The 144,179-nt window shown below is 36.8% G+C and overlaps 7 protein-coding genes across 7 annotated transcripts in view; 2 read left to right on the top strand and 5 right to left on the bottom strand.

Annotated features, from left to right (window-relative positions):
• Nucleotides 1–2,117, bottom strand: part of LOC144450006 (CUB and sushi domain-containing protein 3-like) — a 26,018-nt gene extending 23,901 nt beyond the window's left edge. The window contains exons 1-4 of the mRNA XM_078140571.1: nucleotides 1,991–2,117; nucleotides 1,177–1,243; nucleotides 846–895; nucleotides 1–64 (exon numbers count right to left, since the gene is read on the bottom strand). The exon at nucleotides 1–64 is cut by the window's left edge and continues 107 nt beyond it. Coding sequence (XP_077996697.1) covers nucleotides 1–64; nucleotides 846–895; nucleotides 1,177–1,243; nucleotides 1,991–2,117 — 308 coding nt within the window. The remainder of the gene's footprint in view (nucleotides 65–845; nucleotides 896–1,176; nucleotides 1,244–1,990) is intronic.
• A 1,169-nt stretch (nucleotides 2,118–3,286) lies between these two features.
• Nucleotides 3,287–19,576, bottom strand: LOC144450007 (CUB and sushi domain-containing protein 3-like). Its single transcript, XM_078140574.1, has 7 exons — nucleotides 19,428–19,576; nucleotides 8,343–8,513; nucleotides 7,487–7,657; nucleotides 5,454–5,520; nucleotides 5,124–5,173; nucleotides 4,172–4,342; nucleotides 3,287–3,489 (listed from the first exon to the last, which is right to left on the bottom strand). Exons 1-7 carry the CDS (start codon nucleotides 19,501–19,503, stop codon nucleotides 3,287–3,289), a joined length of 909 nt encoding a protein of 302 aa, XP_077996700.1. The 5' UTR covers nucleotides 19,504–19,576.
• Nucleotides 19,577–24,479: 4,903 nt separating this feature from the next.
• Nucleotides 24,480–80,490, bottom strand: LOC144449895 (DNA topoisomerase 2-binding protein 1-A-like). Its single transcript, XM_078140441.1, has 32 exons — nucleotides 80,419–80,490; nucleotides 79,804–79,943; nucleotides 78,274–78,406; nucleotides 76,594–76,701; nucleotides 76,051–76,124; nucleotides 75,627–75,757; nucleotides 49,396–49,461; nucleotides 48,975–49,027; nucleotides 47,882–48,023; nucleotides 47,065–47,180; nucleotides 46,563–46,726; nucleotides 45,580–45,672; nucleotides 44,895–45,070; nucleotides 43,562–43,894; nucleotides 42,086–42,308; nucleotides 40,464–40,652; nucleotides 38,508–39,018; nucleotides 38,229–38,354; nucleotides 37,813–37,959; nucleotides 37,471–37,554; nucleotides 36,700–36,772; nucleotides 36,146–36,368; nucleotides 35,194–35,234; nucleotides 33,120–33,227; nucleotides 32,729–32,798; nucleotides 31,898–32,280; nucleotides 30,907–31,013; nucleotides 30,266–30,379; nucleotides 29,295–29,422; nucleotides 28,638–28,716; nucleotides 26,542–26,691; nucleotides 24,480–24,846 (listed from the first exon to the last, which is right to left on the bottom strand). Exons 1-31 carry the CDS (start codon nucleotides 80,488–80,490, stop codon nucleotides 26,554–26,556), a joined length of 4,545 nt encoding a protein of 1,514 aa, XP_077996567.1. The 3' UTR covers nucleotides 24,480–24,846; nucleotides 26,542–26,553.
• A 1,072-nt stretch (nucleotides 80,491–81,562) lies between these two features.
• On the top strand, nucleotides 81,563–89,733 carry LOC144449961 (uncharacterized). The gene is made up of 8 exons (XM_078140527.1): nucleotides 81,563–81,820; nucleotides 82,531–82,598; nucleotides 83,435–83,641; nucleotides 84,411–84,486; nucleotides 85,142–85,225; nucleotides 85,956–86,128; nucleotides 86,538–86,639; nucleotides 87,301–89,733. The coding sequence occupies exons 1-8, from the start codon at nucleotides 81,748–81,750 to the stop codon at nucleotides 88,702–88,704; spliced, it is 2,187 nt and encodes a 728-aa protein (XP_077996653.1). The 5' UTR covers nucleotides 81,563–81,747; the 3' UTR covers nucleotides 88,705–89,733.
• A 916-nt stretch (nucleotides 89,734–90,649) lies between these two features.
• LOC144450304 (large ribosomal subunit protein bL9m-like) lies at nucleotides 90,650–99,450 on the bottom strand. Its single transcript, XM_078140901.1, has 7 exons — nucleotides 99,196–99,450; nucleotides 97,844–98,000; nucleotides 96,817–96,941; nucleotides 92,941–92,991; nucleotides 92,096–92,197; nucleotides 91,605–91,688; nucleotides 90,650–91,156 (listed from the first exon to the last, which is right to left on the bottom strand). Exons 1-7 carry the CDS (start codon nucleotides 99,283–99,285, stop codon nucleotides 91,037–91,039), a joined length of 729 nt encoding a protein of 242 aa, XP_077997027.1. The 5' UTR covers nucleotides 99,286–99,450; the 3' UTR covers nucleotides 90,650–91,036.
• Nucleotides 99,451–99,684: 234 nt separating this feature from the next.
• Nucleotides 99,685–107,226, top strand: LOC144450184 (COMM domain-containing protein 4-like). The gene is made up of 8 exons (XM_078140763.1): nucleotides 99,685–99,700; nucleotides 100,538–100,609; nucleotides 101,307–101,372; nucleotides 101,750–101,789; nucleotides 102,533–102,652; nucleotides 103,619–103,699; nucleotides 104,693–104,869; nucleotides 106,054–107,226. The coding sequence occupies exons 1-8, from the start codon at nucleotides 99,698–99,700 to the stop codon at nucleotides 106,095–106,097; spliced, it is 603 nt and encodes a 200-aa protein (XP_077996889.1). The 5' UTR covers nucleotides 99,685–99,697; the 3' UTR covers nucleotides 106,098–107,226.
• Nucleotides 107,227–140,221: 32,995 nt separating this feature from the next.
• The window catches only part of LOC144449950 (alpha-mannosidase 2-like), a 29,305-nt gene continuing 25,347 nt past the window's right edge, over nucleotides 140,222–144,179 (bottom strand). Inside the window, exons 20-22 of the mRNA XM_078140508.1 lie at nucleotides 143,085–143,221; nucleotides 140,990–141,283; nucleotides 140,222–140,392 (exon numbers count right to left, since the gene is read on the bottom strand). Of these exons, the coding sequence (XP_077996634.1) occupies nucleotides 140,234–140,392; nucleotides 140,990–141,283; nucleotides 143,085–143,221 (590 nt within the window). The 3' untranslated portion in view covers nucleotides 140,222–140,233. The remainder of the gene's footprint in view (nucleotides 140,393–140,989; nucleotides 141,284–143,084; nucleotides 143,222–144,179) is intronic.

Consider the following 144,179-nt stretch of genomic DNA (forward strand, 5'->3'; position numbering starts at 1 on the left):
TTTTTGAAAGTTGGTGAACCATCTTGCTGACCATTCAGTGGTGTACCAGGATCCGTACAGTCGACTGTAAAATGATCAATGTCGATTCAATTGCTAACATAAAATACTGGTAACAGTAATGTATTATTAACAAGTAAGACTATGCTACCGACCTACAAACTAGTGTACAATATCTGAAGCACACACGTTGAATTAAAACATGGATGGAATCAAAATATACCTAATATTTTTTTACAAGATCGTATGTTATTTATATTTATATCAATGTAATAATGTATTTGCATAGCGTGGTTGTCTACAGGGCCTGCCTGCAAAGATGTGATGAAATAAAATGACTGAAAGTATACTATGGCACTAACAAACACACACCAAAACGTTACTAGTTGTAATTTAGAATAAGAAATAAAACAAAGCGAAAACAGAAATGTTATAATAAAATGATAAAGGAGATAAAAGGATCAATTCGGGATGTGACAAAGATATGAATAACACTCAATTGCAAATCTTAATGGATATTTTCGAACAAGTGCCACGTGGCGTAAGTGGTACATTTCTGAATGGCAGATCTAGTCGAAAATGAATAGCAATCACAACATTACCAACGCGAATATCTTAATTACTTCCCTGGCAAGACAAACCAGAAATTGTAGGAAATATGACAGGTTCGGTTTTTATCATGATTTAAGGATAGTCAGACATTAAAAACCTAACTTCTAAGAAAAATGATGTTAAATGCGATATCTTTCAGTATCATATACACTACATATACTTGTGCTGGATCATTTTTTTACGTCATGATCACATTGTTACTGACAGGATACAATACAATTTACAAATATTATTACCTGGCAGGCATATCCTCTGCGTACACGCCCATAAACCATTTGAGCAAGTGCTAGTGAGAGAAAGACAAACTAAATGAATATTCAGAACATAAATAGTTAAATACAAAATTGCCACAAACAATACGATATGATTTTGGAATTTATTTATGCTCATTTAGCATAGTGGAATCTGTAGAGTCGCTATACATTGTAAATTAAATTGTGATCACAGACAATTCAAATATTTGGCAAGGACCGCTCACAATTGAGTCGAGTCGAGTTTTACTATGACGTGCACGTGAGAGGTCAACGGTTAAAATCAGAAAAAAAAACTTCTGCCTTCGAGACTTACCATGTGTTACAGGCTTCCTGTCTTGTGCTGCCTTGGGTGTATAGTTGTCCTTCGTGTTCGCAATTCACTGTAACATGATATCAAATACAATGTAACTAATGTTATAGAACACGTTATATACTGTTTATCCTCTCAGAATTGTACGAGTGGTCGTGCTTCGATACAAATAAAACTAGTCTTCTGCGCTCGAAGACATAAGGGGGCAGGGCATTTCTAACTGTGGGTGGGGGACGTGTTTTGGAGTTGAACATGGGTTTTCTCAAACTGACCCCCCCCCAGCTCCAATGACCAAAGCCAAAGTGACCCCCTCAGTAAAGACCACGGTTTCCAAAAAGCCCCCACCCACACACACACACACACACACACACACACACACACACACAGATACACTCCTCTGTATCTTCTTAACATACCATGTTACTATAACACCATATGAATATAATTGAATGTTGCTATTTATTAAGAGTATACATTACTTTTGGTATTTTTGTTTCCTTGTATGTTTAGATCTAGAGTCTATGGAAAACGTAATTTCGTCAGGTTATCTACCCCGGCTGTAAAAACTGATCGCTCTCTAACATCAAGTGAAGTGAATTTATCCCAAACCACTACTGGAGAAAATTAAAACAAACTCTGGTTTGTCCAAGACGTTAGATATATGAGCCTAGAATTGTACAGTCAGTCTGGCTAAACACCCTGTCTCTGATAACATGAATATTTACAGTCAGTCTGGCTAAACACCCTGTCTCTGATAACATGAATATTTACAGTCAGTCTGGCTAAACACCCTATCTCTGATAACATGAATATTTACAGTCAGTCTGACTAAACACCCTGTCTCTGATAACATGAATATTTACAGTCAGTCTGGCTAAACACCCGTCTCTGATAACATGAATATTTACAGTCAGTCTGACTAAACACCCTGTCTCTGATAACATGAATATTTACAGTCAGTCTGACTAAACACCCTGTCTCTGATAACATGAATATTTACAGTCAGTCTGACTAAACACCCTGTCTCTGATAACATGAATATTTACAGTCAGTCTGACTAAACACCCTGTCTCTGATAACATGAATATTTACAGTCAGTCTGGCTAAACACCCTGTCTCTGGTAACATGAATATTTAATAACCTAATACACAATTAGCCATTACCATATACCAAAATACTAACTGTTTGAAATTCTTATTCAATAAATATTGCATGTCACGTGGCACATATGCATATGTGGAAAATACAGATGGGGGAGGGTATACAACCGACATTTGTAATAAACCGACATTTGTAATAAATTGCCGAAATTTGTAATAAACTGACGACATTTGTAATAAATTCTGTAAACGTCAATTGTAAAAAAAATTGGTCAAATGTTAAAATTCGTCAAATGATGAGTAACTCTATTTCTCTGAATGCCAGGGAGGAACCTCCTTAACTTTTCTTTTATTACTGTAACACATTTCGGCAGGTTTATTACACATTTTTTCTGAAATTTATTACAAATATCGTCAATTTTTATAAATATATTGCATATTTTTCAATCATACTAGCATATTAATTTCCTCAACTAATTCTATAAGGCGTATGATATATGTCCAACATTCCTCATAAGTCTGATGACGTATTGCTACAATGAACGAGCCAAGTGTAACAAAAAAAATTGTCGCTCTACGTCACGACAACGGGCGTCTATGTCACAGCAATGTGTGTCTACGTCACTGGTTCTGCTGTGTTCAAAATCACCATTATTTCCCCGGATATTTCTTTGATATACCTGGTACTGGTATAATTATGTTATTCTTCACTATATAAATATGTTTATACCTATATACTACATATCTGTTTGTTACTTTTCATATCTTTGCATGAAGAGAATTTAACTGACTGAGACATGTTGGGTTTTCATCACTCCAGTGTCCATCCATACATGTTATAATTGTTACTGAGATTTGACAAATGTATTTAAATAATGTTTAATGAGTTCATAGGAAGAAAGGCAAGATTTAACAATAGCTTATAATCCTCATACTCTCATGGGTATAGCTGTATTAGTTATGAGCATATATTTACATATACACTACAAATCTGATTGTTTGCCAATATTTTTCAAATATTTCCAAGATGACAATTGAACTGACCGTAACATGTTGGGTTTTCATCACTCCATGTTCCATCCATACATGTCCTAGTTGTTACACCAACAAGAGTATAATTAGTATTGCATGAAAATGTAACATTTGTTCCGTGTTCGAAAGTTGGTGAATCATCTTGCTCACCATTCGTTGGTGTACCAGGATCCATACAGTCAGCTGTAATATAAACAATAGTTTTTGGTAGACGTATTATTATTATAACAATTAAGTAATATCATAAAAAAAAATCAACTTCGAATTTAAATATAATTTATACGAATAATAAACCAGACATTCCATCTATGTATAGATATTGGACAAATATATTAAACATTTCATGGGTTCATAGTAAGATTTAGTAATAAACATCCATAATCCTGAAAAAAAAACTTTTATTTTTATTACACTCATGAGCATAGCTGTAGTATATATGCATTTATACCATGCACGAGCCAAGTTTAACAAAAATAAATACACTCTGGTCGTTCTGTAACAGGACAACGAGTCTCTATGTCACAACACTGTGTGTCTACATTCCTAGTTCTGCTGTTTTTTGAAATGTGAATCAAAACGTTCAAAATTACCATTAGTTTCCTTGATTTTTCTTTCATGTTACTGGCACTGGTATAATTATGTTATTTTCCAATATTTTGTCTTCATTCAGCCAGACAATACTCGTGACCTGAGGGTTTTCGCGACGAGTCTAGCATCTCATAGGGACAAAGGCATTTTAGTTGACTGAACGGAGAGAAATATTGGGAAATAACATCTAAAAATAAATATATTCATATGTATATCCTAAACATGTTTTTGTTAGCCAATATTTTTCAAATGTTTGCATGGAGAGAATTAAACTTACCGTGACATGTTGGGTTTTCATCACTCCAAGTTCCATCCATACATGTCCTAGTTGTTACACCAACAAGAGTAAAATTGGTGTTACATGAAAAGGTGGCATTTGTTCCGTTTTTGAAAGTTGGTGAACCATCTTGCTGACCATTCAGTGGTGTACCAGGATCCGTACAGTCGACTGTAAAATGATCAATGTCGATTCAATTGCTAACATAAAATACTGGTAACAGTAATGTATTATTAACAAGTAAGACTATGCTACCGACCTACAAACTAGTGTACAATATCTGAAGCACACACGTTGAATTAAAACATGGATGGAATCAAAATATACCTAATATTTTTTTACAAGATCGTATGTTATTTATATTTATATCAATGTAATAATGTATTTGCATAGCGTGGTTGTCTACAGGGCCTGCCTGCAAAGATGTGATGAAATAAAATGACTGAAAGTATACTATGGCACTAACAAACACACACCAAAACGTTACTAGTTGTAATTTAGAATAAGAAATAAAACAAAGCGAAAACAGAAATGTTATAATAAAATGATAAAGGAGATAAAAGGATCAATTCGGGATGTGACAAAGATATGAATAACACTCAATTGCAAATCTTAATGGATATTTTCGAACAAGTGCCACGTGGCGTAAGTGGTACATTTCTGAATGGCAGATCTAGTCGAAAATGAATAGCAATCACAACATTACCAACGCGAATATCTTAATTACTTCCCTGGCAAGACAAACCAGAAATTGTAGGAAATATGACAGGTTCGGTTTTTATCATGATTTAAGGATAGTCAGACATTAAAAACCTAACTTCTAAGAAAAATGATGTTAAATGCGATATCTTTCAGTATCATATACACTACATATACTTGTGCTGGATCATTTTTTTACGTCATGATCACATTGTTACTGACAGGATACAATACAATTTACAAATATTATTACCTGGCAGGCATATCCTCTGCGTACACGCCCATAAACCATTTGAGCAAGTGCTAGTGAGAGAAAGACAAACTAAATGAATATTCAGAACATAAATAGTTAAATACAAAATTACCACAAACAATACGATATGATTTTGGAATTTATTTATGCTCATTTAGCATAGTGGAATCTGTAGAGTCACTATACATTGTAAATTAAATTGTGATCACAGACAATTCAAATATTTGGCAAGGACCGCTCACAATTGAGTCGAGTCGAGTTTTACTATGACGTGCACGTGAGAGGTCAACGGTTAAAATCAGAAAAAAAACTTCTGCCTTCGAGACTTACCATGTGTTACAGGCTTCCTGTCTTGTGCTGCCTTGGGTGTATAGTTGTCCTTCGTGTTCGCAATTCACTGTAACATGATATCAAATACAATGTAACTAATGTTATAGAATACATTATATACTGTTTATCCTCTCAGAATTGTACGAGTGGTCGTGCTTCGATACAAATAAAACTAGTCTTCTGCGCTCGAAGACATAAGGGGCAGGGCATTTCTAACTGAGTGCGTGTGTGTGTGAGCTGGTGTTTTGGAGTTCAACATGGGTTTTCTCAAACTGACCCCCCCCCCCCTCAGCTCCGATGACCAAAGCCAAAGTGACCCCCTCAGTTGAGACCACAGTTTCCAAAAAGCCCCCACCCACACACACACACACACACACACACACACAGATACACTCCCCTAAATATTTTTAACATACCATGTTTATACTATAACACCTTATGAATATAATTGAATGTTGCTATTTATTAAGAGTATACATTACTTTTGGTATTTTTGTTTTCTTGTATGTTTAAAGCTAGTCCCCCGGCCGTAAAAACTGATCGCTCTCTAACATTAAGTGAAGTGAATTTATCCCAAACCACTACTGGAGAAAATTAAAACAAACTCTGGTTTGTCCAAGACGTTGGATATATGAGCCTAGTATTGTACAGTCAGTCTGACTAAACACACTGTCTCTGATAACATGAATATTTACAGTCAGTCTGACTAAACACCCTGTCTCTGATAACATGAATATTTACAGTCAGTCTGACTAAACACCCTGTCTCTGATAACATGAATATTTACAGTCAGTCTGACTAAACACCCTGTCTCTGATAACATGAATATTTATAGTCAGTCTGACTAAACACCCTGTCTCTGATAACATGAATATTTACAGTCAGTCTGACTAAACACCCTGTCTCTGATAACATGAATATTTACAGTCAGTCAGACTAAACACCGTCTCTGATAACATGAATATTTACAGTCAGTCAGACTAAACACCGTCTCTGATAACATTAATATTTAATAACCTAATAAACAACTAGCCATTACCATATACCGAAATACTAACTGTTTGAAATTCTTATTCAATAAATATTGCATGTCACGTGGTACATATGCATATGTGGAAAATACAGATCGAGGAAGGTATACAACCGACATTTGTAATAAACCGATATTTGTAATAAATTGCCGAAATTTGTAAAAAACTGACGACATTTGTAATAAATTCTGTGAACGTCAATTGTAATAAAAATTGGTCAAATGTTAAATTCGTCAAATAATGAGTAACTCTATTTCTCTGAATGCCAGGGAGAAACCTCCTTAACTTTTCTTTTATTACTGTAACACATTTCGGCAGGTTTATTACACATTTTTTTCAGAAATTTATTACAAATATCGTCAATTTTTACAAATATATTGCACATTTTTCAATCATACTAGCATATTAATTTCCTCAACTAATTCTCTAGGGCGTATGATATATGTCCAGAATGCCTCATAAGTCTGATGATGTATTGCTACAATGCACGAGCCAAGTGTAGCAAAAAATACGGAATATATACTCTGGTCGCTCTACGTCACGACAACGGGCGTCTATGTCACAGCAATGTGTGTCTACGTCACTGGTTCTGCTGTATTCAAAATCACCATTATTTCCCCGGATATTTCTTTGATATACCTGGTACTGGTATAATTATGTTATTCTTCACTATATAAATATATTTATACGTATATACTACATATCTGTCATACTTTTCAAATGTTTGCATGAAGAGGATTTAACTGATTGAGACATGTTGGGTTCTCATCACTCCAGTGTACATCCATACATGTTATAATTGTTACAGAGATTTGACAAATGTATTTAAATAATGTTTAATGAGTTCATAGGAAGAAAGGCAAGATTTAACAATAGCTTATAATCATCATACTCTCATGGGTATAGCTGTATTAGTTATGCCCATATATTTTACATATACACTACAAATCTGATTGTTTGCCAATATTTTTCAAATATTTCCAAGATGACAATTGAACTGACCGTAACATGTTGGGTTTTCATCACTCCAATTTCCATCCATACATGTCCTAGTTGTTACACCAACAAGAGTATAATTAGTATTGCATGAAAAGGTAACATTTGTTCCGTGTTCGAAAGTTGGTGAATCATCTTGCTCACCATTCGTTGGTGTGCCAGGATCCATACAGTCAGCTGTAAAATAAACGATAGTTTTTGGTAGACGTATTATTATTATAACAATTAAGTAATATCATAGAAAAAAGAAAAAACAACTCCATATTTAAATATAATTTATACCAATAATAAACCAGACATTCCATCTATGTATACATATTGGACAAATATATTAAACATTTTATGGGTTCATAGCAAGATTTAGTAATAAACATCCATAATCCTGAAAAAAAAACTTTATTGTTATTACACTCATGAGCATAGCTGTAGTATATATGCATTTATACCATGCACAAGCCAAGTTTATCAAAAGTAGTATACCCTGGTCGTTCTGCATCAGGACAACGAGCGTCTATGTCACAACAATGCGTGTCTACGTTCCTGGTTCTGTTGTGTTTTGAAATGTGAATCAAAACGTTCAAAACTACCATTAGTTTCCTTGATTTTTCTTTCATGTTACTGGCACTGGTATAATTATGTTATTTTCCGATATTTTGTCTTCATTCAGCCGGACAATACTCGTGACCTGAGGGCTGTCACGACGAGTCTAGCATCTCATAGGGACAAAGGCATCTTAGTTGACTGAACGAAGAGAAATATTGGGAAATAACATCTAAAAATAACTATATTCATAGGTATATTCTAAACATGTTTTTGTTAGCCAATATTTTTCAAATCTTTGCATGGAGAGAATTAAACTTACCGTGACATGTTGGGTTTTCATCACTCCAAATTCCATCCATACATGTCCTAGTTGTTACACCAACAAGAGTAAAATTAGTATTGCATGAAAAGGTAACATTTGTTCCGTGTTTGAAAGTTGGTGAACCATCTTGCTGACCATTCAGTGGTGTACCAGGATCCGTACAGTCAACTGTAAAATGATCAATGTCGATTCAATTGTTAACATAAAATGCTGGTAACAGTAATGTATTATTAACAAGTAAGACTATACTACCGACCTATATATGAAGCACACACGTTGAATTAAAACATGGATGGAAACAAAATATACCTAATATTTTTTACAAATTCGTATGTTATTTATATTAATATCAATGTAATAATTTATTTGCATAGCGTGGTTGTCTAGCATCCCATAGGGACAAAGGCATTTTAGTTGACTGACATTTTAGTTGTACACAGTGATCAGGTGTATTTAATATATTGCTTTATTTTCTATGATATCTCTATCTTGCAAACTGAGATCAAATTACTCAGATAAGGATAATGTACTCTTACATTCAACTACGAAATAGAACGAAAAGCAATCATCTACCCCTCTCCCTCACCGCCACGCCTACCTCCCCCCCCACACACACATACATACATACATACATACATACATACATACATACATACATACACACACACATACATACATACATACATACATACATACATACATACATACATACATACATACATACATGCACACACACACACATACATACATACATACATACATACATACATACATGCATACATACATGCATACATACATAAATACATACATACATACATACATACATACATACATACATACATACATACATACATTATACATTCATACATTCATACATACATACATACATACATACATACATACATACATACACACACACACACACACACACACATACACACACATGCGCATGATATAATTGGATAGAATACCATGGATATGCCAGTTTCATGTACCCACAACAACGTCTTATTTCTCTAGCCGTGTATTTTCGTTTCCCTGGGCAGTGTATTTGGAGTTAAGTCTGTACATATAATACATTAACTGTATGGTTACTTGATACAGTAGAGAACATTTGTTAGGGATATGCTATTTGTTTAAAGAAAGTTTGACTACGTTAGTTTTCCCATTACAAAACGTTTTAATCAAATCAGAAATCGAACAGTGTAACATGGACAACAGAGATGACTATTATAACATATAAATATTCATAGTACAGTGTACAGACGTTCTATGCAATGCTACACATTGAATACACTAATTCTTTGACCTACAATTGAACCCGGAAGGAGTAACCACTACCCTAGTAGTTCTAATTTTTAGCACTGTATAATTCCCGATTTTTGGGCAATCAAAGTGTTCATTAATTGTAGATTTGCAGATATTAACACATTTTCTTCACAATTATTGTTTAGTAGATTCCAATAAAATAATCCCTTCTGAGTATTGTATTTATATATAACCAGTGTACTGAATGACAAAACTAAATACTAGTCTTAGAATGGTTTTAAATTGTTTGATTTCCTCGCAAGGAATGCACACTTATTTCTTCCAAAAACATGGAATAAAAATTCCTCATAATTTCTCTTTATGTGTCCCCATTGGAGTTGGAGTGAGCAGTTTTATCCACACGCAAAGGTGTATTGACAGAGACAAAAGCCAGCTACGCATGTTTCCTTAAATGGTTACACCTATGTATCCCTTTTCAAAACTTGCCATGCAGGTCATGCTTGTCAATCGATGCATTTTGATGCAAATGTACTGAGACATGGGATGTATTGTAAAAACGCTCAGTCAGCAATATTGAATAGCTTTATCGTTTACATGAATCACAGCATGGCAGACTCGTGTACTATTAGAGAGCCTCCAGTAACTACGTGGGAGGGTAGTACTGTGACAAATCGAATTAGGAGTTCAACATTTTACCTTGATTCTTTGTATTATCTAACTCTGCATTATTTTTAGGGGAAACCCACTGCTGCCACCTGATTCAAAATCCCAGCTATGCAGGGAATAATTAATACTTTGTGGTGATGAGAAACTCAAAACTAAACTGGAAATCAGTGTAGTAGGATATTACATTTCCAGTCGGGAATTCAACATCGCCTCACCAGAATTGAAAGGTACATTGTACAGGTCGTTTTTGGACCTGTGTATGCCCGTTATACCAACACAAACACAACACTCGATATTATATATGCTTTCCTAAAGCTATACAACTTGACTTCAATGCACATAAAATGTATAATTAAATTCACAGGTAACTGGAATATGATATAATGTATTTGTTGGCCCATGATAACAGGACACTAACAAATAAAGAAAAATGCAGTGGGTGGGAAAGTATTGTTTTAATGAATAGAAAGGAGAGAGTTTTGGAAGAACATTTCATTGAGTTTGAATCGCTCCACAAACAGGATCTAAATATTAGGTTTTCAGTGAATGCTGCAATGCTCATAAGTTAATCTATATGTGAAATTAAAAATTTAGTGACCCACAAGCAGGGACACACTAAACACAGTACACAATGCTGGGCTCTGTAGATATTGTATGGACAAGTCATTTGACCTAAAATCGAACCCGGAAGACATAACTCGATGCATACAATAAGCACCGTCTCCACTCCTTCCACAGTCGAACTTTAAGACGATTGCAGCTTGTAGAATGTTTAACTGTTGTATTTGTTACTTCATTAAATATATCCCAATGTTACTGTTGTTTTCGTTACTTAATATTTTTATTAACTTCGTTGTGAAAATCTAGCAGTACCATTGTTACACAATTTGGGGTATCGATCAACGTGATTAAACTGTATAGCAGGGTGATTAGTTTGATTGGCATATTAAGTAAAATAGTACTGTCCGTCAAAGGCATGCATATATATAGTATATTCGCGATTTCAGTATCACTGTCCGTGTTTGATCTGGAGCCAGTAAACACACAAGTGAATTTTTGGTACAGACAAAGCCAGCTACGCATGGATTCCTTACACCCAAGCTTTCTTTTCACATCTTGGCATACCTGACACGGTTGACTATACATGTATTGTGCTGTAGTCAAATACTTTATGAGTAAAATGACACCAAGTCAGGTGTATTGAATAGCTATATTGTCAACATGTTGAAGATAGAATGTAGACATGTGTGTTTTTTCGTGTAAGAACTGAGAAGGGAAGAAAGAGTATGGGTATCCCCTTTGGGGGAAATGAAAACCATTCAGAATTTCACATTCTTACTTGTGGCTGTCTAGTACATACTTGTCTGCTCAGTACACCGACAAACAGATAGACGAGCATGCGTGTATACACACTTACATGCAACACACAAATTGTAGTCAGAGTTGTTGGTGGTGGCATGGTGATGATGTTGTGATTGTGATGACGACGACGACGACGACGACGACGATGATGATGATGTTGATGGTGGTGGTGGTGGTTATGGATAAATGGTGGTGGTATGGATCAGTGGTGGTGGTGGTGGTGAAACTGGTGGTATTGATGGTGGTGGTGGTATTGGTACAGATCATTGGCGATGGTGGTGGTGGTGGTGGTGGCACGGATTAGTCGTGGTAGTGGTATGGATGAGTGGCAGGGGTGGTGATGGTGATGGTGGTGGTGATAATGATGGTACAGATCAGTGGTGGTGGTGGTGGTGGTGGTGGTGGTGGTGGTACGGATTAGTCGTGGTAGTGGTATGGGTGAGTGGCAGGGGTGATGGTGGTGGTGATAATGATGGTACAGATCAGTGGTGGTGGTGGTGGTGGTGGTGGTGGTGGTGGTGGTTCTTAGTTCCGTCAACAAATGTACGAAGAAATCGTTTATCAGTTCACATTACCTGTGTTTCAGTCTAAACACAACGTCGTAATTTGTGACGTCATAAAATGGCTACTGGTTAGAAAATATCTTCAACGAGACAACCGTCACTGTGCTAGCCATTTGATACTTGGTAAACAGGCTATAAATCACATCCAACACAAAGCTATATGTTTAAAATGTAAGACAAATACCATTCCCTCTATTTGAAAACCGGCTACATCGTGATTTCAAAAGATTGACATACCGACCTACTTCCACTTACTGGTTCAAAAGAGCCTCCCTAGGTTAGCAAATATGTGCAAAGTATTTACTCATTGTTTTCATAAAAAAACTTCGAACAAATAATCAAAGATATATTGACTAGCTATATGACACGTGTTATTGTAGTACAGTTGTAGATACGTTTTCGTCTGTATTTAGTGTCCGTACTCAAGAATAACGGTCTCACTGCCTTTGGCTGACTATATTTTTTTTCAACTTAGGAGACAAGTGGTCTTATTTTTCAAACACAACCTACATCACTTTGTATATATTTTTGTCTTGAGCGACAACCTCTTCAGTTGTTATGGTCACTCAGATGATGATGGAAACACACCAGAGAAAATTGATTTGACGAACACAGCGCTATTTACAATGTGTAAAGAGTTGAGTCGTGCAATATACAAATACCACTTAGAGTAAACATTATGAATAATAGTATAAAATATACATTACGGTTACCATAGTGATATTTTAATGTTCATTGTCAGTATTTGATGTCCGTAGTATTAGAAAACTAAATTAAGTTAATTGGATGAAGTTCAAGGTCATGTTCTCAACCTTGGACACGGATCAATAAGTAGTTTTGAAATGTAATGTTATCCTAGTAGCAAATTAACACCCCCCCCCCCCATTCTATCCATCTCAGAGAAACACTTCATTAAGAGGTTGCCTTTCAGTGAATGCTGCAATGCCCATAAGTTAATCTATATATGAAATTAAAAATTTAGTGACCCACAAGCAGGGACACACTAAGCACAATACACAATGCTGGACTCTGTAGATATTGTATGGACAAGTCTTTTGACCTAAAATCGAACCCGGAAGACATAGCTCGATGCATACAATAAGCACCGTCTCCACTCCTTCCACAGTCGAACTTTAAGACGATTGCAGTTTGTAGAATGTTTCACAGTTGTATTTGTTACTTCATTGAATATATCCCAATGTTACTGTTGTCTTCAAGACTTAATATTTTTATTAACTTCTTTGTGAAAATCTAGCAGTACCATTGTTACACAATTTGGGGTATCTATCAACGTGGTGATAAGTTTGATTTGCATATTAAGTAAAATAGTACTGTTCATCAAAGCCATGCATATATATATAATATTCGCAATTTCAGTATCACTGCCCGTGTTTGAGCTGGAGCCAGTAAACACATGTAAGTGAATTATTGATAAAGACAAAGCCAGCTACGCATGGATTCCTTAAATGGTTACACCCAAGCTTTCTTTTCACATCTTGGCATACCTGACACGGTTGACTATACAATGTATTGTGTTGTAGTCAAATACTTTATGAGTAAAATGACACCAAGTCAGGTGTATTGAATAGCTATATTGTCAACATGTTGAAGATAGAATGTAGACATGTGTGTTTTTTCGTGTAAGCACTGGGAAGGGAAGAAAGTGTGGGTATCCACTTCGGGGGAAATGAAAATCATTCAGAAATTCACATTCTTGTGGCTGTCTAGTACATACTTGTCTGCTCAGTACGACAAACTGATAGACGAGCATGCGTGCATACACACTTATATGCAACACATAAATTGTAGTCAGAAGTGTTGGTGGTGGTATTGTGATGATGACAACGATGATGACGATGATGATGATGATGTTGATGCTGCTGTTGGTGGTGGGGGTGGCAGTGATGGTAGTGGTGGTTATGGATAAATGGTGGTGGTGGTGGTATTGGTACAGATCATTGGCGATGATGTTGGTAGTGGTATGGATGAGTGGCAGGGGTGGTGGTGGTGGTGGTGGTGGTGGTGGTGGTGGTGATAATGATGGTACAGATCAGTGGTGGTGGTGGTGGTGGTGGTGGTACTGGTGGTGATAGTAGTGTTGTTTTTGTTGTGTTTTTGGTGGTACAGATCAGTGGTGGTGGTGGTGGTGGTGGTGGTGGTGATGGTGGTGGTTCTTAGTTCCGTCAACAAATGTACGAAGAAATCGTTTATCAGTTCACATTACCTGTGTTTCAGTCTAAACACAACGTCGTAATTTGTGACGTCATAAAATGGCTACTGGTTAGAAAATATCTTCAACTAGACAACCGTCACTGTGCTAGCCATTTGATACCTGGTAAACAGGCTATAAATCATCACACCCAACACAATGCTACATGTTTAGAGTGTAAGTCAAATATTATTCCCTCTGTTTGAAAACCGGCTACATCGTGATTTCAAAAGATTGATATACCGACCTACTTCCACTGGCTGGTTCAAAAGAGCGTCCCTAGGTTAGCAAATATGTGCAAAGTATTTACTCATTATTTTCATTAAAAAAACTTCGAACAAATAATCAATGATATATTGGCTAGCTATATGACACGTGTTATTGTGGTACAGTTGTAGATACGTTTTCGTCTGTATTTAGTGTCCGTACTCGAGAATATGAACCGTCTCACGGCATTTGATTGACTATATTTTTTTCAACTTAGGAGACAAGTGGTCTTATTTTTTTCAAACACAACCTACATCACTTTGTATATAGTTTTGTCTTGAGCGACAACCTTTTCAATTGTTATTTTTACTCAGATGATGATTGAAACACACCAGAGAAACTTGATTTGACGAACACAGCGCTATTTACAATGTGTAAAGAGTTGAGTCGTGCAATATACAAATACCACTGGGAGTAACCATCATGAATAATAGTATAAAATATACACTACGGTTACCATAGTGATATTTTAATGTTCATTGTCAGTATTTGACGTCCGTAGTATTAGAAAACTAAATTAAGTTAATAGGATGAAGTTCAAGGTCGTGTTCTCAACCTTGGACACGGATCAATAAGTAGTTTTGAAATGTAATGTTATCCTAGTAGCAAATTAACACCCCCCCCCCCCCCCATTCTATCCATCTCAGAGAAACACTTCATTAAGAGGTTGCCTTTCAGTGAATGCTGCAATGCTCATAAGTTAATCTATATATGAAATTAAAAATTTAGTGACCCACAAGCAGGGACACACTAAACACAATACACAATGCTGGACTCTGTAGATATTGTATGGACAAGTCTTTTGACCTAAAATCGAACCCGGAAGACATAGCTCGATGCATACAATAAGCACCGTCTCCACTCCTTCCACAGTCGAACTTTAAGACGATTGCAGTTTGTAGAATGTTTCACAGTTGTATTTGTTACTTCATTGAATATATCCCAATGTTACTGTTGTCTTCAAGACTTAATATTTTTATTAACTTCTTTGTGAAAATCTAGCAGTACCATTGTTACACAATTTGGGGTATCTATCAACGTGGTGATAAGTTTGATTTGCATATTAAGTAAAATAGTACTGTTCATCAAAGCCATGCATATATATATAATATTCGCAATTTCAGTATCACTGCCCGTGTTTGAGCTGGAGCCAGTAAACACATGTAAGTGAATTATTGGTAAACACAAAGCCAGCTACGCATGGATTCCTTAAATGGTTACACCCAAGCTTTCTTTTCACATCTTGGCATACCTGACACGGTTGACTATACAATGTATTGTGTTGTAGTCAAATGATTTATGAGTAAAATGACACCTAGTCAGGTGTATTGAATAGCTATATTGTCAACATGTTGAAGATAGAATGTAGACATGTGTGTTTTTTCGTGTAAGCACTGAGAACGGAAGAAAGAGTGCGGGTATCCACGTCGGGGGAAAATGAAAATCATTCAGAAATTCACATTCTTAATTGTGGCTGTCTACGTACTTGTCTGCTCAGCATACCGACTAACAGATAGACGAGCATGCGTGTATACACACTTACACTTGATGCTGCTGGTGGTGGGGGTGGCAGTGATGGTAGTGGTGGTTGTGGATAAATGGTGGTGGTATGGATCAGTGGTGGTGGTGGTGGTGGTGGTGGTGGTACTGATGGTGGTGTTGTTGGTGGTGGTGGTATAGATCAGTGGAGGTGGTGGTGCTGGTGGTGGTGGTGCTGGTGGTGGTGGTGGTGTGATGGTGATGACGACGACGACGAAGACGATGATGATGATGTTGATGCTGCTGGTGGTGGGGGTGGCAGTGATGGTAGTGGTGGTTGTGGATAAATGGTGGTGGTATGGATCAGTGGTGGTGGTGGTACTGATGGTGGTGTTGTTGGTGGTGGTGGTATAGATCAGTGGAGGTGGTGGTGGTGGTGGTGGTGGTGGTGGTGGTGGTGATGGTACGGATTAGTCGTGGTAGTGGTATGGATGAGTGGCAGGGGTGGTTGTGGTGGTGGTGGTGGTGATAATGATGGTACAGATCAGTGATGGTGGTGGTGGTGGTGGTGGTGGTGGTGGTGGTGGTGGTGGTCGTCGTCGTCGTCATCATAGTACGGATCAGTGTTGGTAGTGGTGTTGGTGGTGGTACTGGTGGTGGTACTGGTGGTGATGGTAGTGTTGTTTTTGTTGTGTTGTTGGTGGTGGTGGTATAGATCAGTGGTGGTGGTGGTGATGGTGGTGGTGGTGGTGGTGGTGGTGGTGGTGGTTCTTAGTTCTGTCAACTAGTGTACGACGAAATCGTTTATCAGTTCGCATTACCTGTGTTCCAATCTATAAAAGCACGACGTCGTAATTTGTAACGTCATATAATGTCTACTGGTTAGAAAATATCTTCAACTAGACAACCGTCACTGTGCTAGCCATTTGATACCTGGTAAACAGGCTATAAATCATCACACCCAACACAATGCTACATGTTTAGAATGTAAGTCAAATATTATTCCCTCTGTTTGAAAACCGGCCTACATCGTGATTTCAAAAGACTGACATACCGACCTACTTCCACTTACTGGTTCAAAAGAGTGTCCCTAGGTTAGCAAATATGTGCAAAGTATTTACTCATTATTTTCATTAAAAAAACTTCGAACAAATAATCAATGATATATTGGCTGGCTATATGACACGTGTTATTGTGGTACAGTTGAAGATACGTTTTCGTCTGTATTTAGTGTCCGTACTCGAGAATATAAACGGTCTCACGGTCTCACGGCATTTGACTGACTATATTTTTTTTCAACTTAGGAGACAAGTGGTCTTATTTTTCAAACACAATCTACATCACTTTATATATAGTTTTGTCTTGACACTACACGAAAAGTCATATTTGACCATGTATTTCCACCGGGGTAAATCTTTAGCAGAGGATGTGTAAATGTGGTGAGTATGAGACGAAGTGACACATTTGACTTGATTCACCCCCCCCCCCCCCGTGATCTCTCCCCTGGGGGTTGTAGGCAGTCAAAAGTGTCACTTCGTCTCGTACTACCCCTTGACAGAGATGTAGTTAGGTGGGTCACATGTAGGGTTAAGGTTGGGTAAAGGTGGGTAAATTTGACTTTTCGTAGTGTGAGCGACAACCTCTTCAATTGTTATTTTTACTCAGATGATGATTGAAACACCAGAGAAATTTGATTTGACGAACACAACGCTATTTACACTGTGAAAACAGTTGAGTCGTACAATATACACATACCACTTAGAGTAAACATTATAAATAATAGTATAAAATATACATTACGGTTACCATAGTGATATTTTTAATGTTCATTGTCAGTATTTGATGTCCGTAGTATTAGAAAACTAAATTAAGTTAATTGGATGAAGTTCAAGGTCATGTTCTCAACCTTGGTCACGGATCAATATGTAGTTTTGAAATGCAATGTTATTCTAGCGAATTAAACCCCCCAAAGTTTATCCATCTCAGAGAACCACTTCATTAAGAGGTGGCCTTGTTAGTAATCACACCCACATAAATAAAAAACAAACACGTCAGCATTGTGATTCCATCTAAGAAAAGCAAAAGTAAAAAGTGTGGGGAATTCGTACTATGCTGTGCCTGACAAGCTGGTATGTCTGGGAGCTAGATCTCGCGAACTCTAACCTCAGAATGCTCATACACTAAGTTTACCAAGTCTATAATATTATCAGTCTATACACTAACATCATATTAACAACCATTGGTTAATCTAGCATAGTCTAATTTAAAAACAACTTGGTAGGTACATAATCTCGCTGCCAGACTCGTGACTATCGTCCCCAATCTGTTTCTGTATGCCGAGCGGCGCAGCCGCGAGAAGATAGGGACTTGTCGGTACACATAAACAGATTAGGGACGATAGTCACGAGTCTGGCAGGGAGACTAGTAGGTACAGTACATCAATAAGCTAGGACGGTTTATCCATTGCTTGTCTATTGTCTCCTAAATGTTTGTGATTTATTCTGCTCTCGGAATGACCCAGTACAGGAAAGTGTAAAGACATGTACATATGTTCGCACGTATATTGTTCCGTCTACTCAATAATTTTGCAGTAATGTGTGGATAAACAATAAAATATTGGAAAGAACATAACGGAGTAATTGTAGTTTTATTAAAGTTTCGCATTATTTCTGTCCATACAATTATGCAGTGTTTTGAATTTTGATTGGCTTATCACGGGGCATTTCAAAAGTGTTGAACAAAAACCCAGCAACTCATGGGATCTAGAACACGAATCAACAGGTAGTAGCAAAATGCAATTGATGTTAGAAAGTATTTACTCTAGTGAATTAATATTCCCAAGTAGATCCCACTAAGGGTAATATGAAACTATTTAGACATACCGTAAGCTTGTTGGCAATTACACGCCGAACAAACATAATGCATTGCACGGTGAAATCCCACAACGCAGAGGCAGATGTCTCTATTTCCGGGAGCATGACCGCATAGAGACGGGCCCTTGCTAATACCATTATGTGTGTGAAAATGCACTACTTTCATGGCAAGAGTGGGAGTTTAACAACCAGGATTAGCCAAACTCTGTATACATAATGTCAATTTACCACGGGAAATGTATAACCCTTTTTAGTTGATATTTTAAAATTGATATTGTCTGATTTTCCTTCAACGTAACTGCAAGGCACGATGCATATCCTATAGTGTCAGTGACACTCGTGAAACGTTACTACACTAAAATCCATTACATAAAACTAACAAAAACTCGCCTACCTTGTCCATAAACCGAGTTACCGAGACAGAGGAGACAAAGTCCCACTATGTAGACGTCAATCAGTTTTATGTACATTCTGGATCGGTATCATTCAGGTCTCAGTAATGAAAGTTATGGTGATCAGTCGGACTCGTATACAGCAGCTCGTGCTACTGTGTAACTTGCCCAGAACTAACTTTTACCTCGTCATGCTATAACTTCTTATACTACAGTCCCATTCTTAGCTCTTTTCATATGTTAATATCGTGACGTGATGGGAATTCAACCGGAGGCTAAGGGCATCTAGGCACCTCTACACTAACGTTCCCTTGTCAGGCTCCAACTTCTTGTACAAAGCTCGCTTTCGTAGATATTTTCATAAGTTAATATTACTACTTGATGTTAGTTTAAAAGGCAATCACAGTATTCTACAGAATCGATGTATATCTAACCATTCAGGGTTGTCGGTGGCCGGGTGGTTTAACCACTTGCCTCTTACCACTGCGGTCGGGGTTTGAACCCCATTCAGGGTTGTCAGTGGCCGAGTGGTTAGACCACTTGTCTCTTACCACTGCGGTCGGGGTTTGAACCCCATTCAGGGTTGTCAGTGGCCGAGTGGTTAGACCACTTGCCTCTTACCACTGCGGTCGGGGTTTGAACCCCATTCAGGGTTGTCAGTGGCCGAGTGGTTAAACCACTTGCCTCTTACCACTGTGGTTGGGGTTTGAACCCCATTCAGGGTTGTCAGTGGCCGCGTGGTTAAACCACTTGCCTCTTACCACTGCGGTCGGGGTTCAACCCCATTCAGGGTTGTCGGTGGCCGAGTGGTTAAACCACTTGCCTCTTACCACTGCGGTCGGGGTTTGAACCCCATTCAGGGTTGTCTGTGGCCGAGTGGTTAAACCACTTGCCTCTTACCACTGCGGTCGGGGTTTGAACCCCATTCAGGGTTGTCTGTGGCCGAGTGGTTAAACCACTTGCCTCTTACCACTGCGGTCGGGGTTTGAACCCCATTCAGGGTTGTCAGTGGCCGAGTGGTTAGACCACTTGCCTCTTACCACTGCGGTCGGGGTTTGAACCCCATTCAGGGTTGTCAGTGGCCGAGTGGTTACACCACTTGCCTCTTACCACTGCGGTCGGGGTTTGAACCCCATTCAGGGTTGTCAGTGGCCGAGTGTTTGACCACTTGCCTCTTACCACTGCGGTCAGGGTTTGAACCCCATTCAGGGTTGTCAGTGGCCGAGTGGTTAAACCACTTGCCTCTTACCACTGCGGTCGGGGTTTGAACCCCATTCAGGGTTGTCAGTGGCCGAGTGGTTAAACCACTTGCCTCTTACCACTGCGGTCGGGGTTTGAACCCCATTCAGGGTTGTCAGTGGCCGAGTGGTTAGACCACTTCCTTCTTACCACTGCGGTCGGGGTTTGAACCCCATTCAGGGTTGTCAGTGGCCGAGTGGTTAGACCACTTGCCTCTTACCACTGCGGTCGGGGTTTGAACCCCATTCAGGGTTGTCAGTGGCCGAGTGGTTAGACCACTTGCCTCTTACCACTGAGATCGGGGTTTGAACCCCATTCAGGGTTGTCAGTGGCCGAGTGGTTAGACCACTTGCCTCTTACCACTGCGGTCGGGGTTTGAACCCCATTCAGGGTTGTCAGTGGCCGCGTGGTTAAACCACTTGCCTCTTACCACTGTTGTCGGGGTTTGAACCCCATTCAGGGTTGTCAGTGGCTGAGTGGTTAGACCACTTGCCTCTTACCACTGCGGTCGGGGTTTGAACCCCATTCAGGGTTGTCAGTGGCCGAGTGGTTAGACCACTTGCCTCTTACCACTGCGGTCGGGGTTTGAACCCGATTCAGGGTTGTCAGTGGCCGCGTGGTTAAACCACTTGCCTCTTACCACTGTTGTCGGGGTTTGAACCCCATTCAGGGTTGTCAGTGGCCGAGTGGTTGGACCACTTGCCTCTTACCACTGCGGTCGGGGTTTGAACCCCATTCAGGGTTGTCAGTGGCCGAGTGGTTAAACCACTTGCCTCTTATCACTGCGGTCGGGGTTCAAACCCATTCAGGGTTGTCAGTGGCCGAGTGGTTAGACCACTTGCCTCTTACCACTGCGGTCGGGGTTCAAACCCATTCAGGGTTGTCAGTGGCCGAGTGGTTAGACCACTTGCCTCTTACCACTGCGGTCGGGGTTCAAACCCATTCAGGGTTGTCAGTGGCCGAGTGGTTAGACCACTTGCCTCTTACCACTGCGGTCGGGGTTTGAACCCCATTCAGGGTTGTCAGTGGCCGAGTGGTTAGACCACTTGCCTCTTACCACTGCGGTCGGGGTTCAAACCCATTCAGGGTTGTCAGTGGCCGAGTGGTTAGACCACTTGCCTCTTACCACTGCGGTCGGGGTTTGAACCCCATTCAGGGTTGTCAGTGGCCGAGTGGTTAGACCACTTGCCTCTTACCACTGCGGTCGGGGTTTGAACCCCATTCAGGGTTGTCAGTGGCCGAGTGGTTAAACCACTTGCCTCTTACCACTGCGGTTGGGGTTTGAACCCCATTCAGGGTTGTCGGTGGCCGAGTGGTTAAACCACTTGCCTCTTACCACTGCAGTTGGGGTTTGAACCCCATTCAGGGTACCACACTGTAAGTAAGAAGAGTTTGACTCTGCCGAACAACACAGGTTTTCCCCGGGTACTCCGGTTTCCTCGTGCATTAACACTGAACCCATGAGGGATGGCCCTCACTTTACTTGGGAGACAAGTGTTTATATACTTAAAGAACTATCCAGTATAAAAATAAAAGATTATAATTATTATTATCACTTACATTTGACTGAACTAAACCAGGTATTAAGATCATATTATTTATAAATGATCCAATCATGTAAGTTATGATAATTATGTATTTTTAAAAAAATGTACAAAAACTCCCTACTATGTAATCAATAATTCTAAAAATACCACAATTCGGTATTTGAGTTATTTTTTTACTTTTTATTTATTTTGTTGAGTTATCAGGAATTGAATAGAGTAGAAAATGGTTACCTTACGTAAACACAAGTTCCCTAAGCTCCTGTTGATAAAGCACTCGCCTTAGAATTGGAGGTGTGTGTGCGTGCGTGTGGTGGGGGTCTATTGAAAATAAACATCTATATATATATATAATACAATATAATATTTTATATATAATACATCTTGTATTACGTAAGTCCCTCTGGGCAATTACAACAAAGCACTGTTATAGGAAATATATACATACATACATACATACATACATACATACATACACTCACTCACTCACACACACACATATATATATATACACATATACATAGTTTCATTCTTCTTTCGCCAAGTAGAGTGCTCGATCACCTTGTAGAGCATACATATCATACATAAAAATGAAAGAAGCCGAGTATGATATTACATTATGTATTTACGCTACGGACCGTTTCACCAGAAGGATCGTCGCATGTAATAATAGTATGGTGTAACCATGTAATAGTAATCATTGGCTTTATATTTTGCATTACATAAACCAACCCAACACATACAAGACACAGAAACAAGTTACCATCAGTTTTTCTTTTATTATTGTCACAAAGTAATTTCACTTTTATACAAAAACAATAAAGTTTAATTGAAAAGACTTAATACAATTTATCAAAACTCAAAATATACCGTGGGTAAAATATTTTTTAGGTGTTTACAAAAATATTCATTTGGCAGTACATTGTATAAGTAAGTAAATAATCTAGAATCCTTAAATATCTAGAATTCTCATTTAGAATCTTGAATTCTTAATTAGACTAGAATTCTTATTTAGAATCTTGAATTCTTAACTAGAACTTAGAATTTTTAAGTTAGAATCTATAATTTTTAATTAGAATCTAGAATTCTTAACTAGAATCTAGAATTCTTAACTAGAATCTAGAATTCCTAATTAGAATCTAGAATTCTTAATTAGAATCTAGAATTCTTAATTAGAATCTAGAATTCTTAACTAGAATCTAGAATTCCTAATTAGCATCTAGAATTTTTAATTAGAGTCCTTGAAATGTGGAAAACATCTTAGGACGTAACTTTGTAAGAAAATGAGCCAAAAATGATCAATAGTTGCATTTTACAAAAGTTAATTAATTTTTGGAATGTGTTTAATCAACATACAATATGGCAGCCTGGAAGTAGGTGTTACTGTACATCAAGTTACTGTGAGACAGGCTCGCAAACCAGAGCTGTTATTTCTTCAGCGGTGCACCTCGGACGGTACCGTAAAAGATGCTGTGGTTTACGACGATGTTGTGAGATTGACTTCTTCCATAGTAATATGTTACAAAAGATATAGTTCATTAATTTTTGGGGGGAATATGTTCCATAAATTTAATGAAGTGAATAAAATTGAAGGTTTATTTCTTAAAGGTCAAGATGTCACAGATCGCTACGCCATCTTGGAGCGACAATGTGTACGCCATCTTGTGGAAAATTTCTAGTGACAACACGTATGCCATATTGTGGAAAATTTCTAGCAACAACAGATCGCTACGCCATCTTGTGGAAAATTTTGAGCGACAATGTGTACGCCATCTTGTGGAAAATTTCTAGTGACAACACGTACGCTATATTGTGGAAAATTTCTAGCAACAGCATGTAAGCCATCTTGTGGAAAATTTCTAGCAACAACATGTACACCATCTTGTGGAAAAAATTTAGCGACAACACTGAATACAAGTAACAAATCAACTTCTGCTTGTTCTCGTGAATGAAACTTGGACGTCTCTCAACAAACACTTACAGTACAAACAGGGTTACGGTAAAGCCAGCAAATGACAATTCGACAAATCCTATCAACCTGAACAGACGAAATGTAACTCATAAGTAATGAGAACCTTTGGTCGTCATACAATAATGTATAACAAGGATTACTAGCATTTCACTCATGGAACAAGACATTTCGTACACCCAATCAGATAATTTTAACTGCAAAAAATAAATAATTACAGAGATGCCCCAACACAATTGGAATATACAAGTGGATACAAGTAAATTGATTATGAGTTGGAAAGTAAATAATTGCAGCCATTAAAATCATCAAGTCTATGTGTAATGTTTTCATTAGAAGCCTGTTTCTCCTGCTCAGTGTAAGAATAGCAATGCTTATCAGTGTTCAATGTGATTGGGTAAAAGGATCCTGCTGTGTTTATTGTGTCTCTGTTATTGATTTTTCAGAGCTGAGATGTGTCTGAGGAATAAATGTGTCTCATTAGTGAGATACCCATGTAACCCGTTTGTACTGCCTAACTCCAATGAGGAAACTCTATCATGTTATAAAACAGAATTCGACAAGAAAGGGGGCGGAGTCACTATAGATACATGTTAATGTCTTCTTGATCGTTTGGATGGTGTGCCAATTTCTGATGCTTTTCTTTTCATCGATGAAGATGACGCCAAACTAAAGAGTGTAAAAAATAGTTTAAAAATTATATTTAATATTTGTGTTAGGATTTTAGATTTGTTTATCATTTCTGTATGTGGTGATCGGTTGATGGAAGTGTCAATCAAATTAGGCACTGCGTAAGTCGTGTGGTGATTGGTTGATAGAAATGTCACTTAAATTTGACATTCTATAAATCATGTGAACTCTGTTGATTGGTTGATGGAAGTGTCAATCAAATTGGGCACTGCATAAGTCGTGTGGTGATTGGTTGATAGAAATGTCACTCAAATTTGACATTCTATAAATCATGTGAACTCTGTTGATTGGTTGATGGAAGTGTCACTCAAATTGGGCACTGCATAAGTCGTGAGGTGATTGGTTGATAGAAATGTCAATCAAATTGGACATTGTACAAATCCTGTGAACTCTGTTGATTGGTTGATGGAAGTGTCAATCAAATTGGGCACTACATAAGTCATGTGGTGATTGGTTGATGAAAATGCAAATGAAACTTGACATTGCATATTAATGATATGAATTCTGGTGTTTCATTGATAGAAGTGCCAATCAAATTGGGCATTGCGCAAGTCTTGTGGTGTTTGGTTAATGTAAATGCCAATCAAATTGGGCACAAAATAAGTTATATGAGATGTAAGTGGTGATTGGTTGATGGAAGTGCCAATCAAATTGGACATAATGTAAATCATATGAACTCTAAATTGTATAAAATTATGCAGATTATGTAATAAATAAAAATATGTAATATCAGCGTGAACGGTACAATACAAAATTGTAAACTAACATAAAATATTTACTGCAATAAACATGAAAAATCACATTTTTTGGCATCATAAAATGACTTTCAAGTACCGAAGATTGTTTAACAATATAATGAATCGCAAATATTGCTACATAACAATCAATTAATTGGTACAAATGTAGAACAGTCGACCATCTGTACAGTAGAATCGTATTTCTATTCAAGCTAGGGGGCTTAGTACCAGTAGTTATGGTTAGTAGTAGGTTTTGGATCAAATTAGGACTCCCTAGTATAATATGATTTATCTCATCTTCATGCAACTTATGTTTGTGGGAAGACTCCCTAGTATGAACTAAATTTGTAACATTTGCTATCAGTGGATATGGTAAGATCCCCTAGCATGAAGTAGATTTGCATCATCTACAATCAGTTGAAACTGTTCTGTGTTTGCTATAGTATGACTCCCTAGCACACTTAGGGACAATCGTACAATGTCACACAAAGTTGAAAACTCCTCCCCCTCTCCCTAAACAAACGTTCACAAGTGCGACATCAAACATTCTATGATGTAAACTATGATGCAAACTGCAGCGGTCACACCACTACAATCGATGTAATGTAAAAACATGATTGTAAACACATTTAAAAACTACAGAATCCCAGCACAATATCTCACATTAGAAGTAAATTTTTATCAACTTATGAACATCTCAGTAGTAAATACAAAAGCTATTATCACTGAAGGAGTAAAAGTTTTACGTCGCAATTTGGTTATAAGTGTGAAAATGAAGTTCCGTTATTACATTGACGCCAGTCCCCCTCCCCCTAAATGAATGAAGTTTGCTTATTGAGCTTGTGTGACATTGTGTGATCGTTCCTTATACAGCTACCAGTCAAGACTGTTCTACATATGTCCCAATCAATGAATCTTTACTCTTCTTAGTTCTTACCTCCAAACAAACTCACCAGTTCATAATAACTCTAGCTTCATCAACATAGTATCTATCTGGTTCAGGTAACGGATCTAACATTAGATAATCTGCTATGTATTCTGGTTTTAAACAACGAACACCATTATCAACTAAGTCTTCCATCTCAACCTAGTAAGCAAAGATATGAAGAAGGGTTATGGATCTTACATTAGATAATCTGCTATGCATTTTGTTCTTAACACATAGTAATCTGCTATATATTCTCATCTAAACACACAACACTATTATAAACTAAGTCTTCCATCTCAACCTAGTAAGCAAAGATATCAATAAGGGTTAGGGATCTAACATTATATAATCTGCTATGTATTCTGGTCTAAACACAGAACACTATTATCAACTAAGTCTTCCATCTCACCCTAGTAAGCAAAAATATGAAGGGTTAGCAATTAACATATGGTAGTCCCTTTAAAGTTACCAACTCCTTGCTCAAAGGGGCACAAGCTGAGTTTATAAGTTTTCGGGATGTAATTTTCTTCTTCATATAAAAGGTACTCACAGTATTCTACTTACTGATGTATACTTAACCATCACTTGCAATTAAAAGGTACTCACAGTATTCTACTTACTGATGTATACTTAACCATCACTTGTAATTAAAAGGTACTCACAGTATTCTACTTACTGATGTATACTTAACCATCACTTGTAATTAAAAGGTACTCACAGTATTCTACTTACTGATGTATACTTAACCATCACTTGTAATTAAAAGGTACTCACAGTATTCTACTTACTGATGTATACTTAAACTATCACTTGTAATTAAAAGGTACTCACAGTATTCTACTTACTGATGTATACTTAACCATCACTTGTAATTAAAAGGTACTCACAGTATTCTACTTACTGATGTATACTTAACCATCACTTGTAATTAAAAGGTACTCACAGTATTTTACTTACTGATGTATACTTAACCATCACTTGTAATTAAAAGGTACTCACAGTATTCTACTTACTGATGTATACTTAAACTATCACTTGTAATTAAAAGGTACTCACAGTATTCTACTTACTGATGTATACTTAAACTATCACTTGTAATTAAAAGGTACTCACAGTATTCTACTTACTGATGTATACTTAACCATCACTTGTAATTAAAAGGTACTCACAGTATTCTACTTACTGATGTATACTTAACCATCACTTGTAATTAAAAGGTACTCACAGTATTCTACTTACTGATGTATACTTAACCATCACTTGCAATTAAAAGGTACTCACAGTATTCTACTTACTGATGTATACTTAACCATCACTTGCAATTAAAAGGTACTCACAGTATTCTACTTACTGATGTATACTTAACCATCACTTGTAATTAAAAGGTACTCACAGTATTCTACTTACTGATGTATACTTAACCATCACTTGTAATTAAAAGGTACTCACAGTATTCTACTTACTGATGTATACTTAACCATCACTTGTAATTAAAAGGTACTCACAGTATTTTACTTACTGATGTATACTAACCCATCACTTGTAATTAAAAGGTACTCACAGTATTCTACTTACTGATGTATACTTAACCATCACTTGTAATTAAAAGGTACTCACAGTATTCTACTTACTGATGTATACTTAACCATCACTTGTAATTAAAAGGTACTCACAGTATTCTACTTACTGATGTATACTTAACCATCACTTGTAATTAAAAGGTACTCACAGCATTCTACTTACTGATGTATACTTAACCATCACTTGTAATTAAAAGGTACTCACAGTATTCTACTTACTGATGTATACTTAACCATCACTTGCAATTAACTGAACTCAAACCTGGTATTAGAATATAACCCATAAACAATCCGATGACATAATTTTTTATACATATCAAAAAATGTCACGGAAATCATACTGGGTAATCAACTGTTCTAACAATGCCAGAAGTCAATTGTAATGTCATAGAAGGCATCTATCGACATTAACATTATACTGGAAAAGTTTAATCAAAGTTTTTATTAAAGTATTTTAACTTGAGTAAAACAAAGTTTATAAACTCAGCGTGTGCCACTTTAATTAAATGTGTTTTTGATACCTACCAGTTTTTCTGCAGACTTCCTTATTTTGTTCATATCTAGGAATGCATGACTGGCACCCTCTATGGTTGTAAATGGTGGCCTTGGAAATGAAACACAAAACAAACACACAATAACTATTAGTATACACATTCAAGACATAATGATCCACTTTCTGGTTCAAACATACAACTCATTTGAAGTCACTTTCTGAGTTATTTTTAGACTGGCACCAGCCCCCTGAAGTGTTTTTTTTTTTTTTTTTTTTTTTTTAATATAAAAACTTTTTTTAAGTCTTATAAATTTTTTAATGCTCTCTGTAATTCACTTTTAGTTTACATAAGGCCTAATAAAAATAATTGTTTGGTTCCGGTTACTTTTTTTTAAGTATTTAAGAAAAATAATAATAAAATCGCGCTAATCGTGAACTCACGCAAGAAATAGTGTGTGTGGAAACTGACATCAACTTAAAAAGACAATATAAAACTATTCTTCCAATCTGTAATGGCTGTACATCTGATAGGAAGAAATAAATAACACAGAGACCATTTGGAAAACAATGTAAACCCTGACACTCACACATGAAAAAAAATATATAATAAAATAAAATAAAAAATCTACCTACCCAATCGATTTTAAATTAAATGTAATTGGAACCACACAATTTTTTGTACGCCTTACCTTGAGTGAATAACTTGTGCAGCTCCAGCCTGCAGTAGTCTTTTAAAGCCATGTTCTCTTTGGACATCAACACATAGAATTACTTTCCAGCCTGCAAACGCTCCAACCTGCACACTTCTATCTGTACTCTGGAAATACACAGATTATAAACATTACAGCTGAAATAATGTAGGCTTGGTGTTTCACTTGTGGGACATTACAGCTAAAATGATGTAGGCTTGGTGTTTCACTGATGGGACATTACAGCTAAAATGAGGTAGGCTTGGTGTTTCACTCATGGGACATTACAGCTAAAATGAGGTAGGCTTGGTGTTTCACTCATGGGACATTACAGCTAAAATGATGTTGGCTTGGTGTTTCACTCATGGCCAGTATATTTTTGACACAGAGCTAGACATATTTCAACCTTCGACTAACAATAACAGAGACACAATAAACACAGCAGGATCCTTTACCCAATCACATTGAACACTGAACACTGATAAGCATTGCTATTCTTTCATAGTGCAGTAGAAACAGTCTTCTAATGAAAACGTTACACACAGACTTGTTGATTTTAATGGCTGCAATTGTTTATTTTATAACTGATAATCAACATTTGAACTTGACTTCTACATTCCCACTGTGCATGGCACCTATGTAATTATTTCTCTTGTATTAGAAGTTGTCTGAGGGTGTGTAATAAATGTCATGTTACAGAAGTAAAAGACCAAGCCATCATTATGTTAGCTGTAAAGAGGCACAAGCAAAGTCTTTCAATAGCTCACGTTATACAAGTAAAATCAACGCTATTTATTCCACAGTTGTACAATGTTACATGAAGCCTTTCCTTAGCTCACGCCGTACAAAGTCTACGCTATTTATTCCACAGTTGTAGAATGTTACATGAAATTTTTTCCTTAGCTCACTCCATACATGTAAAATTAACGCTATTTATTCCACAGCTGTAAGTTACAACCAATGTTACTTACTTGTCTAGCATCTTGTAGACGTTTTCTCCATCTTGTAGCTGCTAGTGCTAGTTTAGCAGTCTGTAATGGTAGTTTCTGGATGTCAGTTGCACTACCCCACTCATGGTCTTCCTCCTGTAATAAACAATGACATCGATATCATGACTGACAACAGTTACTGAGGGCGCTGTGTCGATTCAGTCACTGAGGGCGCAGTGTCGATTCAGTCACTGAGGGCGCAGTGTCGATTCAGTCACTGAGGGCGCTGTGTCGATTCAATGCAGTGGACAAGTTGTACATATTGTATTTATTTATCATCATCAAATTCTACTTGTACACTTTGATTTTTACCGCTGATCTAATGTTGACGTTAACGCGGTTCAAACAACAAGAAAAGACATTGTTGCTATCTTGGGTGATTGTGTTACTAAATCGAAATCCATTGTTACAGATGTTTACTAGTAACCACATAGTAACTACATAGTAACTACATAGTAACCACATAGTAACTACATAGTAACTACATAGTAACCACATAGTAACCCCATAGTAACCACATAGTAACCACATAGTAACCACATAGTAACCACATAGTAACAACATATTAACCCCATAGTAACCCCATAGCTAGCAATAAGTGTATAATACCATATTACACTCACCTGTACAAATTCTCGTGATTGTCTGCAAGCCTCTAAGTAAGATTTATGTAGAACCCATTTACCAGAAGCTAGGGCTGCTAAATACTTCTCATTACGAGTAGGGTTACCTAGGTGAGGAAAGAAAGTTAATGATGTAAGATATGGGGTTACCTAGGTGAGGAAAGAAAGGTATTGATGTAAGATATGGGGTTACCTAGGTGAGAAAAGAAAGTTAATGATGTAAGATATGGGGTTACCTAGGTGAGGAAAGAAAAGTAATGATGTAAGACATGTAGCGAGTTCAAGGTAAAAACTACATGTATATGAAATCTGTTAGTAATGTATCAATGTCACTGGTGCTGTGACTACTGCACCAGCTCTCATCTACTGTAGGAGTTACTGCAGCACAACACCAGTGACGTGAACATTCTAGCTAACAAATCTTATATCGTTTTTAACAAGAACTCATCCAGGGTCATCCTAAAAATAGGATAATTCATGTATGTGTATGTGTACATACAGGTAATGATTATTACACACAAAGAAATAGTAATTCATGTGTTTTCTTATTATATATTTACACCTAGTTGTATGACTACAAAACACAACACAACACAGCACAACACAACACAACACAACACAACACAACACAACACAGCACAGCACAGCACAACACAACACAACACAACACAACACGACATGATATGACACAATACAACACAACATAGCACAGTAGAGCACAGCACAAGACAATTCTACATAACACATTGCAACACAACACAACACACCACACTTACCATATGTACACAAACTTATATCTACCATCAACATGCATGAGTACACGTACTGTCACAGAACTGAGTCTCACTAGCAGTACTCCCTAACTCAATGACCATCGTACAATGCAATGCAACGCAACACAATACAACACAACACACCAAAACACAACACCACACCACACCATACAACACAACACACTTACCATGTACACAAACTTATCAATTAAACTTACCAACTACAACATGTGTACATGTGCTATCATAATACTGGGTTTCACTAACAGTACCCCCTAACTCCTCAATTAATCCACTATAATCAATCTTTTCCTGTTGAGTCATTGATGACAGTAAAAATCTTGGCTTCTCAGGCGGTTTATACGCTCTCTCTTCTGGCGCCATGGCAACAGCAGGTCGTGCCAACGGCAGTCTAACTGGAGGAGCTTCAGGAGTGGAGGAGATATTGTGCTCCTCTTCATTATCTTGTCCTGTTTCTTCATCTTCATCTTCATTTTGTGTTTCTTCCTCCTTATCATTCTCATCTCGTACATCGTCATCATCTTCTGTTTGAATGCTGTTTCCACCTTGTAGCTTTTCCATTATTTTCAGTCTTTCTTCTCTATAAAGTGAGCAGAGTTAGACAAAAAATATTCATTTCAAACAAAATAATGAGTAATAATAATAATAATAATCTTTTATTTATACTGGATAGTTCTTTAAGTATATAAACACTTGTCTCCCAAGAAGTCCAGTGAGGGCCATCCCTCATGGGTTCAGTGTTAATGCAGAAGGAAACCGGAGTACCCGGGGAAAACATGCGTTGGTCGGTACAGTCAAACTGAACGACACTCTTCTTACTTACAGCGTGGTAAATTTAATCGAGCCCTGAATGGGGTTCGAACCCCGACCGCAGTGGTAAGAGGCAAGTGGTTTAACTACTCAGCCACCGACAACCCTACATGTACATGTTTTTGCTTTTTAAAACATTTTTTTTAAAATGAGGTCACCCTTTTCTTGAAACCTTAGATGGTATTTTCATTAAGTGACTCATTATTTTGTAACCTTACCTTCCAGTTGGATCGTCCCATGTTATCTGTACTGTCTGTGAGGCTTCTGGAGGTGCTTCATTATAGTTGCCTAGCAACAAAGAATGTAAAAAAATCACATAGAAAGATTAGGATCACATTTGATATCTGAGGGATTCATTTCAGAAAATATTCATCATTAAAGTGTTTTCTCTTTCACATTTATTACAATATTTCCTCGATGTTGGAATATATTTGGAATTATATTAAACAAAGAAATTGGAAAAGGTGTCCATAAAATCAGATGATGCATGACTGTACTGTTTTCCTAACATTTGGCAAAGTACAACCTTAGTCGTTACAACTATATATGTACATATTTCAGAGTAGACAGTGTCTTAGCACCACTAGTACTACGGTCGTTAGTACTTACTTTTTCTACTCTGTAGTCTAGTAGACCGTGTCTTAGCACCACTAGAACTTTCAGTAGCACTGCTATCCTGGTCTTGTCCATGTACACCACTATTATTACCAGTACTGTCTGGGACAGGAACATAAACAAGACAAAGTTACGACTTTGGTAACTGAACCTTCAGTTTACTAAGGGATGATTGCACAATGTCACACAAGCTCAATAAGCAAACTTCATTCATTTAGACAAAAATCCTCCCCCTCCTAAACGGACATTCACAAGTGCGACATCAACACGTTTATATATGAGGTAAACCATAATGAAAACTGTAGCACTAACACCACTACAATCGATGCAGTGTAAAACCATGCGACAGGGACACAAACAGTACAAAGTTACTTATTTATTCATTCATGATTGTGTTAGTAAAAACAAAAGATTACATAGTTTGACCACTAGGAGTACTTGTTCAGAGACAGCTTTTGTGATGGTGGTACAGGGGTGAACAAATCATTTTGTGAACTGGTGGTGCCCAGACCAGTGCCTTAAAAAATCCAGTGGTCCTGCTGAAAGAATTAGTGGTACAAGGTAAAATTTGTGTGGTCTGCCCCAAAAAATCGCTAGTCCTGGACCCAGGACCAGTGGATTTGTTCACCCCTGTGGTATGTGAGAGAGGAACTTTTTAAATCAGTACAGAACCAGGGTTCGTACACTTAAAGCAAAACAAAATTCCAGGACTTTCCAGGGGTTTTTCGTCAGTTTTCCAGGGGTATTCATATTGATTTTGGCCATTTTCCAGGGGTGTTGACACTAAAGTATATTTTTTGAATGACATCTAATTGTCTGATGTGGACGAGAAAAATCAACAACAGTTCCCATATGTCACAAAACATTCTAAAGACAATCCACACTATGCAAGATATTGGTTTCAAAACCACATTTACATGCTAAGATTAACGGAGAAACCTCTGTCCTACCCCCAAAGTAGCCGTTTCGTCAAGCTGGTGCATTGATCGTGTAAGATTGAGTCGCAGCATTCGTCAGTCTAATTCAGACATATCCAGAAAAATAAATCAAAAACTAAAGTTTGTCCTCGTTATTGTATGGTTTGATGTTACTAGATTTATAAGTCACCTAAAATAATTTTTTTCTTCAAAATTTTGAATAAAAACGTCATTTACGTAACGAAATTTCGAGCTATGAATAACTGAATACATTCATCGCTTGCGTCTCGATGTTTATGTACAGATGCCACGAGTTGCGGAACATCGCGATTTCTCAACTCAACTTGACCATTGACGAATGTTACTGTACCGACAACATAAAACAGTAGTTTATTCTTTTAGAACATGTAACACAAATACCCATTTATCGACGAAATAAAAGTCACAACCCGGAAATTCAACTGCACTTCCCTAGGCCCTAGTATTGCCATGCCTAGTGCCTGAGCTTGTAGTATGTCGACTCGTGCGCCGAACTTGTAACAATTTCTAATCGAGGTTGATGATGCTTTGATACTCGCTATACTGTTACGATAATCTTGTTAACAGACCTACTGTACATGTTACCCCCGGCCGGGACTGTTACAATATCATGTCCCTGAAATGACGACTGGGAGATGAACGGAGTAGCAATATACGCAAGATCGAAAGAAACACTGCGGCACCCATTCAACTAATCATAGGAACGGTCTGTGGGGCAAAGTGTCTCGTGGAACGATCGCTTGACTGTCTGGGTTCAATCGGTGTGAATTTTAATTCATCACCCAGCGTGGCGAAAGACTTTGAAAATATTTTTGCGATTTCACATTTACAAGATTCAGAATCATATGAATGGGTGGCTCGAGCATGGACATGATGATCGTCAATATTAATCGATTGATTGAACATGATCATTTTCCAGGGTTTTCCAGGGGTAGGGCGTATTTTTCCAGGGTTTTCCAGGGCTTTCCAGGGAGGGTTTGAAATTCCAGGGTTTTCCAGGGTTTTCCAGGACCGTGCGAACCCTGAGAACTCAGCTTACAGAGAGGGATGGAATCAAAAGAATTACAGTAAGTTTTTGCTACTTCACATGAAGAAAAATATGTTTTACTTACTGTTCAGTCTTCTGCTTTTCCTCCGTGTTCCTTTGTTTGTCCTTTACAAAGATACAAAAGTTAAGATTTAGTGTTTGTCAAACAGTTAAAAGATTTTCTACCTGGTTTGTTATTGCCAATATCATGAAATATCTCTCCTAGAAATATGAGTCCATGTAATTACATGTTAATCCCAAACTAATTATGCACACATATAAAATGCAACGTAATAGCCAGAATGTAAAGTACACATTCTATACTGAATGCACACTAGTCACTGAGCAATCGAACACATAAATATACGATCCGATATCTGTACTAACCCCACCTGGAAACGCCCCCTCATGGTTAACTAGGCATCAGTGATACACTGTTGCTAGATGTATCAATGTCATTGTTACAGCTGTATATCAGTATTCCCTCTACAGTTTGACAGTAACAGCAATGTTTGGGTGCATGAAAACATTATGTCAACAAGTCATTTAATAACCAAATTAAAATCCTAGACATTGGAACTAGGCACTTCCACTATGACCCCTTATTAGGTTCAAGTGTCCATAACTTGGTATAAGGTTACATGTACTGAATAGTGGTTCAGTCTGTTGACAGACTGAATGTACAGTAAAAATTTCAGGTAAAGTTTTCAAGTTGTATTTGGAACAAAGTTCAATTCGATAATGAGTCATTTATTGGCAATTTCATGATTACACCACAGGGGTCAGTGAGCATGAAATTGGTCGACGATCGATTGACCGATCAATCAATTTGATTGATTTATTAATTGGTTGAAAGATTGATAATAAATCAATCAATAAATTAATTGATCGATTGATCAATCAATCAATTACATGCTTGCTGACCCCTGTGATTACACCTAACAATGGTGTTTCAATAAACAAAATAATATAACTCTTCTGATAAAAACAAAACTAAAATAAAATATTTGAGACTGGATCAATGTCTCTCTACTCACATGGCAGTTGTCATAATTTCTTCAAACTGCCTCTTAAAATCTTGTTGTATCTCCAGTGTATGTGGCATCTCGTCTTCAAGACGTTTCTCGATATCTTCATCCTCTTCTTTCTCATCCTTCATCTTGGTTTTGTCTGCATCATTCTCCTCATCATCATCACTACTACTGTCATCATTGCTTTGCATTTTACAACTTGACCTGGTAAGTCTTCTCTGCGTAGTTACTACAGACTGTGAAAAGGTCAAAGGTCAAATTGAGTTAGGGTCAAAGTTCAAAAAAGGTTATTCTCCTCACTACTACTGTCATCATTTTCATTTTACAACTTGACCAGGTAAGTCTTCTCTTTGAAGTTACTACAGACTGTGAAAAGGTCAAAGGTCAAAGGTCAAATTGAGTTAGGGTCAAAGTTCAAAAAAGGTTATTCCCCTCACTACTACTGTCGTCATTGGTTTTCATTTTACAACTTGATTTGTAAGTCTTCTCTGCCTACATCTTCTCCACAATTTTTGGCCATTTTTTTTTCGAACATGAAATAAAATAAATTTGAAATAAACTTACCAGACTCATTTTAGGGTTGTAGGTATGTGGGTAGAGAGATTCGTCTACATACTTGTTTTCATTATGGCACTGTCAAAAATAAATCAAAGAATAACAGTTATAACACACTTTCCAGCATATTGTTTTTGATATTCCGGACATCTTGTGTCAAAGAAAGTGTCAGAAATACTTACTACAACTATGTATTATACCTAACATGCATGAACCAGGTTCAACAAAAAAAATATCTCTCTCGCTGTCTGTCTGTCTGTCTGTATGTCTGTCTGTTTCTCTCTCTCTTCTCTCTCTGTCTGTCTGTCTGTCTGTCTGTCTGTCTGTCTGTCTGTCTGTCTGTCTGTCTCTCTCTCTCTCTCTCTCTCTCTCTCTCTCTCTCTCTCTCTCTCTCTCTCTCTCTCTCTCTCTCTCTCTCTCTCTCTCTCTCTCTCTCTCTCTCTCTCTCTCTCTCTCTCTCTCTCTCTCTCTCTCTCTCTCTCTCTCTCTCTCTCTCTCTCTCTCTCTCTCTCTCTCTCTCTCTCTCTCTCTCCTCACAATGCACATCTACCACAAGTTTTGCACCATTTTTTATATGAATAAATCTTTCACAGTAACAATATGTACTTAGTGCAATGTTCTGTCTGGTACATGAATACTTGTTTTTAACAAATTTGTGCTGTGAATTTCTACACACTTCTAATAGTCTTTTTCATGCAGACATACACACAATCAAATGGAAAACTACAGATTTCCATCTCCAGACTTCAATAATTTGCATATTCAAATTAACTTACTGCAGTCAGCCAATTAGGATGTACAATCTGTTTGCCATGTTCTTTAACTTGTCTGTATTCTTTACTGCTGTCATTATTACGTCCCTGAAATCAATTGAAGACATTAAATATAATAATGAAATTAGACAAAGCAACATGGCTATTTACACTGCTGAGATAAGACTGCAATAGAAAATTCTCTCCATGTTTCTTTCTTGATCTCACTATCTTCTTCCCTCCCTTCCTCTCTCTCTCTCTCTCTCTCTCTCTCTCTCTCTCTCTCTCTCTCTCTCTCTCTCTCTCTCTCTCTCTCTCTCTCTCTCTCTCTCTCTCTCTCTCTCTCTCTCCCTCTCTCTCTCTCACCTTATAGATGAAATGTGTACAGCTGTTATCATATGTCCATATATACTCAGCTCCAAGTCCTGTTGCCATGGTATTATAATCACTCTGTTGTTTACTTAATTTCTTACTAACACAGATAACAACACCATCAAGAACTCCTTTCTCTTCCTGGAAAGAGTCAAAAAGCACAAAAAAGTTACAATTCGATTTGTATCTTGTATCCATGGAAATAAAAATTGATATGTCGACAGTACCCCAATTCTGACGTGACACGTATATCTTATTCACAGAAATTTTTGTTCATTCTGCCATGGAAAAGACAAGTGACCTAAGGGGCCTTGTCACTACGAGTCACTAGACAAGTACTGCTATATAGTACATGTATTTACATATCTCACATTACACACAGATACCAAGACAGTGCAGTCTTTAAATACCTTCTTAAAGAAAACTTCTTCATCATCTGTGATATTGGATGCACTTCTACTAGCATCCTCTTGTGGCCCATTGCCAGTTCTCTCTACAGCTTTCTGCATCTGATTTGAAAACATCACATCAAGTGGCTGTATGAATAAATCAGACATAATTTACATATTAATGTCTTGATAACAGGTGTAATCATTCACATTGGCAGAAAATTCCCAATTCCAAGCACAAAAAAATTACAAGAAAAAAAAGTAACATTATAATAGTTATGCTTGGTAAATTTGACTTACCAAACTGGATTTCCTTCGTCTTCCTTTCCCCTTCTGACCAGGTGGTGTCGCTAAATATGCTAATGCATCAGTCAAATCAAACGTAGGTTTAAAATCTTTCTTGTACAGAAACGATGCGTCTACAGGTCCCTGTGGTACTGGCAGTACTTTCTTAGCTGACTTAGAACTAGATGATGTCTGTCTTTGCTGTGTTGATATCTCGACGACTCCTGTCTTCGTACTCACACTGTTCTGTTCACTATCCTTCTGAGGACTTGTTTTTTGTTGAGGACTCGTCCTTCGTTGATGTCTGTCCGTGTTATTATTACCGTTATCATTTTCAGGAGACATTTTCATTTTTTTGTCACTATTTGGTTCGTTATCTTGTCCATTTTGTCGTTTTTGTGCAGTGCTATCAGTTCTTTGTGATTTATTAATACTAGTATTTTTACTAACATTTCCCCTTGCTTCGCCAATAATATATTCATCCTCTGCTACCTTCTCTCCTCTCCTAACACATTCCAGTAACCACCTTGTTTTGAGAAGAAGAAAAAAAGAATGATTAAAAATCTAAAATAATTTTCTAATATTAGTAATCAGTTTTCAAAGTTCACAAAACATTTGTATATTAGTAGTTGTGTGTATTAGGGTGCTGAATTTATTTTTAGCTGAATATGCACAAATATTTTCTGTAAAATAAGTCTTGCTATTAAATCTGGAAATTTTCACTAAAGACTTAATTTCACTTATTTTTCTGAAAAACGAAATTGTAAAAAAAAATAGAGTAGTAGTGAAATAAGATGTGTGAGTGACACAAACAGTATTGGTAATGTCTGATGATTTCAATAAAGTACAGCAAATATATACTTAAGATGTTACTCCTGATATTTTTCTACATTCAGACAAGGTAAATGAGTGAACCCTGAATTGCACACAGATGACAAAAATTGGAAGAATGACTATCGATTGAACCCAGGCCGCATTAGAGATGATCACACAATGTCGTACAAGTTCAATAAACGAACATTGTTCATTTAGACAACCCCCCCCCCCCCCCATTAACGTTCACAAGTGCGACATCACATGTTTATATATGATGTAAACCATGATGAAAATTGTAGCAGTCACACTATGATCAATTCAATGTAAAAACATGGTTGTTAACATGAAGTTCCAACCTTTATGAACCTGTTTACTGAGATGATGGTAAACACATCAAAATACTACCATAAACCTAGCACTGTATCTCACATTAGAAATATATTTTTATCAACTTATCAACATCTCAGTAGTAAATACTAAAGCTGTTATCATTGAGGGCATGAAATTTTTCCAAACTTGGTGAGAAGTGCGAAATTGAAGATTAGCAAATTGGAAGTATGACCTTTGGTTGAACTCTGACCCCTTTACATGTACAGAGGTGAAAGCATCATTTACTTATTTACATACAATTTACATATTATGTACAGAGCTGAAAGCATGCTCATTTACTTATTTACATACAATTTACATATTATGTAAATTGTTGACAAACAACATGATTGGGCAATTATGCATCAAGATTCTTAAATCATATTATCAGCAATTTGGTAGTATAGTTACACACACGACATGAGAAATTAAACTGAATACCTAATGCTGTAAACAGTCTTGTATTTTCTGTTCAAACGTCTTCAAACTGGATTGCTTGTATTTACAAATTAATATTAATGGATGTTTATTAATCATGAACTTTTGTGAACATTGGCCAATCACATGTTAATGATAATCAATAATTAATAATTAATGATCAATCACCAATGATCATTAATCAATAATCACCAATCAATCATCAATAACAATGATCAATAATCACCAATCAATCATCAATGATCGTTAATCAATCATCAATAACCAATGATCAATGATCAATAATCAATAATCAATCATCAATGTCCAATGATCAATAATCAATAATTAGTGATCAATACTATTTACCTTTTATCCACAGCTGGTAGTTTCCACTTCACAGCTGCTAAATATTTATGACCCATTGGTTCTTGTAAGATAAGATGTGTGTTAGGTGTTACGTCATCTTTCTTTTTACGTACAAAATAATCCTGTACAATAGCGCCAAGGCACTCAGCTAAATGCTGAATGCAGTCTCTCTCAACACCTACATATTGACTGTAAAGAAACATACAATTGTCAGTCAATCAATTAATCAATCAACCAATTCACTAGTCAATCGATCAATGAATCAATCAATTAATCAATCAACCAATTCACTAGTCAGTCAATCAATCAATCAATCAATTAATCAATCAACCAATCCATCAATCAATCAATCATCTTTTTTTACACAAAAATTTTGTAAAGTGCATTAATCAAGGAATGTTTAAACACTGCCCTCTAGTGTTGGTATAGTCAAAGTTGAACTTGAGCACTGCCCTCTAGAGTTGACATTGTCAAAGTCAAATCTAATGAAAACTTGAAGGCTTGTAAACATTACATCTGCACTTGTCAGACCACCTAACTCTCTGTGAATTCTTCAAAAGCGTCAAACTGTAATTGTATGGGAGTATGGGAGTGCCAAGATATTAGAGATTTTTATGTTCAATTAATACAGCCATTATGGCCAAAAATATATATATATATTTCTGGTCAAGTGCGCATCACTTAAATACCCTTGCGAAGTCTTTTTATGTGTGTGTGTGTTTCTCCAGTCCTTGCAGTCTGCAGATCAGTGGAGAAATGCAAAAAAACCCTCCCTACTTCAGTGAAGACAACTGCAGAGCCTATTATGAACAAGCAAATGACATCTGCCCTACATACACACTTGCTATAAAGTACTAAATATAAAGAAATGTAACTGCCATAAATAGTGGATTCAGTGACAAGTTTACTGAGAATCGAAAAAATAAAAACCGCGTCATCACACCACTTTAGACAAACTGTCCTGACCAGAATCAATTCCTATTTTTATTTTTTATTTTATTTTTTATTTTTTTTATTTTTTGTATTTTATTTTTTTATTTTTTTTTATTATTATTATTATTATTTTTTTTTTTTGTTTTTTTGTTATTATTATTATTATTTTATTTTTTTTTTTTTTTTTTTTATTTTTTATTTTTTTTTTTTTTGGGGGGGGGGGGGGGGTGTCTAATATACAGATCAGCTGCAACCCAAGAGATAAGTCATGGCCATGGCATGTATGTCCAAACAAGTTCAAGATCATACGTTCCTGAATAATTGCACATATTAGTGGTATGTGGTGTAAAACCATACAACAGTTCTCCAGAACCATACTGTATGGATACGTCTTTCTTTGCCTGGAGCATTGAATCATAAAATGTTTCTCCAGAACCCAGAAATGCCTTTATTTGCTGCAGTGATCTTCCTCATACTACATCCAGTAATGGTCAAACACTGCCCTCTGGTGTTGGTACAATCAAAGTTGAACTTGAGCACTGCCCTCTAGTGTTGACATATTTGAAGTCAAGTGTAACGGAAACTTCATTAACATAATAAAAAACAAGATAGGCTACATGTCAATTTTTTGCCCTGTTAACCAATCAAACTAAACCTCTCAAAAACATTCAGTTCTACCCATTACTTACCTGATAGATATAACACAATCTTTCAGTGGTTGACAATCTTCAGCAAGGTCAAAGGGCAGGAAGAGTTCATTATTGTCGACAGGTAGGAAAGCGTCATGTTCATAACACATCTGTAGCCAGCAATTATTGACTACGTGTTTGGCTGGCAGATCTTTGCAGCAACTAATCAGAGGTACTATTGCTATATCAGCAGGTGTTCTAGATGTACTGGTCTTTATCTTACCTAAAAGGAAACACCAGATGAGAACAATTAGTTATTCAGAAACTAGCCTACAATGATCTTCTACCAACTGTATCTCTTAGCCTGTCTCAAGCAGTGCTAAAACTACAACAATCGTCTACCAACTGAATCTCTTAGCCTGTCTCAAGCTGTGCTAAAACTACAATGATCTTCTATCAACTGTATCTCTTAGCCTGTCTCAAGCAGCGCTAAAACTACAATGATCTTCTACCAACTGTATCTCTTAATCTGTATCAAGCTCTTCTAAAACTACCTACTAGTACTAGCAGCCAGTTTCTCTCTTGATCACAGTGTAATCTTTCACTCCTTAATGTTTAATTGTAAACAAATTGTTAATAAGACCAAGGCTGGCTAGTCACTACACAGATAATATGACAAACATACACTTACTTACTTCACTCAGATGGTAAACAAACAGTTCTAACATTTGATGTCAAATTAGCAACTAGAACACAATACAACTTTACAACTTTGTTTATTATACCAGATTAGATATCCTACACTGTTGATATCCTGAAGACTCTACTTAAAACTCCACTGGTGAAATGTACACTAATTACACATCAGGGAGTGAAAGATTACACTGTGATCAATAGAGAAATTTGCTGCTAGTGTAGGTAGTTTTAGCACAGCGTGAGACAGGCTAAGATGTACAGTTGGTAGAAGATCGTTGTACCAGTGGTCTTGAAGTACTATCGCCTCAACACTATGTGGAGTCATGATGGGTGAATGGTTAGAGTGGCCAGTTTTGATTTGCAGGTTGCATGTCCGAACCCTGTTTCTACTTTTTGTTTCCTGAATGGCTAAAGTCCTTGGGCAAGATTTGAACCACGATTGTACCTCAGTCTAGCATCTCGTAGTGACAAACACTTAGATTACAATTATTTTCTGGCTGAAAGTGAATGTAGAAAAACTTAGAGAATAACATAAATTATACCCCCTCAAGCATAACCTATGAACAATCTGGAAAACTGAAAATGACGACTCATATTTCGAGTTCTGCAAAAACTAGTGACATAGACACATGGGTTGTCGCAATGTAGAACGACCAGGCCCATATTTTCTGTTCAATGACAATATCTTGGCTTGTGTGCATGGTATAATAAATAGCCAAGTAGTTTTAGTCCTTCAAGACTACCGTACAGGTAGGATATGCAAAACCAAGACTTTTCTATGAAAGAAAGTCGAGTAAAAACACCAGCTGGCATCAGACGACATCAATGACTCCTCCTTACCTCCTTTCATAGTAATCATTTCTTCAGCTGATTCTCGTTGTTCTTCCTCGAAACCAACAACGACAAAAGTCCTCAGACTAAATATTCCATCTATATTTCCCTCCAACATATCCCCCTCATCTTCACCACCCTCCTCTTCATCCTTCATATTTTCATCTCCTGGCACCATAGCAACATCATCATTATCATCATCACCACCATCTCTCTTCTCAGCATGATCCATGGTAACATCTGCATCTTCTACTTCCATGGCAACTTGGTCTGATGTTTCATCTGCATCATCCTGTTGCTTGGCAACACTACTTGCATTCTGTTCTGTAGTTGTATTTCCAGCTGTAGTACAAGATGAAGGCAAAGACGTAGAGGAACAAAAATTGATCAAACTAAGAATAAACTTCAAACAATAATAATATTTTTATATAACGCTTTCCCACTCTGTTCTCAAAGCGCTTTACAATTACTACCTCTGGCACAGATCTATAGTGGCACAATGGCCCGTTATACTTCCTCAACTCCCTGGGAGCATACAATCCATTGCAGCCTTTATAAGCACATAGGATTAAAGCCTTCACATTGCAACCTATATCCTACCAGGTCCCCAATTATACAGCTGGGTTGAATTAGGCATAATATTGGTACAAATCTTGCCTAAGGACTTTAGCCACTCAGAAACAAATGGCAGTGATGGGGCTCGGACCTGCAACCTGCAGATTCCAAGCCAACCACTCTAACCATTTACCAATCATGACTTTCCAAATAAAACAAACAATCAATTATCTAGCTAACATTTTTTTGTGTTCACCTGATATACACTGAGTGGTAACAGAAGCAATTAGTATAAAATATTTTCCTGTCATAAGTACTTTTAATTGAATGAAACAAACAAGACCCAATTAAAACAAATATTCATAAAAATTTGCACATACATTAAATGCTCTTTTACCTGCAGTACTGAGGGTGATATTGTTGCCATGGGAACACAATTCTTACCAATAGTATTATATATAAGGTATTGTTATGTTATTGCCATGGCAACACAATTCTTACTGTATCTTTAGTATTCTGAGGGAGCTATTGTTATATCATTACCATGGTAACAAAATACGTACCTGTAGTATTACATTGTATGAGGTAGATATTGTTATATCATTACCATGGTAACACATGTCAATACTTCTATTCTGAGGGAGATATTGTACTATCATTGCCATGGTAACACAATACTTGTATTCTGAGGGAGATATTGTACTATCATTACCATGGTTAACACAATACTTGTATTCTGAGGGAGATATTGTAGTCATTACCATGGTAACATACTAGTAATACTTACCTGTAGTATTCTGAGGTAGATATTGTTCCATTAATGTTATATCATCATCATCTCCGTCATTGTTGTCATGTGATACAGGTTTGACCTTGGCTGTCTTCTTGTCTCTCACACTGTTGTTAGATTGTTTACTTTTCAGTTTTACAATACTTTCATTTCTCACATCGACGTCATCAACACTGAAACAGGAAAAAAAAGTTCACAATTTCAACCAATAGTCCCATATTCCTGAACTGAAAACAGAGTTCCTCTTTTGGAATGTATGTGTTATTGAAATGTTGTCAGTCTGCAAACCTTCCATCCTTTAAATCATCACATAATCTGTGGTAGCCTGAGTGGGCTACCAGCTGCAAATTATGGTAGCTCCATGACAAGAATTGGTAGTCTGTGGACACAGGACTACAAGCTGCAAATTATGGTAGCCCCATGATAAGAATTTGTAGTCTGTGGACATGGGACTACCAGCTGTAAATTATGGTAGTCCTATGACAGAAATTGGTAGTCTGTGGACATGGTACTCCTGTTAATTTCGAGAAGTTTACTAGCTTAGATGTGGAGACTGGATTTGCTGCTCTCTTAAAGTGAAGGTAAAAACAGACAATTTAGGGAAAGTACTAAGTGCTGTGAGAGTCTAACCTCTAATCTAATCTAATCTAATCTAATCTAATCTAATCTAATCTAGCCTTACCTGTTGGTATTCATGTATTCAAACAATTTCTCATCTAACTTCTCTCCTCCTGTGTAACTTTCAACCAACCACTGAGCAGTGACTACATACGGTCTATGGATACAAGACACAAGATGAGAAATATCAATGGGGTGCAAAAGTGGGGGTTGAACAATTTAATATCTGCTAAAGAAAACACAACAAAGTAATGAACATCACTTACACAACACATTAAAACATTCACTGCACTGGTACAAGAATAATTGGATCTACAAAAGATGTAACTGTATTAAAATGTGGTCAAGCATGTCATTCCAATATTGCCCTCAGTACTGTAGGTGAAAGAGCATTTATCTTTGTATTTAAAGTGTTTTTACTCAGAGAGAAGACGTTACTATCTTTTGGTAATTTTTATTTTATTTGTCATTGTGTTCCAAAAGTTACTGTAATATTTATCCTCATTTCGTCGAATGATGGGCAGTGGCCCTATTCTTATGAAATAAACTAAACATTAATATTGCTGATGGCAATTCAATACAGTGAAAGAGCGTTTACTATATTTGCTAATTTGCATAACATCCACAAGTAGTGTGACTAATATAAATGATACCATGCATGAACCAGGTTCAACAAAAAATATGGAATTTATACCCTGGTCATTCTACATCACAACAACATGCGTCGTTGTCATGACAATGTGTGTCTACGATATTACTTCTGCTGCGTTCAAAATATGAGTCAAAACACTCAAAATTGCCATTACTTTCCCCAACTTTTTTCATATTAATGGTGATGGTATAATTACATTATTGCCCAATTTTTTCATTCAGCCAGAAATACTAGTGACCGTAGAGGTCTAACGACTTGTAGTTACAAAGGGCCCCCTTAGGTCACTCATATTTTCCTTGGCTGAACGAAGAAAAATATTTGGGAATAATATCTAATTAGATCTCAACACAAAACACAGATAGTCACCCAAGACATTTAACCACAAGTTGTTTTACCTTGATTCGGAACCTTCAATTTTCTTGATGATTTCTACATCTTTTATCCCCATGACAACATGAGTAACACTGTCACCATAGTGATTAAATCTGGATCCTCCACCAATGTTGATCATTCTTTGAAGTCTCTCAAGCTCAGCTACATTGAAACCACACATGAATATCTAGAGAGAAAGAAAGAAGTCGTTAGATTTCCTTAGAATGTAACAAGAAGGGTAAAGCAAACATGTAATGTATGTATAAATATGATGAATAGCGCCCTCTACGAGTATATATAGAAAGGGGAAAAGAAACATGATAGAGAAAATTATCTTGAACAGTGTTCTCTAGCAGAGTGTGAAGGAGAGAAGTAAAAATATAATCATACTTCTCAAAACCCTCCCCTCCCCCTTTCTAATTCCCAACTCATCTTCACCGAAACTTTGGATAAATATTTTACAAGCTACGAACACACACACACCCTTACCCCACTCTCTCTGTCAGTCGCACATCTCCAACTTACCTTACATCCATCCAGAAATAGGTTCTCAGGTGGAGGTAGTTGTAAATCAACCGACATAACAGTATCATTGATAGTTGATGCCATACTAATATTACTAACATCACCGATACTGCTAACTGTAATCACAAAATAAAATTTACAATAAACAATATAAAAATAGAATATATAATTATTAGCTTATAGATATCCATATAACATTAAAGTGGCAATGTGGTTGAGGATTGAGTATTTATTTTTGATTTTTAATTTATAAAACAATTTTATCATGGCTTTCTACTTGAAAAATCAATGTGAAACAACATATGCCAAGTCTGTGTTTGTAACTCAATACATTGCAAAAGAGTGATAAATGTGTAAAAAGTTTGCTATTGTACGTACAATAACAAACTTTTTGCACATATTTTTGTTTTATGCAATTTATTGAGTTACAAACACAGACTTTGTCAATGTTTTCACATTAATTTTTCAAGTAGGAAGCTATGATAAAATTATTTTATAAATTAAAAATCCAAAATAAATACCCAATCCTCATCCATATGGCAACTTTAGTAAATTTGATTCGGCTATGGTGTTGGCATTTATCTTTCAAATATTTCCCAATATTCTATATTACATGGATGACCGTACGTTTTTTTTTTTGGAGTATCCAAAAATGGTGTTTGATCACTTCATCTAAATTTCATTTCATCACACATCAACTCATCTCATTTGAACTTCGAATGTACGACACTTAAAAAAACCACAAGTAAATGTTAACAAAAATGTTAACAAACAACGACTTCCTACAATAATACCGGTACATATATTAATTACTCACAAGCTCTTTGTCTTGACTTTTTCTTAGGTGTGGATGTCGGTCTAACGAACTCACTGGATGTACCTTGACCTTTGACCTGGCGTACAACTTTGTAAAGACTCTCATCAAGACAGGCACCTTTCTCCAGACTATCATAGAACCACTGGAGGAAAGAATGTATGAAACAAACAAACATAATCTGAAATAATGGCTTTTCATGACGAGTATAAAGTTGGCGTCAGATTCAGATTCAGATTCAGCTAGCGTCATATTGAGCGTCAGATTCAGCGTCAGATAGCCTCAGATCCGAAGACACCCGACGGACTCAATCAAAAGTGAAATAATACCGTTGAGACTACATGGAAAGACTCTGCTTCACAACATTTTGATGGACGATGGAATGTCTCTGCTTGCACAATTTTTAAATTTTAAATTCAAATTTTTAAAAATGACAACATATTACACATGTAAACTTAGCTTTTACTCCCGGCTTTTACTGACACCATGACATTATTGGCAAAACATATCAACCAACGAACATACAGTGGCTGAACTTGGGGCTATCAATGTCTCTGTTGCAAGTATTTCAACTCTATTTCACATATTTTTCCCAAATAAAAATTGTGCAAGCAGAGACATTCCATCTTCAATCAAAAGGCTGTGAAACGGAATCTTTCCCTGTAGTCTCAACAGTATTATTTCAGGTATGATTGAGTCCGTCGGGTGTCTTCGGATCTGAGGCTATCTGACGCTCAATATGACGCTCAATATGACGCTAGCTGAATCTGAATCTGAATCTGACGCCAACTTTATACTCGTCTTTTCATGACGAGTATAAATCCATCTTCAATCAAAAGGTTGTGAAGCAGAATCTTTCCCTATAGTCTCAACGGTATTATTTCAGTTTTGATTGAGTCTGTCGGGTGTCTTCGGATCTGACGCTATCTGACGTTGAATCTGACGCTCAATATGACGCTAGCTGAATCTGAATCTGAATCTGACGCCAATTTTATACTCGTCTTTTCATGTTATTAAAGTGCATGAAAATTTTGACAATTGTTTTTCCAACTAACTTAAAATTTTTCAAATTTATCTTTATATTATTAGTACATACCTTTGAAGTAACGCAGTGTAGCTTCCATTTCATAGCAAATTCATATTTTTGTCCTAAAAAAGAAATGTATTTCATTAAAAAAACAGGATAAAATCAGAATATGTATTCAAGCTGGTAGGTGGGCAGGCAGGTGGGCGAGTGGTGGGTGGATGAATAGACAGAGAGGGACAGATGGATGAATAGATGAATAAATAAATGAATAGAAGAATGAATGAATGGGTGAGTGAGTGAGAGTGAATGAATGAACGAGCAAATGAACAAAATATGAATGAATGAATGAAAAAACAAACGAACGAACGAACAAACAAACAAATGAATGAATGAACAAATGAATGAATGAATGAATGAAAGAATAAACCTAAACTGGCACTCAAAGGTCAAAGGTCATGGAATTATACCATATACATGACACAGTACTTACCATGGGGATTATCTACTACTAGATGTGTACACTCATTCTGTCTAAGTTCACCTGAATATTTTCCACCTAAAATGACACAAAATGAAAGATTTCATTTAGAAAGTGGCATATTATTGATGATGGCTTAGAAGACATAGTTTACAAGGGGATAAGATATCATGTGACTTCATATCAACCAATCAATTTACACAGTTTTGAAAGAGGATATATCATGTGACTTTATACCAACCAATCAACTGACAGTTTTGAAAGAGGATGATAAATATATATCATGTGACTTCATATCAACCAATCCATTGAAAAGTCTGGAAAGAGGACATATCATGTCACTTCATATCAACCAATCAATTGACATACAGTTTTGAAAGAGGATGATACATATATCATGTGACTTCGTATCAACCAATCAGTTGACAGTTTGGAAGAGGATGATATATCATGTGACTTCATACAAACCAATCAGTTGACAGTTTTGAAAGAGTGTATATCATGTGGCTTCATAATTGTATTAATTATTCATTTACTTCTTCATTCATTGATTTATTTAAGATACCACAGTAGTCAGGCAATGTACATCACAGGCCACTAACACCTACATGTACATATTAATATATATTGTGTCATTCTGCCCTTACCAGCTAGAGGGCGCCCTGTCACACCTTACCTGACAGACTAATGTAAATACAGTATGTGGATCAAGTCTAAACAGGTGTATGACCTTTGACCTTTGATATCACTATGCATACGACCTTTGACCTGAGTGGAAATCAATATTTAACTTGCATGTATTTTTATCTGTGTATAACCAGGGTCAACAATACCTTTGCTGTCTAATACTTGTGTACAAAGCATATATCATGTTTTTTCATTTGAAGTGTACGTCACACGTAGTTCTGTGTGCAGTGTACAAAAGTCAACAGATCTCAGTGTACAGCTGGCAGTCCCGTTGAGAGGGAGGTATCGCAGACTGAAGACCCAAATTTTGCTGTGGATTTCTGCATTTACTTGAGTTATGTGGCTGATGTTTGAAGTAAAGTAACACACTGTACCGCCACTCCTGTCTGTAGTGTACAAAGTGTATATATTTAGGCGTACAGCTGGCAGTGGTGTGGAGGGGAGACATCACCAACACAAGGCTGAAATTCTGTGTGAATATATGCCATTACTTGTGTCTGATGTGTGAAGTAATGTAACACAGATATACCACTTCTGTGTGTAGTGTACAAGCCAAAGGAGACTGCTGAGCTGGCACTAGAAGGGAAGGTATCACCAACAGAATGACTGAAATTTTCCTGTGAATATATGCCGTTTAATAATTGTGATGCAGGTCTGATGTTTGAAGAACGTAATACACTACTCTACCACTTGTGTGTGACTGTACAGTTAGCAGTGAAAGGGCGGGAATTGTCGAACAAACTATAAACCAATTTTTATGCCAACTGTTTGGTGCTTACAACATACTTTTGAAGATTTTACTCATTTCTGTACATGTATACTGCTGACACAAGTTACGTATTGTTTAGACACTCTCCTACAGTCCTAGGAGTACAGCTGACAGTGGAGGAAGTAATTACCAAACAGAAAGCTGGTCAATTCACTGTGGGCATACTACATGTAGGTAATAGCAGTTTTTTGTTTGATGTTTTGAAGTGCACAATTACATTCTACACTGTAGAATAGTCTGGATGCCAAGGTGGTTTATAAATAGACTGCGAGTGGAGGTGTAAATTGTAACAATACCATATAGGAACTAGACTAGTGTAGAACAATACAGTGTCAAAATCAAACGTAATTTTATAAATTTTTCAAAAACGAAAGTAAATAAAAATTTTATTTTTTTCAAAAACGAAACTAAATTTTTTTTCAAAATAAGGAGTAAAAAATATATTAATGTACATTTGTGTCAATATCAAGAGCAAACCTATATTTTTGAAATTTTTCTAGGTCTATAAAAAAACTGTTTGGTTCCAGTTAATACCTTGTTTTTCACACAACCCTAAATTTTTTTTTACATATTCAAGAAAAAAATAAAATCGTGAAAATTGTGAAGTCTTGCATGAAATAGTGGATTCAGAAACTGACATCAACTTAAAAAGACAATATAAAACTGTTCTTCCAATCTGTAATGGATGTACATCTGATGAGAAGAAACCAATAATACAGAGACCATATAGAAAACAATGGAAAACATTACTATCTGAACTAGACACTCACAATCGAAAAAAAAATTTCTTTTTTTAAAATATAAAGTCTACCTATCCTACCTATTCTAAAATTGAGCATAATCGGAACCACACAATATTTTTGTTAGGCCTTATCTATGAATTGTACTTCATTGTCACAGACAAATCAATGACATAAATATGAAATATACAGTAACATTTATTTATACATAAAATTCTTTCTTTCTTTTTTCTCACAGATATACAATTGAAGGATTTGGACTCGGAACAGCTGCCAGGATAATTTGCTAATTTGAAGGGCAAATTGGACCAAAATTTTGCTTTTTTTATCGGAATATGACAAATTTGCAGTATCAACACACACTGAGAGACAGACTGTGAGTTCAAAAGTTGAGCTGACAGCAGCAAAGATATACCGTACGTATCACATTCTGACAATTATTTTGAACTGTCAACAGCAAAAACATGGCTGAAAAATACCAGATGGGATTCAGTACGGTTGAAATTGATGAAGATATATTAACATGTGCAGTTTGTCTGGAATGGTTCACCGACCCCAAAGTTCTGCCGTGCTGTCATTCATTTTGCAGTGTCTGTCTAGTCAAACTTGTCAACAAAAATAAACATATACGATGTCCAACGTGTCGGGAAGTCTTCAAACTACCGACAGGAGGAGTGGACAAACTGAAACCTAGTTTCTTCATAAATACGATTTTGCAATCAGCGGAAGAACAACGCGACAGCATGTCATGTGACACAGGTCAAAGTTCATGTGAGCTGTGTCAAGGGTCACGGCAGACAAGTCGGTGTATTGAGTGTGGTCTCGGCATTTGTACCAACTGCGCTCACATCCATACCAAGATTCCGGCAACGAGCGGTCATCGTGTGCTGACCTTCGACGAGTATGATAAAACCGTGAATGAAAGTTCGTCCGATGTTGACACGTTATCGTACTGCGACTCCCACGCTCGCAATCTACTCAAGTTTTTCTGCCAGACTTGCGAGTTCCCGATTTGTCATTCTTGTACCTTGGTTGAACACAGCCGACACCAACACAAACTACTACAAGATGCAGCAGCAACATTTCAAGAAACACTGCAACATCGTATGCAGCAGTTACGCCTCAAAAAACAGGAAATCAACCAGAGCGAAGAGGAACTTAAATCAAAGTCCTCAACCTCCTTACAGCAATGCACGGCGGAATACAACACAATCAAACAACAAACACAGGAGGCCATCGAACGGTTGAAAACGAAAGAAGCTGAACTTTTAGAGACCTTGAAAGTAAAGTTCGACAGGGTGAAAGAAAATGAAGATAAAGAAAGAAACAGTTTGCAGTCTAAAAAAGAACTCATTTTGAGTACAGTCGTAGCCGTGGAGAATCTACTCCAGTGTGACAATAAAGTACAGTTAATGTCATCATACCGAGAAACCATAAACTGTCTGGAACAATTACTAAATATTGACACGAAGCTAGAAATAGATACCAGAGTATCTACACAGGTTGAGAATCCAGCCGCACAGAATCTGGGGTCAGAGGTCGAAGGTCAAGTGTCACAGCCTCACAATGAATCCCAACAACCTGTTAGGGCATCTTCACAGATTCCAACTGTTCATGACCTGGGGTCAGAGGTCGAAGGTGAAGTATCACAGCCTCACACTGAATCCCAACCACCTGAGAGGGCATCTTCACAGATTCCAGTTGTTCATGACCAGGGGTTGGAGGACGGAGGTGAAGTGTTACGACCTCAACATGAACCCCAGGAACCAGAGGTCAGAGTACATCAAAGTCAACAGGTGATGTTCCAATCGACTCCAGAAACTGAAATATTGAGAGAAAGTGACCAAGTACCAGATCATTCAGAAGTATCAGAGATACCAGAACAGGATATACAAATAGTAAGTGAAAGAGAAGGTGAATTCACAGAAAGACAAGTTGCGTCTGAGGGTGAAGAGCACATACGAGGTGACAGACAGTTCCTGGTGGATGATCGTGTATCAGATGATGGACAAGTTCAGCAGCAAAGTTATCCATCAAATGTACATCCAACAAATGAAGAAGCAGCACACACTGAAGATAGAAACAGTATTGGAATGACAGATCACACTACCACTGCTATGGGACCACAAAGTAACAGAGAGGAAGACAGTGCAACCATAGCAGGTAGAGAAAGGTCAGACATTGGGTCATGTGACAAATCAGGTGACCTGAGTTCTGGAGCTGCAGCATCAAGCCTACAAACTGACCAACCAAAGATATCACAGACAGAGTCATGTGACATATCAGGTGACCTGAGTCCTGGAGCTGCAGCATCAAGTCAACAAACTGACCAACCAACAACACCACAGGCTGGATCATGTGACAAATCAGGTGACAGGAGTCCTGGAGCTGTAGCATCAAGTCTACAAACTGACCAACAAGTGATGTCACAAACTAGGTCATGTGACTTATCAGGTGACAGAAGCAGTCCATCTCATAGTCATAGAGTAGCAGATATTGCATCACAGCAGCACGTACTGACAACACAGAACACATCATGGAGGGCAAACTTCTTCCGATTTTCAAGGTCAAAGCCAAAAAACATTGCAAAGCCACCGACAATGGCCATGACCTTTATGAATGACCCTAACAAGTTAACTGTCGGTGATCATGTGACCATGAAGTTGACCAAAGTGGAAACAGATTCAACACGAGATAGCGTCCCAATTTGGAATCGTTTAACAACTGAGGTTGGAGACCCGAACGGGAATATCCGTGTGTTGTACAAATCTATCACTGAAGACTCCTGCATCATTAGTTTCAAATCAGAGATTTCTGGATTACACAAAATCCTGGTTAAACTTGATGGCCAACCTGTATCAGTGTCACCCGATCTTGTAACGGTGATCCCGAAAGTTAAAGTCGTAAAGCAGTTCGGGGGAAAGCGCGGATATCTACCAGGATACTTTAGTTCTGCCTCTGCTATCTCAGTAACCAAGCACGGACATTTGATTGTTGCTGATACTCAGAATAACAGAGTCCAGGTGATATGCACAGAAACGGGAAAAGTGATTCGTATATTTGCATCTGGTTCTTCCTTTCAACCAATAGGAGTGGCTGTCTCACAAACAGGTGTACAGTACATCACTGATAGACACAGCCGACAGGTTTTCGTCTGTGATGAAAACGGCAAACTTTTGAAAGTTTTCGGCAAAGATATCTTAAAATGTCCGACAAGTATTGCCGTGAATGACAAAGCTGGCCTAGTATACGTCATTGACACGAACCTGAAAGTTGTACGAGTATTTGTAACGGGGATCAATGAATGCGTCGAAATGCAGGGATCGGAATTTTGTCGGCTTCGCGATCTAGACCCTAAACATGTCGCTGTAACGAATGACGGAAACGTCATCGTATCGGGTAAACTGACGCAGCTTTTCTCTGGAGACGGCAGCTTACTGCACACAATCGGGCACACCGACCAGCAAGTTAGCTTTGGCGTCGCGACCGACAACAAGGATAATCTCTATCTCTGTAACTATCAGAACAAAGTATTCAAGCTCAGTACCCCGAGTATGAAATCTGAATTCCTGTTTGACTTGAAGGATTGCGTACCTCAGTTGAAATATACATCAAGTATTGTGAGAGATATCACTGTCATAAAACACACAACGTTAGCAGTTTTAGTCAATGACTTAACATCATCAGCAGTTTACTTAATATCATACAATTCAAACACATAAACCAGTAGTCCTGAAGGGACTGAACTGACATATGTCATATTGGAGAAAATAAAGGAGACACTACACTGTAAATACATCAACCATTGTGAAAGTTATCACTATCGTAAAACTCACAACGCTAGCAGTTTTTTAGTCTATGACTTATCATCATCAGCAGTTTATTTCATACATGTCCTGTATTTTGCAAAGTTATGCAGCTATGCTACAGTATCATTGGCAGTTCATGTACTTCACACTGTCTCAGCTTCTTGAAACTTACTGACATTGCAGTGGTAACATTCCAAGAGAATTTGTCCTTGGGATGAAGGAATGAGTTGTACTATTTCAAGTAGGGAATAATTGATGGCCAAAGTCCTTTTATTGGATTTCGGAATGATTTGTCGGCAATAAATGGTCACTAAATTAAGACCTGATACTTATTTGTTACAGATTGCCACAAGATTTATGATATAAAACAGGAATCTCATTAAACTAAAAGTTCTTTGACAGGTTTTAAATTTCATTGTCTCATGTTTCCTCTTGTAAAAACATGGTTCTAATTACACACTGTGTCACTGTATCTATTTCTAAGCAGCCATGAACTGAAACATGGGTTAAAGTAGAAAGTGGATCAGTGTGTCCTCTAACTTCACCAATTTGATGTGACACTGAAGCACACAATTTCTAGTGACGCACAAAAATTTGGTGTTCCCCTATCTCTTACTATGTGGTGAGTGTGCCCTCTAAGCCAATTTGACATGCCACTGATGCACACAATTTCTAGTGACGCACCAAAATTTGGTGTTCCCCTATCTCTTACTATGTGGTGACTCACAAGAAATCCCAGTTTTTATCACGTTGACTCACAAAAACAGTTTAAACACGTTGACTCACAAAAACAGAGTTTGACTATTAGAGGGCACACTGGACTGGATGTTTTTCCAAACTATTTTGTTAGCTGTAACAACTTACTCATAATATCATACACCTTGAACTGTACTCAATCACCTGTGTATAAATGTATTTCTGTAGCTGTATGCACAATAGATCCAATCAAACTAATTTGGTGTGTTTTTAAATATTTAATTCAAATAAAAGAATGAAAAAACCTGGAGACTTAAGCAAGTCTAGACCTGTGTTATGATGAAAAATACAGAGTGTAGACTCTCTTTATCAACCACGGTCTAATTTTACTATCTATTCATGACTTGAAACCATGGGTTTTAATGTAACAAGGAAACTTACCCATATTCAAGTCATTGTTTATAAAATTCAAGAATTTCAGCACTTTTCTATCTGTCATGCCACTACAGGGTGACATTCTGATTACCGTCAACATGGCATACCATTGAGTCACTAAAACTCTATAGTCTGTAGTTTACACAGTAGGGAACATGTCTGACTGTGGTGACCTTACATTTGATAGCCTACAGCTAAAATACGCAGACTTCACCAGAAGATTGTATGTACTGGGAAAACTGAGTGACCTTGGCATTTCTCATGAAGAGTGTATGTACATGTACACTACAGGAGAAACTGAGTGACCTTGGCATTTCTCATAAAGAGTGTATGTACATGTACACTACAGGAGAAACTAAGTGACCTTGGCATTTCACTCATGAAGTGTGTATGTACATGTACACTACAGGAGAAACTGCGTGACCTTGGCATTTCTCATAAAGAGTGTATGTACATGTACACTACAGGAGAAACTGAGTGACCTTGGCATTTCTCATAAAGAGTGTATGTACATGTACACTACAGGAGAAACTGAGTGACCTTGGCATTTCTCATAAAGAGTGTATGTACATGTACACTACAGGAGAAACTGAGTGACCTTGGCATTTCTCATAAAGAGTGTATGTACATGTACACTACAGGAGAAACTGAGTGACCTTGGCATTTCTCATAAAGAGTGTATGTACATGTACACTACAGGAGAAACTGAGTGACCTTGGCATTTCTCATAAAGAGTGTATGTACATGTACACTACAGGAGAAACTGAGTGACCTTGGCATTTCACTCATGAGTAAATTGTAACATACATTTATGATGTACATGTAAGTTGAACATTTCGAAAGTCAAGGCCACCATTTCAATAGCCTACGGTCAAGTCACATACATATACTTTCTAGTGACGCCTCAAAATTTGGTTTTCCCCTATCTCTTACTACGTGGTGACTCACAAGAAATGCCAGTTTTTATCATTTTGACTCACAACAACAAAATTTGGCTACCACTAGAGGGTGATGTGTCACAAAAATAAAATATTAGTTATGCAAGGCATGATGGGAAAAGGTAACAGCCAAAATCTCTCTGCTACATCAGTGTATCGGTATGAGACTATATATATTTTTACTCATTCACAAAGCACAACAAAGATGGTATCAAGAGTCAACAATTTGTCCGATAGAGGTGCTAAAGAAAAGAGCTAAGTACTTCAACTCTTAGTCTAATTCCCAGACAGGGATGGTATTTATGTACTTAAAAACTTCATCTCTTTCCCAGTCTAGTCAAGGTCCCAACGAAAGGTGTCAAGTGTGTTTGAACGCCATGGTGAGTGAAGAACGAACGAACAGTGCATGTCAGTAGTAATCCATCACAAATTGACAGGCTGTCATCATCACTCATTAATACATTTGATACAGCTGTTTTGACCATGTTTTGACTATCGGGCAATAATGATATGCAAATGTCAAACTCCTCCTCCAGTCTGTTTAAACTAAGGTCACATGGGGACGCGATGATGTCATCATGTTTATATGAACCCTGTGGGAGGGAGCACAGAATTATGTGCAATCGTTGGGGACCTTGACTAGACTTGGAAAGAGATGAAGTTTTTAATACATAATACTCTCCCTATCTGGAAACTAGACTATTCAACTCTAACCTGTCTATGTGTTATCATCTGTCAAGTAAAACAATAAACTAAACTTGTAAAATGATCAAATTACATCATAAATATATACATTACATTTTAATCTTCTGGCAACAGCTGTCTGTTTTAACAGTAAGACAGCCACACACCATATTCTAGGTTGATAATTTCCTCTACATATCACTACATTTTGGAACATTCCCATAACACACTACAAGGGGAATGAACTAATTTATCATGTGCAGGAAACAATGGCTGAAATACATATACATTTAGTGTGCTATAGAGAGGATAAACTTAAGGTTGACATATCCCTATCTATCTATATATTATGGAACATTCCATTGGCATGCTGCCCGTGGAATGAACCATTCTATAACGAGTGGGGTACACAGGCTTAGCGTGTACCTTGGCGTGAGTTATGAACCCCCCCCCCCCCCATATCACTACATTTGGAACATTTCCATCATATGCTGTAGGAGGAATGAACCATTCTATAGTATGTGGGTTACATAGTCTTAGATATAGGGTTTCTTGAGTTATCTCCCTCCATCCCTACATATCTCTACATTTTGGAACATTCTCACAATATGTTATAGGAGAATGAACCATAAAAATATCCCTTCCGTCCACTCCTACATATCTCTAAATTTTGGAACATTCCCATGATATGCTACAGGAGGAATGAACCATTCTTAAGTTTCTGGGGTACGAAGGCTGTGATATAGAGGGACAGTACAGATATGTAAAGTATGTAGACTTGAGTGTAATCAGATCCCTGTTATCATTTATAGTACGATCCAGTCACATCGATAAACATTCACTACCAAGATGGCAGCCGTACAACAAACATCACAAAGTGAACTTACAGGCATCGTAGTCTGTCCTACATGTTCAGACAGATACAAAAATCCTAAACTTCTACCATGTCTTGATTCTGTATGCGAGGGATGTCTCATTAAGTTGGTTGATGGGGATGGAAAAATTCAATGTCCAACCTGCCAGGAAATTTTCCAACTGGATTCTGGAGATGTTGGAAACCTTGAGAACAGCATGTTCATCAACAGCATCTTGGAATGTGGCAACACCCAAGGTGATAAAGGAGTTACTAAATCTACAGATTCGACAGACTCCAGTAAGTGAAATTGTCCAATTTTTTTCAAATCAAATGGTAAAATTTGAAATCTGAGGAAGTTGTGCTAAAATTTCTTAACTTTGCCATATTGTGAATGTTTTCATCTGATGTTCATATTCATGTCTGACTTTCATTAAGAGAACATTTATATGAAATTTTCTTTGTTCTACGCCAACATGAACATTTCAAAATTTACTGACAGTTATGGTAAAAATATTCTGCATATTTTCATCTCAATTCTCATGTTCATATTTGTGACTTTCATTATAAAAGTGAAAACTCCTCTGAAGTTCTCATTGTTCAAAACCAACATGAAAATTTGGAAATCTACAAGAAGTCATGGTAACTTTTCCCAACACTGCCATATTCTGCACATTTTCATATGATGTTCATATTTTGTGTGTGACTCTCATAAGTTACGTTTCTCTAATGTTCTCTTTCTTCAAATTCAAAATAAAAATTAGAAAGTTGCAGAAAATTGTGGTGAAATTTCTAAACACTGCCATATTCTGCACATTTTCATCTGCTGTTCATTTTTATTTTGTTACTAACTTTGACTGGGGGAAAATTTCTCTGAAATTCTTTCTTCAAATCCAACATAAACATTTGGAGAGTTATGAAAACTAAAATCTTTTTAAAATTAAATGTTTTATTTCCTTGTTCCTAGTCTAATTTTAGAATCAATTTTTATGTCATTAAAATTTTCACCATTTCCCATTCCGGTGGTAGAAACTTTCGATACTGTTGAAATTTTCATTACTTCCTTACTCTCAGTCCAGTTATAGAAACAACTTTTATGACTTTTGAAGTTTTCCAGACTTATTCCCATTCCGGTGGTAGAAACTCTCTATAGTGTTAAATTTGTTCACTATTTCCTTACTCTTGGTCCACTTATAGAAACAACTTTTATGTTGTTAAAGTTTTCCATACTTATTCCCATTCCGGTGGTAGAAACTTTTCATACTGTTGAAATTTTAACTTTTCCTTTTCCGGTTGTAGAAACTGTTTATAAATTTGAAATATCCTAAAACCCAGACTGACTATTTAGTATCTCAGGAAGTCACAGCTAATGGTTTGTTTCCTGACACAAAATCAGACAACATAACTGTAGACACCTACAGCCAGATTGCAGACACATTTTAGAGTTGTAAAACTTTACACGCACTGTTTAATATGATATTTTGTCAAAACAATGTCCTCATTAAACCAACAGAAGAAGAACTGAACTACGAAGTCACCTTTGACCTTTGACAACACATAAACACTCAGCTTACAAGCCCCGCTGGGCAACTAAACATTGTAATAGAAACACTCTAAATAGTAGAAAAATAAGTTTCATATCATACCACATAAAATAGACTGTCTGTGATATTGCAATTTCAAATCTCTGTCATTGACTGTAGTTACTTTTATTATAGACAGGCTACACCCATCACAAGGAAAAAAATTAAATTTTTGAAATTTTAGTAAAAATCATATTTTACATCTTTCTTTATAAGAAATTTTGGTTACAATTTGTAAGTTATGCTTATTATTATTTTTTTAATCTAAAATAAATTTAAGATGTGGCAAAAATTTACTGAAAAACAAGAATTTTTGAAAGTTAATAAATTTCACTTTCATTGTGATAAATGAAGACATGTTAATACCACTTCAACCAAAATTTTGGTGGCAATTCATAACTTATAGTTACTTCTCTATTTCAAACTCAAAATAAAGTTCTGAAGGATCAAAAAGTTACAAAAAGCAAGAATTTTTAATCACACCACTTTGGAGGAAGAAAGTACTCTAAGCTATCACCTACAGTTATCAATGTCTGTTGTATAATTTACCGCCAGATAGCAGACACATTTTAAGTTTAAATTGTTTACTTTCACTGTTTTATCTCAACATCTTTAGTCTGTCTACAGGCACTGACCTGGATCAAACAAATATATACAGCGGAAATAATAACAGCATTCACTTTCAATGATTAAACATGTTTGATAAGAACCAGATTCAACCAAGAAATATCAACAAAAGCTGAGACTGCAATTTAAACAAAATTAGATTTTTGGTCAGACTGTCTGTTTAGTCGCAGCATGTCCTTAGCACATCATTAGTTTGTTTCCTGACAGCAATTTCTGAAGTCAGACAGTATGACCTCACACAGCTATCAATATCTGCCTGCAGACACATTTCGATTTCACAGGTTTACTTCATTTTCTGCACTCTGTTTTATGTCAACACCCTACATCAAATACTCTACATTTTTGTAGTTGTCAAATATCTTTTCAACGAAAATTTTTGTGACATTTTATAAATTATGCTTATTTCAATATTTCCAGACCAAAATAAAGTTATGAAGCAGCAAAAAGTTACAGAAAGACAACAATTTTTAAAAAGTTTCAAAATTCACTTTCAGTGCCTTACATAAATGAAACAGTTCACTTGGGAATGCAATGTTTTCTGTGTCACCACTACACATGTACATATTCACATCTATTTATGGGTGTTCTCATTATTATTGTTGTAACACAGATATATCCGATTTCAATAGAAATTATTTAGTATGTCCTGGTATCACCATGTGGTCGTCTGGGCTATCATTCACTGCCCTGGGTAAGGATACCAGTCTCAGTATGATCTCTCTATAGAGTACTCATTGAGTCGACATTCTATCACTCAAGTCTTTTGTTTTTAACATACTTACATGTACAGGTCAAACTGAGTTACCTTGGCATTTCTATTAGGCCTAACACAAAAAAATTGTGTGGTTCCGATTTCGCTCAATATTAGAAAAGGTAGATTTTTCATATTCCTTTTTTTTCATATGTGAGAGTGTCTAGTTCAGGTAGTTATGTTTTCCATTGTTTTCTATATGGTCTCTGTGTTATTGGTTTCTTCTCATCAGATGTACAGCCATTACAGATTGGAAGAACAGTTTTATATTGTTTTTTTAAGTTGATATCCGTTTCAGCATCCACTATTTCTTGCGAGACTTCACAATTTTTGTAATTTTATTATTTTTTTCTCGAATACGTAAAAAAGTTCAGGGTTGGCAGTGGAAAACTTGGTGGAGTCCGTAACCGGAACCAAATAATTATTTTTTTTAGGCCTAAATCTAATGTGATATGAGATCATTTACACACACTTGAACAACTTTAAATGCAAAATAAATCACCACAGAGATGCCACACACAGTGGGGATATAGAAATAGACAAGTTACCATGTTGATTATCAGTTGGAAAGTAAACAAATGAAGCCATTAAAGTGGCCATATGGATGAGGATTGGGTATTTATTTTGGATCTTTAATTTATAAAACAATTTTATGGCTTTCTACTTGAAAAATCAATGTGAAATGACATTGACCAAGTCTATGTTTGTAACTCAATACATTGCAAAAAGCTAAAAAATGTGTAAAATTTTTGTTATAATTGTACGTACAATAACAAACATTTTACACATTTATAAATTTATTGAGTTACAAACATAGACTTGGTCAATGTTGTTTCACATTGATTTTTCAAGTAGAAAGCCATGATAAAATTGTTTTATAAATTAAAGATCCAAAATAAATACCCAATCCTCATCCATATGGCCACTTTAAAATCATCAAGTCAATGTGTAATGTTATTATCGATAGGAAAGTAAACAATTGAAGCCATTAAAATCATCAAGTCAATGTGTAATGTTATTATCAGTTGGAAAGTAAACAATTGAAGCCATTAAAATCATCAAGTCTATGTTTAATTTTTTTGATCAGAAGTCTATCACCTTGTTTGGGTAATCTTATAATATAAAGTAAATACATTGAATCATGGAAGTGTAATATTATGATAAACTGACAGATTTGTCACTGTGTAACAAGTGATAATGAGTGTACACAAAATATTTTTTCATCTACATCTTTTACAAGGGTTGTACATTTGATAAATGATCACATACCAAGTATGACTCAGTGTACACACCAAAATATCTTTCAATCTACGGTTCTGACAAGTTTTAAATTTGCTAAATGATCACTAATTATAAGGGTACACAGCAAAATATTTTCATCTACATCTCTGACAGGGGGTTCCACATTTGATAAAAAGATCACATACTAAATTTAACTGTAGACACCAAAATATATTTCAATCTATATCTCTGACAGGAGTTTAAATTTGATAAATGATCACGAACTAAATATAACTGTACCATACACAACAAAGCATTTGTCAATCCATGTCTCTGACAAGTTTTGAATTTGATAAATGATCACTAACTATAGGGGTACGCCACAAAATATTTATCAATATCTCTCTCTGACAGGGGTTGTACCTTTGATAAATGATCACTACCTAAATATAGCTGTAAGTGTAACTGATATGTTATCAATGAAGTCAGACAGAACATATGTACTTGGTATGTCTGGAATGTCTAGAGTATCTCCTCTAACTACACCATGTACATGTATGATAAAGCAGTCACTTAACGCTAACACTATTAGTATTACCAGCGTACAATCCAGTTTTGTGGGTATTTTTGAGTTTCACCTTTCCCCTACCACGCCTGGTATTTCACTAGCAGCCATTTAGTTTTATAGTATTACTAGACTAGACTCCAGTCCTGTTGGTACTTTTTGAGTCTCACCTTTCCCCTACACCATGCCTGGTATTTCACTAGCAGTCAGTTTGCCCTCTAGTGATAGCCAAATTTTGTTGATGTCGGTCAAAATGATAAAAACTGGCATTTCTTGAGAGTCACCACATAGTAAGAGATAGGGGAACACCAAATATTGGTGTGTCACAAGAAATTGTGTGTGTCATTGGCACGTCAAATTGGCTTAGAGGGCAGACTGCTAGCAGCCATTTACTTTTAAAATGAATGTTCAGGCAGAAAGAAGGTGCAAATTATTATTGGGTTTGAAATTTTTCCCACGGTGAGATAACGTCAATAGTGTCACCACATGATTAGAACCAACTTCAAGGGTTGACATATACAATGTAAACATAATTACCATATTCAATTGGGGTTAAAGGTTACTGCAGGAAATCATATGTTAATTTACATGTAAGTTTATGCGAGGCATGGTAGGAGAAAGACAAGAGACAAAAATCTCAACTAGGCTATAGATTCTATGTTAACCTTATACATTGGAATAACTTGAGTTGATTTCGTTGACAGATATGACCTCTTCCCATAAATACGTTCTATAGAAAATGTATGTATCATGTTAATACGATATCATGTATCCTACATCAACTATTTAGAGTACGCATCACTGTTAATAAATATGCTATTTTTTCGATTGCTGTCAAATAAATTATATTATAATTGTAGCCAGTCCAAACTTACAATTCATTCCCCACAATGTGTAGCATTCAAGACATTTCTCTCGGTTATCAGGTTCTGATTGTCAAAACCTAAAATTTGCTCTCAGAATATGTAAATATGAAATTAAAGTGGAATAAAGTATAATATGCTTGTAGCCAGTCCAAACTTACAATTACCTTGCATACTGTGTAGCATTAAAGATATTATCAGGTTCTGATTGTCAACACCTAAAATTTGCTCTCAGAATATGTTAATATGAAATTAAATTGGAATAAAATAAATTTTGATGGTCAATACCCCTGGAAAATGACCCAAATCAAGTGTATGAACCCTGGCCCAGGCAAATGGCCAAATGAATCTACCCTGCGTGAACTTATGGGCTTTGCCTAGTAATGATATTATACTTATAGCTGGTCAAAGCTTACAATTTTAGTTTGCATACTGTATAACATTCACAGGACATTCCCCCCAGTACTCAGGTTCTATTTTTTCACTTGCTGTGGACATTTCATAAATTGCAATAAAGTACAATGTAATTGTAGCCGGTCCGAACTTACAATTCATTCCCACAATGTGTAATATTCAGAACATCTATGAGTCATTTGGTATGTCCAGAAATAACCATGTTGAGTACCAATATCTGATATCACTTGCTGTGTACATTTGAAATACCTAAAGATTGGTAACACATCGAAAGTCACAAATTTTTCTCACAATATATAAATATCGTCAGAAAATCTGAGAGTTGTGTTAATGTCACACATTGTATACACATTGGATGCCTTGCATCAATTTAGTTAGTCTAGTGGTTATCTGTGACTTTGAATCTCTCTCCATGTCTAGAGGAATGAGTGGTCATGAATGCTACACATTTTTTACACATTGGATACCGTGTATCAACTCAGTTAGTCTAGTGGTTATCTGTGACTTTGAATCTCTCTCCATGTCTAGAGGAATAAGTGGTCATGAACTAAAAGTTGTTCATGCAAATGAGTAAAACCCCTTTAAGTGTTAAAATTATGTAAATAGTGTATTTAAGTAAGTCTACATACTGCTTTGATAAATGTACCTTTCAAAATATGGAAATTGTACAAAGGGGTGATACAAACTTCCAGGTATTTATAACCCCTTATTAGGCTCACATGTCCATAGGTCATATGCAGTGTGCCCTCTAAGCCAATTTGACATGCCACTGATGCACACAATTTCTAGTGAGGCACCAAAATTTGATGTTCTCCTATCTCTTACAATGTGTTCTTACAAGAAATCCCAGTTTTTCTAATTTTGACTCATAACAACAAAATATGGATACCACTAGAGAGCATACTAATCCTGTGTGCTGAATAGTCGGTCACTCTATTGACAAATACTAAATTGTGAAAACCTTGTTAATCTAAATATCTGTCTATTTCTGAACATAGATCATCCAGGGTCACCTCCATCTGTTGAAGACTCAACTCAAAACAAAGAAAAACTGGCACTGTACATCGACCAGTTACTGGTACAACGCAACGAACTTGAAAAAAGTAAACTATGCATGGAGAAACAGCAGGAGTGCAGTCAGGAGAAATACCAAACACAGAGATCGAAGATCAGTGCATTCATAGAAGAAATCGTGTCAAAAGTCAGGGAGGAAGAGAAACGGCTCATCAACGGTTTAGAAAGCGTTTACGAAAAGATGACAGAGAGCGAGAAAATTGTGACGCAAGATTTAAAACGTAAGGAAGACGTTATAAAGAGCGTCCTTAGCGAAGTGCAGCGACTTCTCAGAGACGATGTTAGTCAACCGGGCGTTTACCTTGAGGCATTTAAGTGTCTTGAACGTGTGACTAGTATTACGACGAAACACGACAATAGTGAGCCAGCTATCGTAGAGTTTGTAGCCAAGGAAACACAAATTTGTGAATCACTGGGTTCAATTGTCGATAATTTGGATAAAGCATGTAAAGGCAGATCTCATGACGGTGAAACGAGTGATGCCGCGCTTCAAGACGCCAGCTGGGCCGAACAACCAGTACGTTTGAACACCTCTCACAAAATCTCGAAGTTTGAAAAAATGACAACGCAGTCTGCTGCATCTAATGTACCGAAATCAAAAACGGCAAACAGTACCGCATTTCTCACGACATCCAAAGGGAAGAATGTAACAACAGCAACAGCTGCCAATCTTCCAAAATACCCCGTTCAATCTCCGCCACCATCACCGGGGCAATTTGCTACATTCTCAATGAAACCTCCTGAACCAAAGCCGTTGGTTAATCCAATTGAAATGCGCACATCGACGCAACTTTACACGCCTCAAAAGCTGCGAGTTGGCGAAGATGGTACAATAGAATTCTCGACCCTTAAAAACGAGCCAATAGATGGAATGGTTGTGGAGTTGCAGGCACCAAGCGGTCAAAAAAGAACCGTAACCATGACTACAACGGAGGATACTAACGGCGATATCGTACCCACCGTACACTTCACCCCGAACACATTCGGTTTGCACTCGCTGTCGGTAACAATCGGTAATGCTGACGTAGGAGATTCTCCATATAAACTTGAAATTATGCCGCCATGGAGTCTCGTAAAGTCTGTCGGTAAATACGGTAACAATTCCGATCCCGAAGAGTACGTATGCATTTCAAGTATTACGAAAACGCTGGGTGGCGATATCGTTGCCGCTGATGTGCACAGGAAGAGACTTCTCTTTATCGATATCAAGACAGGAGAAGTTAAGAACGAGATCGATTGTGCCAAATTAGGCGATATGTTTGATCCGTGCGATTTTGTTGTTATGGCCGACTGTATTCTAATCGTCAGCTACGGAATTGTTAATGTCATCGTATGCAACAATGAAGGTAAACTCGTTCAAACATTCGGTGGCGGCGCACTTAAGAAACCGTGCGGATTGGCTGTGAGTTCTGAGGCACAGCGAGTGTTTGTAGCAGATGAAGAAACCAAATCTATCCACGTATTTTCGCTGCAAAGTTTCGAGCATGTCGGAACCTTTCCATGCGCAAATGGTATGCCCACAGACGTAGCAGTCAACAGTCAGGGACACGTTGTCGTATCTGTCAAACAAAGTATTTTTTCTGGTAGTACTGCATCTCTCACGATGTTCAACACCAACGGTGAATGTTTGTATCCTGGCAACCCAGATGATGATGACGAGAATGCATACGGCAGAATCGCAGTTGATAACAATGACAATATCTACATGTGCGACCTCTTAGCAAATAAGGTGAAGAAATACAACAACCGGTGTGCATTTGTGTGCAATCTTGATAGTGCAAGAGATGGTCTGGTTGGTGTAAGCAGTTTAGCAGTAACCAATGACAAACCATGTAGAGTAATCGTCTTGGATCCTGGCCATTACCCATCCTGGCTTTTGTTGTTTGCATAATTTACATTAGCTGAGTTTTACCGACTGTGAATTGCATGAATTTACATATATTAGCATATATTTGCATAAACATTGGGGACAGTAATCACATCAAGAAATAGCGCAAGGGATGGTCTGATTGATGTAAGCAGTATCCCCACAACCAATGAAAAAGCATGTAATTAATCATCCAATAGTCAAGTCATTATATAAGCATACATTTACATATATTAGCATAAATTAACATAACAATAGGATTAAAGTCAATAGATACATCCATTCCCATCATACGAGTTGCAATTTTGTTTTCACCAAATTTATGGGGATATTTTGACAAAGGGAATGAATTTTACAAGAGTTTGACACTTTCAGACTTCAATAAAAGCTAAAACACAGAAATATGTTTTGCAGTTACCATAATTATATTTGTAATAGGAAATTTTTGTAGTAACTTTAATGTTTATGGAAAGATCTATACTATAGAGAATGTGTTCCCTGATGTGTAAATCAATAAGGAACGGGTACCATAATTTCAGTACGGAGTACTTTTGGTACTTCCCCTGATGTGTAAACTGATAATGATATGGAGTGGGTACCCATCAGTACCCATAATGTCAGTACCCATAGAACAAAACCCAGAAACTTAAAATTACCCTAGGACTAGTAGGAGCTCTGGTACTTCCCCTTAGGTTGAGATATGGCAGGTCTTGCTACGGTCAAAGTAGGGTCACATCATTTACACACCCAATAGACAGAAGTAACATCAATAGCCCCATCTACACGGCACTAAAAATCCTACCTGAGGTAGGATTCAGGACAGTTTAAAGCCCATGTAGACGCAAACACGTCCTGAACCTGTCCTGAAACCGTCCTGACTTAGGACATCTTTGAGAGGTTTCCTGAAACCCTCCTGACTTCATCCTATGTACTTTCAGGACGGAAGGCACGACATCTATGCTGTAACCTTTCTACGTGTAGACACAAATCTATCCTACCTCAGGTAGGACTTGGGACTGCCTCAGGTAGGACGACCTATGTGTAGATGGGGCTAATGAAAGAAATACAGTGTTTTGTTATGGGTTCTACATAGTGTAGTCCTATATTTTGGTACTGGATTTAATTTAGCTGAATACCTGCAAAGCTATAAATGTATGTATGGTTTGAAGAATGTAGAAAAGAATACCATTTACGTGTGTGTGAGAGTGATCGTAGTTGTTGGTTACGGTATACATGTACTCATTTTGATACCAGTATGAACACTTGGATATTCCAGTAATATGTAACGGATACATTTGTCAGGAGTCCATAAAATTATGTATTATTCAATGGGTTATTAATTTGAATAAAGCCTAGTTATTAATCAGGAAAATCTGGACTCTGTTTTGTATGTCTGTGTCTGCATGTATGTATGTGTATTTATGTGTGTATGTGTGTATGTATATGTATGTATGTATGTGTGTGTGCCTGTATGTATGTATGTATGTATGTATGTATGTATGTATGTATATATATATGTATGTATGTATGTATGTATGTACGTACGTACGTACGTACGTACGTACGTACATACGTACATGTACCTGTGTGTATGTGTTGTAATGTATGTGTGTGTGTGTCTAAGTGTGTCTGTGTTTGTATGCATTTGACTATGTTGTCTCTGTGTTCATGTATGGTTCTGTGTGTACACGTATCATGTGTATGTGTGTAAATATGTGTGAGTGTGAGTGCATGTGGTAAATAATTTTATTTTGGACGGAAATTCATAACTAGCAGTGTAGGAGAAAGATTTCATCTTTGATAATCACTGTATTCATTTTTAACCCCCTTCCACATTCATAGTGCTGTACAATTATTACCTGGGCATAGACCCATAATGGCACAAGTTGGCCCTTTTACTTCCTTTAACTCATAGAGGTGCATACAATCCATATTCAGGATTCAAATCCCTCATACAGCAACATTTCATGATATGATATACTGACAACTGAGATTAGATAAAATTGTGTATTTCATCATTTTTCTAGATTGAATCAGTGGGCATTCTTTTTTGAGAGATCAAATTCTAAACACTTTTTTATCAATTCTTAAATTTATGCAAGTTCGATGGTTTTTTCATTCCATCAATTACATGTATGTTTGGTTTTTTTTGTTTGTTTGTTTTTTGTTTTGTTTTGGTTTTTTGTTTGTTTGGTTGGGGTTTTTTGGTGGTTTTTTGGTTTTTTTTTGGGGGGGGGGATTTGTTGTTTTTTTTGGTTTTTTTGTTATTTTTTTGTTGGGGGGGGGGGGGGGTTTTGGTGTGTTTTAGGGGGTTTTGTTTTTGTTATTTTGGGGGATGGGGGTGGAAGGGTATTTTCTAGATTTCTTTGTTTTGGATGTGCAAGACCCTAATTTTTACAATTTGCATAGATAGAACCATAGTGCCTGGTACATGTGTAAGTGTAACAGTACCATCATAATAAACACAGCTGTATGCTGGTGTCATGAATTATTCATTAGATATGTTAATATGCAGCAACCTGTCAGGTGACAATATGAATGACCTTTGACCTAGATATGGCAATCATTAGCTACATCAATGAGGTTTGGGAAGCTAGGAGTACAGGTAATCTGATTGACCTAATTACACGGTACTAGTTGAGATAATGATGATTTTAACATTAACTACGTCAGAATAACCAGAAGATATCAGTTGGATGAGGCTGTGTGTGTAGATTGGTCTACAAAATTGAGCTGATCATCTGCCTTCATACTGTGACAGGACCTACAACTGCTGACTTACAGAAGTGTGCCATTACTAGAAGATGTCAACTGGGTGAGGATTGTGTGCATACATTAATCTGCAAAATTCAAACATTATATCTCCCTTCATACAGTGACATAGCAGTGGAGCAGACTGACAGGAAGACAGACAGACTGACAGACAGACTGACAGACAGACTGACAGACTGACAGACAGAATAACTGACTGACTGACAGACTAACTGACTGACTGATGAACTGACTGACTGACTGATTGACTGACTGACTGACAGATTGACTGATGGACTGACGGACTGACTGACAGACTAACTGATTGACTGCCTTACTGACAGACTGACTGACTGGCGGAGACGTCACTGCATGGAGAGACAACATGTAAATAGCAGCTAGATGAGACTAAATATAAATTATGCTATAGCAGTTAAATATTGATATCAGATGACATCTCTTCATATAGTGACTCAGCTGTGGATGCAAATATTTGACTGATTGACTGGCTGACTGACTGACTGACTGACTGACTGACTAAAAGGGACGTCATTGGAGAGACTAGATAGCAGCTGGGTAACACTTACTCATGAATGTAAATTAGACTATGTACAGGAGTTAAACATTAATTTGCTAACAGAGCATTCTCCTCCATACAGTGACTCAGCTGTAGATGTGAATATCTGACTGACAGTGAGATGTCTCATCGCTAGAAAAACTAGATAGCTATTGGGTGAGGCTGACTCATGTGAATTAATCTACAAAATACAAACATAACTAGTGGATGACTTTCCTTCGTACAGTGACAGACCAGGCAGGCTCAGTGGGTGCAAATACCAGACTGACTGACAAGAGACATCACCGGAAGGACTAGATAACAGCTGAGCTGGGTGAGGTTTACTCATACTCGTTATAATTACTGGGAGTTCACAGCACTTAAACATTTCTAGCACATCACTACATGTTATATTTTGACGAATTTGTCAACATCTCCCTGGAAGAGAGACTGATGAAGACAATCACCTGAAAGTTAACAATATCTCACAAATTTCAGACCACTTCAAGTCATATTATCAGGACGTGCTTACTGTTACTAGATTCATTACATTTGGGGACAACATTGCTTCAAAGATTAGAAATCAGCTTAGTAACGTGTAGTAGATTCCATGGTTGACTAATAATATTAATACTGACAAAAATTACAATCAATTCGAGATTAGGTCAACCAATTATCAGGACACATCAATTTGTGGATGACATCACTACTAAGATAAATAGCTACTGGGCTAGGTTGACGAGTAGTGTACACAATTTACATCAACTCCAGATTAGGTCAACCATTTATCTGACACATCGATTCATTCAGTTAGATTTGTGAAAGACGTCACTCCAAACATAAGATACACATAGCTACTGGGTTAGGTCGACTAATAATAGTTTACACAATTTACATTAATTCCAGATTAGTTCAACCAATTATCAGGACACAGGACACGTCAATTCCTTAAGGTGAGTTGGTGTAAAACGTCACTACTAGTACTAGTATGATAAGATGACTGACTGATAAAGGTGATTCATTCATAGCTGACTCGTCTACATGTAATTCCTATACTGTATTGTTACCATTTACACCTCCACTCACAGTTAGAGACCACGTTGGCATCCAATCTATAGCTAACAGACTCACAGTGTTCGCAGATTACTGCAGTTTTAACCGTCAGACAGGTGAAAACTTGTAGTCACTCATTCGAAGAGAGGTACATGTAGAACATAGACAACGACTTGGTTGGATATACAAACTGTACAATTTACTAGTTATCCTTTCATAAGGTAAGACACTCAATTAACCCTTTAATTCAGTACTATGGCCACTGGCCTTATGTACATTTTGTATAATATATATAGTATTTAATTTGCCACAAACTCAAAATCATATCAACATAACAAGAGAGAAAGTAAAAAGGACAGTGGAATAAATATTACACATAAACTGATGGATGAATACAGAGTTTATGGCTGGACCACAAAAATAGTTTGAAACAAACTAGTCAAGTTTGTGGCCCATACTACAATTGATTAAACAAAATAATCAAAGCAAAAACAAAAACAAATTTGAAATTAAAACAAAAACAAAAAACAAACAAAACAAAACGCGTTCTCATCAAAAAAAAAATATAACAACTGGCATTAAATGCAATGTAAGGTAGAAAAAGCTGAATTAATTTTGTAACAAATACTGTTTTAACTGAGATTTAAAAAAACATTTGCAATCTTCGTATCAGACACTAGAACCCTAAAGTCATACAAAATGACTAGATATCTGAATAAATATTATTAATTTATTCAGATGAGATACTCACTAACAACTAACGTAATTGTATTTGTAGGTCACTGCAGGTCAAAGTTCACCGACTCAAATCAGGACTGAGGAAGAGACTATTGGCACTGTACATCATCAAATGACAAGAAAAGTGTGACAGTTACTAATACAGCTGATATTATAAACCGGTGTGAACAGATCACTGGAGTATAAATACAAGTTACAGCACAGACTTAATACGCTACATGTACTAGCTGATAACCTTGATCTCTAGAAGTTACAACACAAACTTACGCTACTAGCTGATAACCTTGGTCTCTCAAAGTTATATCACCGACTTACGCTACTAGCTGATAATTTGGTCTCTGCAAGTTAGAACACCGACTTACGCTACTAGCTGATAGATTTGGTGTCTGCACGTCACAACACAGACTTACGCTACTAGCTGATAACTTTGGTCTTTGCAAGCATGGCTAGTCAAAACTCACTGGCTAGAATTGAGATTGACGAGGACGTGCTAACATGTACGGTATGTTTAGAAATTTTCACACACCCTAAAGTTCTACCTTGTCATCATTCATTCTGTGAGGAGTGTTTAGTTCAATTAGTAGCTAGGAAGACGTCGGTGGAATGTCCGATTTGCCGAGAGGTTTCAAAATTACCACCAGGAGGCGTATCAGCGCTTAAACCAAGCTTTGTCATCAATAATCTCCTAGATTCGGTCACCGCGTCAAAAACCGACAGTTGCGACGCAACACCGTGTGATACATGCCAAGTAGGAAAACCCGTCAATGCGTGCAAAGATTGTCAACTTAATATCTGTCTGAGCTGTACTAATGCTCATCGGAAAATTCCAGCAACGAAAAATCATCACATCGCACCACTCTTGGACATCGAGAATGAAAAGTTGGTAGATATGTTATTAGACGAAACTCCTCGTTATTGTAAAACGCACAGTGATCGTAAACTTGACGTTTACTGCGAGACTTGTCAGGTCGCAATTTGTCGCGTATGTAAAGAAAAAGATCACCGACAACCACGGCATAACTATAGAGATTTGAAAGAAGCGGTAAAACATCACAAGAAAATGTTATTATCTTACATCGTACAAGTGAAACTCCAGCAAAGCGAACTTGAAGAAAGGAAAATGAAAATGAACAGAGAATCAGAAACGATCGAAAACCAGTATCGATGTGAACAAGATAAAATACATGCACATGTTTGTGACGCTATTGAAAAACTGAAACTAGAGGAACAAAACTTACTGAGTAATTTAGAAGTTAAGTACAACGAAGTGAAAGACGTACAAAGAAAAAAACTACACGCACTACGTTCTGTAGATTACTTGATGACGAGTACGGTTACGGCTGCCGAACTACTCATCGATCAGGATAATCCGGTCGACTTTGTATCATCGTACGCCGAGACGCAAAACTCGCTGGAATATCTCCGAACTATAGAAACAGAAACACACAACGATCACAGCTATGGTGCTCTGTCTAAGTTTGTTCCCATGGAAACAAACTTCACTGGAAATATTGGCTACACTTCTAACCCTGCAAATCAGCATGACGCAGCCAGTATTGTTGATATCGCAGAAAGTCAACGATATACCAGCTGTGTTGCTGACAACATACAACAAACGCCATCAGATGCTAGATCTAGGCTGATGAAGTTCTACGAAATATCACCACGACAACAACAGCCACGCACACAACAACACGGACAGCAGCATGAACTGCAGCAACAGCAGCAATTACTTGAAAAGTATCGACAACGAAAACGACAACAGATGTCTGGAAAACAACAATCATCAACTCCAAACATGTCACCACGATCAAGACGAGGTTACTTACAGCAAAAACAACTACAACAGCAGAAGAAGAAATGAAAGACTGTCACATGATACGGTTCAACCAATGATCACTACAAAGCAGTATCACATGATAGATTTCAACCAATCACACGCTACAAAGCTGTCATCTGATACAGTTCAAACAATGATCACTATGGAGCAGTATCACATGATACATTTCAACCAATCACACGCTACAAAGCTGTCATCTGATACAGTTCAACCAATGATCACTATGGAGCAGTATCACATGATACATTTCAACCAATGACACACTACAAAGCTATGTCAGGTGATACACTTCAAGTTAAACCAATGATCACTAACATGTTAATATGATAAATTACCACCAATGGCTGCTACAAGGCGGTCACATGATACATTTCAACCAATAACCACAAGGGTGTCACATAATACAATTCAACCAATGATCACCACAAGGCTGTCACATGACACAATTCAACCAATGATCACCGTAAGGCTAAGTCACATGATATACTTCAACCAATGACACAACTGTACTTATTTAAATCTTAATCAATAGCATTTTCATGACAAAAAATAAATTTTCATCAAGCGATATGCATGTAATTCAATAAAATATAATAATCATAGTATTAAAATTTTGTATTTCTCTTTTTTTATTTTATTTGTGAAGTTTACGACTCCATCTACCAGGGGTGTAATAACTTCAAGTTGAGCAAAACTGCATGAACAAATAATTTTAATCTGTAAACATACCGTTCTTGTTAGCTAGGACGCTGACATCTGTACGTTTTTCACTGTCCAGTCCGGATACACAGATAACACATCCTTTAAATATTGGACAACAGAAGTCATTGAACTCATCATCAGTAGCGTGGAGCTGATATCTAAAAAAATAAAAGACTCACTTTTAACATTTTTATTAATGATTCGCAGTTATCTCTATGACTTTGATGTGGGTTTTGTGGACAGAGGTTTTACGGCAAACGGACTCGAATTTGAGAAGGCTTGAATGCCATACATGTGTAATATCGATTATGGTTTTATCATATACACTATGTAGGAGTCACTGAAATTGCATTGTAGTAGTGTGGAGATGGTACTGTATCTACAAAGAATTCAAATTCAAATTCTAAGTGCAATAATTGACTAAAAATAGTGAAATGTTCTAGCAACTTACTTTGTTTTACTTCTATCCCAGCAATGTGTTACCCACTCTGGTAACATGACAGGTTTTCCTAGGCTTACTGCTACCTGTAGAATGGAAATAAAGACGAGGATTATATTCAAGATTTTAGTACAATCTTGTGATTGATTGATTGATTGATTGATTGAATGATTGATTGATTGATTGATTGATTGATTGATTAATTGACTGATTGAGGGAGGGAGGGGGAGAGGGAGGGAAGGAAGCAACGAGCAAGTGAGCGAATGAGTTAGTGTGTGTGTATGTATGTGAGTGAGTGATCATAAGAGTAAGTACAGGAGACTGTCTTGAGTGAGTGAGTGACTGATTGAGTGAGTGAGTGAGTGAGTGAGTGAGTGAGTCAGTCAGTCAGTCAGTCAGTGAGTCAGTGAGTGAGTGTGAGAATGAGTGCATGCGTGTGTGTGTGTGTGAGAGAGAATGATCAATTAATTAGTTGATTGATTGATCGATTCTGCAGCTAAATCTCAGACTGTAGGAGTCATCCAGTCCTGTGACCTTTGACCTTGTCCTACTTACATGATATTTCTTAGATCCCACTTCTCCAGCCACAAGATGTGTTACATTCTCTGTGAAATCTCCCATTACACTGCCTCCCATATACTGTACAAGACGACGAATTTCACTCTGTTCAAATCAAATCAACAACAAAAAAGAAATTTAACAACAAAATCAATGAAAAACAACTCTTGAAATCAGAACAAGACGATCTTTACCACAATACAAAGCAGTCCTGTTGTCTTTGCTTTGAATAGCACCCCTAGTGTCCAAACTATCTAATCTTTTGTTTTTATCACAATGTAAAATTTGCTAATTCCACACTTCGAGACTGTTTATGGTACTAGGGGTATGCCATTTATCTCTGTCAGTATATGCTTGTGTGGAGATTGTGAAAATGTTTACAATTCAAAAATGTGCAAGCAAGTCACACACCAAAAAATCACAATCAAACACTTGTATAACTTACCCTCTGTGACTTTGCTAAACTGGTACAACTGATAAGTAACTTAACCTCTATACCTTTGCTAAGCTTGTACATCTGATAAATGACTTACCCTCTATATCTTTGCTAAGCTTGTACAACTGATAAGTGACTTACCCTCTATATCTTTGCTAAGCTTGTACAACTGATAAGTGACTTACCCTCTATATCTTTGCTAAGCTTGTACAACTGATAAGTGACTTAACCTCTATACCTTTGCTAAACTGGTACATCTGATAAGTGACTTACCCTCTGTGACTTTGCTAAACTGGTACAACTGATAAGTGACTTACCCTCTATATCTTTGCTAAACTAGTACAACTGATAAATGACTTACCCTCTGTGCCTTTCCTAAACTGGTACATCTGATAAGTGACATACCCTCTGTGACTTTGCTAAACTGGTACAACTGATAAGTGACTTAACCTCTATACCTTTGCTAAACTGGTACATCTGATAAGTGACTTACCCTCTGTGACTTTGCTAAACTGGTACAACTGATAAGTGACTTACCCTCTATATCTTTGCTAAACTAGTACAACTGATAAATGACTTACCCTCTGTGCCTTTCCTAAACTGGTACATCTGATAAGTGACATACCCTCTGTGACTTTGCTAAACTGGTACATCTGATAAGTGACTTACCCTCTGTGACTTTACTAAACTCGTACATCTGATAAGTGACGTACCCTCTGTGACTTTGCTAAACTGGTACAACTGATAAGTGACTTACCCTCTGTGACTTTGCTAAACTGGTACATCTGATAAGTGACTTACCCTCTGTGACTTTGCTAAACTGGTACATCTGATAAGTGACTTACCCTCTGTGACTTTGCTAAACTTGTACAACTGATAAGTGACTTACCCTCTGTGACTTTGCTAAACTTGTACAACTGATAAGTGACTTACCCTCTGTGACTTTGCTAAACTTGTACAACTGATAAGTGACTTACCCTCTGTGACTTTGCTAAACTTGTACAACTGATAAGTGACTTACCCTCTGTGACTTTGCTAAACTTGTACAACTGATAAGTGACTTACCCTCTGTGACTTTGCTAAACTGGTACAACTGATAAGTGACTTACCCTCTGTGACTTTGCTAAACTTGTACATCTGATAAGTGACTTACCCTCTGTGACTTTGCTAAACTGGTACAACTGATAAGTGACTTACCCTCTGTGACTTTGCTAAACTTCTACAACTGATAAGTGACTTACCCTCTGTGACTTTGCTAAACTTGTACAACTGATAACAAGCCCTCTCATAGATATGTTATACACTGGTCCGTCAGACTTTGGTATGGCTCTGGTTTGTCTCATACAGTTCAACACACACTGTGGTCCAACAATCCTGAAAAAAAATTATAATTATTTTTAAATAAAGTTTGTTTGTTTGTTTTTTGTTTGTTTGACTTTATTTAACTTGATAAATTGTTCCGCCAAAGGCTCTTCTCACACAATGTCGAGTAAGGGAAATTTACAATATTTGCATTTATTAAAGTCATACCTATTTCACCTAAATTATAACTATTTTAATTATTTTTTCCCCTTTTAATCAACTATTGTAAATAAAATCATAACTGAAAAAAATTATAACTATTTCAAAAAAAAATTATTAAAACTATATATAAAACTATTGTAAATAAATTTTAAACCAATTACATCTCTTTCAAATAAATGTGAACTATTGTAAATAAAATCATAACTATTTCAAATATTTGACATGTTGTGTTTGATTCAACTTTACTGTGACATTGCGATTACTACATCAACTGCAGGAAATCTGTTGCCTTTGAAATTACAGTGGTTGTCTGAAATATATCTACAATGTAGGGTTGAAGCGTTTTTCATTTAATGGCAAACATTAAGCAGAACAAGTGTCAGTTGAACTATAGACGAACACCAGTAGCTGCTGTATACAGATTTTTTATCATTGTTCCATTGTATATTTTTCATTTATAGATCCCTGAAGAAGGTCTCTTGTGTGAGACCGAAATATTTGTGTAATTAGATCTTATTTCTCAACATTTTTCTGCATTCAGCCAAGGAAAATACGAGTGACCTAAGGGGCCTTTGTCACTACAAGTCGCTAGACGAGTCGTGACAACCTTTAGGTCACAAGTATTTTCTGACTGAATGATGAAGATTATTGGAGAATAACATAATTATACCAGCGCCAAAGAAAAATCGAGGAAAGTAATGACAATTTTGAACGTTTTGAGTTTGATCACAGCAGAACCTTGGTAAAGTGTACAAGTACGTGTACATGCCCTGTGTACAAATATGTGTAAATGCCCTGAGTACAAGTATGTGTACATGCCCTGAATACAAGTATGTGTACATGCCCTGAGTACAAGTATGTGTACATGTCCTGAATACAAGTATGTGTACATGCCCTGAGTACAAGTATGTGTACATGCCCTGAATACAAGTATGTGTACATGCCCTGAATACAAATATGTGTACATGTCCTGAGTACAAGTATGTGTACATGCCCTGAGTACAAGTATGTGTACATGCCCTGAATACAAGTATGTGTACATGCCCTGAATACAAGTATGTGTACATGTCCTGAGTACAAGTATGTGTACATGCCCTGAGTACAAGTATGTGTACATGCCCTGAATACAAATATGTGTACATGTCCTGAGTACAAGTATGTGTACATATTCTGAATACAAATATGTGTACATATTCTGAATACAAATATCTCTACCTGCCCCGAGTAAAAGTATGTGTACATCTTACCTGCATCCTAACTTCACCAGGTGTTCAAATGCTTCACCTTCAAATGGATCGCATACATATAAATAATTGTCTTTTTCACTTTTAGATAAGATATCCATAGATGAGACTAACTGACATGGTAGACTTGCTCTCTGTAGACACTACAAATATAGAAAAACAGGACATGAATCACTCAAGTAGTTTATTCAGTAAATTAGGCCATCAACCTCTTTGTACAAAATGAAAATAAATATAAAAATAAATATACAGAAAACAACCAGAATAGAGCAATGTAAATGAAATAAACACCACAGAAGCTCAACTACATGTTTCAGGTGACAGTAAATATAACATAAACATCACAGAAGCTCAACAGAGTCAACTACATGTTTCAGGTGATAGTAAATATGTTTTTGTTAAGAGCAGTGAGCAGGTAATATCTACCTGAGTTTCTCTGTCATTTTACCAGTGTTTGGTTCCCTACCAAAATTATAGTACAGTCAGTCTATAGGAAACTATGCCAGTGTTACCTTATTCCCCCTTTCTGTTACCATGGTTACCAAACCTTAACAACAACACCATAAATATGACTATTATCACTCTCCAAAGTGTATATCATCAAATACATCTACTTACGGTGAAAGCCTTCTTAATCTGACTTTCTTTGTTTTTCTCCACGTATACAAACACCACAAGTATGTTAGCCATATTTCTTGTTCTGTAGGATAAAATGAGATATGAGAAAACAGACAAACTTAGATCTGAGGTGCATTCATTATGAATCCCCGGGGAGCCTCAGACCAGGGTAACTGACATCACTTGGACATCTCGAGTCAGGTGAGAATCGAACACATTTTTAATATTGTGCATTTGGGATACCATCTACAAGGACTATACAGTACATATAGCTCAGGGGTACAGGTAGTTACCAGTAAGATGTATACATACATTTATATTTATACGTCACCTGTCACCAATCTCGCATTCTGATTGGTCGAGAGCCCTGCAGATACACAGGCGTATTTTTCACCAACAGCCGTATTTTTGCTTGTAAGTTGCTTTGACAATATGGTATAACTTATAAGTATAAAACCAAGCAACACATCACTTCCAACACCCCAATAAACACACATACATACACACACACACACACACACACACACCACAATAACTTGACATTGATTGACACCCCCCCCCACACACACACACACATATACACAAATAAACACACACAATAACTTGACATGAATTTATAGCCCCCCCCCCCCACACACACACACACACACCACAATAACTTAACACTGATTGATCGTCAAGTGATGTTAATGATTTGCTAACTTACCTTACGAAATATATAATAACAACAAATGGTAAATCTGAACCCTTTTCGTCACAGAAAAACAATCCTCAAATTTCACCACCAAAATGTCATCGGCAGTCTCGCTACTTCTTATCCTGTGCTGTTTTAGCAGAAATACGTTTTGAAATGTCACTTTTGTGCCGCCATGATTTTTTTCATCCTCCCTAGGCTAAGATACATTTTAAAAAAATATATTTTTGCCCCTTAACTGTTGTGTATCACATGCTTTGAGAATGTCAAGAAGCAAAATTATATATATATACTTTTTATCACCAGAAACTTCAAAAAATTACAAAAATAGTATTGGTGTCTTTGGATCTAGCGTGAGAAATTTTATAACATTTTGTTGGTCTAGGTGGTCTTGATTCGCAATGCATTCTGGTACTACAGGAAACGCTTTGTCGGAAGCAAGCGTGTTCATTTATCAATCAATGTTTTGATTAGCGGCTAGATCTAACTCGGTGGAGAAGGTTATTGAAATAAGTCGTCTCTCTGCCGATACTTCGGAAAGAGGGTGAAGATTATACGTGTATTCATCTCGTCTAACCCATTATCGTCTGCCAGATAATCCCAATTCGCTGATCTGCAAACTGAAGGGCCAAACCATGTCGTACGGACAACAAAGAAGCAGCCGGTCGCTGACGATCGGAGGTCCGGGGACACCTCCGACCTCTTCACGTAAGTGATTCATATTTTGAAAATTGCGCCCACTGGGCTGGGTATATTTTTTTTCTCCGTGTTGACGATCATGGTTTAAATCCTTCGAAATAATAAGTGCATTGGCCTATGATTAGGGTTAGGGATTCTGGAACACTGTCAATTGTATGTAGCAAGTTTTCATTGTTTATTGGGAGATAATGATTAATATAGACCCTCCCTGGAGGGTCTATGGAGATAATAAATACTAGTGTTTATATTTTGAACAAAAAAAATAGTATAAGTTATAGTATAAAATAGTATAAGTTATATGGTAAAGTGAAATTCAGTTTATGAAGCAATGACAATATGATATTGATGATGATGATGATGATGATGATGATGATGATGATGATGATGGTGGTGGTGATGGTGGTGGTGGTGGTGGTGGTGGTGCTGCTGCTGCTGCTGCTGCTACTATGGGGGTTTGATAGATGTATTATCTGAATAAAGAACATGTAGGGTGACTAAAAATTGTCCTCAGTGATGTCCCGGCATTTGTAAGTTACATTACATACTGTGTAATCAGCTTAATGTATATTACACCCACTGTATTTCAGTTACAACTTACATATCAGATATCACATATTTACAATATATTAAAATTAACAATTTTTCCATCTCTCCTCATCTCCAGCCCTCCTAGAACTGTGTTAACATAATAACTTTTACATTTGTACTTCATTTTCCAGGTCTGGGTAATCCATATAGTCATCCTGCATTCCATTCCATCAAGTTTGGAGGGCCTACCAATAGCAGGGTAGGTAGTAGCATTACTACATTCAAGTCAGATAGAGGGTCTACCAATAGTAGGGTAGGTAGTAACATTGCTGTATTCAAGTCAGATAGCTGACCCAGTGGTAACACACATCTACATGTAATTGTATAGAACAGGGTTTTTGTCTGACATGTGGCACACACACACACACACACACAGATATATACATGTACACACATATATATATATATATGTGTGTGTGTGTGTGTGTGTATATAGTTTTGGTAGTACTGGAACTCTTTCTTGGTTGTGTACATGTATATATCTGTGTGTGTGTATGAGTGTGCCACATGTCAGACAACCAAGAAAGAGTTCCAGTACTACCAAAACTATTACGCTCTGCCACTGTGGTATAGAGCACTGTTTTAGCAGATTGATACTCACCGAGTTATATGTATATATATATATATATATCAATAATAAAACATACAACCAATCCTACTTTTTTCCTTATCCACCTATAATTTACGTAGACACGAGGTGAAGAGGTGAAAATTGGGTTTATGCAAATGAGTTAATAAGTCTACTATATGCAGATGTGGCATGGGAATCAATGTGCCCTCTAAGCCAATAGGATGCACACAATTTGTAGTGATGCACCAAAATTTAGTGTTCCCCTATCTCTTACTATGTGGTGACTCACAAGAAATGTCAGTTTTTATCATTTTGACTCACAACAACAAAAATTGGCTACCACTAGAGGGCGCACTATAAATGGAAACCCCAGAAGGGACTCTCTTCATATATACAAACATTGCGTTGTAAGGGTTAACAGTAACTTCATGTGTTTATTTGTCTTTCTTAACTGTATCTAACAGCAAGAAAAAGGTACACCCAAGCCACCCAAAGCACCAGACAAGCCATTGATGCCGTATATGAGATACAGCAGGAAAGTTTGGGATAAAGTCAAACAGGAGAATCCGGAACTAAAACTCTGGGAAATTGGGAAAATTATTGGTCAGCTGTGGAGAGAACTACCTGAGGATGAAAAACAAGTATTTATTGATGAATATGAAACTGAAAAGGTAAGGATTATTTAAAATTTTCTTCGCTCAGTCAGGGGAAATATGAGTAACCTAAGGGGTCTTGTCACTACAAGTCTGTCGATGAGTAGTGACAACCCTAGGTCATGAGTATTTTCTGGCTGAATGAAGAAAAATATTAGAGAATAATATAATCATACCATTGCCAGTAATATCAATGACAAATTGGGGAAAGTAATGGCAATTTTGAATGTTTTGACTCATATTTCGAACACAGCAGAACCACTGACATAGACACGCATTTTCATGACATAAACGTGCATTGTTGTGACGTAAGATGACCCAGGTATATATCCCCTATTTTTTGTTCTAAGTGACTCGTACATTACTCTAGAAGTCCTGAGATGAATGAGCTGCAATTTAAAATTCATCCACAGCCACCCACACAGTCATTAACATCATGTCTTTGTTAATCAATCACAAAATTCTAACCAATAACAGTCCCTCATAAAGTTAGAGTTTATTGGGGCAGTTATGTAATGTCCAAATATGGTGTATTTGTCAGCTGGGGATGCTACTTATACACTGTTTACATCACTAGAACAGTTGGGGTTCACTGATTGGATGAACAACTTTTTGTGCTGATTGAGGGACTTTGACCAGACGTGGTATAGTTAGAGATAACATTGGTGGTTGTACAGACCACGTTGGCATCCGGACTAATGGTTGACCCACCATCTCTGATTGTATGACATGTACAGTGTGGTCAGGTCAAAGGTTAATTTGAGCTCTGTCTTTTCTCACTTTGTAGATTGACTACAATGAAGCAATGAAAGCCTATTACAACTCTCCTGTCTACCAAGCATACGTTGTTGCCAAAGGAAGAGGTAAGTTTTGTAAGCTTCTCTGTGATTGGTCAAAAATTAGACAAATGAAGCAATGAAAGCCTATCACAACTCTCCTTTCTACCAAGCATATGTTGTTGCCAAGGAAAGAGGTTAGTTTTGCAAGCCTTTCTGTAATTGGTCAAAGATTAGACAAATGAAGCAATGAAAGCCTATCACAACTCTCCTTTCTACCAAGCATATGTTGTCACCAAAGGCAAAGACAAGTTGTAAGCTTCTCTGTGATTGGTCAAAAATTACAAAGTAGGTGTGTTGTCTCAAGCTCTGTGAGATTAGTAAAAAATTGGGATGTGTGCAGTACATGTATACTGTGTTATTTCAAGAAGAGATAAAGATAAGCCTGGATATTTTTTAAGTAAACAGGATAAGATAATATATATTTCCTGGGTTTGTATTCAAATTGGTGAATTTCAAAAAGAAGAAAACAGTTTTACAAATGTAATAATTGCATTTTTCAAAAGTTTTTGTTAAGGGTTATAAACACTAAGAGCCCTGCTTCTCACCTCCCCATCCCCCGCCTACACCCTCCACTTTGATGGAATGTTTAACAGTTACCAATTACTGCAGATTCATGATAAAAACTAAATAACAATCAGCCTCTTAACAAAAATTTGTTTTTGCTTTTTTTTGGTCACAGCACAACAACAACAAGAAGACAACCAAGTGATGGACAATAAGCCAGAACCAAGAATGAGTATCCAACCAGCGGAAGACGAAGATGGTTAGTAATGTCTGTTACTTGTAATAGAAAAGTTACATCATGTCTGTTACTCCAGTCAGTTATGTCTGTTACTTGTAATAGAAAAATTATTTCATGTCTGTTACTCTGGTCACCTAGTTTTTCACTGCTGACCCTAAAATTGTGAAGTCTCGCAAGAAATAGTGGAAATGGAAACTGACATCAACTTAAAAAGACACTATATAACTGTTCTTCCAATCTATAATTGCTGTACATCTGATGGGAATAACACAGGGACTATATGGAAAACATAACTACCTGAACTAGACATTCTATGTACCCTACCTATTCTAAAATTGAGCGTAATCAGAACCACACAATTTTTTTTAGGCCGAAGTATTCTTATTTTTGTTATAATTCTGAAAGGGGAAAAATAATTTTGTTTTGATAACCTGCAAAATGGCTAGAACCTCGGAGACTTCAGTACTTGTATTCGACATTGAAAATGAATTTATTTATTAAAGAGACCATATGGAAAACAACAGAAAACATAACACCCTGAACTAGACTCTCAGACATGGAAAAAATAATCCCCCAAAAAATGTGTGGTTCGGATTACGTTCAATTTTAGAATAGATGCAGATTTTTTTTTTTAAATTTTCAATGATTTTTTTTGTAGGCCTTACCTGCAAAATGGCCAGACCTTCAGTGACATCAATACATGTATTCTTCATTCAGTTTATTGAAAATGCATTTTTTTTTGGTCTTCCAGACAGTGATGATGGTTTCTCTGTGAAGCACGTCGCAGCTGCACGATATCTACGAAACCACCAACTCATCAACGAAATCCTCAGTGATTCCGTCGTACCAGATCCACGCTCGGTTGTCACAAACGCCCGTATGCAAGTTTTAAAGAGACAAGTCCAATCACTGATGTTACATCAGGTGAGTGTCGTCATGGCAACATAATATTAACCCTGAATTATCAAAATGTTCACAACAACATGTGATGCCTCAATATACATACCCTACGTTATCCTGGAAAGAAGGAACTTGCAATCTAGACTGAGCATGCTCAGATGCAAAGGACTATGGGATTATCATAATACATAATCTGGAGCTACCAATAAAATAAACCTCCCATAATGGTCAGGGTAACTATGAATTGATTATTTGTGGTTGCAAACAATGTAACAGTATTGTTTACAATACTATTAGATTAGTATTTATTATCACATTTCCCATGATGCAACATTCAACATGGTGGGTTTGCAAATGATTATAATCCTCCAATGATTTGATTAGAATTACTGAGTGATGGTAATTTTGTATATATTTTTTTATATTTCTACAGAAAAAGCTAGAAAGTGAACTACAACAGATTGAGGAAAAATTTGAATCCAAGAAAAGGAAATTTATAGACAGCAGTGAACAGTTTACACAAACTATCAAAAAGGTAATAGTACCATCATCTAGTCTTAATCTTTTACAACTGCTGACATCAGACCGTGGACAAACGAAACATGTTACAAACAGGGAAAGTTAAAATATGAATTGGATTAATAACACTTGGCACAGCATGTTGGAAGTACAGAGACTTGTATTACACACCATGGTTTGATAAGAACAGTTTTATGGTCTCTTTATGTGTACATGAAATGCCAGGGGAACTGGAAATTTGTTTGTGAATGTGAACTATTATGTAAAGAGGCCATAAAACTGTTTTTATCAAACCATGAAATGTAATACAAGTCTCTATACTTCCAACATGCTGTGCATAGTGTTATTAATCCAATTCAGTTGTTTACTTTCCCTGTTTGTAACAGCTTCTGTTTGTCTATGTTCTGATGTCTGAAGTTGTATCTATTTATTTATTTATTTATAAACCATCCAACAGGCATTGCCCAATAACAAGAGAAAGGTTCAGTGTTAGTACAGGAGGAAACTGGAGTACCAAGGGGAAAACCTGCGTTGTTTGGTAGAGTCAAACTGAACAACACTTTTCTTATCTTACAGTGTGGTAAATTTAATAAAAAGGCTTAGCTTAAAACTAAAACATTGCCTTTCTTCTCAAATCTGAGAGGTATGCTAACATATGATCTTTTTCATCTGTACAGCTATGTGAACAGAAAATAGAAATTAACTGGGAAGAGTTGATGAAGCCTTTACCACCAGCATTGGTAGCGGCTCAAACTATGCCGCAGTCACCAGGGCAGTCCACACTGCAACCAGTACCTGGTGCAGCGACAGCAACAGCAGTACAACCAGTTAAGGGGCTCTCACCGTCTGCAGCGCAACCATCGCCACTGACCAATCAAAAAACTACCAAAGCCAAAAAATTGGAATCTCCAAAAACATCAGATTCACCACCTGGATCCTGTCCAGCTGAGAAGAAAAAATCTAACGAAGAGGAAAAGGATGGCAAGAAAGATGATGCGGAGACCAAGAAGAAGGAAGAATCTGATGCCAAGGTAGAGGAGGGAAGTAAGGATATAGAGGAGAAGATGGAAACAGAAGAGTCTGAAACACCGGAAAAACAGGGAAAAGAAACAGAGGGATCTGAGGATTTGAAAGAAAAGAGTGATGTTATGGAAGGATCGGAAAACAAGGATGATTCGGTGGAGATGAAAGATATGGATACATCAGAAGTTACAGATAAAGAGACATCAAAGAAGGAAGATGATGAGAAGAAAGATGAAGATGCACCAGAAAAAATGGAGACGGACCAGGAAGAGGAAACTAAAACGGAAGAGCTGAATGCCGACAAAGTGGAAGAAAGCTCAAAGGAGGAGGAGAAAAGTGAGGAAGTTGTTAAGAAAACAGAAGAAAAAGATGTACAGAAAAAAACAGAAGAGAAAGATGCGGAGAAGAAAACAGAAGAGAAAGATGCACAGAAAAAAACTGAAGAAAGTCCAAAAGAAGATAAAGTAGAGGAAAGGAAAGAAATGGAAGAAAAGTCAGAAGAAAAACAAACAGATGATGAATCAGAAGAAAAGAAAACTGAAAATATTCCAGAACATAAGGAAAAAGATTCCATTCCAGCAGATAAACAAACAAATGATGTACCAGACAATAAGGATTCCGAAAAAAAATCAGAGAAACCTGAGAAGGAAAAATCATCAGTAAAAGATGAGGAACAGAGAAAGGATAAAGAAGATGAGCAACCAAAAGAAGAGACAGCGGTAGATGACAAGAAAGAAGTAAAGGATAAAGAAGTTGAGACACAGAAAAAAGAAGAAAAACACAAAGAAGTGAAACCAAAGAAAAATGATGATAAAGACAAAACTCAGAATGTTGAAGATGATACTGAGGAAAAAGGGATTGTAACTGATAAAAAAGAAGATTCTAAAAAAGATGATGAAAAGGAGGAAGAAAAGAGTGAAATGAAAGATAAGCCGGAGAAAACAGACACTGAAAAGAAGGATACAGTAGATAAAACAGACACTGGTAAAGAAACCATGACAACAGACAGTGATGACAAAACAAAACAAACAGATTCTGATCAGTCAAAGAAAGAATAATATGAAAAGTTGATTTTTGTGATCTAAGATACTTGGGGAGACCAAATCTATGATCGTTGCCAACTGGAAAACAACCCTCAGACAGGCATGGCCCCAGGGATTAACACTTTGTAGAATGGGGGAGGGCAGTGTAGTTGATACAGAATGATAGAAATTTTATTTAGATTCTATACCTACATGTGTACTTGTTCTTATCTCATACCTACTGCTGGGTTACATTTATTTATACAGCCCCTTTCACATTACCGTTCACTGGCTCTGTTTGATACAACCACACAGAGACCAGTAAGAAACAACATATTCTACACTAAGATGCCAAGATCACAATTTCTTGCTACTTTTTGTCTGAATGAAATAAACCATTTAGACAGACTGCAACAAGATGCAGTCACACGGTGGCACTTAAAGTTCATTTTATTCGGAACAAAATGTGATAAATGATTTACACACAATACCAAGGGACAAAGCTCTTAAACATACAACTGGCGTCACCTGGAACCCTATTTTGCATATGACTGAGTGTATGTTTGGAGGTGGAGAACAAGTATGGCAAGTAATCACAAAAATATAAACATTCCCTATATCTGAGTTTTTCACATGCAAATGCCGCATGTTTGAATAATCCTGAATGACACACAATCTAAGCAGCTGTTTGCAGGGGAATGTGTCTCATTTGGAAAGGTTTTTTTTTCATTCTATGAAACAAACAGACTGATTTTCAACTAATTTGTGTATCAAGTTACCATCCTACGACATTCATAAACAATTTTGTACATGATTCACAACCTGTATGTTTCTTGGAGTACAGAAAACATGCTGAAAACAAGCCCAGAAACTAGTGCTGTGTACATGTACAGCAGTTTGAATTTCTCGCATTTGCATAGATTAGCCATAATCCTCTTTATATAGGGCAGTTCTGTCTTTAACAAATACTATGAGGTGATAATACCCCTAATTTGAGTGAGGGCGCTGTATTCTCAATTTCCTGTTTGCAGTCTGGAATGTCTATTCTAACTGTTCCATTGTAAAAGAACACAATTACAGAAAACAATTTTGTATTTTTAATTTTGTTCCAAATCAAATAAATTAAACATCTGAACTTTCAAACATCTACTTTCTGTGTCATGATTTATATTAAAGGGGTACAATCTGAGTTTATATGTTTTTGGGCGAGATTTATTCTGTGCACTTAAAAGTCACTCTAACGCAGTGTACTCCCTGCTAGATTGTGAAGATGGTGGCTAATTTGCATGTTAATTTACATATCAATAAAATTTTAATTTGCATATTAATTTACATATAAGTAACATTTTAATTTGCATCTAAATAATATGGTAATTAGCATATCAGTTTGCATAGTAATCAGCATATCAATATGCATGTCTTCAACACTAGAACAAACTCTGACATGTTTATTTTAACACATACACACATGTACATTGGTGATCAGCCATTTCTCTTGATGTGAAAGTATTATTATAATTTTGTCATTCAAAGATTACTAAAGCTCAAGGATGGTAGAACACTTTTAAAGCATGGTAGAAACCTGCCAAGCATGGCAGCCAATATGGCAAGGACACTATTTGTACCATGCTTTCTCTATAGTGTGGAGAACATTGCAGACTAAACTTTCTCTTGTAAGCTGATGAGGGCGCCCTCACATCAACTTTCTCTTGTAAGCTGATGAGGGCGCCCTAACATGGTGTATCCTGGAGACTGAGCAGACAATCTGACCAATAAAAATCAAACCGACTCAAAGAGCAGATTTAAAAGAACACACAAGAAGTATTAAATCAAGAACATGCATTGAAATTAGATAAATTTGTATTTTATTGAACCAAACAAAATCTTTGGTCTTCTCACAACATCCTCACCCCCACCCCCCCCCCCACCCCACCTTTGTTGAGTGTTCAACACTACAGTATCCCTGGCTGTATTAAATCTCTAGATTCACTTATAACTATTACCATGGACTGCTCAATAATTTGATGTTATTCCCCAATATTGCATCATGGGAGATAGCACAAATACATTATTCAATGGTTGAACACTTAATATTAAAACAGCTGTTTTTTCCCACTGAAGTGTAGAACATTTTGTACACATGAATATTCAGTGTTCAACCATTGCATAATGTATTGCTGATATCTCCCACAATGCAATAGCCCATAGCAAAGATCCAAAAATGCACACAATCAACTTAGTGTTTTTCTGAAATCGCAAATAATTGTAGGTGATGTAAAATTATAAAATGACTCTCCAGAGTGATAAAAAAAGTCTCTATTTGTTGCTGGAGTGGAATTCCCCTTTAATAACTAACAGTTGAGATATTTCATGACGGTTGATCTGAGTCTGTTTCTGTTGTATCGTCCTCATTTTCTGTATCTTGTTCTTGGTTTATTCTCTTCGGTCTGACTATAAGTCTAGTATCCACTGTCTCTACTCCATTCATCTAGGAAAACGATAGAATGAAAAACTTTTAAACGAAAAAAAACCAAACCTTCTGAGATTCTAAATTTCTTTCAAATACTTTACGGTCAATAAACCAATAAGATTGTGCCTTTCAAGCAGAAATTATATGTTCTGTACATCTGTAAGACTTCATCAGCAAACCAATCAAATTATGCGATTTTCAAATTCAGTGAACCAATCAAATAATGTGATTTTCAAATTCAGTGAACTAATCGAATTATGCAATTTTCAAATTCAGTGAACCAATCAAATTATGCAATTTTCACCATACCTTACAGTCTAAACACCCTCCTCCTGTAACATTACACTCCCAAGTTCCAAACTACTACATAATATTATACTCTACACCTGTAATTCATAGTCAGTGAGCCAATCAGATTACAGCTTTCTCTCAAATCATCCCACATATAAGGTAATTGTATACTTACAGTAATTTGTATTGGATATTCACCGAAGCCTGTGATTGGTGTTTCTGGTAGTGTCACGGCATTCTCTGGGACAACAACACCAAGCTGAAAATACAGCAAACATAAAACAGATTTATCATCTTGTTACAACATTTTCATACTTTCCTGTTCACAAAAATGTTGGCATGATTGGCTTCTGAGGTTGCTTCCTTCTGCACCCAATGTTCTCAGAGTCTGAGGGGGTGACTGTCCAAAAGTGTCACCACTCTTGAATAAATTGCAGGCTTACTGTTAATCGAGTCAGCGATGTAACCAGGAGTAGTGTTACTGAGTGCCTTGTAGGTGATCAGTAGTACGTTGTATTGAATCCTGTAATGGACAGGTAGTCAGTGAAGAACAGAAAGTGCGATCGGTTTTCTTAACAATTAACACATGTTGAGAGGAGAGTAGACGTCAATCAATCTTACAGTCTCAATCACAGTACCTATGTAAGATATTCTGACACAACTTACCTTACTTTCATATGTATCAGATACATGGTATTTACTAATCTCAAATTTGATATCATCCTTTACTGCTATGGTAACTGGTTTCTTCTTCAGAAACTCTATTGTCTGTTCAAAAAAAGTCACATGATGGTCACATGTCAATCACATGATCACAATGTCAATCACATGATGGTCACAATGTCAATCATATCATGGTCACATGTCAATCACATGATGATCAGATGTCAATCACATGATCACAATGCCAATCACATGTCAATCACAATGTCAATCATAACATGGTCACATGTCAATCACATAATCACAATGGCAATAACATGATGATCATGTCAATCACATGATGGTCACAATGTCAATCACGTGACGGTCACAATGTCAATCACGTGACGGTCACATGTCAATCACATGATGATCACATGTCAATCACATGATGATCAGTATGTAGATTTACAATGGTTGAATATTGTATTGACTACAGGACAAAATAACAGAAGTATCATTTCTCAGGTTTAAAGGCCGATGTTAGTTTAGGATTAAAATGTTGGTGTGAGAAACAGTTGTCTGACGGAGCTGATGAAAAAGTCAGTCTACACCAAAAGAATAATCCTACATAAACCTGATAGCTCCACGGATAAGGTAACACTAATATGAGAACCTAGGATTGAGACATTGTTAAACCTATAGTAGATTAGTACTTGACCCATGGGGTGGTTTTATGCATAATTTATACAATTTTGATACTGATAAACCCAAAATAAAGTTTTTACTTTTAAGAAATTTTAGAACTATTGAATCTAAGGGTTCTGTCTGTTTTCGGTTAAATAGTAATAATAAATAAATTGACTTACTTTGAGTGCCATCACTGAGAGGTTCGATATAGATTCAGTTTTATCTGATGTCTGTAAAAAAGAACATATATTTCACTTTCAGTGGAGAAAACTGGAGATAAGTAATAAACAAACAAATAAATGCTATTCATCCAATCAGTGAACCGTCTACTGAAAGTCAATTCTTTATTTGAATAAATATTTTTTTTAAACATATCTGTGTTCTTTTGGGTGAAATTGTAACTGACTTCAAAACAGTTCGGTGAACATCGGTGAATACGTATACCGTGAAATCTTGGGAGATGACTGATATTAAATTGACTAAGGATTAAGGATATTTTTACTTCGCAAATCTAAATAACAAATAACAATAACAAACTCAAAATGTTTGAAGAATATGACACTAAAAAATTTCCTGATTCAGGGATTGGTGCCAGTCTAGGACACGATAAAAGCTAAGTTTCCTTGTGAGTCACCACACAGTAAGAGAAAGAGATGGAGAACACCAGACTTTGATGGTCACAAGAAATTACAAAATTTGAATTATGAAAAACAAAAGATTGTACAGTTTGGCCACTAGGGGTGCTCTTCAATAACGGATTTTGGCTGGAAATGCCAAGTATTGTTCAGTATATCATTTTCAATCTTTCTGTGGTGTCTTCTTGATAACAGTTTCGACACAATTCAGTATTTACTGGTGCCTATTAATATCATAAAATGTTTTTGATACCAAAACATTAGACATTGTTTCCCATTGTGTCCCTTTGACAATGGCGCCGGTAAAGGGCGACATGGTTTCGCAGTCGCTCATCATTTTGATAATTCTGTCAACTATTTGTGTGTCTTGTGTCTCAGCCCTCTACAAATATAACCGTGAGGAACTACTGTACATTGGTGAACAAGTTCGTGACTGGCAGACCAACCCTACTGTAGATTTGAACAGTTTGGAAGATATCCGTGTAGTCCATGGCGTAAGTAGTAATGGACCGTCTAACAACAATGCACGGCACAGTCGTATTCGTAAACGAGGGAAGCGTGGTGGAGTCCTCGTTCGGCTTCGTCGTCGAAGCCAACGCCCACCACTACCAAGTATCTGTTTAGCTAACGTTCGGTCTATACGGAACAAAATCGACGAACTTACATGTAATGTGGAAACAAGAAGGGATTTTAAAGATTGCTGTGTTTTCTGTTTTTCTGAAACATGGCTCGATTCCGGCATACCTGACTCAGCTGTGCAACCACCTGGATTTTCCATATTTAGATTAGACCGTTCTCCGAGCCGCACGAAAAAGGTGAAGGGTGGAGGTGTCTGTTTTATGGTCAACGACGCATGGTGTACGAATGTCAAAGTACTTTCACAATCGTGCTCTCCTGAACTTGAATCCATCACAATTAAATGTAGACCTTTCTACCTCCCAAGAGAATTTTCATCTGTTATTCTCACCGCGGTGTATATACCACCTGATGCAAATACAACTTCAGCAATCAACGAATTATCCGACATTGTCACCAAAAACGAAAATTCGAACGCTAATTCAGTTTCCATCATAGCCGGTGATTTTAATAAAGCTAATCTACGAAAGGATTTACCTAACTACTACCAACAAGTGACATGTGCTACGAGGGGTGAAAACATATTAGATCATTGTTACACCACTATGAAAAATTCGTATCGGTCAATTGCCCGTGCCCCCCTCGGTAACTCCGATCACGTTATGGTTTACCTGATACCATCTTACAGACAACAACTAAAACGTGAAAAACCCGTCAAAAGATCTATCCGCGTATGGTCAGAGGATGCTATTGAAAACCTTCGTAACTGCTTCGAAATTACAGACTGGAGTGTGTTTCACGAAAACGCCACGGACATCGATGAATTAACAGAGTCGGTGATCAGTTACATCAAATTCTGTGAGGATATTTGCATCCCATCAAAATCTGTAACAAAATACTCTAATGACAAACCATGGTTTAATAAGAGCATCAGAAGTCAACTCAAGGTAAAAGAGGAAGCCTACCATTCAAATAATCCTGAGAGTTATAAGAGGGCGAAATATGAACTTCGAAAAGCTATCAAGAAAGCCAAGCGTAATTACCGCTGTAAACTTGAAGACAACCTTAGTGCGAATACCCCAAGAGAACTTTGGCAAGGTCTGAATAAGATCGTTAATTATAAAAGCAAATCTAAACGTATAGTTATGCAGAATCAAAATCTTCCCGATGAGCTAAATGTATTTTACAGTCGTTTTGACAAGCAGAACAATAGGCCTTATGTTAATGTAACTGGTACCGGTAATGACACTCAGGCTTTTACAATAACTGATACAGATGTAAGTCGTATATTTTCTAGGATGAATGTTAGTAAAGCAGCAGGTCCAGATGAAATAACTCCACGTCTGTTGCGAGCATGCTCTAGTCAACTCTCTACAGTCTTTGAAGGTATCTTTAATTTGTCACTTCGCCTTTGCAAAGTTCCGCATGTACTCAAAAAATCTATAATAGTACCAGTTCCGAAAAAACCTGCTGTAACTTGCCTTAACGACTACAGGCCAGTGGCTTTAACTTCTGTCATTATGAAGGTGTTAGAACGCTTGGTCCTACAATATCTCAAATCCATTCTTCCCCGATCACTTGACCCTTACCAGTTTGCCTACCGAGTTAATCGTTCTGTAGATGATGCTGTTTCCCTAACAATACATCATGTCCTTAACCATCTAGAAAATGCCAACACATATGCAAGAATTTTATTCATTGATTACAGTTCGGCCTTCAACACTATCATACCTACCAACCTCCACCAGAAACTGATATCACTCGGTATTAACAGCTCTTTATGTCGCTGGGTTTTAGACTTTCTCTCAAACAGACCCCAAATTGTTAAGATCGGTTCATTTTCGTCCAAATCAATTACTCTTAGCACAGGTGCCCCACAAGGATGTGTTCTCTCCCCCATGTTGTATTCCCTTGTTACACATGATTGTACTCCAAGTGTCGATAGCTCCATGATCGTCAAATTTGCAGATGACACTACCGTCACTGGCTTTATAAAGAATAACAATGAGAGTGCATACCGAGAACAAATAAGTCAGCTGGTTGGATGGTGTGGTGAAAATAACTTAGAATTGAATGTTGACAAGACCAAGGAAATTATTGTAGACTTTAGAAAACACAGTATGGAACACATTCCACTATCGGTTCACGGTAAACAGGTCGAGATTGTTGAAATGTTTAAGTTTCTTGGTACACTTATTTCAGATGATCTTAAGTGGGGAATGCATGTAGATAACGTCGTAAAGAAAGCCCGTCAGCGTCTTTTCTTTCTCCGTCGCCTAAAGAGTTTCGGTGTCAGCAAAACGATCATGGTCAAATTTTACCGTGCAGTAGTCGAAAGTATTCTCACATTCTCGTTCACTGTCTGGTATTGCAATATTACTAGTAGAGACCATGATAAGCTAAACAGTGTTGTTAAAACCGCGTCTTCAATTATTGGGGCAGACCTTCCTTCCCTTGAATCACTCTTTATCGATCGCACTATGAGGAAATCAAAATCAATAATCAAAGATGAATTTCACCCTGCACACAATATGTTTGAATTACTGCCTTCTGGGTCACGGTATAGATCAATTAAATCACGTACAAATCGTTTCAGTAAAAGTTTCTACCCCACGGCCATACGCACACTAAACAGAGCATGATATACAGTTTTTTAGCAGGTCTTTAGATCAGAACATTTTTTAGTCACTGCCTTTTTATTTGTGTCTGTCATTGTATTATATCCTAGTTTTGTATCTTTCGTGTTTTGACTGCGAAACCATACCGACTTCCATTGTAAACTTTTTAAGTTTATATGTGGCAATAAAGTTATTATTTAAAATTAGTAAAAAGTTCTAATCTTACCTGTTTTGCAAGACAATATTCCTGGATATTATCCGGAAGTGGATAGACTGCAAGTCCCGGAGCAAGAAGCTTATTCCGACCAACTTTCTTAGAAACAGTTACAATATCTCCCTTTTTACCATACCCTGTGAGGAAGGGAATAAGTTATCTGAAACTCATTTAAAATTTGCCATGGCGGCACTCTACTTCCTGTCTGTGTGTACCTTGGGGGTATACATGGTATACAGTAGGTTGCTCGGTTAATCATAGAGTACTGCTGCTTTCCTCGATGTCTGAACAATACGAAAAACATCCCTGATTTACACTTCTACAGAATACCAGGCTACAAAGCTCTTAAGAAACAGTACTATGAGGTGATGATACCCCCAATTTGAGCGAGGGCACTGTTTTCTTAAATTTCCTGTTTGCAGTCTTGAATGGCCAGTTAGGTAGAACAGTGTTTTTTTATGTGTCACACAAGATCATTGTATACAAAACAAAGTGCAGAATAACAATAGACTCTTAAGGAATGGTACTATGAGGTGATGATTTGAGCAAGGGCGCTGTATTCTCAATTTCCTGTTTGCAGTCTGCAAGGGCCAATTAGGCAGAAGTGTTTTTTTATGTGTCACACACGGTTTTTTTTTGTATAAATTACATAAAACACAATAGACACTGATGGTACACAAGCATATAAAAATGATATATTTTATCTCACTTTGAACACAACTGAAAATACCAAGGAAGATTCAGACACCGAAAAGTAAATTTCATGTGTGTGAAAAACTATCAGTACCTGTATTTTGTTTGTGTATTTGTTGCAAATAATGTTGCGTGAAACGTAACAATTGTTGTGCCGCCTAATTGAAACTCTATAGTCACTCTGGTTTGGTAGTACCATGGCTCCTATAAACCTCTGCCACACTGTCAGAAGTTCTTGTGGGAGATACAAAAAGATTGACAGTCACATGCTGGTTATTGGAAAGACAAAAGATTGTATTAGTTTGGCCACTGGTGGCGCTATTTGATAGCAGATTTTTGGACTTACTTTGTACATCTTGAATCAATATCAGCTGCATTTCACTCGGTGGTGGTTTTCTCGTATCCTTCACCACTTTGTAGACTTTGTGTCTTGGTTTGATTTTTGGTCTTGCACCTATCTTAGAAAGCCCAGGCTGTACTAGTCTTTCTACAACAACTGCTGTCTGTTGGTACAATTAATAAAAAAACAAAAACAATCTTGTCTGTCTCTTAATTGAATCTTGTGGAGTCATGATTGGTGAATGGTTAGCGTGACCGACTTGGAATCTGTGCTTTGCAAGGTTCAAGCCCCATCACTGCCATTTGTTTCTGAGTGGCCATTCTCGCAAACCAGAGTTATCATTTCTACCACTTCACTTTGAAGTAGGGGCCAGCTTGTTAAGAACGGTGTCTTAAAACGGTCGTAGTTAGCAATGATGCTGAGTGGCTAAAGTCCCTGGGCAAGATTTGAACGACGATTGTGCCTCTGTCAACCCAGCTGTATAATTGGGGACCTGGTTGGATAGAGGTTGCAATGTGAATACTTTAATCCTATGCACTTATAAAGGCTGCAATGGATTGTGTGCACCCAGGGAGTTGAGGAAGTGTAAAGGGCTGTTGTGCTGCTATAAATCCGTGCCAGGGGTAATAATTGTAAAGTGCTTTGAGAACAGAGTGGGAAAGCGCTATATAAAAACCAACATTATTATTAATTACAGGGAACATATATGTCCACATTCTATCATCTTTAACTACATGGTTGTCAGTTTTACTTTTCATTTCTGACTTTACTAAAGTAAAATTACTTGTCTATTTCATTGTATCTTCATAATCTTGTTCTATAACATTTGTTTTATTTCAAAAGCCGTGCAAAATATTTGTGCAGTCTTGCAGTTTCCCTAGTATTATTGCGTTTAAAGCAATGACTTTCTATATACTAGAGGAACTGTGGCTGGTGGTGGTAGTAATAGTGGTGGTGGTAGTAATAGTGGTGGTGGTGGTGGTAGTAATAGTGGTGGTGGTGGTGGTAGTAGTAGTAGTAATAGTGGTGGTGGTGGTAGTAGTAATAGTGGTGGTAGTAATAGTGGTGGTAGTAATAGTGGTGGTGGTAGTAATAGTGGTGATGGTGGTAGTAATATTGGTGGTGGTGGTGGTGGTGGCAGTAATAGTGGTGGTGGTGGTGGTGGTGGTGGTGGTGGTAGTAGTAGTAGTAGTAATAGTGGTGATGGTGGTAGTAATGGTGGTGGTGGTGGTGGTGGTGGTGGTGGTGGTGGTGGTGGTTGTAAATTGTGGTAGTGGTGCTGCTGTTTTTTACAATTAAATGTTAATCCCCTTTTCGAACTTGGACTTTAAAAGTGTTTGTGAAGTACTTGTACTTACCCGGCATGGCTGCGCCATCAATGTAGCACTTCGTAGTAAAAGCCTCGTTTGCACTCGTGCCGTGTTTATCAATCCATTTAGTCCGGCCATGTCTGTTTTATAAGCACTAAATTAATTCAGCCACGTAAAGAAGTGTTGGTATGATGATGAGAATTTGACACCGGGTGTATAATATTTCCAAAATCTGAGATACTGGACCAAGTTTCGACGAAAAAGACGGAGATATTTCAACTCGTGTGCGCCGCCATTACTTTGACCTCTGTGACCCAAGATACATTTTTATCCTCGTTCGAAGATAAATTTATGAAAAAATATACTAAACTGTCTACAACTTATATAGACCCGAGAGATATTGAATATCATGTGATTAGAAAATATAAGTATTAAAGAAAAATTATATTGTAAAGAGAGAGTTTTGATCAAAACGAAAACTCGCTAGCCAAATATGGTAGAACGAGGCTGAGGTCATGAAGTACGCAAAGGTCAAAACAGGTCATTCAAAATGGTGAGTAGTGATATTTTCTCTCTGTAAATATTCCCATTTTCTCGACGATAAAGTGTTCACTACTCAATTCAATTGATTTTGCCTATTTTCATTAGATTTTCCGAGATTTAGTTGTTGTTATAAGTTGGATTTGAAACGACACGGCCTCTATTTTGCGTACTATTTCGAATCGATGTGAAACTTGCAAGAAACGCCTACTCCGGGCGAGTACACCATGCCACAGAGCTACTTCCGTATTCCGTATTTTCAGTGTATATGCCCGTTTCATTTTCCACTTAACTTGGTATTGACTGTGCACATGTAGATTAGATTTAGATTATTTTAGATATAACTTTATGAAAATATATACACCATGGGGTTATCAGTTGTCTCTGCAGCCTGGGTTCGAACCCGCAAGGTGTCGGCGGGGTTTGATTAAGAATTTAACCAGGTCTGTATGTATGTAAGCAGGTAAGAAGGGTGATGCTCAGTTTGACCCTGCCGAACAACGCAGGTTTTTCCCGGGTACACCAGTTTCCTCCTGCTTCTTCAATACTAGGGGGCTGCTCCTGTGGTGACCATTCAACAAATTTCCAAATTTATTTGGACGAAAAAGAAAAAAAAAACTGCAATACGCCTAAACATTTACAATTCTATTTGGGTACATAACTGTAATAAAGATATTTAAAAACATTACAGTGAAAAAGGCTAATGTTATAAGTATATAAGTAAACAATTTTCTTGATTAAAATATTTTTTTTCTATTCTGACATAATGGAGTAACACTAGAGGGCAGTAGACAGACTAGACTCTGAATAAAATGTTGTTAAATTCTGTTTGTGTTTTTTTCTATTTCAGAGATTCAGGTTTTGTGGAGATTTAGACTGCCCTGACTGGGTGTTGGCAGAGATAGCTACTCTGTCAAAAATTGTAAGTATTTTTACATTTACAGTAAATTTACTTCAATCTAGACTACAAAGCAACTACTAAGTTTTAGTGTAACCGCAGCAATGTCTGTCACCATGGTAACAAATGTAGAGACAAAGTTGAAAACCGATTCTAGTAAGCGAATATATGCAAACATTGTCGTTCTTTATTTTGTTGAATTAGCTGTAACGACTCAGATTGATACAATTAAAAAAAAAATTGTGCACTCTGCTCTGCAAAGACCTAGTTAAGGCCAAAAAAAAAAAAGAATTGTTTCTGGTCAGGACAGTTTGTCTGAAATGGTGTGACGAAACAATTTTTTTTTTAAATTCTCAATAAACCTATAACGCAGTCTACTATTTATGGCAGTTATTGTTCTTTTTATTTAGTACTTAAGAGTAAGTGTGTATGTGGGATAGATGTCATTTACTTGTTCATGATTGGCTCTGTAGTTGTCTTCACTGAAGTAGGGAGGGTTATTTTTGTGTTTCCCCACGGACCTGCACACTGCATGGACTGGACAAACACACACAAAAAGACCGAAGTGGGGTATTTAAGTGCTGCGTGCGCTAACCAGAAATAATTCCTTTTTTTAGCCCAATGACCCAAAATTGTGCATTGCCAATATGTCTTTTCCTCGTCATACGTCAGTGATATATGCCATGTCAAAAGACCGTCTGTGTTTCCATTTTATCGACAGACTTCCATCAAAATGAAACTGTTGTGTACTCAAGTCATTAAAGAATTGATAGGTGATACTATAGACGTAAGTATGAACAAAGGGTAGTCATTTATATTAAATAGCGCCCTCTATGTGTGAAATAGTGCCATTCTTTTAATGGTTGATACTATAGATGTATGAACAAAGTATGGTCATTTACATTAAATAGCGCCCTCTATGTGTGAAATAGTACCATTCTTTTAATGGTTGATAAGTATGAATATAGCCAATTGACCCTACAGCAGTGAACACCCTCTATCTAACCATAATGATATTTTTAGACACTAGATTTTAGTGTTTGCGAAGCCACGTCAGAAAGAATGTTTTGAATTTACTTATTTTCTGTTTTATTTACATTGTGTCATTAATTCAATTTACGTGACTCTGAGACGATATTAACGAAACTTTTAATTTATTTGCAGTATGAGAAAGTATACAAGTTAACAGCAGATGCCAAATATGGTAAGTATGAGTACTCTTATACCCATTCTGATTAAAATATGATGTGGTGAAAGCGGCTAGATGTCTTTATTTATCTCTATTTCCATTGTATTGTGACATTTGTGTTGTTCATTGGGATGGCGGCGATCACCCGAAACAAAGCAAATGACACAAAATGATAGAAATAGAGGTAAATAAAGACATCTAGCCACTTTCACAACATCAGATTTTAATCAGATTGTCGTTTACCATGCACAAGCCAAGTTGAACATAAAATATGGGATATATACCCTGGTCATTCTATATCACGACAATGTTGGCTTAACAAGTCCATAATTTATAGGATGAAATATTAAAAGGGTCATATGGATAAGGATTTGGTATTTACTTTAGATTTTTTAATTTATAAAACAATTTTATCATGGCTTCCTACTTGAAAAATAAATGTGACACAACATGTGCCAAGCCCTTGTTTGTAACTCAATAAATTGCAGAAGATTAATAAATGCGTAAAATGTTTGTTACTGTACATAAGTAAGAAGGGTGTCGTTCAATTTGACTCTATCGAACAACGCAGGTTTTGCCTGGGTACTCCGGTTTCCTCCTGCATTAACACTGAACCCATGAGGGATGGCCCTCACTGGACTTCTTGGGAGACAAGTGTTTATATACTTAAAGAACTATCCAGTATAAATAAAGATTGTTATTATTACATACAATTTTTACTATTAGAAAATGTACAATTTGTCTTCATATTTTTACAGAGATTGGTGACGTTAAAGGTGCCATTGCAGCACTGTCTTTCATCCTGACCAGTGCTGGTAAAAATAACGTAGATGGAGATTCCTTATCTAATGAATTACAACAACTGGGTTTACCAAAAGGTAACTGTTGTTATTTGAAAGGAATGACACTCCAAGAAATAGACATTTACATAAACTATGGATACTGGGTGAACAATGAATATTCATGAGTCCTAAGTACTTATTCCATTTCAGTGTAAAACATCTCATGAATATTCATTGTTCAATCATGAATATTTATTTGTACTGACTCCCATGATGCAATGTGGCCCATAATACAAATACACTATAAAGGCACAAGACGAACTTGATTTTTCTCTGAAATCACAAGTAATTATAGGTGATGTAAAATCATGAAATGATTCTTCAGACGCCAAGGTTTATGAAGATGTCTCTATTTCCTCGAGTGGTGTTCCCCTGAAATATTATTTTACAATATGGAATCTCTGACTGAATCCTGTGATATGCAAGTTCCACTGTGACTGTGGCACTCTGGATATTTGTATTCATACTAGTGCTTTTCTCTGTGAACGTACTTTCACAAGTGCAGAGAGCAAACGTGTGGCTCAAACCACCACAAGCAAATGTGCAAATATCTGTGAGTATCGATACTGGCACTCATACAAATATAAACAAAACATTCCTGCCAACAAGCAGGCACTGTATGTGTGTACACACATATCACTTGTAACTTTGAAACAATACACTTGTATGTGTCAAAATCTGAGCCTGCAATGTGATGACTTTCAATAGCTTGTTTGTACCAAGGACGATGTGTGTGTGTCTGTGTATCAGTAGGGGTTGGATGATGTTGTTTATATTTGTAATGAGTGGTCTGTGGGAAGCCTGTTTCTTATCTATCTAAATTTTTCTCAGGGAATATAAAATGTGTATGATATGTAGTCATTCGGCGATCCCTCGATGTTACCCATATATGACTCTGATACAAGAAGTCACTGGTACAAAATGTAATAATAAATTTATTAATAACTTACTCTAAGTATTTTTATAATTTTTCTTAACAATCATTTTATATCTCATTGACAGAGCATTCGTTGGCATTATGTAAAACCTATGGTGACAAGTTAAATGCCATGCAACAGAATTTTAAAAAACACAGTTTAAGATGTAAGTATAAACCTCTCATTTGCTCCATAGATGTGAATGTAGGAAAAGCTGGGGTTAAGCTGAACTCAGTTCGGAGCTTCACAATGATCACACAATGCTGTATGAAAAGTGAAGTTCCTAACTATGTTTATCTCCTATAATGCCTCATGCCAATGTACAGCTGGCCTCTTCTAAGCCAGATTTGTCAGAAGTATGACCCTACATTCGAGAGGTCACATGATTCAGGTTTGTTGAATATCTAAAATTGATTCCATAGAATTGAGACAGGATTACTATTTTCATTATGGTTGATCATGATTATCTACTAAATTGCAGCTTGATAAATTTTGATTGTATTTTTTCAATATCATATAACTTTGCAAGATTGAGAGTTGATTATGTGTTGATCCAAGGCTTTAAGTGATTGTAATTCTCAGTACCTGCGATAACATTTAACCTTATGCTAGAGGGTCAAAATAGAACAAAAAGGTTGATTTATTCTCAGTATCTGTAATATCATTTTACCTCATGCTAGAGGGTCAAAATATTAAAAAAAAAGGTTGACTTATTCTCAGTACCTACAATAACAGTTTACCTCATGCTAGAGGGTCAAAATATAACAAAAAGGTTGACTTATTCTCAGTACCTGCAGTAGCACTTCACCTCATGCTAGAGGGTCAAAATATAACAAAAAGGTTGACTTATTCTCAGTACCTGCAGTAGCACTTTACCTCATGCTAGAGGGTCAAGAGAACAAGAATGTCAACTTATTCTTACACACTCATATGGTAATGCATGTGCAGTGCATGGAGCAGAAGTTATAATGTCGAGCAAAACATTGAGTAATTGTTATTTTTATTACAAACCTAGGTGGTAAAATTGTACTGTACAGTTTTTATGACACACCTAGGTGGTAAAATTCTACTATAGGTACCATACCAAGAATTATCTCCTAAAAAGGGGACAACAAATTCTCTCATTGCAGCCTAGTTTATTTTGAATGTATTCTTTCAGTATCACATCTGGAGTCGGTAGAATGGAGAGTGGATTATGTTCTCAGCTGTAGTGAACTTCAAGATGTCAATGAACCATTTATACATATACGAATGAAAGTCAGAAACCCAGACACGGACCAAACAGAAGTATCATCATTCACAATGACCTCAGACAAGTTTAGAGTGTTTCTTAGTGGTGAGTTAATTAGAGTGTTTGTTAGTGATGAGTTAGAGTGTTTCTTAGTGGTGAGTTAATAAGAGTGTTTCTTAGTGGTGAGTTAATGAGAGTGTTTCTTAGTGGTGAGTTAGAGTGTGTCTAAGTGGTGAGTTAATAAGGGTGTTTCCAAGTGGTGAGTTAATTAGAGTGTTACTTAGTGGTAAGTTAGTGTTTCTTAGTGGTGAGTTAATTAGAGTGTTTCTTAGTGGTGAGTTAATTAGAGTGTGTCTAAGTGGTGAGTTAATAAGGGTGTTTCCAAGTGGTGAGTTAATTAGAGTGTTACTTAGTGGTAAGTTAGTGTTTGTAAATGGTGAGTTAATTAGAGTGTTTCATGGTGGTGAGTTAATTAGAGTGTTTCATAGTGATGAGTTAGAGTGTTTCATAGTGGTGAGTTAATTAGAGTGTTTCTAAATGGTGAGTTAATTAGAGTGTTTCTAAGTGGTGAGTTAATTAGAGTGTTTCATAGTGGTGAGTTGATTAGAGTGTTTCTAAATGGTGAGTTAATAAGAGTGTTTCTAAGTGGTGAGTTAATTAGCGTTTCATAGTGGTGAGTTAATTAGAGTGTTTCTAAATGGTGAGTTAATAAGAGTGTTTCTTAGTGGTGAGTTACAGTGTTTCTTAGTGGTGAGTTAGGAAGTCAATTAGAGTGTTTCTCAGTGGTGAGTTATAGGGTGTTTTTCATTGGCGACTTAGTTACAGTGTTTTGCAGTGGTGAGTTTGAGTGTTTCTCAGCGGTGTTTCTTAATGGTCAGTAAAAAGTCATTTTCACCAACTCAACAGCACATGACCTCTCTAGAAATTCACAATTTCGTTTAGAAGAGACCAAGTTCTTAGATGACCACTACATATTTAAAGTTTTCTGATGTGAAGGAAATAAGCACTTAGGAGTCATGAATATTCATTGTTCATCTAATCCATATTCATGTCTACCACTAACACCCATGATGCAACAACATAACACTGATAAAACAATAGAGGTGAAAAAGAGTTTCAATTTGGTGTTTCTTGGCAATCATGCAAAATTTATGTGATGCAAAATTGTGAAAGAACTAAACAAATCAAAATTTATGGAAATACCTTTATTTGCTGGAGTGGTGTTCCTCTTTAAGCCTTGTCTGTTAGTATGTTTTTCTCAACTCATTACAATTTGTTCTTTCTTACAGAACTGAAACAGGCACACAAGTTAATGCAAGGAGTGCAGTCATGATCATCACCATGTATTTTTTATCATAATATCATCAAGAACTTTTTTATTTGAAAATGTATATTAAATGTGCTTATAGTGTAACTATACAGCTTTTCCAAGAGAAGAGTTAGGGCAGTGTTTACTATAATTAGATGTTATTCCCCAATATTTTTCTTTGTTCAGTCAAGGAAAATATGAGTGACCTCAGGGGCCAACCCGTAGGTCATGAGTTTTTTCACGCTGAATGAAGAAAAATATTGGAGAATAACCTAATTATACCAGCGCCAGTAATAGCGCCCTGGACTGAATGATCCATCATTGTTTGTGGTTATGTAATCCCTCACCAACCAAGTAGCAAGTGGTTACTGTAGCACAAACGACGACATGTCTTTCAGTCTACGGCCACCCACTTTACCAGTGTTTAGGTTTTCCAATACATAGCTAGGACTGTACTATTTAGCAGAAAGGTTTCAACAAGGCTTACAGTTGGTATATCAGATATTAAGAGTATTAGCTTCTCCTGGGCTGTACTTATCAAAATATTGGTGTAATGTGGCACAACTAGGGCTATATTAATCACATGGGTTACCCAAGGTACAATGAAGGTTAAAGCTATCAGAATATTGGGTTCTCGTGGGCTGTACTTATCAAAATATTGGTGTAATGTGGCACAACTAGGGCTATACTAATCACATGGGTTACCCAGGGTACAATGAGGGTTAAAGCTCTCAGAATATTGGGTTCTTGTGGGCTGTAGTCATCAAAATATTGGTGTAATGTGGCACAACTATGGCTGTACTTTAAGAATATTACTTACCTAGTACAGCTATGGTTACAGTTATTAGAATATTGGGTTCTCCATAGTATCGGTTACCCAGACTCCTCCAATTTCAGTCACCACCAGAGAGTCTGAGAGAATGCAGTTTCAGGCTAGGGTTTGTTGTGAACAAAATATACGCATGAGCTATACCGAGCACATATATCGAGTTCACTGGTCAAAACCGACTGATATACCATCCCGAGGTGGTTTACTGCTATTATATTATACCAGTATACTGAAGAAATCAAAAACAAGATAAAAACTAAGGTTTTATGGTTTTATTTGGACCCCCGAATATGAATAAGCACACATTCTCTGGTTGCTGGTGTCACATTCTGTCAGATTTTGACAAAGTACTGTAGATGTCTTGTATATTGAGACTTTATTCATTAAAGAAAAGTTAATGAAACAAAGTGTGTTCTCCTTGTTCTTGTGTGTGTATTAGTTTTTTAGCACGGCTGAACTGCAGAAGTATTAGAGGCAAACATCTGTAGACTTAACGACTATCGCTACTACAGTATTCCACTATCCTGACACTTTGATTTTCTAAATTTTTGCTATCGTTCCAAGGCTATTCTGACAATCATTCAGAGCTAGTCTCAAATGACATTCTTATATACAGTGTGATTGGTCGAATACATAATTAGACATATTTAAATCATGCAAATAGGTCACATGATGAATCCTTAATTACATGTTGACCCACATATATCAATTCTGTTCAAATTTACGCTGATGTTTTGAACACGTTATGTGTATAGTGGGGCCGGGCTTTGTCAGGGTTGACTTGGGAACAGAGTGAAAATTCAAAAACTCAAAATATCAGTTAGGATAGCAGAATGGTGTACAGTAGTGATAGTGGTTCTAGTCTACAGGTAGGCTACACCACAACTATAGCAACAATCAAATGATAGCAATCACCTATTAACAAAGATTTACCCAGTCACTAGAAAAGTACTTAAAGGTACGACTGCCTGGGCCTGGGACCCTATTTTGCATATGACTGACTGTATGTTTGGAGGTGGAGAACTTGTGATGACTCACTGGCAAGTAATCACCAAAATATAAACATTCCCTATCTGGGTTTTTCACATGCAAATGCTGCTTATTTGAATAATCCTGAGTGACACACAATCTAAACAGCTGTTTGCAGGGGAATTTGTCTCATTTTGAAAGGCGTTTTCATTCTATGAAACAAACATTGATTTTCAACCAATTTGTGTATCAAGTTACCATCCTACGACATTCACAAACAATCTGTACGTGATACATGACCTGTGTGTTTCTCGGAGCACAGACAAAATGCTGAAAACAAGACCCAGAAGGTAGTGCTCTGTACAGCAGTTTGAATTTCCCGCATTTGCATAGATTAGCCATAATCCTCTTTATATAGGGCAGTTCTGTGTTTAACAGTTTCACGTCTTAGTCAATGAAAGAATGATTTGCAACTATTTCGAAGGACATAATGACTTACTACAGTCACAATTGAGGTTTCGCTTTATCAAGATCAGCACAAACTATTGCTGTTCAATGTGGTAGGTTACACAAGTAAGTGATAGCAATGCTTGATTATGTAGATATAATCACCCTGTAATCAGGATAGTGTAAACACTGTAGTATCATGGAAGTCATCAGAAATGCCACCGTACTGTGTGCATAATCAAACCAACTTACATTCAATAGCTTATCAGCAATTGTGTGTATTTGTGTCTATCTTAGTTAGCTGAAACCTGAATTGCCGCTGTTGTGTGCTCAATATTATGCACTATGACGTGTCATTATCTGTAGGTAAACTTGCACAAGTAGCATTGTAAGAAAGAACGTAATGAATTTGCTTTTTTCGGTAAAGATCATATTACCAATGCCTTCAAAAAACATTAGGTCATAAAGCAAATTCAAAAGCAATCTTTCTCTATATTTTTAAACTTGTATCTATGCTAATGAGTAAAATCGAACACTACTTAAGAAATGTAATGACTTTTTGTAATAAAACAGTTATTAGCAAATATATTTTTTGTTCCTTTATATGAGCAAGTCTTCGTAGAAGACATGGCTACATGATTTTAAAAGAAATTAGTGGCAATAAATAAATGAAAGCTAAAAACAATTGTGATATGAAGGAAATAGCTGAATATTGATATTTGAAGGTCAAGGTCTCAAAAGAAATGTTACACCTAATAATATAGGGATAGACACTTGAATGTAGTTTCCAGGTATTAAAGTTTGTGAGGTATGCAGTTAAACTTGATTGTTCACCACAAATATGGCTACCATTCACTTAAATGTTTTGTGAGCACCAAAAGTAATGCATGTATTATATAATTCTCTTCTCTTGTTCTCTGCATTACCTTTAGACATCATTTTTGAAAGACATTGGCCACACAGAAATGCTAAAGACTCTCTGCAATATGCCAGAAAGCTGTTGATTTTGATAATTGACCTAGAAGGTCGAGCGAGGTCAAGGTCACTTTCTTACAAAATAGCTTGCATATGATTATATGGGGTTAGACACTTGAATGGACTCTCCATATATTGACGTTTTTGTGTTATGCAGCAATATGCTGATTGTGTAACTAGAAATATGGCCGTCATTCTGTAAAAGGTTATAACTAAATCATGTATATATATTTGTAATCCTATATTGTAACCTATGGACATGATTTAAAAGAAATTGGCAAAAACTAATTAAGAATGGCAGACAAGAAATGATTGAATTTAATTGACCCTGAAAGTCCAGGTCAAAGGTTAATGTCCTAAAAGAAAGCTTGTACCTATACACACTTGAATGGAGTCTCTGTGTGTTACACCTTTTTTAGTAACTGTTATACTGTAAATATTGATTTTAACTACATATATGACCGCCATTCGGTTAAATTTGCATATGTCGCAAAACAAAATGACATGCATATGTACCATATAACATGTCACCTTTGTGCCAGGTTTGAAAGAAATCGGATATTGGATGTCAGAGAAATGACGTATTACCGACGAACGGAGGTAATAGTCCCCTGGACCTTCAGAGGACTAAAATGCCTCTGTTGCAGCCAGAGCTCAGAGGTACGTAGTTCGGGAAGCAATGCGTGCCGGTTGTGCCAAGAATAGCCCTTATTATATTTGGAGAACACCTCAGTTACGCATCGTAAATTTTTATCAATGGAATATTGTAAATGGCTCTTGAAATTGCTGATGGTGCTCCCCTAGCAAGTGTGGGAGGGCTGTACAATCATTTCAAATTGGATTTGAGTGACACCCCAGTAACAATCGTGGTACATATAGATTGATTCTCCATAGAGTCATCCAATGTATGTTTTGATTACACACTGTGTTCACCCCCGGAGTGACCCTATTATACAAACCTCGGTTAGTTTCCTGCAATGCATTCTGTATATAACGCCATTTTTATACCGTAGTTGAGATTTCGGCAGCTGCTGAGTGGGATTACTCTAAGGAGTTGATCATTATGGAAGAAAGAGGGGTTGATCACACTGCACTTCGTTGGCTAAATAGGCTGTTCAATGAGTTGAACAAACGCCTGGACACGGCTGATGCTAAACAACTGCAGGGTTTGTTGACACCAAAGCAAATTTCTTATGAAGAATCTCAACAGTTCACCAGTTCTTATGATTTGTTTAATCGCCTTGAACAGAAGGGACATATCACAGAGGACAATCTTAAATTGTTATTGGACTTGTTTGAGCAAATAGAACGACACGACTTAAAGGAGGTAGTTGCGAACTTCCAGAAAGAACCCTGTTATGTTTCCAAGACAGGTATGTTTGCTCAAAGACGTCTCCAAAACGTCTATGGTTGCTTGACATTCTTTAATGGTAATGTCCGCCATTATGAAACTTACAGGATTGTTATGCATGGTGATAGTTACCACCTACGCTAGATATTTCATTTCCTAACCTACTGTCACAAAAGCAAAGGTCAGAATCGTTTCTCAACACAACTAATATGTGTGTGTGTGTGTGTGTGTGTGTGTGTGTGTGTGTGTGTGTGTGTGTAATTTATATATATTTATAATATGCCTTAATCCTTATTTTGAAAAACTACCCTCTGGTCTTTGGCACGCGGAAATATCTATAGACGTTCTTCTAAGTTTAAAGGGGCAAAATCAATAGTTCAATGTAGGATAAAATATAGCGATTACCAAATAAATTTAGATTGCCAAGGTCGATATTTGTGTATTCATTGCATAACAAGATGGTTGGACTAAACTGTTCCTTTACTGTGCTATACTATAGAGCAGAGCTATCCGAACAAGTTTGAAATTTGAAGGAAAGGAACCAACCATACAATATTGAGTGGGATATCATCACACAAGCGGTTGCTTACACAAAAGAGATGAAACGTTGTAACCTGTGTTTAACTTAGAAACTGTGAATAATAATTGCTGAAAAGAGCAAGCTACTGAACAAAAAAAAAATCTGAATTAGTTTCGAAATGTCGCCACGAAAACAAATATCTCCTCGCCAACTATAGAAGTAAACCTCCGTAAGGAACAGTTTAATCCGACCATCTTGTTACACAGGGAATACATAAACATTTATGTGTACTAATCGACCATGACAAACTCCATTTATCAGTCGTCTGATGATCGCTCAGGCTGGGATCAGAATGGCCTGGGGAGAATTATTATGCTAAAAAAATGTGCAGCCCCCCCCCCCCCCCCGGCCCACTTTACACTCTAAAAATGTTTTTGTCCCTCCCCCCACCCAATCCCCACCCCACCCCCGGCTACACTTATTTTATGTGTAATTATACAGTATCCCCCACTCCACTTCAGAGATGCACAGTATGGTACATTACATTAACCTAATAGTGGAAATCAACTTCAGCGCCTATACATATACATGTAGAGAGATTTCTTTACAAATAGATGACATGTCAGTTTTGCGAAAAAAAAGTCTCACATTGGGCTGTAACCTGTACTTTGAAATACTTAGCGATCATGGTTTTCTCTTTCAATCTTGATTCTGAGTGGAAACAGCATCCTCCCTGATAGCTAGTAGGGAGGATGTGTCCCCCTCCCATGGTGAGCACTTTTTGGAAAATAAGGACATGTAGGGGCCATATTCATTGCACAAGAAGTCTAGTTCCAGGTCATTTGAATGCAAAAATACTTTTCATTTTCCTTAGAGCAAAGTACCCGGGTTGCAAAGTGTTGCCAAAAATGGTTGAAGTTTCACTATGAAAAGAAGATGTCTAACATAAATCCGATACCTTGGTATACAGGAGGCTTTCAACTTCCGTTACGTGACGTTTATACGAACCTAGAATTTGTGAAGAGAAGTCTGAGGGGGTTTGAGTCCACAGGAGTGGACTTTCGTGAAGCATTTTCAGGTACCAGTGAAAATAGCAGGATTTTAGTTGAAGGAGACCCAGGGATCGGCAAAAGTACATTTTGTAGAAAGATAGCATTGGATTGGGCTATGGGTAAAGAAGCTATGATAGAGAAATATGAATTATTAATTTTGTTAGAGTTAAGGCAATTAATAGAGAGTGGAGATATAATTAAAGCTATATTTGATCAGTTGCTACCTGAGAAATCAGAATTGAATTTCAATGAATATGATCTGCATAAATATATTCTTGAAAATCAAAATAAGATTCTAATTGTTTTGGATGGAGCAGATGAGCTTAAACCGGCCAAGAAACAGGAAATTATGAATTTGATAACAGGGAAAACATTTCCAATGTCCACTGTAATCATAACATCTCGTAGCACAGAAAGACGGAATGTAATAAAATGGATGAATCAGCATTTCATCATTAAAGGGTTTAGTGAAGAAAGTATTAAGGAGTATATTCTGAAATACTTCGATCAGGATATGGATAAGGCTACTAAATTTTTGGACAAAATAAAAGCTGACGAAAATGTAGCTGCTCTAGCAATTAATCCCTTAAACGCCCTATTGTTATGTGTACTGTCCGAGGACAACACAGGGGAATTGCCAACTAAACGATCAGAATTATACTCCGAATTGGTAATGAGCATCTTCAGGCGACAGTGTGAAAAGCAATGTATAGATATACCCTTAGGGAGGGAAATCCCACAGTCTCATAAGGAAAAGTTTATGAAACTCGGAAAGGTGGCATTAAGTGGTTTAAAGAATGACAAAGTAAGGTTTGAAACGGGAGATTTTGAAGATTGTGAATTGACGGAAAGTGATATACCGACATTTGGGCTTCTAAGCCAGGAGTACAGTAGTGCAAGGCTCCGACCGCGTACATACTGGGTGTTTATTCATAAATCATTCCAGGAATTTGTCGCTGCTTACTATCTGGTAGCCACAAATCAAATTCGCGAGGGGGAATCACTAAGAAGTATCCTGAGAGAATTGAAATTCAGTAATGTGTGTATGTTTGTCGCTGGATTGCTTGATAAAGGCGTGGATGTGTTTTTCAAAGAATTTTCAAAAGTTCTTCGATTAGCTGACGATGGTCAGGATTTCGCTGAGTTAAGTCATACAGCCCTTAGTTGTTTGTATGAATCAGGACACCCCGAAGAGTTCACAAGTTTGATTGCAGGTGATATTATTCGTAGTAATAGAATACGTTTAGGGAAATACCTTTCTTGTATCAGTAAATCTTGTTTATCAGCCTTGGCCAATGTGATTGGATATTGCAATAAATGTACCAAGACAAATCGCAAGTCTACATTGACCATTTTAGATATTGCCCACTCGACAGTAACTAAACAAATTCTCATAATCTTAAAAGATTGCCATTCTTTAGAATCATTGAGTGTTCGTGTTCCAACAAATTTACAGGAAGAATTAATTTACGTACTCAAAACTAACACTGCGATTACGTATTTAGAAATATCCATCGACTTTGGCGAAGATCTGGTACGTTTCCTCGCCTACATCGCATCCGCCTTGTCCATATTATCGAATCTTAGATGTTGCATGTTGACAGATAACAGTGAGTGTTCCCGTTCGGACATTGACCGTTACCGTTTCAATGCCGAAAGGTACTCGATTTCGTCATTTCGACTTCCAGACAGTCTGTGTAGTTTATCACTAGGTGATTATTACAAGGGTGAAATCGTGTTCACAATTATTGGAGAATATATCGCCAGTCATAAAGCGCTTAAATCCCTTGATATTATATTTAGCTCCAATGCTTTATTAGCGGAGAGAAGGCAAACGCTAAGTAAGATTTTAAGACGAAATCCCACATTAAATGCGCTGTTCTTTGGTACAGAGGTACATGGTAATCCCCCAGAAGCATACACAGCTGCAGCTGGTAGGATGTTTAGAGATATACTCTTGGAAAGTAATCTATCAGTAGGTGACATAGAGAACAGGAAACGTGCATGCAAAGAGTTCTATGACTCCATAGAACAGAACAAGGTTTTAAAGATAGTATTTATTGAACATGCAGGTGAAGATGATGATTTGATTGCAATCTGTAATAGTATGAAATGTAATCGATCGTTGGCCGCCGTATTCATAATAACAGACCCCTTAACGCGAGAAGCAGCAAAGGCAATAGCCGAAATGATCACTGAAAGTAGAAGCATTAGCATAGTAGGGGTAATTAGTCACGATAAATTCTGTGGTATGGATGATATGATTACAGAAGAAAGGGGTGTCCATAAAGTCGAATTCACAGAATGTGTTAAACAAAGGGAAAACGAGGACAAAATTGTCCAGTATGACCTAGTACAATATGCAATTGTCGATTTGTTTGATGCAAATGCCTTGGCAACAGAAAGAGATGATCCCCAGTTTGACTACACAAACTTAAAGAAAATACTTTTCGATGATACTTTTCCAACAATATTAGCAGCGGGGTATCATTTGAATGTGTGGGAGTGTAAAGTATTAAGAGATTAGAGAATACACCAAGGATAATATAGCAAGGGGGAGGAAAGAGGACATTTCGAATAAAGAAATTTAAACGAATCTTCTTCAGAATGTCTCTTAATTCAATATCTCCACTCCTAAATTGAAATAAAAATCAGTTAGAAAACAAAATTAATGCGTCGTAATAGGGAACTTGCAGTTGCAATCCAGACCTCAGACAACTTCTTCGTTAGTGGTCTGAGTCCAGACTGAGCATGCTCAGACGCAAAGGACTATGGGATTATCTGTGGTTATCGTAATACCTAATCTGGGGCTACTGATAAAATAAACCTCTCACAATTGGCAGGGTAACTATGAATTGTTTATTTGTGGTTACAAACAATGTAACATTATTGTTTACAGTACTGTTTGATTAGTATTTATTATCTCATTTCCCATGATGCAACATTCAACATGGCGGGTTTGCAAGTTCCATATTAGGACAACGTATTAATGTAGCCATGCAGACGAGGTTTGAGTATATATTTGGATTATGATAAAACAATTTTATCTAGGCTTCCTGCTTGATAAATCACCGTGAAACAATATATGACACGTCCTTATGTGTAACTCAATGAATTGCAAAAAAAAAATTATAAATGAGTAAAATGCTTGTTATTGTACATACAATAACAAACTCTGTACACATTTTTAGCTTTTTTTCAATGTATTGAGTTGCTCTGTGTTTCACATTGATTTTTCGAGTAATAAGAAGCCATGATAAAATTGTTATATAACACCAAAGTATTTCCCTAATCCTCATACATATGGCCACTTTATTAGGAAATGCATTCTTTTGAAACTGGCAAGTATTCACTGCCAAATGTGTGCATGTAGCAAATGTGTGGAATTTCACAAATATAAAATCCGTGCCATTTGCATATGTTTACAGGTTATCAAAGCAACCAACCAGTGTTTAATAACTTACCATAATTAGTCATGTGCAACACACCTACATTAGTATAAGAATGACCTTTTGGCAACTTCACTTCTGTGGTTGCCGTTAGCTTATTTTGTATGTATTACATTTGAAGTAACATATTTATCATTACAAGATGAAAGAACACATTGACCTGTTTACTTTGAGATATTTTGTATAAGTCGGACAAAAAGTGGTCTGTTAAATGACTATACAAATTAATTACCATTTCAAAATGATGTTGAAGATTTAATACAATATCACTTGTAATAAGAAGATACACTAACCCCATCTACACGTAGGTCGTACTACTTGAGGCAGTCCCAAGTCCTACCTGAGGTAGGATAGATTTGTGTCTACACATAGGAAGGTTACAGCGTAGATGTCGCGCGTTCCGTCCTTACAGTACATAGGACGAAGTCGGTAGGGTTTCAGGAAACCTCTCAAAGGTGTCCTAAGTCAGGACAGTTTCAGGACGGTTTCAGGACGCGCTTGCGTCTACACAGGCTTCAAACTATCCTGAATCCTACCTCAGGTAGGATTTTTAGTGCCGTGTAGATGGGGCTAGTAGCTAACTACTTTATTGCTGTGTGACTAATAGAAGAGTATATTTTTTTATTTGAAATTTTACTCAGAAGGTAAAGATCAGGGACATATATAAAGACATGTGAAAGGTCATATGTAATAATATATGGATAGACACTTGAATTAAGTTTGTGTCTTCTTTATTCAATGAGCTACTGTGCAAATGATGAATTTTTACATAGCTACTATTCAGTAAGAAGTTATATTACAAGCAAACATATACATATGTGCATGTCCCTTGTTCTGTACCACTATGGGCATGAAATAACGTGACTTTAGTAATTGACCCTGAAGGTCAAGGTCATAGAAAATTGTAAAGGTCATTAAGAATGCTTGCCCTTGCTAACATTGGAATAGACACCTGAATGCAACCTCTATTTATCAGAGTTTTAGTTTTGCAATATAATAAAGTTACCTTTTACGTTACATCTTTGCCGAATCCCAAGTAATTTGATGCCATTTATATTTTACCTGCGTAGATATGACGTATATAACGTATACTATTTATACACTGTAATTGTACCTGAAGTTGCATGAAAATAATAAAAGAATATTTTTACTCACAATGTGTGCATTTTCTGTATGTGTTTTGAAAATGTGAAAATGCATATCCATTTACATGTGTGTGCATATGTGTGAATGTAACTCTATCTTCAGTTCAGTAGTTAGTTTAACAGGACTAGTAATCCTTTCGGATTCTATATATATCTCTGTTCCTTCATGTAGTTATCGTAATTGTTTTTGAAATGATTCGCATATGTTGACGATGACGTCTGGCAGTTTATTCCATTGGTCATGGAAATCTTCAAAAAACGACTGAAACATCATATGTTTATGCGAGCATTCTGTGTAAATTGAACACCATCTAGCGCCTTTGAACAATTTGACTTTTTGGAATTTGGCGCTATATAAATTTTGATGATGATGATGATGATGATGGTCAATGACTCTGTTGCTGAAATGTTCCCTGGTGTCCAATTTAGCATATTGTTTGTACAGTTTGTGATGATGTCCCCTAGTTGGCTGTTGTTGTCCTGGTGATTGCGAATTTAAATTACACTGACCAATGGTGTTGACAATCTTAACTACTTGAATCATATCTCCCTTTTTTCTCCTATCAGATAACCTTGTTAAATTTAGTTCTTGTAGTCTTTCTTCTAATGTGAGTTTCTTCATACCGACTACTATTTCTGTGGCTCGTCATTGCACTTTCCCTAGTTGTGAAATGTCTCTCTGTAACCATGGTGACCACACCTGTATGGAAAATTCCAGTTGAGGTCGAACAAACTGCTTATACATCCTTACTATAACTTCCTTTGACTTCACTGTTAAAGACCTTTTGATCAGTCCATAGACCCTCCACCCATCTAGGTGAGGGGTCTGTGATCAGTCCAAGTGTTAGAGGTTATACCATGATCAAAGACAAAAGAGATAGTAGATGGAACAGTGCAAAAAATGCGGTACTTGTAGGAAAATTGTGAAGGATGATGTTCCAGCTTTGATTTGTGGAGTTTGTAATTTTTACCACCATATTGGATGTGAAAACGTCACAAGAACAGTATACGATTTTCTCAGCGAAAAAGCTAATGATGGCGACAGCCCAATACACTGGTTCTGCCGGAAATGCAATTCGTGTGCTGTAAAAATAATGACAATGTGCCTTAGGGTTCCGTTCTTGGACCAGTATTATTTTTAATATACATATATAATATCTTTTGTCTTTGAATTGCCTTGACTTCACTTGAACTTGAAGCACTTCCACGTCTCGATCATTCACATCTTGATTGCCGCCATCTTTGTTTACCTTCCGACTCCACGCTATTTGTTATTCGGTAGTGATCGTCCACGGACAATTCAATTCTCAAAAACGCCTTCTATTACCAGTATGCAAACCATGCCCGATTCTTTCAAGTCAACGAATTGTGCTACTAAAAGTATTTTTATTTCAAACTATTGTTCTATTGTCATTGATAACTTCATTAATTGTAACTGGCTAAATCACAATCGTGACAGTTACTATGGTTACGTTGACCGGGGATATCTCCCCTAATACATTCAATGCTTTGACATACTTATGTCACCAACACAAATGACTAGTTATTTGAGAATAGGTGTGAATGTTTTGAAGAAAAGAGACCACACCCCGGGGTCCACACTTTGCAACTACGTGTATTCTGATGTAGATAGCAAAGTGGTCCTAAAACATAACCCCATTGCCTTCCCCAGAAACAAAACATACCAGTCATCGACTTCAACGTAAGCAGTGTTCGGAAGAAGTACGGTATGTGTATGTTTTTTGACGGGCATATTTTGTGATAAGAACGAGTGTACAGTGTGTAACACTGAAGTAAAGCACTTTCTCTATTTGCTACACTCGTTTATAGCATTCATAACAAGTGTAAAAGTATACCGTTTCAGTTCAGATAGAAACATTACCGCTGGTTTTACTGTAACGTCTTCAAATTCGTTTTTGCATTGTGGATATAGGTAGACCATGGCATGGTCATGGCATGGTGGGAGTGACCAAGACGTGCGCCACCGACGGCACGATAAGCATCATGTATAGTACAATAACAGTGATCCAGAGATTTTCTATCTCTGGTTGCACGCCTGATTTATTGTTTGTAATTAGGAAGCGCTTTCCGTAAGTGTGATTGAAGTCATCAAGAACAATAACAATAGAATCAAGGTGACAGTTTTCCACAGCTGTGATCTGATCAGATAATTGAAGAATGACAATGGTAATATTTGCCTGGGGTTGGAATGGAAAGTCCAAGTACGCTAAAATGTTGTCCAATCAGTGACAGATTTGTAATGGGTCCACGCCCACAAAAGAATGGCTGAGACAGTTACAATTAGTTTTACATGAAAGGAGTCAATAGATGTATTAGCATAAGGTGTTGCTGCTCAGAGAGGAGAACCAATGAATTCTCATATTGCCGCTATTGTGATGTAGCGTCTTCAGAAACGACATACGCAGCCAGTGACGACAGAAGCATACGACAGCAAGCAATTTATCCTAAGGTACTGGACAGCAAGCACTTATATCCTGAGGTATGTACGCACTGCAGCCAAAAGTTTCACATTCCTAAACTTTTTTCGTTAGAAAACTATCTCCTAGAATATCTCATATGGATATCACACTTCATACCCGCCTGTCAGCAAGGTTAGAATCACACATGTCAATCCCACTCTCTTCATTCGTGTAGGGTGTTACGCATCCTCTCGGAAGACAAAACATATTTTGAAAATACGCAAAATGTTTCTCTGCCTCTTGGGAGGACCATGGAGGTATATGGGGAGAGAACATACGTTAGGTTCTTAGGTTAGGTATCTTTGTCATGAAGGTGGCGCTGGCTAGCTGCAATAATTGTAGCGTTTGATGTGATTTTGAGGGCTTTTTCGTCTGTTTTTGTGCCTTTTTTCGTCCCGACGTTTAACCTGAATCAAACGCTACAATTCCTCTAATGCAAATGCAAATAGACGAGACCACATTGAAAACGTGAGCGAGGGGTCAGTGTACTACCCGTTTCAAACTGCTGCATGCCTTGCTACATTTGCCGATTTTGACGGAATTGGGGTACCTCTGAACACTTCTTGGGTCTTGAAGGCTCCGTAATTAATGTTGGCGTTAGGAAATGTCCAATATTTTGCCAGGTGTAAGGCGTAATTTAGCAGAAAAATCCGCCTTACTTTGCGATTCAGATCTGATTTGGTTCCGTCTATTTTGCGTTTGCGTTAGAGGAATTGTAGCGTTTGATTCGGGTTAAACGTCAGAATGAAAAAAAAAAAGGCATAAAAACAGACGTAAAAGCCCTCAAAATCACACCAAACGCTACAATTATTGCAGCTAGGTAATGAATCTCTATCTTACTCCGTCTTCAAGCAGGACTATGTCCATGGTTAAATTATTCTTTCATACCTCAAGTCCGTTAGTTGCAATAATTGAAGCATTTGCTGTGATTTTAATGGGTTTTCTGGTTGATTTTGTTCTTTTTGTCATTCCATATTTAACTGGAAGCACACGCTACTACACTTCGAAAGCTATGTGTAAAGGAAATTTGTTTGTCTACACCATGAACGAGTTAATCAAGTCTTTTTTTCTATTTACATTAAACAATAAAGCTTACATATTTAATTAGCGTCACTACTGTGATAAGCAGACAATCTGCATCACAACAATGCATAGCCTGTCTAGTACTACTAGTAGTAGTCTATCAGCTAGCCCTCGGATGTTCTTCCGATAAAATACGACACACAGCCGAACAACGCTATCGTACAAGTAAAGTACAATATGTCCATAACGTTTGTAGACAAGTATGGGAAGCCGTACTTGCATTTGGAAATGTCAACATTCATGTCAGTGCACATCGCTCAGGTTGTCATGGTAATCATATATGCCTCTCTGATTGCACAATATGACACTCGTTATATATTTTATATTTCCCCTTTTTATATGGGCCTGTATATGAAATATATCGCTTTGATGGAAGTTACTTAACATATCGGTTTTTGTTGATGTTCCTTTGTTAAATGTGGCTATTATCAGATATGGTTTATCACTCCTGAACGCTATTATAATTTCTGCTGTAGAAACCTCTATTTCAGAAATGTATGTTTATCTGGTCAGTTTCAGTTATTCAGGTTCTTGCCGGTCGGGGGTTATGCCCTCAACGGCGAGAGTCGTTGTAATGGACACTCATTTATCATGTGTTTTAAATTTTGACTTCGACGACGGCTCGGGAAATTACAACTGATATGACATTTTGTATCGATAAAGAATTTGATGTACCTCTATTGTTTAATTAGAAGTGAAATATTCCATCAGTGATGAATTTTATATATCTGTCATGAGTTTGTAATTGCTGTGTTTTGGATTAGTCAGGACGTTTTTTGCACGTGTCTCCAAATAAAAGTTTTGTGTCCTTTGTTTCATTTCCGAAGCTCATAATTATGCATAACCTATTGTTATCTTAGGACGCTAGCTCCAGACATGCGATATCAGTGTCTTGACACCCATGTAAGCTAATGCGATATTCATCTCTTTAAAGTGGGTGTTTGGCGTCATGTACAAACATAGATCCTACACGAAAGGGTCTATGGCACAAACAACGTCTTGTCAAACCCCAAGCACAGTAATTACAAATTCATGACATACTGTTATGTTCTGGGTGTATCGGTATCTAAGTAGTATAGTCGTTGGACGATCAACAGAACGTAAACGATTCTTCATTCCATGGAAGTTTAGTTATACTTCCATGCTCTAACTATCTTTCTAGAATATCAGATTCTAACGAGCTCGGCTGAGTTAGGAATTACCACATAGGTATAAACGTCACTCACAAATACGCTCATCAGCATGTCAACAGTTGGTTATCCAGATTATTGCCGCTCGGAGGTTACGCCCTCAAAGACAAGAATCTGGGTAATCGATACTAATTTTTCGTCTGTTTTTAAATTTTGACTTCACATCTTAGAATATGAGGGCAAAGGTCAGCATCCTGGTTCTTATAATCATGACGTCAGCGTTCATCGATTATGTATATGCTACTCGCTCCCACCGTAGCAGCGGCAAGGGAAAAAAAGATGATGGTCACTATGGATATAGATGTGGGTATCCTCAGCAGAAGTGGTTACGCGGGGAACCTTGTCCGGGGTACCATGGTGGTCATGGTGGAGGATATGGACAATATGCAGCTATTGAACAGCCATTGAGGGCAAAAAAAAGCAGCACTCGTGGTGAAAGAAAAACAATCAGTGGTAGAATTCTAGGAGCGATTTGGCAAAAAGACGGTATGTACTTTGTACCACTGGGAGCCCGGAACAATTTTACAAACAAACAAATAAATGAAATAAACAAACAAACAAACAAACAAAATACCTGTAAATGTAAAAAGCACATTAACATTTATGTCTATGTAGATATCGGGTATGTATGGCAAACTATCTTGCTATGCTTATATAATATATATATATATATATATATATATATATATATATATATATATATATATATATATATATATAGCTGCATATATATTATCAAGAAACCATATAGTTCTGACCCAAATATTTTGAAGAGACTAAGCTCCTCTTCATCCAGTTCTGTCAAACAAATCGAGTATATAGAACCTCAGTGTAAATTTATATAAACACACAACTGTCCTATATAAAGAGGATTATGGCTAATCTATGCAAATGTCGGAAATTCAAACTGTTGTACAGAGCACTAGCTTCTGGGTCTTGTTTTAAGCATTTTTTCTGTGCTCCAAGAAATACACAGGTCATGTATCGTGTACAAATTGTTTGTGAATGTCGTAGGGTGGTAACTTGATACACAAATTAGTTGAAAAGCAATCTGTTTGTTTCATAGAATGAAAAAATCTTTCAAAATGAGACAAATTCAACTGCAAACAGCTGTTTAGATTGTGTGTCACTCAGGATTATTCAAATATGCGGCCTTTGCATGTGAACAACCCAGATATAGGGAATGTTTATATTTTTGGTGATTACTTGCCAGCGAGTCATCACAAGTTCTCCACCTCCAAGCATACTGTCAGTCATAGGCAAAATAGGCCCAGGCCCAGGCAGTCGTGCCTTTAAGACATTTTCATTTACTTATGTACTGACCTTCTTTCTTTGTGTATATTTATGATTATTTATTTGTTTGTTTGTTTGTTTGCTTGTTTGTTTCATTACTTGCAGTACAGTTCCTAGGCAACCCCATGCTTGTATTCAAGTTTGACTTTTTGTGCAAGTGGTTCATTTCATTCACATAGACCGTAATAAACGGTAGCATTTATTTATTTATTTTTTTGAAAAAGAACCCTGTTCCCTTATTTTAATTTCTTTGTTGGGGAATACATTTACCTTTGTCTTTTCTTAAATCACTTCGCGCAAAGTTCACGGTATTTATTGCACAGTTGTAGAATACTATATGAAGTCTTTCCTCAGCTCAATTCACACAAGTAAAGTCAACGCTATTTATTCTACAGCTGTAGAATGTTATCTTTTCTCAGCTCACGCCACACAAAGTCAACGCTCTTCATTCCAAAGTTGTAGAATGTTATTTTTCCTTGGTTCACTCTACACAAAGTCAATGCTATGCATTCCATCCACAGTATCAAGAATGCAATGAAGTCTCTCCTTAGCTCACTGCAAGCAAACTGTTACAATACTAAATAATCTTTAATGATTTCATTCCCAGGTCCATTGAAACGTCGAAAGTAGATATCCTCGGGAAGAGAAATTATCCTTGTGGTGACGTAGCCAGGAAGATACTATCTATCTGCATTGCGTAGACAACACTTGGAGTTTGCAATCTTGAATCAGGACTATTCTTCCCAGTACACTGTAAACCTAAATATTTTCGCCAATAGAAGAATTTTGTGATTTTGACTATCTTCATCTTGTTCTCAAAGACTATTTTTTTACTAATAACCAGAGTGGAACCTTTTTTCATGTATAAGAAGACATTTTAGTTACTACTTACTTTACTGTCTTTATTTTCCTGCGAAATAAGAGAAATTGGTTTTTAGTAATAAAAAGTGTCAGGTTCATACATTTAAGAAACATTTGTCATTTCAGTACTCGCATTTATTGTCTATTTTTCTATTCAATTTATAGTTGTTATTTGTGAATTAATAGTAGCCATATGGATGGGGATTAGGTATTTATTCTGAATTTTGAAATCCTAAAACATTTTTATCATGGCTTTCTACTTGACAAAATCAATATGAAACAATATTGGCAAAGTCTTAATTTAAGTCCATACATTGCAAAAAGCTAAAACATATGTAAAAAGTTTGTTATTGTACATACAATAACAAAGATTTTACACATTTATTAATCTTTTGCGATGTACTAAGTTACAAACAAGGACTTGGCATATATTGTTTCACCTTGATTGTTCACGAAGGAAATTATGATAAAATTGTTTTATAAAGTAAAATCCAAAATAAATACCTAATCCCCATCAAAATGACGACTAAAGTGATATTTGTCTTACAAAGGAAAAAAGTCAGTTGTCTCGAGTATTCATCTAGGGATTTTTAACAACTGTAATTCAGTTTTTTGTTATGTTTTGCATTAAAGTAATTTTGAATATTATAAATATTGTGAGGACTTGTCTCTCTACGAATCAAAGTATTGCACCTTTATGGTTAGCCTACCTGCAGATGCGAAGGACTAACGTTTGTACAATATCCTAAGGACGGAAATTCAAAAAAATCAACATGTTGAAATAAGGTAGTAGTGTTAGTCTTTCTCGTCTACAGAGTAGGCCAATGTACTGTCTAAAACACTATCAGTTCCATCAAGAACATGTCCAATATGGAACTTGCAAACTCGCCATGTTGAATGTTGCATCATGGGAAATGTGGTTATAAATAATACTCAATTAGTATTGTAAACAATGTTGATACATTGTTTGTCACCACAAATAATCAATTCATAGTTACCCTGACCATTGTGGGGGGTTAATTTGATCAGTAGCTCCAGATTAGGTATTACGATAACCACAGATAATCCCATAGTCCTTTGCGTCTGAGCATGCTCAGTCTGGATTGCAGGTTCCCTATTGGGACGCGAGCATTGTTGAATGTTTAGTCTGAGTGTAGCGCACTATTGTCCCTACACGAAAAGTCTAATTTACCCAACTTTACCCACCTGTACATTACCTGTGACCCATTTAACCACCATCTCTGTACAGAGGTAATATGAGACGTACTACAACTTCTGACTGTCCCAGGGGAGAAGTCAGCGGGGGGGGGGGGGAATAGAATTAGTCGAAGGTGGAACTTCGTCTCCTACTCACAACACAACTCATCCTCTGCTTAAGATTTACCTCTGACTTTTCGTACAGTGATGTCACTAGAAGGGTGGTTGCGAAACTCCCTTGTCTTTGACATCCTTTAGTGACTGACCATATACACTTCATAGACAATCATATCAAAACTTGGCTCACTATCCTCCCTTTACGGTGCGATGAAAGACAACGTGTCTTTCGAAGCCCCTACCGTTATTGAGTTCATGAATATTAATGAGTTAACACCTGGCGGAATATTATCGCTATGTGATTAGGCTTTGAATATTGTAAGGACGGTGTATCATATATCTACCTGTGCCAAGTACTAATTACTGTTGGAACCATAGACACTCCGTTGGTGGTGGATCTATGTTGGAACATACTCACATGCAAAACACATGAGGTTATTCTGAACGAAGTATTCACTGTCACTAGAAGGTGGGTGGGAAGTTCAACAATTCCCCCTATGCTTGGCATCCCACTGTACAAGATTGTACCCACACAACTCTCTCTTTTGTACTGTTGGACATCAGCTCCTTGAAGTCAGACAAATCTCACCTGTGTACAGGATTTTTAAAGAATATTTTTGCCATTTTCAAAACGTAGAATTGACACTGATTAGTTTCTGAATACAGTATATGTTTTCATTGGTTCTGGTATCAATGATTTATTGTAGGAGTAACAATTTTAGAAATTTGTCAACAGATTTTCTTGAAAGACATGCAAAATATTTTCCACAAAACTAAGGAAAATATATGCACCTGTTTATGTGTTTGCCAAAGATATATATTTATTTGAATAGGTATGACAAAAGAAATCTACGTACTAAAACTCATCATACACACTGTCTACCCAAGTTATGTTTCATTTACTTGTTAGCACATTTTATGCAAAATTTGGAACTTTATTTTGACATATTAATTAAAAGTAATTACTATGCTTACAATGTTGACAAATATGGGTTATTGAAGAAGTTATGAAATAAGGAACTTCCAAGCATACCAATCAGAGAGAGTTGTGGGTAAGATATTGCACAGTGCATCCTTGCTTGAGTGACTGAAAGTGAAAGCTGTTCGTATCTACCCTCCCACTGCGACATTACACTACCTGTCCTCCCGCCAGATTTGCCTACCCGCTCCCCGCAATTTTCACCAAGATTCCCCTCTCTCTGCTACCCTCTTCCGGTCATATGGCATCTGTCCACTATTCATTGAAGCCCTAATGTTAAATAATTTACTCAGGATGCTATTTGATATACTCACAACAAAAGTTTCTTCTTCTAGAATATACGTATTGACAGTTGTTAGTTGACATTAGATTATGCTGCAATCTCAAATTTGAAGTCTCGCGAGAAATAGTGGATACGAAAACTGACATCGACTTAAAAGACAATATGAAACTGTTCTTCCAATCTGTAATGGCTGTACATCTGATGAGAAGAAACATATAACACATAGACCATTTGGAAAACAACGGAAAACATAACTACCTGAACTAGACACTCACACCTGAATGATAAAATGAAATAGATTAAATATAAATAAAAAATCTACCTACTCCAGCTATTCTGAAATTGAGCGTAATCGGAACAACACGAATATTTTTTAACCTAAGATATAAGACACACATAAGGTCGACATGACGCGAAGCACTATACATAGTTTAATTTGATTGGTTAGCAAAGAGTGAGAGAGTACATCACGGACGTCCCCGTTTGAGTATTAGAATAGTCCCATATGTTATCCAATCAGTGACAAACTTGTAATAGCTCCACGCCCACAAATGACTGGCAGTGTATATTTACTGTAATATGCAAATATTTTTATATGAAAGTAGTCAGCAGATGTATTAGCATAACAGGTGTATTTGATCTGATAGGAGATCTATCGAACCAATGGATTCTCTCTCAAAGTGGAGCCATTGTGATGTATAGTAGAATGCAAAAGAGTCTAACTTGGCAGCCTCACTCGGCCTTCCACAAATTGACACACCCAGCCTGAACACTGCTTTACAGGAGCGCAAATACTTGAGACTAAGGTATGTAAATGCTGTTGATGTTTCTGCGGTGAAAACCTTCACATTCAAAAAACTAGTCGTTAAAAACCACCGCCTTCTAGAATATCTTTTATTATATTACAATAGAAAAGTCGACTGGAAGTCTAGTTCATACTCCGCCAGCCAGCAAGGTCAGAATCACAGCTGTCAATCCCATTCGCTTCATTCGTGTAGGGTTTTATGCATCCTCGGGAGACAGAACATATTTTCCGCTGACGATACGAACAATGTTATCTCTGCCTCTTTGGGGAACATACACGTTGGGTAGCTTTGTGGTAATTAAGCGGATGTTGGCATATGAGGACGAGAAAATTAATACCGTAATTTTGTGTCGATAATGGCTTTCATGTACCTCTGTAGTTTGAATATATTACATCAGTGATGGTATTATAATGCCATACCATATCATCATACCGGATACTTCACAGGAATTGCACAACATTTCAGAATAATTAATTATAAAGGTAGACATTTAGCTCATGGGTGAAGCGAAAACAAAGAACCGTGTTTCCGATAACACGTTTTAAGAAAATATGTTAGATAGTTTGAGATTTGATTTGATTTGATATTATCTTATTTGATTTTATCCTTTTAATTGTTTTCATATTTGAAAATTATTGCTTCGACCCAGAATCAGTCAAAATACCCCATCTGTTATAATTTAATGAAATATGTACATACATCGCTAAACTGGAGAAATTAAAGAAAATAGAGGAGAAGAAGCCGAGGAATTTCTTATCTGTTTATTTTAAATATCAAACAAATGCTTAGGGTCGGGTTACCAGAAACACATTGTTTTATTTTGCCTAACTATATGGTATGGAGTTCGGTCTTGCTCCGTCTTCAATACCCATGGCTGAATTATTTCTTTCATTCTCCGAGTGCTACGTTCAGTCCAAACTGATTTATAGTTAATGTGTTACAAATGTGAGGTCGATTCCTTCTCCGAAAGTCACGAAATCCCATTTAACCAATCCTAATCAGGCTAATACTATTAGATGTTCCCAATATTTTTTTTCTTTCTGCCAAGGAAAATGCGAGTGACCTAAGGGGCCTTTGTCACTATTCGTCTATCGACTCATAGTGACAACCCTTAGGTTACTAGTATTTTCCCGCTGAATACAGAACAATATTGGAGAATAGCATAATTATACCAGAGCCAGTGATATCAAAGAAAAATCAGGGAAAGTAAAGGCAAGTTTGAACGTTTTGACTCATATTTCGAACACAACAGAACCAGTGAAGTAGACACACGTTATCATGACACAGACGCGCATTGTCGCTATGTAGAACGACCTGTGAAAATATTCCATATTTTTGGCATACGCATGGTATAATAATTATGAAAACTTATTATATATCTTATAGATATCTACCACCAATGATACTTATCTGTACAACAATCATGAAGATCGCCCTCTTGTTCATCTTAGTCGGAGTGTTTGAATCTCTTGTAGAGGCAGCTGTCGTCAGTAAGTCACCATTTCATTTCAGTATTTTTATGAGTGAATTGTTTCTGGTCAGCGCGTGTATCACTTAAATACCCCTACGTCAATTTTTTTTCGTGTTTGTCCAGCCCATGGCCGTGTGCAGATCGGGGGGGGGGGGGCACAAAAATAATCCTCCCATACTTCAGTGAAGACAACTGCAGAGCTAATCATGAACAAACAAATGGTATCTGCCCTACATACACACTTGCTCTAAAGTACTTGATAAAAAGAATAGTAACTGCCATAAATAGTAGACTGAGTGACAGGTTTGTTGAGAATAAAAAAAATCGCGTTGTGGCACCTCTTTAGACAAAATGTCCTGACCAGAAACAATTTTTTATTTTTTATTTTTTATTTTTATTTTTTTTTTTTTTGGGGGGGGGGGGCTTCGTTGAAAGTAAATAAATTTAAGGGAAATATATGTTGTGTGAATTCACCATGTTTAATTAATAAATAATTGAATGTTAAATTAATTGAAATGCGTTTTTTCTTTCACTTTCCCTTATTGGTAGGAAGCTGGCATCCATTGATTTTAGGCGGAAGTGACGTGTGAGACTTGCAGATCAACTTCCGTTAAACGTATTGTCGACTGCTTCTATTTATTGTATCATAAATCACATTTAAAAAACACTTAAAGACTTACCTGTTTTCTAAAACATTTTGACTGTACAGCGCCTTTGAACTCTTGTCATAGTGGAATTGGCGCTATATAAATTGCATCGATTGATTGATTGATTGATTGATTGATTGATAAATGTAATATGTTTAACGGAAGTACAGCCCTGGCAAAACACTTGTCACCAATAACCTTATTAATATCGAATTAAAGCTTGCTTTTGGTTTTGAATCCTGTTGCATGTTAGTTTGGTTTGCCTCGATGTCTATATATAGTAGTGCTAATTATAATATTCAATATCGAGGCACGGGTTGGATTATACACTTTCAGCTTTAAAGCACAGCACTCGCAACATTCAGTCGAGGGAGCTGTTGATGTTAGGGTACAATAGGCCTTTCCAAAATTTGCCATGGTGGCGCTCTACTTCCTGTTTCTGTGTACATTGGGGTATACATGATATAGGTTACTCAGTTAATCATAGAACACTGCTGCTTTCCTTGGTGTCTGAACAATATGAAAAACATCCCTGATATACACTTCTACAGAATACTAATGGACAAAGCTATTAAGAAACAGTACTATGAGGTGATGATACCCCCAATTGGAGTGAGGGCGCTGTATTCTCAATTTCCTGTTTGCAGTCTGCAACAATTTTAGCAGATGATTCACTTAACTCCTCTTGGTGTACAATATTGAAAAGTCAGTCAGTATATCTAACATATTGAAAATATTTTCTTAAAATTGTTCAGTTATTGCTTTCACCTCTCTCCATGCATCTCCACAATCGATTTCTGCAACCTCACCCCCACACACATACATACATACATACATACATACATACATCCATCCATCCATGCACACACACACACACACACACACACACACATACACGTGCGCATGCATGCATACGTACATGCATGCATACATACATACATATATATACATATACGTTATACATACATACATACATATGGATGGACGCATGCACACACACACATACACAGACACACACAGACAGACAGACAGACAGACACACACACACACACACACACACACACACTAATACACACTTATCAAAGATTGCCAATTCACTAAGATATTGATATAAGAAAATATTTTTTTTGGCAGGAACACCTACATAATTTGCATAAAATTAAGATATACGTATATATATATTTCATTGAATAGGTTACAGCTCGATTGGTTGCTTTAGAGATACAGGAGACCGTGCTGTTCCAACTATAGAGGGCAGTGATCCAAGACTAGATGGGTCTGACTACAGAGGGCGTCTAGATGCTTTAGGAAAGTGTGCTGCTGTAGCAGCTGACCGTGGGTTCAAGTGTTTTGCTGTTCAACATGGTGGATGGTGTGCATCAAGTCCAATTGCATGTAAAACCTTTGCAATGTACGGACCATCCACTGCTTGTGAAAGTGACGGTGAAGGTGGTAGCTGGGCAAATCATGTGTACAGGATAGATAACATACAGTAAGTTTGATTGGTCAAGAGGGAGAGGGGAATCAGGAATGAGGAGGAGAATTTGTGGAAAGGGAGAGAGACAGGGGAGGGAGAGGGAGAGACAGAGAGACACAGGGAGTCATGGAAGGAGGGAGTTGGAAGGGAGGGATGGTCATAATCAGGACATTAAGGTAGGAAGAGAGGAAAGGGAAAGAGAAAGACACAATGTACATATTGTTGGGGGAAATATAAATTTGGTCACAAAGAAATCTCAAAGCTAACAAACTACCGGATGAGCAGGTCAAAATTGTTAAGGAGAGTTTGAAGTGTGTCTAGATGAAGAACTTAAGATATTATTAGAGAGTGAGGGAAACAGAGAGTGAGAGCTAAGGAGGGAAGGAGGGAGGGGGAGAGGGGAGAGGGGAGAGAAGGGGGATGGAAGAGATCAACTGGGAAGAGAAAGATTGGAGGAGAGATAGAAAAAGGGAGTGAGATATCTGGGAGAGACAGAGAGAAAGAAAGAGCAATACGATAGCCAGTAACATGATGTCTATTCTGTTTTTTTAAACCCAACTCTCACATCATATCTCGTTTATTTCTCAATCTCCAGCCCTTACCAATCAATTGGTTGCTATAGAGACACATCTAGCAGAGCAATACCAACATTAGAAGGTAGTGATCCCAGATTAGATGGTCAATACAGATCTCGTGATAACGCCATCGAGAAATGTGGCCAAGTGGCCTTTGGACTTGGTTATCAATACTTTGCTCTACAACACAGTGGGTGGTGTGCTTCAAGTTTAAATGCTGGTGATACCTATGATAAGTATGGTCAGTATGATACCTGTGAAACAGACGGTGAAGGTGGTCCATGGGGAAATGAGGTTTATATGTTTGTCTAGTAAGTAAAAACCTATCTACTCACAAGGTCTGTGACTCCACTACATTCATCCGCTGTCCAGCCTGTCCTGGTAACCATTGCAATCTGGTATTGACACATATGCTGATTGGTCACAATGTCATATTAAATCAGTATGTAAATGTTCACATACAGCACCAAACAAAGCAGAAGGAACATGAATATTCAATAAGTGTCTTAACTTAGACGAATTGCTGATTTTATAAATCTACATTTCTGTATCCTGGCATTCTCTTAACAACTTTGGGGGTGTGCTAAATACTGGGTTGAAAGTACTCAGGACATGCTGGATAGAGTGAGTGTTGCAGAAACTCGGATCCAGGGAATAGAATGACAAAAATACAACTGTGGCACCCCCCTTTAAACTTTGAACAGGTTACACAACTGCAACAACCTTCAATACAGTTTTGTCATACTTTGACAGAACTAACTTCTGTGGGGAGGGAGTGATGGTACTGATACATTTATTTGGGTGTGTGTGTTCCCATACCATATTTTTAATCAAAAGCAAACCATTTTCTCATGCCTAATCATCTAATAGAAAACAAACCATTCTCTAATGTTTTGAACATCTGAATTTTGACAAAACCCTGACTTATGGCCCTGATTTGATTTGCATATTTACCCAACCACTTCGTCATGTAGAGGGTGCTCTTTCTCACATATCCACTTCTTTTTCTTTAATCATATTACATTGCAATTTTTTTTAGGTGCTCCGAAGAGCAGACTTTAATTCCTGTTTGGGACGTGAACTCGATATCAAAAATATGAACTGGACAGAAAAGATATTCTCTTATGTACAGCCTATTTCAAATTACTCTTCACCAGCTCTGTTTGATACAACCACACAGAAACCATACAGTGGCTCTGTTTGATATAACCACACAGACACCATGAAGAAACAACATATTCTACACTAAGATGCCATGATAGCAATTTCTTGTTATATTTTGTCTATTATGAAATAAACCATTCAAACATAATGCGACAAGATGCACACACACACACACACACACACACACACACACACACACACACACACACACACACACACACAAACGGATATCGGATGCCAATGTTTTGATGTCTGCATTAGATGTTTCCATGGTGCATGTCAGTTCATTTCATTTACAGACAAAACGTTGTAAAAAAAACTAGTCAGTAAATTTGCCATCTTAAAGTGTAGCATGTGCAGTTTCTTCATTGTTTCTGTGTGGTTGTATCAAACAGAGCCACTGAATGGTTTCTGCATGGTTGCATCAAACAGAGCCACTGAATGATAACTTGAAAGTCTGTACAGCATAATGTCAGGGGAACTGAGAGACTTTGCTTTTGTGTAGTTTTATTTAAAAGATCATTTTATAATTTTATTTATTCATTCTTAGATTTATTGAGTTTGTAGTTTACATTTGAGATTATATTGAGATCTTGAAATAAATAAAAAAGATGACAATTTTTCTCTACCTTAAACAAAATGTGTCTTTTAATGTATTATTCACTTTAAGATTTTGCCAAGAATTGTTACAGTTTGTGGGGATTACCCACTTTCAGCCTTAATTGCCCCCTGACCCCCTCCTCTCCCCCCTCCTCCACACACATTAACTGAAATATAGACATCCATGTCATGAAGGTCACATTCGAGGTCAAGCTGGATTTTTTTTCAAAATGGCTGACTTTCATGATCCACGTGTGACACAGGGAAGGCACTACTGAAGTTTCCCTTCTTTAAAATTTATATCAAATTGTATTAACCTCTTCCAAGAACAAAATATTTACATTTTATTGCCAATATTTATTCCAAATTAAGCCAAGTCATGGACACTCAAAATTCAAATTCTAGTTTGAATTTATTTGTGTGACCTCCAAAAATGAATGAATGTAAATCTGACTTGCACATAGACTGACAGATGAGCCATTGTCGGCACAGTCTAATCTCCATTTCCACAAACAAAAGTCTATCAGGGCAGGCTGATAAGCCGGGGGTAATGACACCATTACAGTCTCGCTCACACAAAAATCATCAGTCAAATGCTTTGCCATATGTATATTGATGGGCACAGCAACATGAAACATGATTCTGATACAAATACCAGTCCTGTCTGTAAAATATTCAAAAATTTAATTTGTATGAATTACTTCATTGAGGATGACTCCATGTAAATTGTGATCAAATCAATCAATCAAATCATTTATAAAGCGGCAGTAGATTTTTGTGTTTTTTTTATATAAAAGAACAGTCAAACTTAACCTGGGTAGACAGGGTCTGTTGTCAATGATCTGGACTTTCTATTATTTACATAGGGGTATCAATTGCTGAAGGTGGGTGATTCAATCTTGCTCTGATACACTACATCCAATCTGATTAAAATCCGATGTGGTGAAAGCGGCTAAATTCTTTACTTACCTCTATTTCCATCATTTTGTGTCGTTTGTTTTTGTTCTGAGGGATCGCGTGGGAAGGCGGCGATCACTCGAAACAAAAACAAACAACACAAAATGATGGAAATAGAGGTAAGTAAAGCATTTAGCCACTTTCACCACGTTGGATTTTAATCAGATTGCACAACACCATAACTGAATGACTCTCGAAGCAAGGGTCCTCCTCAAAAAAAACACAGAAGCTATACAATAGGGGAAAATTTTATTCAGATTTCAATATTCTATCATCTACAAATTACTATCTTCAATGTTTTACACAAATCATACTCATATATTAGAGAAACATACTTTCAAAATTTTTATTTACATTACTTTATTTCTGACAAAAAAAAATTTAAATTCAAACTGTTATTGTTGAAATCATATAGTATATTTGAAAAGTACCCTCGGAAACATTGCTACAGCACTGTTCGCAAATCGTCATATCACAAATCACAAATATGTATTAATTTATGACTACCATGGACGATAGAACAGTATCATGGCATTTTTTCTTTTTAAATACATCAATACAGCAGTCTTACTTGCATTGCATATGGTTTTAGTACATTGCCACTTAGCCCTACAGTGCATTCATGTGATACCCATAACTTGATCATGTGATACCCATGACTTCACCATGTGATACTCATGACTTCATCACGTGATACCCATGTGATATCCATGACATCATCATGCGATGCACATGTCGTCTCTGTCATGCTAGAGGGAAGAATTTTGAGTTCGTGTCATTCACATATTCATGACATTTGATATCAATACTGCTATAGTTCCATATCTAATTTAAAATTTGAAGATAAAAAATTAACACTTTCCTATATTAACTTTACATTCTAAACTGAAAAATACTTAAAGTGAAGTTCTTTATTTTGAAAATGGACAAAGTTTGATAGTAGTTAAATGAGTAAAGCAGTCCAGTCTGATATGAATTATTTTGCACAAAACAGAAAACTAGTCAAGTACCACAGTCATCCGAACAACAGACACATACCCTGGAGTCTCACACTATCAACATATGCATTCCCAGAGGTCTCCAGCTATCAACCGACATGTGCCCTGGGCCATGGCAGCCATGTGATACCCACAGTGGACATGTGCCACCCATGTGGTACCAACACAGCTACACACAGTGGACATGTGACACCCATAAGGTACCCCTTACAGCCAATGACATAGTGGACATGTGACACCCATGTGTGCACTCACAGCTACTCACATAGTGGGCATGTGACACACATATGGTAGTACTCACACAGTGGACATGTGACACCCATGTGATACTCACACAGCTACTCATAGTGGACATGTGACACGCATGTGACGAGTGACACCCATAAGGTACCCATTACAGCTACTCACATACTGAGCATGTGACACCCATGTGTGCATACAAATCTACTCACATAGTGAACATGTGACACCAATGTGGTATTATACTCACAGAGTGGACATGTGATACCCATGTGATACCCACACAGCTACTCATACAGTGGACATGTGACACCCATAAGGTACCCCTTACAGCTACCCACATAGTAAGCATGTGACACCCATGTGGTACTCATACAGCTACTCATGATTGACATGTGACACCCATGTGGTACTCATACAGCTACTCATGGTGGACATGTGACACCCATGTGGTACTCACACAGCTACTCATGGTTGACATGTGACACCCATGTGTAACCCATGTTATTGCATAGCTCTGTCCACCTTACCATTTTTTCAAAAAATATGATTATAAAGAATATTTGTTTGGAAAATATATATGAACTATTATTGAAGTAAACAAGTTTGATGATATGCAAGTTGCTTTTATACGATGTCATTCCAAAACTTTTGACAAAAATTCAGTTTTCTCGGCGCTACAGTGAAAACGTACAACTACATGGCAAACATTAAATTGCACAAACTACATGTACACACTTTTGAAATGTGTTAAAAAGTACAGGATAACCTGAGTTTATATGTTTTACTATACATTACAGTGGAATTAGAGTTAGTTTAGCATTCTACTTATCAGATATGACATTTCTCACATACATTGAGATAACTTTAACTGCAAAATAAACAATTAGTGAGGTGCTGTACACGGTTGGGATGTCGAAGTAATCAAAATAAATGATTTGATATGACAGTGACAGTACAAAATTAATGCAGCACTCAGTTTTAAAAATAATTTAAGCCACTTTTTATATTGAAGGCTTGAACAGAACTATCCTATGATTGCCATTATAGGTAAAACTTTCAACGTGTTTGGTGTTGACAAATATTACTCTGGTAATTGAGCCTTTGGTTGACAATAAATCTATCTCACTAAGATCCGATTTAGTGTACCCGATTTCTTTTTGGATGTTACGTTTACTGCCATTTGTTCTTTTGTGAGCTCTTGTTACATACATCTGACACAATATGATTGGTTTTCCCAACCCAATCTCATACTTACAAGTAGCCAATCAGAATCTGTCTTACAATATAACACTAAACATTCGAAATTGAAAGAAAGAAAACCACTAAACAATAACAAAAACACCATTGTCTGTGCTCGGTGTTCGAGCCCTTTTCGAATAGAGTGCTTTGAAGTACTGTACCTGTATGTTTTGGTGCATTACATGTTTTCATTGGTTGAGTGAATTCACTCAATGCGCTCGTTTGGCACAGGAAAACCTATGCTATTGTGTCAGATGTATGTAACAATCGCTCACAAAAGAACAAATGACAGTAAATGTAACAGCCAAACAGAAATTGTAACGTGTACACTACATCGGAGTTTAATCAGATTGACAATAGACAAACACAAACTAAAACTATTGTTGCAACATGTTGATATAACAGCGATACGCTATTGAATGGATGTTGGTTTAATTATAGTCTCAGTTGGGAGGTGTCACAGACTGAGATAATATTGACAGAGTTCAATGAACTTGCAGGGTAGTGTTTTGGGACTTCCAATGTTTACACTATCCTGATCAGAGGAACCGCTGTCATCCACTTGTGTAATCGATCACATTGAAGAACAATAGATTTAGTTTAGAATACCAGTATCTTACAAGAAGGCTGAAAACACAAAACACATTTCTTGATCACCCAGTCGTACCTCTTAAAGTGGCCATATGGATGAGTATTGGGTATTTATTTTCGATTTTTAATTTTCAAAACAATTTAATCATGGCTTCCTCATTATTTTCCATCCAATCACGATGAACCTTAAAAAAGTTTTCTTTTTACATGTTTCTCTGACCAATCACAATAAACCTTAGGTAAGGATCACTGTTGTGTCATTTCTCAAACCTACTGAATGCAAAGTCGCCATGACAACAGAAAATATAACAGAAAGGAGAAATGAAAATTGTAGACACCCTAACAAAGTAAACCAACACAGAAAAGCTAAGATACAGAAACACAGACCAACTTACAATCCTGTTTAAAATGTGTACATTCAACCACAGTAACCAATCAACATAGAGATTTAATATGCAAATTCAACATTTGCATACATTATCATAAATTTGACTATTAATTTAACATTTCAATATTAAGCTTATTCCATATGGCAAACATCAAATCAGAATGTTTGAAGTGAAAATATTAATTTTGCACTTTTTTTAAATTAGCAAAATGAGCATAAAAGATTTATCATTTTCTAAAAATGACAGCATTATAATATTTTATAGAAATTTTTCTCTATTCAAAATCTTTTTATTTATAATTGATATTTGCTCTCCAGTACTTTAATTCCACAAATTTCAGTCTGGTTACGTTTCGGATGTTCAAGATATCAGGAATGTATATTACATATAGTTACACGGAGATTTGAACAACAATTGTTCACTATTTCCCAGGTGTAAGGGATCACCATATATGGTAAGTCATTAGCATATCACCTTATATGGCAAGAGTCATTAGCATAATATAAGTACATGCTTTGCTAGTCTCAAGCATGCACAGGCCGAATGTGCAATAGTTCCATCGCTTCTTAAGACAACATGCAACATTTCCAAGTTTTACACCATGCCAAAATCACACATTTTTTTGAGAAATGTGACTTCTGACACTCTAACACTTAATGAATATGAGCAGTCAAATGAGGCAATCAGACTTTTCAAGTGTGAGACTAGCCAAGCATTCACTTACATATGCTAATGAGCCGTGCCATATAGGATGATCCCTATTTACATATGCTAATGAACCATGCCATATAGGGTGATCCCATATTTACATATGACAAATAAAGTCGAGCAACGCAGTGACAAGGGCCCCCTTAGGTTACCTTTATTTTGATTGGCTGAACTAAAAACATATTGGGGAACAACATATAATTGTTCAATTTGGTGTTCAACTTTGTTAGAATCTAGAATCCAAAGTTTATGAAAAATCATTTTCTTTCCTACAGGGGATGTTCTGCTTGAAGTTGTAAAACGTACCCTGATCATATATATTATATTATATATATATATATATATATATATATATATATATATATATATATATATATATATATATATATATATATATATATATATATATATATATATATATATATATATATATACATTCAATTTTAAAATAGGTGGGGTAGGTGGACTTTTCATTTTATTTTATTGTATATTTTTTTTCATGTGTGAGTGTCTAGTTCAGGTTTTCCATTGTTTTTCAAATGGTCTCTGTGTTGTTTATTTCTTCCTATCAGATGTACAGCCATTACAGATTGGAAGAATAGTTTCATATTGTCTTTTTAAGTTGATGTCAGTGTCCGCACCCACTATTTCTTGCGAGACCTAACGATTTTCGTGATTTTATTATTATTTTTCTCAAATATGTCAAATAAGTTTAGGGTCGGTGTGAAAAACTAGGTGGGGTCAGGTAACCGGAACCAAACAACTTTTTTTATTTGGCCTAAGGCAAAGTGATAGTAAAGTTGTAATAATATGGCCCAAAAAAGATAATTGCTTCTGGTCAGTGCACAAATCATTTAAGTACCCTTGCTTCGTTTTTTTAAGTGTGTTTGTTCAACCCATGCAGTCTGTAGATCCATGGGGAAACACAAAAATAACCCTCCCTACTTCAGTGAAGACAACTGCAGAGCCGATCATGAACAAGCAAATGATATCTGCCCTACACACACACTTGCTCTAAAGTACTAAATAAAACAAACAGTAACTGCCATAAATAGTAGACTGAGTGACAGGTTTGTTAAGAATAAAGAAATAAAAATAACACCCAAAAAACATGTCATTGCACCATTTTTAGACAAACTGTCCCGACAAGAAGCAATTTTTTTTTTTGGCCTAATATTACATGATTACATAATTGGGGAGGAATCTGAATGTGAAATGAATGAGAGTCACAAACTTTGGTAAGTTTGGTAACCTCTATATGACAGTGTAGTTACTACAATACCTTTGCCAAATAAAAACAAAAGATTTCATAAGGCTGACTGAGGTGGCGCCCTGCATTATACACTATTTGAGAAATCTTTTTTTTTGAGTAATAATTGCTTACCATTATTGACCTGTAAATTATTAATCAATAAACAATATGTCTACTAAACAAGTTACATAAAACGCCCTCTCATGTTCATTTATTGATTTCTTTCATTTTTCTTAAAAGAAAACCACACAATCATGTTTTTTTTTACCCTTCTACTTCTCCAACTGTAGGAAGTATTCATATTTGTCGATACATTAAATGAAATAATCCGATAACTTGAACAGAAAACATTTGTAGTGGGAAGTGATGGATCTTGTAATTGCTGACAAGTACATCAAATTATAGAAATATATATATATATATATATATATATATATATATATATATATATATATATATATATATATATATATATATATATATATATATATATATATATATATATATATATATATATATATATATATATGTGTATGCATATATATATACTCAGTACATGTAAATGTCAATACTGGAGTAAACTGCTCAATACATATATATGTAGAGCGATGTTATATATATATATATATATATTTATATATATATATATATATAACAATATCAAGCAAGCTACTAAGGAGCCATTACAGTGTTTCATGTTGTGATCATCAGACGACCAAATCAGCATAGACATTTTACATATACCAAATTTATACATATATACATATATATGTGTGTGTGTGGGGGGGCGGGGGGGGGGGGGGGGGGGGGGGCGAATTATGCACTATTTAAATTTGAGCTTATATGCTGTGATTTCCATAGGTTGTATACTGAATGGTTCTGATATATCAACTTTTCCTTTGTCATACATCATGGTAAGAGTTGTTGACTGGGCTTCATCTATTTGTACAAAGTCTTCATTAAATATATCACCTAGGGTTACCTGAAAGAAAACAAAAAACAACAGATTAAATTTAGCATATTAACCTTTGTGCAAGGTTTGGTTGAAAATGGAGATATGAGAGTAAATACACAGACAACAAATATGGCCGTCATTCGGCCATATTTGATTCTGTTACAGAACAAAGACAAAGTGACATGCATGTGTCTCATACAGCATGTTACCTTTGTGCAAGGTTTGGTTGAAATCAGTCGGTGCATGCCAGAGATACATGTATGAGGGTGAACACAGAGGGACAGAAACCAATGTAATAGTCCCTCTGAGCAGTGCCCATTGGGGGCTAAAAATACACACATCAAACAGGAAAACATACCAATACAAAAATTTTTCAAAACAATCCATATTGTTTACTCATATTAGTATGGGCTTTTTTGTTTCCTAATTGTTGAAGGCTGCCACACAAAATTTTGTTTACATGCTAAGAGGTCTTACTTTAATACAATTTTCTTTAAGCTAGAAGGTCTCACACACTTACTTGTCCCTGATTGGCTGAAGGCTGCCATACAAAAAAATTGTAACATGCTAAGAGGTCTTACTTCCATACAATTTTCTTTAAGCTAGACGGTCTCACACACTTACTTGTCCCTGATTGGTTGTACACGTCATGGCTGTAGCTGGATATTTACAGTCAAAACCGTGTCGGTGTAGAAGTAGTAGAGAACCGTCTCCAGGTTCTGAGTAACCTTCCCTCATATCATGTAAATGCCTCAAATTCAATAAATGGACATCGCACGACAATGGTTGCGATATAGGTGTAAATTCAGTAATAATGTCAGTTCCTGAACTCGCTGATAATGGCATAACTGGATGATTTAAAGTGTTTCCTATTGCATGACTTAGCAGAGAGGGGTATCCTGTTGGTGAGGTATTTATCTGAAACATAATAAGATTTATATTAATATAATAAAAACGTTAGCTTTCATATAGCACTTTCCACTCTGTTCTCAAAGCACTTTACAATTAATACCCTTGGCACGGATTTATTGTAACACAACAGCCCTTTATACTTCCTCAACTCCCTGAGGAGCATACAATCCATTGCAGCCTTTATAAGTACATAGGGTTAAAGCATTCACATTGCAACCTCTATCCTACCAGGTCCCCAATTATACAGCTGGGTTGACTGAGGCACAATCATGGTTCAAATCTTGCCCACAAGGATTGTAGCCATTCAGAAACAAATGGCAGCGATGGGGCTCGAACCTGCGACATCCAGATTCCAAGCCGGACACTCTAACCATTTTCCCATCATGACTTCACAAGATAACAACAACAACAACAACAACAACAACAACAAAACTTTATAATTGCATTTTGTTGATAAAGTAACCTAACTCCAATGACAATATGTTGCATCAGTGCAGTAAGGTCGTATCTCCTATGCAATCGTATAGGCAGATACGACCATACTGCACTGACGCAACGAATAGTTAATATTACTGGTCAATGCTTTCAAAAACAGCTCGAACAAAAATGTTTCAGATGTTGATAGATTATTTGTGATAGATAGCAAACAAGTTTAGACAATAAGGAACTTGCAAACCTGACATGTTGAATATTGCATCATGGGAAATGTGATAACAAATACTAATCAATTAGTATTGTAAACAATAATGATACATTGTTTGTAACCACAAATAATCAATTTATAGTCACCCTGACCATTGTGTGAGGTTTACTCTATCAGTAGCTCCAGATTAGATATTACTTTAACCACAGATAATCCCCACAATCCTTTGCATCTGAGCATGCTCAGTCTGGATTGCAAGTTTCCTGTTATGTGTCAAGCGGGTGCCTGCCATATATTTGGCCAAACAAGCTCACTGTCATACTTATAACACGGTGTGACTGTCAACATTTTGTCGAAAGAGTTTACTTTTTGTTACAAAACTTTCAAATGTTGTACTGTTTTTTAATTTGTTAAATTTTTGCCGTTGTCGATAACATAGTGATATAATTTGGACATGAAAATCTTGAGTGACTTGCTAGAAACTTAATTTAATCGTGACATTGGGTTTGAAGTTTCAATAACAGCACCAAATACATATCCAGACCCTTTACAATTAATACCACTAGAGACTTACATGTCCAGGCCCTGTAAGATTAACACCACTAGTTAATGTCCAGACCCTGTAAGTTAATACACTAAATACTTACATGTCTAGACCCTGTAAGATTAATATCACAAGATATATGTCCAGACCCTGTAAGATTAATACCACAAGAGACTTACATGTACATGTCCAGACCCTGTAATATTAATACCACTAGATACATGTCAAGACTCTGTAAGATTAATACCACTAGCTACTTAATTGTCCAGATCCTAAGATTAATACTAGATAATTAAATGTCTAGACCCTGTAAAATTAATACCACTAGTTATGTTCAGACCCTGTAAGTTAATACCACTAGATACTTACATGTCCAGACCCCGTAAAATTAATACTAGATACTTACAAGATTACTACCACTAAATACTTACATGTCTAGACCCTATTAGATTAATACCACTAGATACATGTCTAGACCCTGTAAAATTAATACTACATACTTACATGGCCATACACTATAAGATTAATACCATTAAATACTTACATGTCTAGACCCTGTACGATTAATACCACACAATACATGTCTAGACACTGTAAGATTAATACAACTAGATACTTACATGTCCAGCCCCTGAAGTTCTCCTTTCAAGTAAAATTCGGAATAAATTAGGTGTTCTTTTATTGTCTTTGACACCTTGCTGTAATCCTCTATTATCATCTTGTTCTAATTTCCTGTCCATAAAGACATCGATCCAACCTAAAAATAGAAATTATTAAAATCATAAATCATGAATCATTTATCTGCCATGGAATCTACCAAGTAACCAAAACTATGAATACCCCCAAGGTACATACAGACAGGAAGAAGAGCGCCACCATGGTAAATTTTGGAAAGGCCATTTCAGACTGCGAGTACAGGAAATTGAGAATACAGCGCCCTCGCTCAAATTGGGGGTACCATCACCTCATAGTACCGTTTCTTAGGAGCTATGTCCCTTGGTATTCTGTAGACGTGGAAATCTTACCAACTTGTAATAAAGTGATGACAAGTGGCTGTGCAGTACGTAAAAATACCAACTTGTAATGAAGCGACGCCAAGTGGCTGTGCAGTATGTAAACTTACCAACTTGTAATGAAGCGACGCCAAGTGGCTGTGCAGTATGTAAACTTACCGACTTGTAATGAAGCGACGCCAAGTGGCTGTGCAGTATGTAAACTTACCAACTTGTAATGAAGCGACGCCAAGTGGCTGTGCAGTATGTAAACTTACCGACTTGTAATGAAGGGACGCCAAGTGGCTGTGCAGTATGTAAACTTACCGACTTGTAATGAAGTGACGCCAAGTGGCTGTGCAGTATGTAAACTTACCAACTTGTAATGAAGCGACGCCAAGTGGCTGTGCAGTATGTAAACTTACCGACTTGTAATGAAGCGACGCCAAGTGGCTGTGCAGTATGTAAACTTACCGACTTGTAACGAGGCGACGCCAAGTGGCTGTGCAGTATGTAAACTTACCGACTTGTAATGAAGTGACGCCAAGTGGCTGTGCAGTATGTAAACTTACCAACTTGTAATGAAGCGACGCCAAGTGGCTGTGCAGTATGTAAACTTACCGACTTGTAATGAAGCGACGCCAAGTGGCTGTGCAGTATGTAAACTTACCAACTTGTAACGAGGCGACGCCAAGTGGCTGTGCAGTATGTAAACTTACCGAC

The sequence above is a fragment of the Glandiceps talaboti genome, chromosome 19 (assembly GCF_964340395.1).
Source record: "Glandiceps talaboti chromosome 19, keGlaTala1.1, whole genome shotgun sequence".
NCBI lineage: Eukaryota > Metazoa > Hemichordata > Enteropneusta > Spengelidae > Glandiceps > Glandiceps talaboti.

What these genes read in the sequence shown, in the direction of transcription:
- LOC144450007 (XM_078140574.1), bottom strand. Translation starts at nt 19,503, where the DNA reads ATGTACATAAAACTGATTGACGTCTACATAGTGGGACTTTGTCTCCTC. An exon ending in TAACTCGGTTTATGGACAAG is followed by an intron (nt 8,514 to 19,427) that starts GTAGGCGAGTTT and finishes ATCATTTTACAG; the next exon opens with TTGACTGTACGGATCCTGGT. An exon ending in GCAGAGGATATGCCTGCCAG is followed by an intron (nt 4,343 to 5,123) that starts GTAATAATATTT and finishes ATCATTTTACAG; the next exon opens with TCGACTGTACGGATCCTGGT.
- LOC144449895 (XM_078140441.1), bottom strand. Translation starts at nt 80,490, where the DNA reads ATGGCTAACATACTTGTGGTGTTTGTATACGTGGAGAAAAACAAAGAA. An exon ending in ATTGAAGGTTCCGAATCAAG is followed by an intron (nt 45,673 to 46,562) that starts GTAAAACAACTT and finishes TTGTATCCATAG; the next exon opens with ACCGTATGTAGTCACTGCTC. An exon ending in CTACCAGCTGTGGATAAAAG is followed by an intron (nt 39,019 to 40,463) that starts GTAAATAGTATT and finishes TCTCAAAACAAG; the next exon opens with GTGGTTACTGGAATGTGTTA.
- LOC144449961 (XM_078140527.1), top strand. Translation starts at nt 81,748, where the DNA reads ATGTCGTACGGACAACAAAGAAGCAGCCGGTCGCTGACGATCGGAGGT. An exon ending in CGTTGTTGCCAAAGGAAGAG is followed by an intron (nt 84,487 to 85,141) that starts GTAAGTTTTGTA and finishes TTTTGGTCACAG; the next exon opens with CACAACAACAACAAGAAGAC. An exon ending in TTACACAAACTATCAAAAAG is followed by an intron (nt 86,640 to 87,300) that starts GTAATAGTACCA and finishes TCATCTGTACAG; the next exon opens with CTATGTGAACAGAAAATAGA.
- LOC144450304 (XM_078140901.1), bottom strand. Translation starts at nt 99,285, where the DNA reads ATGGCCGGACTAAATGGATTGATAAACACGGCACGAGTGCAAACGAGG. An exon ending in TGATGGCGCAGCCATGCCGG is followed by an intron (nt 98,001 to 99,195) that starts GTAAGTACAAGT and finishes TTGTACCAACAG; the next exon opens with ACAGCAGTTGTTGTAGAAAG. An exon ending in AATATCCAATACAAATTACT is followed by an intron (nt 91,157 to 91,604) that starts GTAAGTATACAA and finishes TCGTTTTCCTAG; the next exon opens with ATGAATGGAGTAGAGACAGT.
- LOC144450184 (XM_078140763.1), top strand. An exon ending in TGATAGGTGATACTATAGAC is followed by an intron (nt 101,373 to 101,749) that starts GTAAGTATGAAC and finishes ATTTATTTGCAG; the next exon opens with TATGAGAAAGTATACAAGTT. An exon ending in ACAACTGGGTTTACCAAAAG is followed by an intron (nt 102,653 to 103,618) that starts GTAACTGTTGTT and finishes TCTCATTGACAG; the next exon opens with AGCATTCGTTGGCATTATGT.